The sequence below is a fragment of the Ammospiza nelsoni genome, chromosome 10 (assembly GCF_027579445.1).
Source record: "Ammospiza nelsoni isolate bAmmNel1 chromosome 10, bAmmNel1.pri, whole genome shotgun sequence".
Lineage (NCBI taxonomy): Eukaryota > Metazoa > Chordata > Aves > Passeriformes > Passerellidae > Ammospiza > Ammospiza nelsoni.
The window spans coordinates 7,790,811-7,934,989 of record NC_080642.1 but is presented as its reverse complement, the minus strand read 5'-3'; positions in this window follow the sequence as shown (position 1 = coordinate 7,934,989).

The window sequence follows — 144,179 nt, the reverse complement described above, 5'->3', positions numbered from 1 at the left end:
GAATACAACCTACGAGACACATGAGAGCATCCTGGTGGGTAGACAGCAGGTTTCCTCCCTGTGCTGCTACCAAAAGGTCATTACTGTGACCAAGCCATTCAGTTAAATTATCAGATGTGAACAGTTAAACAGGGCCAGGGAGGAAGGGATGTTTTTCCCTTAGGTGTCTTGTGTAAACTTAGAGCCCGTTATGCTCTAAAGGTGGCCACAGGTGACTTGTAATCCAGGCCAAAAGCAGAAAATCACAGGACTAAAAGTGGGTGGTCAGATCATTCATTTGACTTGCAGGGGAATAAAACCCCACGATATCTGCTCGTAGACAACAAGCAGTTTTGCAGAGAACAAAGAAATCTCTCTCACAGACAAAATTGGTCTGCCAGGAACTGAGCCCATCTAGCTCCTCACCTCCCCACCACCCTCCCCATATCTTCCCCTCTAAAAGGATCTTTTCTGGGATTCAGGGAATGTGTGTTTATAAAATAGTTCCATTCAATTAGGGCACAGAGTACAGCAGCTTTATATCAGAGGCAACCCAGAGCGAGAGCTCTGTGGAAGTGCAGGTACATGGTAATGATGACAACCCTGCACTGGTTGTAGTGTCATCACCTCTTATTCTTAATCAAAAGGCTTCCAATCCCTTCTCAACGTGTGCACTCGGAAATGAAGGGACTGCTGGAGCATCATTTGAATGTGGCAGCCCTAGATAATGATGAAACGAATAAAAGACTGACTTTTTTGTTTAGGTTTGAGGAAAGATTCAGGATTCCTCTCGTGAAAAGGCAGCAGTTTAATAGCAGTGAGGCAGAAGGGCTTCTCGTTATCCGCAGAGCTGCTGCCAGCACAGCACTAATGGCCCCAGCTCGGGCTTCCCCAGAACGCTCCCTGCGCCCGAGGAGCCGTGTGCCAGGGGCTGACTGGAGACTGCTGGAGACTCCTGGCCTGGGACTGGGGAGCAGCACAGGGCTCAGCTGCAGAGGCTTTGCCTTGTGGAAGAGGCAGGGACAGTGTTTCTGGGCTGCCCCAAGCAGTGCAAGCCACACAAACCCACAGCTGGCTGGCCAAGTGTGGGGTCTGGGCACCTCTGCCCCCCAATATCTTCATCCCCTGCTAGGGAAGCAGCTGCTTCAGGAAATGTGATGCTGCACATAGAGAGAAGCCATGTACATCAACTATGGGGCAGGAGGTGCTTCCATGAAGCAGAGGCCTTGGGCAGGCACATAGCACCTCTGGGAAGCAGCCTATTGATAAGCTATATCTTCCCCTACAAGGCTGATTTTGATACTGGATTTGGGTGGAAGGAATGGAAAGCAGCTAAACACTTTGCTTCTCCCTGTAGCTCATACACACCTCCCAACACAGCCTTATTAATATCTCTTGACATACATTTTTGCAGTGTCATTTACATACTCCAGGTAGCAGCCACTGTAAGTCTTAGGATCTTTTCTCAGAGGGAGGTCAGGAGCTGTGCTGAATGACCCACTGGATACCTGCTGGTTCCATTTGGGGAATACCAATTCCATGCCAGGCAAGAGCAATAGCAAAGGCCTTTTTGTTTTGTTGATTTAAAAGAGCATTATTTCAGAAAAGGAAGTTGATTAGCAAACACTTTTTCAGTGACTTAGAAGAAAATTTTTTTTCCATGTGTTCCTATTTCATTACTGGCCTCTTTGTCTACAAGTAAAGTCTTCACAAAAAAAAAAGAAAAATTGACATATGCAAAATTGCAACTATCTTTAGCTATTTGCTCAGCCCTTCTCAGGCATTCACATTTATATATACCAGAGATAAATACACAAGCCAAAATACAAAACAGCTTCTGTTTAACATCAGCTAAAGTTACTCTGTTCACTGCAGTAACATTTGCCCCAAATGCAGAGCTGGCAAGGTCAATAGTTTCACTTTTTGTGCTTCAGCTACATTAATATAACAGTTTGCCATTCCTCTCTATTACTATATACATTCAAAGCTTCATGAGCTATCATAAGCAGCCTGATCTCTGACACACAAGACATGTTAACAACAGCTTTTCCCATTCAGAGAGCCAGCAAGGAAGAGAAGTCAGACCTTTCAATGTATGTTAAGTAACAAATATAAGATCTCCATGATGTCCTACATGATGAAACACCTTACAGCAGGTCAGAAAAGGAGGTATGGGGAATCAATACATTTCTTCTCACAGTTACATAGCTGCATACATCACCACTTTTAACTTCACTGTCTTCAATCCAGCCCACTGTGTCCACAAGTAACATCATAGGGACAAGGCTATAGAAAAGCCAAGGACATTATAAATGAACAATGTGGTTATTCAGTGCATACATCTAGGGTTAGGGCACAGTGACCAGCCACATAAAAAGCCCAGAACACCATGAGATTTCACTGCATAGCAATACCTGTTAGTATGAACACCTAATAGGAAGAAACAGCTGATAAAATGAGCTTGCAGAGCGTGCACAAGAACATGTGTTTAGTCAAGAGACTAAATGTAGTGAAGCATAAACACAGAACAGATATGTGCACGATTTCAGGATTTCCTCTCCCCTCCTCAATCACAAAACCATAGGGAGTGAATCAGGACATTTGGTTTATGTGGCACAGTGTGGTCTGCAGGGGTGACCCCTGGGACAAGAGGCCAGGAGCTGCCCCAATACCAGACAGAGCCAGCTCCAAAAAGGCTACAGCCAAAACTGAGTCCAGCAGTAATGCTGGTGGCACCTCTGTGAAAGCACATCTAGAGAGAAACAAACACTGCCCAACAGCTACAAGAGACAGGAGTGAGAAAAAAGTGCAGAAGAAACAGCCCTGCAGGCATGGAGGCCCATGGAGAAGGCTGTGTCCAAGTAGGTTGTTCCCAGCAGCCCAGAAAGACCAGCATGGGAGCAGGCAGCCACCCTGCAGCAGGGGCTGTGCCCTGAGGGAGGCTACAGCCCATGCTGGGGCTGCTCTTGAAGAGCTGGTGCCACAGGGATGCTGATTGGCAAATAATCCCCTCATCTTTATCTTCACCCATAAGCTTTTTTTACATTTTTTCTTCCCCTGCTCCATTGAGGAGAGGAGCAAGAGAGCAACTTGGTGGGCATCTAGCAGAAAGCTCAGGTCATTCCACCAAAACAGCATTGGGCCCTAAACACTAAAATGCAAAACAAAGCTCCAGAGCTCCCTAGAAAATGAGATTTACTCCAAAAATATGTCTTAGACCAAGAGAAGTAAAACTATTGTAATAAAAAAAAAAGGAAGAACTGATTAAAATTCAAATAGCTAGTATTTTTTTAAACTGTAAACCAAGTGAATGAATGCATCCCATTCAGCAACTCTTACCTTTTTAAGAATTTCAATGCTCAATTTCTTTTTTTTTGTCCCAAATTACTCATGATTATTTCTGACAAAAATGCCTTCCATTCCTCCTTTTATAGCCTCTCCTCCATCTTGATACACAGAAAGTGATCCCACCTGTGAGTTAATAAGCCCAGTACCCTCTTTTTCTATTGGTCTGCTTCTTCCTCAGTCATTTTCAACAGAGCAATTAGAAGGCTCAGAGAACTCAGAGTGCTCTCCATCTGATTTGCAGGTAGCTTGGTGAAATGCACAGTAAGGGGTTGGCAAATAATGTACACGAGAACTTCAATAGCACAAACTGCTGAGAAAACATTTTAATCGTGGATTATAATAACCATTTCAGGTTGAGCTGAGACTGTTTCCTAATCATTTAAAGCTTCATCAGTCATAAAAACATCCATTCACTTGGGTGTGAATTTTATGGAACCCGCCTATGATCTCATAATATATCTCTTATAAACCAGTTGAGCATCAGCCCTGATTATGGACATGGGAAAGATTCAGCAAACACAAGACATGAGAAAACAGACTATATTTTTACTGTGCTTTAGTTATTAGGGGATCAGCTGAAGAAAAGCTTGATGAAAGGCCCTTGTATCCTTAAGTGAACAAAGTATCTCTTCCTATAGCAAACACATTAATGACATTAAAGAGGCTGGGTCTTCTCCTATGTCATCTGAGTTTATTGGCATTGATGTGTTTGCTGCAGGAAAAGATACTTCTCTAAAGTGTGATGAGATCCCTCTCTCCCAGCACTGCTGAGTGGGTGCATGCTCTTACCAGGGTAAATGAGCGTCTTGGTTAGCTATAAATTATCTGCAGACAGTTCAGCACCCTGCTTAGCTGTAATCCCCTATTTGGATTAGTATGTTGCTCCAATTGCATGTGCCATTTTGGGTGCTAATGAGTAAAATACAGTGTATTTTACTTACACTGAATAAACATCTTGTAATTAGTACTAACCCACCTCATTGCAAGGCTGTGCTCTCCCACAGATGCCAGGAGCTGTTGCTGGTGGATAATTGCAAGGGCATGTTTTGGCCACAAAACAGCAACTTTACAGCACGATCCTTATAATCACTTTTGACAAAAGCCATGTCATCACCAGCCCCTCATGCTAAGGATCTTCCATGGAAACTCCATTGGGACTCCTGGGGAATGAAGCAATGGGAAAAAAAAAATCTTTCTGAAGAAGCCTAAAACTGACCGACAAATGATAATTCTGAGGTATTGTAATGAAACACTTGGGTGGAATTCAGTGAATTACACAAACCTAAAAATATCCGTATGTCAAAACATCAGATTTATGTAATGCCATGTTCTGCTTCAGAAAATTCTAGCGTGTCTTCTCCAGAGGCAAAATATTTCAAGGCAAAACACTCAGTGCTGTAGAAACCACCAGCTACGGCAGTTTGCAGTCCTGGTGTGGGCAGTGCTCCCGTGGCAGCTGCAGAGGCAGGCAGTGTGAGCTCCTCAAGGTGCTTCCAACAGGGTGTTAATCCTAAAGCTCAGGGACAGAATTTTAATATCACAGCAGCTAAGCAGCTATTAGTCTCATTGTAAAATAAATGTACTTTAAGTGCACTGTCCTACTTTGTTCTGTCACGAGAAGAGATCAGGAGTGGAACTGTAGACAGACTTTGCTCACGCTTCGTGCTATCCTTTCTCTAGGAACCATTCTTGGTTTTCCATTATTTCTTTATGAGTGTAGTAAAAATGCTCTGGAGACGCTCTTGTGTTTTGCAATGCGAATGAGCACAGCTGACCCAAAAAGATTAATTTCAGACAAGTTACTTTATTACTAGAGCAAGTATAAAAACTACATTGGGCTTCTGTTTGCTTTAGCTGATGTCTGCTCACTGACACAAGAAAAAAACAGAGGGCAACAGGACAGAAAAAAAGATTTGTTGCAAAGAGGGTCTAAATTCCATCCAGATAATTAAACCCCAACGTGTTAAAATAAATTAAATGGGCCCTCTTCAGAGGTGGAGGATCCATAGCCATGTCACAAGAAAATTGTTGGCCATGGGCTCAAAATAAGGTTAATTTGTCACCTTAATTTTCTTACCTCTCAAAGGAAGGAAACAGGAATGCTGCAGCACTGGGAGTTGACTCCTGAAGGGCAGTGGCTTAGCAGCTGAGCCTGAGGAAAGCCCAGCCACCCCATATGGGATAGGAAATCTCCAGCTAAAGCGATGACAAATATACCACCCCCTGTCAGCAGATGGTTGTCACCTGTGCTCTAAGACCCAAAGTGAAATAGAGTCAGCAGAGGTAATCATCCTGATTTTTATTAAAAAAATATATATACAATTAATGGCATAAATGCAGCAGGACTGCCATTAATATTTTTCTTTACAAAGAATTCCCTGTCCTCCTTTTCAGACAAGTACCCAGTGAGGAACGCAGGGCTACTTCTCTGGTAACTCCCCAGAAAACACTGCTGTCAGCTGCCACAATTCCTGTTTATCCCCCTTGGTGGGACACATGGCATGGAGGAGGCTGGAGCAGAGGGCTGCAGGAGTGGGGTGTCCTCCTGCAGAAAGAGCTGAACACCAGCCCCTGGAGCCCCTCGCTCTGCTGTGCTCTGCTGCTGCTGCTGCTGTGCCAAGGACAAATGAGCAGGTTTAGGTGTGAATGGGTTTGTTGAAGTACAATGGGTAGAAGAACAGCTCTGCACTCCCTGGATGTGTCAGCAAAGGCCTTCTGAGAGGAGTAGTGCTGGGAGAGGGGAGATGGGAAGCATCAGACTCCTCCGGCTGGGATTCTGGGGTGCAGGAGTGGGTCTAGTCTCTTCTTTCACTAGAGTTGTCTCAAGCACTCTGAGTTTCCTAGGTGTAAGAATTCCAGATCAAATGGTATCTTTCTTCCACCTTTATGTCTCATGTGATTAATTTGTGTGCTCTTCTAGTAGGCAGTTGCACCAGGACCACAGTCTCAGAGGGGACCTCACTGCTGCTGGAATACAAATTTTGCTGGAAAGATTATTCCATGACTGTAAAAATTGCTCTTCCTGCCATTTAGGTTGTGAAGTGCTAGCAGTGTGCAGTAGATGATTTTCAGGCTATTGTGCTTTTATTTTGGATTCAGACCTGGATCCTGTCACCTGCAAAATGCTGCACCTAATGCTTAGTAGGATGTCATACCCTGTATTTTGCACATCTGTATCATTAGCTGGAGAAGAGAGGGAAAAGGGGAAAGAACAAAAAATCCACCTTTATATAGCTAAAAAATCTCTCAGTAGTGTTTGTTTAGTGTGAAAGAATGATTAGTAATTTTTAGTGAATAACAATTTTCTCCCTCAGATGACTTTTCTACATTCCCACAGACCTCACAAATACACCTGACCTGCCAAATGGGAAGAAAAAGCTAAGACACCAAACGTCATATTTAATCTTTTTTATTTCACTATTTTTAAACATCCAGTCGAATCAACAGAAGGAATATAGTCCTTTTTTTCTTTTTTTCTAAATCACTCTGTGTTTGTGGAAACAAAGTAGTTATCTATAGATATCCAAATATTATGTATAGATTATAGATACAGATAAAGGGAAGAGATCATCTAGGTATTTACACAGATATAGACAGATAGAGATATACAGATATCTAGGTGCTTTCCCCTGTTCCCTGCATCATTTAGAACTGAACAGAGATGAAAGAAATGTCTTGGTTATGCCAATTTCCCCCCTCTCTCCCTTCCCCATGACATGCTGAGGAAATTGTACTCTGGTTTCCAGGACTGGTTTTCTCTGCCCCATTGTGCAACAAAAAAGTGATTATTTTTAATGTGGTCAAAAAGGAAGCATTTTTCCCGTCTCCTTTTTCCAATTGATTCTTCTGCAGGAGGGATCTTGCTCTATTGTATGAGTGAGGAACATGGGGCCAGATTCACACGTGGGTAACTCCTACTGATGATGCTGGAGTTGCCTCAGGGATGGATTTGACCCATGATCTGTTATTTTTTTGCCTTAACTGTACCTCCTCTGCAAAACCTCAATCATTACACCTGGTTAGACTAGAGCCTTGACAAACTGTGTGGCCTCAGCATTTGCTTTTATGAATCATCCCTTGTCTCATATAAAGAAATCCAAGACAAGCTGAACACGGCTGCTCAGTCTGATGGCAATCACACACTTCACCAACCTCAGGGCTGTGTGTATAACCCTTTCCAGGAGATGGGAAAATATTCTCAGCTTCAGCCATCCCATTTAGTGCTGCTTTTAGAGCAGGAATCAGAATATTTGCTGCATTTCCTGGAGGGAAAGGTGTTGGAATGAAACCATTGTAGGCTAAAGTTGTACACACACAGAAGTGGCGCCACCTCCTCCTGGCTGCCCCATTAATTTCCTACCCTGCTACCCAGTGTGCAAGAGTGTGAGCTGGTGTGCAAGAATGTGCATGAGTGTGAGCGGGTGTGCAAGAGTGTGCACCTTTGGAGAACAATGCCAGACCATTCATTTGACACATAACAAAAATGAAGAACCAGAGGCCAAACACAAACTTAGCAGAACAATCTGCCCTAAGAATCAATTACTATTTTCCTCTTCTTTGGAAGATAACAAAGTGCTAGAGCTTCCTGACTTATCAAAATAGGATATTTATAATTTTAACTACATATATCTATATAATATATACTGTATAATTCCAACATATATCCACACATTCTTCAGGATGCTCTGGCTTATTGCTTTTGACCAAAGCCACATCAATGTAAGACCTGGCTATAAATGTTCAGTCTGAGGACACTCACAGGCAGCCTGCTGGAGTCCAGTGAAATCCTGCTCCTCTCCATGACTTGTGTCTATGTTAAGAAGATGCTGATAATATCCTGAATTTTCACCTGGGTTTTCCCACCTGCTGCCTCTTGGACATGGAAGAGCCATCTCTAGGACCATGCTTTTGCTCTCCTTCATATTCTTGTCCAATGTGAGGAAAAGAGTAGGGTATCAGTGGGATTTTCAGAAAAAAACCCAAATGTATTGTAACAAACTGCAGTGATGACCTTACAGGGGGAGCAAGAACAGGGATGGGTAGTGAGAGTGGAACATAAACCCTCCACTTCCCACCCAGCCTGCACAAAGCCAGCTGAATGCCAGTCTTTGATTTGTTTAGAAACCAAGTTACCTGAGTTCTTACCTTTGCTACTTGAATTTACCTTTTTCTTTCCCTCAGGAGTTTCCCTAATTCTGAAGCGCTCTTTCTCATTTTTGTCTCAGTTCTGTTTGTATTTATTTCTTCCTGCAGTGCTCTGGTTCCAATCCATCTTGACTCCAAGGGATCCTGACAGCAAAGTTAGTTAGAAAGCAGAAACCTAAGTGCTGCAAGTGGTCTTCAGGACATCCAGCCTCAGTGTAATTTTCAGTAGCATATCCTTCCTTCCAGAGAACTTTACTCTTGTTTCAGGCTCTTGTGTCCCAATTTTCTAACCTGTTACTTCTAACTCAGAAGGCTCTCCAAGGCTTATCTTATCTCTTGCTTTCTCTAGGAAGCTTTTCTCATAGATACCTGCCACCACACCCCCAAAGTTATCATCCCACTCTCTCAGGGTGAGAGATTTCTCCATGGAGCTCCTACTCTTTCTCCTGCTTTCCAATACTCTGCCAAATCTCCCACCCCAAGGACTTTGCCCTTTTGGGTTTTTTTTTTAACTTTCACTGCCTCAGCTGATCAACATGGCAGACTCCTCTTGATATCCTTTTGTTTTCTATTCCTGGAGAGGGGCAGCTGATGGTGCAGGAGATAATGTGGAGTCCAGTACATCTTTACATGCAGGAAATAAATATTTCAGGATGTGCTGCTATAACCTTTTGCTCTACAGGCACTGAGCTGGAGATTTGGTTCTTCCTCTTTACACCTGATATAGGTGATGGGACAGGATCTGTGCCGATGCCCATGACAAATGTCCCACTCGGTGCTGGCCGTCAAATCTTGCCACTTTGGAGTTGCAGCCATTTGGCAGTGATCCAATTTCCCAGTACAGGGGTCTTTCCAATTTGAGGTAATATTTTTTCTAGGACAAAATGGAAAACCACACAGCTGAACGTCTTCCCCAGTTTGGGAAAATCGATGCCGGTTATCCACTAGGTGACACTGTTTACCTACAGATCTTTTCGAATTTGTGTGAAACTCCACAAATCTTTCAAAAGTAGCATACAGTATGTTTTGCTCTTAAAGAAAAAGGAGACTGGTTGCAGAGGAGAAGGAAAATGGGCTGTCAGTGAGGTATAATTAAGGGCAAACCTACAGTTATGAGACTTTATGGTCTGGTTTCAAACTATTTACTAAAATGCATTTTAAAAGGTGCTTTTTATCAGCCCCATTTCAAAGCCTTAGGAAATTGTTTTATTTAAAGAAAGAAAAATAGAAAGAAAGGCAGGCACTCACCATCAGCACAAATCTCAACCTGGCTCAAATTTTGTCTTGGAGAACAGTTTGAACAGAATTGCCTGGTGGCAGAGCCAGGGAGGAAGGAGAAAACGGAAGAATTTCTGCAATCTCATCTGAGGAGAGCTCAGTGGAAAACTGCTCTCCAACCTTGCAGACATTTTAGAATTTTGCATTTTCTCCCCAGTCTTAAACAGCACCAAAATTGGTAATCTCAATTTTTGAAAACTGGCTGTCTGAAAGAAACAAAAACCGGTTAGATGCTGATTTGTTTCATGCTTAAATATTATTTTATCCTTAATATATTTTCCCCTATAGAATCATGTGCTCCTCTTTGTAACAGAATATATTTCATTATGAAATGCTGGCCAAGTAAAAATGTATAAAACTGAAAATTAGGTGGGCCAAAATCAGGAGCTTCCCATGAGATGTATCAACTTTTAATTAATATTTTTTAATTGGAAAAATACAAATCTGCTTCAGCACACTAACATCACTGGAGATGGTGTTAAGGAAGTCTGTGCTTGACTTAGCTGTGATCTGGGAATCACACTTGCAAGGAAGCCGGATGAGTCTGTTTGAATTGGGCACACATTCTGGAAAAACTTTGGAGAATTCCATTCTTTCTTCTCACTTGTGCTGCTGACAGCCAAAAGAAACACTTCTCATCTTCAGCCTTTAAGTCAGGCTTTCAGAAATACCAACGACCTGCCAGTGTCAAGGGAGGTGTCTGGGGAGCAGGGGTGCTCAGGATCCCCAGGAGCAGAGCACAGGGAGGATGGCATGGGAACCCACCAGCCTCGTGCTCTCTCTCCCACTGTGAGTCAGCCCTTTCTATTCTTTTGTAACCACAGCCTCTAAGTAGCTTATGGCACAGTTCATGTTTAAACATGGCCAGAGATCACCTTTAATTCCACTGTCTAGCCACATTCAAATATAGGTTTCGGCTACAGCTCCAATCAGTCTCACAAAACACAGATTTGGGGAACATTTCTGTATGGTATTGATCACACTTGCAAAGGAAGATCTTCTTTCCCCTATCATTTTGGCTATTGGGCCAAATTGAACCCCTTCTGGGTTCTGAAGGAGAAGACTAGCTAAATTAAAGTTGGACATTTATTTTCTGAAGCCCTTTTCCTCATCTGCCCTCATCAGATCCTCCCCCCTGAAACCCTGAGGTGTCCAACCTTGGTTAACTTCAGTGAGGCAGAGCTTCAAATTTCTGAGGTGCAAGCCCACGTCCTACACTGCTTCCAACACACTCTGGTACCTGTTACAGCCAGAACTGTCCAAACACCCCACCAAAGCAAGGTCCCCCTCATGCCTTCTGCTGAGCTCTCTCTTCATGTCTGAAGTTGTAGTTTCAGCTGAACCCCTGTAGCTCAGGGGTTTTCCAGATGTTTGCAGATCTCCCGAGATATTTTACTGCTGACAAAGTTTGGTACACCAGCAATAATGATGGAACAAGAGGCAAGTTTTGCTTCAAAGCTTTTGTGATCAGAGCACAGAAGATGGGAGGCAAGGCAGGGCTGCTTCAGGGATTGTGCCTCAGGAGCAGAATCGAGGTGTGCATGGACATCCTGTGGGGGAGGCACAGCTGTGCTTCCACCTCCATCTCTGGGATTTGCTGCTCTGTTTCCAGCATTGCCTTTTTGAAAACCAACCACAGAACTAATTGATAATTGTGCAAAAACCTTGAGGGTTGGACAAGATAACAGTAGTTTTACAAGAACCTGGAAGGCACTGAAAAACCTTTATGGTGTTCTTAATGTAAAATTATTATTTTTCACTGCTGTTCAGTGCACACACTAGCTGCTGGCACAGTTTCAATGGTTAGGTGGATGACATGTTATTTTTAAATTTTTGAAGTGCTTTGGGGCCTGACTCATACACACAAGACATGGAGCAAAAAAGAAACAGAAGAACTGGTGTTACGAACCAGTGAAGCCCCTGATTTGTCTTATGGTGTGGGCAGAAACAGATTTTATTTAGACTGCAACCCCTAATTGGACTTTTGTTTGTATCACACTTCCAAAATTGTTTCTACAGCATGAAGAAATGCTCAGGAGAAGGCATTGAGGTTAAAGGCCTTGTTTTAAGATGTGGAACAAACCAGCACAGAGCATCTTCTCCCAGAATTCTGCCTCAGGCTCAAACCTGAACAAATTGTGTATTTCAGCCCTCATTGGGGCTCTCCTTCCCCATGAATGCTACAGACAGAAAAAGCAAGATAACTTTCACTTTCAAGTGAAAGCTTTGTAAGGCAAAATGGGGGGATGGGAAAGGAAAAAAATGAACTCATTCTCCAGAGAGCTGAGTCGAGCAGGCTCATTGCACTGGTGACACTGTCCAGATCTGAGGCTGAACCTCTGAAGGCAAAGGGCAGGAGCTAGTTTGTTTAATTTTGAATATTTGCATATCTCTTTCTCTCACTGCATTGGTATCAGATCTGCAACAACCTATTAAAGCTTTCATTTGAATAGCCATTATATGCCTGAGAATGGAGACTGGGCTCCTTGGGAGCGCTTAGGAATAAACAAATCATTTGTGGCACATGTGTTGTTCAAGCTTCAAGCAAGGTAAATGGAAAATACAGATTATGGTGCCTCAAGTCCTCTCCATTTTCCCCACTTGTCAAACATTCCCAGATTCTTCAAAAGAAGAATCTAGCCATATTATTAGCAATAAAATGGCTTATAGCTGAAATTTTGAAAAGATTTAACAATGTTCTTTGCAGGAATTGTGTTTCTCATTACATAAATCTCCAGGCTCTCAGGCAAACCACCACCACCACAGCGAGCCATTATGTCCTGCTGTGGCGGTGTCTCCACTTTAAAAAGGTAAAGATTCAGGGCTTTTTGACTTTCTTGTTTTTCATTCTTATTCCCTTTAAAGAAAAAAAAAACCCACCACAAGCCCCAAACAAACCAAACAATATATTCACCACAGAAAAGTCCCTGCAGATTCATCTGCGCTGGGGCAGATTTGTCCCCGTTAGCACCAGTGAGCCATGCATGGCCTGGGATGGGCTGGAGACAGGACATGGGTGAACAGATGGGGGGACACAGGGATTTTTGGGTACCATTGGGAGTGGGTAGAGGCTCCTTCCCCACCTTGGTGCTGCTGGAAGCAGAAGCAGCTTCTCAGAACACCAATACACTGTCCAACTGCAAAGCCAGAGGCAGCCTCCCTTTCCTCCACTCTGCCTCCTGCAACTGCTCTCCAGAGCAACAAAAAAGCTGAAACTGCCTCTTGCCTTCAGCCAGTGTTCCTGTTGATGCTTTCCCAGCCTGTAGGAAGTGTTCCACAGGCTTTCTCCCAGCTACTGATGTTGGCTGTATTTTGACCTGGCTCCAGACTTCTGCACATGCACTCCTGAACTTGAGATGTGCCTGGGCAGGGGAAGGGTGGGGATCCTTGGTCATCTGCTAACATGGCCTGGAAACAAAATACTGGGAATGGAGTAAAATAGCATGAAGTGAAATCCTAGCAAACAAATGCTGAACTTGATGCACCTAAGTTTTTTAATCATCCATTGAAAAATATTCCATCAATTGCCAGGCAAATTTCTCAGGTTGATATGGCAACTGGAAACACTGGAAATTTAAAAGCTGAGCAAATGTTCTTAAAGGAGAAAAATAGTCTCACTCCTGATGAGCAGGGATTTCCAAACTCCCTTCTGCAGCCTGCCTTCTTTTAAATTCACAACCTACAGGAACCGCAGTGTCATAAGATGATGCTGATTTTCTTTCCATCACCAGAGGCTGTTTTGGAGGGTGCAGTAACAGCTCTGGGCTTTTTCATGATAGATCTGTACTCCCAGCATAGCTCTTACTCCCTGTTCAGCAGCAGCATCCACCAAGGCTAACAGGGCCAGATGTCCCCACAAAATTAATAACATCACTATTTTAGATAACCCTGTCAGTATATGGGGGGTAGGTTGAAAAAACAGAGTTCTGCGTACCTATTACTGCCATATCCCCTATATCTCTTGTAGTCTCAGCAGAAGGCTAGCAATGTCCCAGGAGTCCTGATCCCTCCTGAACACGTCTGGTAGCACAGCTCAGTGGGAATGGCTCAGCCCCCATGGAGGGAGCAGCTCATACTGGGCAGGAGAGCTGCTCCTGGCAGGTTGACTGGAAACAAGGGAATTAATGACCTCTAGGTGTCCAAAGAGCAGCTACAGGAAGAATATAAATAATATTTGCTGAGTTTATGCACTGCCTCTCCTCCATGTCCAGCCAATTAAGTACAAAAGAAGAGAAGGAAATGCTCGTTAAGAACCCAAGGCTGCCCCTTGGGAAGAAGAACTAAACAGGACATTCACATTTTACAAGCCATCTTCTTACTCCAGAAAGATTTAGAGGAGTGAAAAAACAAGAAATCCAGAAAATTATCCACCTCTTAAGATCATCAACACTAGCCTAGTATCTGACTAATAAATATTTTCATTTCTATCCTCTTGTTTTCAGTCTCAGTTGTTGGTCAATAATCTCCAATTTACCAATAAAGGTAAAAGTGACCATTTCTGGATATGCCAAGAAAAGTGAGGAGTACAGCAGTCAGAGATACTGGGCAAAAGGAGACAGTTCTTGCCATAAAATGCTGTGGTCTGCAGCAGGGACTTTACTGCCTTGTGCTAAACTTTGGGTCAGGCAGAAAGAGGCGCCTGCAAGATGCAGATGGCAGCGTCCCCCAGAGCTCTGGACAAAGCCAAGAGACTCTTGTGCTGTGATCACTGTGGGGCCTGACTGGAGAGCACAGTCCCACACAGCCTGGGATGCAGGCACGGGAAGAAGCTGGTGGAGCTTGGGGCAGTTTTAGGCTGGCATTCTCCCTGCTCCTTGCTGGTTAATCGATGCCCTGTGACAGGGGCTGCCCACTGGGGATGTGCCAGCAAGGACAGTGGTGCTGCCCAGCACCTGGCAGGAAGCTGCCCTCTGGGAGGACACCTACTCCAGGGGACAAACCCTATTTCCCTTCTGCTCCCTCCCTTCACAAATACTGAGCATTTGATAATCATGTTGAAGCCTCTCAGATCCAACTGACCATGTCTGCTCAAGCCAGAGTCCCACAGAACAGAGCCAATTCATATTTATCCTCTGAAGAGGACAAGAGAGGGTTTAAGAACCCACCTCAGAAAACCAGAGAGGGCAATTAGCTCTTATTTCATATTTATTTTATCTTTTCTTTAAACAAAAGATTGCTATTCTTTTCTCTCCCTACAACGAAGTTAATAGAGTTATTCATCAAGTTTTCCAAATTTAGACATCAAACTGATGTTTTTCTCCCACTGCTAATTTTATTCTTAGCAGCACTTACATAAAGGCAAGTATTGCAATATGACAAAAATACAAACCTCCTCTGACCTGGAATGTACCAGCAGGTAAAGTACAGGGGAAAGTACAGGCAACTTCTCACTCAGGCTCTCCAAAACAGCAAGTCTTTAAATAGAACTGAGAGGTTTTTTAACGCTTTTTTCTCTCAAAATCCACAACTGACCTATCTGCTTTTGTAGTCTGGCCCTGGACTACCAGGCTGTGCCCTCACATTACCACAGTGGTTTGGGATGATGCTGTGTTTTGCAGCAAGGCCAGAGTTCCTGGTCTCAGTTCAGCAGGCAGCATTTTGTGTCCTTATGAGGGTCTGTCTCTGTTCATGGAGGCCATGTCCATGCTTTCAGTTCTTCAGGTGTCAGTCTCCTGATTTTTCTCCCAACCTGTTTTTCTGCAAGCACAGTTGTGCTCACACTGAACCCCCAAGCACATGCCTTGGGTTTGCATTCTTGCATTTGGCCCAGTTTAGACGCTCTGGACCCAGCCAAAGCAAAAGAGACTCCAGCCCTCCATGCTCCTCCAGCCTCTTGTGAGTGCTGCTGGTGCTCTGCACTTGGAGTAGGGGCCAGCTGTGCACATGGGAGAGAGTTCCCATGGACAAGCTATGCCTCTGGTGACTCTTGCAGAGCAGGCAACCTGCAAGAAACACTTCCTACAGTGTCTCTGCTTTCCCCTTTTCTCCCATTCCCAGAGTGATGCTGTTTAGTCTTGGTGAAAATGCTGCTGCCTGCCTTGGACACTGGGCTGTCTGCTGAAGAGCCAAAAATGCTCCTGTGCACATGCCCAAGAGACAGAGCCACAGGGCCAAATTCAGAACCTGAATGTAGAAAGACACTGAGCAAGAGCCGAGACCAAACCTAGTTTTAAACCCTGCTAAGCACACAAGGCACTCTCCCATGTAATTACCACTTGAAGAGGGCGGTTCAGGTGCTGTCACCAGCAGCATAAACCTCTCTGCTCTGCTCATTTCTGTGTGACAGCACCTGTTCCTGCACACTCCATCCCATGGCATCCCGTGACTTTGCCTGGCATAACAAAACCCAGCCCCCAGTAAAGCTGCAGGTTTCCACCAGCTTTTGCAATGCCTCAGTCCCACACATTCCCATTGGCCCCGGTCGTGCCTCATTAGTTTGGCTTAATCAAGTGACGAGCTGCGGCAGTCAATGGGGGCCATTCTCCCTGGATAGACACATGTCACACCCATTAGTGTCAACAGAGCCACAAATGCACAGCACAGAAAGGCCCCAATGTGTCCAACGGGCACCAGGGACGGACTCAGGGGCCAGTTCAGCCCTGGGGTAAGAGCCTGCAGCTCGGTCATGCCTTGCAACAGAGCAGAAATTCAACTCAGCTGCAGGCCAGACCAGTGGGATTGAGCAGCAAAACGAGAGAAGAGAACAAACAAGAAACTGGTATCGCCTGGCAAGTGACCGAGTCCCATGGAACACCCCAAAGAGGAGGCTGAGGACCACAGCCTGTGTGGCAATCAGGTGCCCAAACACCACCAGCTCTCCCTGAGCTGAGTGGCTCCAGCACAGGGGCACCCAGTCTTTAGGGCTGTCAAAGGGATGGTTCTCAATAGAGATAACAAAAAAAAGGCAGGGTGGGGGCACCTGCGAGACCCTGAGGACAGCCTGGGGGCTGCCAGAGTGAGCAGGCTGAGTGTCAAGAGCAAGTGTGGGAGAGGGGCTACTGTGTCCTCTGTGCCAGGCCCCATCCTTGGTGCACAACAGAGGGATTCTGCACTGAAATCAGCCTGCCCCTGCCAAGGGTCTGGCCTCCTAGGAGCTGCCTCTCAGCCAAAATAGTCAACTGGCTCTTTGAGTTTCCCAGTTTTGGGGAGGCTTTTATATTTCTTCTTAAAAAAAAAAACCACCAAAACATTTCAGTTTCTATTCATTCTTCTTAAGATTTAAATTTTAAAATACTTAGAATTTTGGAAAGGCTTTTTAAAAAGTATTACCCCAACCTAGGAGTTCTCATCTATGTCCCACTGAGGGAAGAATGAGCATGGCAGGTCTTATGGCACATGTTTCAATGGTGTGCACAGCAGAGATGTCAGACAGTTACACCAAGTGTTTTTTAAACATTTGCTTTTCAATTTTGCTTAAATGAATGCAACCCAATAAATATTTCCTCTGGACACTGGGGTAATTTTTATCCCTCATGACACTGTTTCATGTGTTGATGTATTACCTAGACACTGGGCACAGGCCCCCCCTGTATCTGCACCATTCCCATGGAAATTTCTCTTAGAACTTTGGTGATGTTTGGCTTGCCTTACCTTTTATGAAAGAAAAATCTAGTCCAAAATGTGTAGCTCTATATCAGACTACAGGTACTTCACTGGTACTCCTAGAGTTAATGGCCCTAATATATATCCCAACAAACTGTCTTCAGCTTTTTCCATATGTTAATTCCCTCTAATCCTGTTATCAGTACAGGTAGTTGGACAAACAGTGTGATAATAAAGCAGTATTTATAATACATGTCCTTCAGTCCTAGATTAACCACGAGATTTCCCAAGCACCTAAGGATTTGATTTACCTACTGTGTGCAAATCTCCAGTAAAAAGAGAGTATCTAGGAAAATATATTTGCTCCCACACTGTATTGTTTACCATCCACTTTTCCCTTGATCTGTATGCGTGCCTGATCTATGCAGTTTATTTATTCAAGCTCTCAATGATAGTTTAAAATGAACTCTAAAGAACTGGGACGTTATCAACACACTGGAGGAGTTTCTGTGAGCACCAGCCATCCTCCTCCTCACCTCCCAAGTGCTGCCCCTCTCACCACAACCAAGATTTAAAAAACCAAAAGAAAAAGAAATGGAGAAGCTCCTTTCCCCATAGCTGCTACAGGTGCTTACTTAGTTCTGGATAAATGCAGCCCACTTCCCCCCCAACCCACCACCATTTTTTTTTAAATTCCTCTCAACGTGTCGTAGCTTTATATGAGGCTAATGGAGCAAGGCAATGCTCAAACGTCAAATTAAACTGCACAGCTCTGTAATCACTCAGACTGACATGGCATAAAAGGATAATTAGTAGTTCATTACATGGAACATTGTTTGTTCAGCTAAATTGATTTCTCTCAGCTGCCCATGTTTTCTGTTTATTTAGTGAGTGCTCCACTGCACATTCTTATTTGTGAACTAGGAAATCCCTTCCCCTGAACTTTTTCCTTCCCTCTAATCAGCACTGAGGATTTTAAATATAGTTTGCTGGAGGTAGATGAACCTCCAAAATTACAGACAGGTGCATGGCAACAATGGCCTGTGTGGAGCAATATGGAGTGCAAAACAAGCTGTGGTGGCTAAGGAGACATACCCAAGTATTCCAAAAAAGGCCATGTGTGTCCATCTGCTTTGTACATAGAAATTCCTAGTCTGGTTATTTGCTTTTCAACTTACAGTGAACTTGCCTTTCTCTCATATTGTAAAGAAAAAAAAAAGTAAAAAAAAAAAAAAAAAGTGGGGCTATAATCTTTCAGTGTAGTGGAAGTTCTGCAACAAAGTCTTCTTTAAACCCTCATTTTTGCTCACTAGGACCCAGAGAAAAGAGGAGATTGTTGTTTTAAAAATGCTTTTCTTTCCTTTTGCAATTAGGGCTGAGGCAGAGCTACCCAATTTCAAATGTTTCTAAACTGGCTGCCTCATGACACCTCTCCACTCAACTGAATTTCAAAATCCTGACAGTAGTTACAAGTAAAAGTGTTGGAGCTATCAACTCCCACACTCCTAGTGTCAGTCTCAATACATTTCTATTTTGCTTAAAGCCCTAACTTCTGTAGTCATTACATTTTAAAAAGGATTGTTGTTTAGGTAGAAAATGTGATCCCTAATGAGTCAGAACACGGGAAAAAAACAGACAAATTACTTATTTTTTGAAGCCTATTTGAAACTTTTGCTTCAGTGCTGCCTACAACATCCCAGCCACCACCAAAAGACACTCACTTTCTTGTAGCTCCTGCAGATATCACATTTTTGGTTCTGGGGTGTTTGAGTTGGAAGGCACAATTTTTTAAACATGATTTCTGAAAGAAGTTTATGCAGTTTCTCATGGTGACCCTGTAAGAAAAGCGGTGCTTGCTTTCTCTGAATTTCAGTGACATTTATGGGCAGGTTCCTGATGGCAATATCAAACTAAGACTTTCCCACATCCTGCTGCTTGTCACAGCCTCCACTCCCCCTTGGAAGTGTTGCCACAACACTGAAGCAGATTGCAGAGCTGATGCAGCTGGAAAAAGATTTTCCATTTGTGCCAGCTCACAACACAGACCCACAGACAACAGTTCTGCCAGTTGGGAAGGGACAGGGGGAGCAGCCAGGACCAGTGGATGGGTGGGAACTGTTTGGGCTCATGGTATAATGAGAAAATGAACATGGATCTGTAGGCAGGTCCTCCCCTTGCAACGCTTCCATCCTGGCTTTACTCACTGCTCCATGGAGCCCAAGGCAGAGCCTGATCCCCCAGCACAGCCTTGCCAGCTACATGAAAAAGCAAAGCAATTCTAGTGCCATGTAAATCTCTCCAGATCTTTTCCCTCTTTCCCATCTCCTCTCGGTTTCATGGTAGGAACCCCTTTAAGTATGTTCATAGCAACAAATAGTTTGTTTTTGCTTTCAACACTTTTTCTACCTGTTGATAGCTGGCCCCAGCATCCTAAGCACCACCTAAACACAGATTACCATTACACCTCAGTGACCAAACCATTTCCAGCCATATTAGAAAGGTACCAGGGTCTAAAGATTCCCTTAAGGAATCCCTAAGCACCTCTGGAGACCCTTTCAGTGAGAGCAGACCAAATCCTTCAGCAGCAAACCCAAGCATCCTTGCATGTCTAACACCTCATGGCAATAGGAACCCCCTCATCTCCTTTGTGCACATTTATAGCCCTGAGCAACTCTGTTTGCTCACTTGGTTAGGGCAGGTTTCCAACCAGCCTTCCAAGGAACCAGCCTGTCCAGTGCCACAGCACTGGCATGGCTGCGCTCAGGCCAGCCCCATGGGATTCACCTCGCTTGCTCCAGCCCCCAGTGAGCTCCACCTGTGTGTACACATCTGGAGAGAGGGAGACACAGTCTCTCCTGGCTGCTGAACCAAAACCTGCCTAGAAAAGGATGGAACAAAACCAGTCTATTCCTCCTTTCTTGACAAGTGGGGAAAAAAAGAAAAAAAAAAACTCTTATACTTTATATAGAGGGATATGATCATTGCTTCTACTCTGAACTGAAATAAAAATAAATTCAGGTTGAGTAGTTGTAGGAAAAAACAAAGTATGAAGGATAAGCCTTGAAATACATTGTCAATGGTCTCTTCCTGCAATTACCAGCTCAGTGACAGAGCTCACACCAAAGGCATCAGCGATTTCACTCCAATTCTTTCATCTGCTGAAACTATTTGAAAAATGACTTGAAAAATTTGTTTCCACCTGTGATTACCTTCAGTGTGATGGAAACCTCAATTTTTTGAATGAGCAAACTATTTATTAAAAGGAAATAGGTCCAGAGTGCATACTGACTGCAAATATGAGTATCAGCAACGCTCCCTGTGACTGACAGTGGCTGCCAGCAGCACCTCCTCGACCTAATTCTTTAATGGAAATAGAGGTTTTTCTGCAGTCAGGCATCAGTCTCTCAAGACATTCTATAATATTTGTACTGTTGCCTTCTCCAGTAGCACCGAGAGGCATTCTGCTATAGGCTCACTTTTTATTTGGGTCCCGCCCCAGACTGCCCCGAGCAGAGCCAGCAGCTGCTTGTCCTCATGGCTTGATCTCCTTCCCCTCACTGCCCACCATGGGTTGCTACTTTCTGCCACTCTAATGAAGATTCTGGGCTGATCTGGCTGGTGCAGTTCATGGGTGAATCCCTGCTGGGCCAAGCTGAGGCTTCCCAAGGTGATTTTGCCACATCCTATCTCTGGATACAGATCTGCAGATGACCCTTTTCATGGGAACCCTGGGAAATCACCACATCCTCCACTTGTACTTGTGTTTCCTTGATTCCCAGGTTCTCCCCTGTCACTAAGGGGGCTCCTCTCTGCTGCTGGCTGCTTGTTGGAAATGCAAATTTAGGAAATGGACAGATCAACCTGGGCTCACATTGCTAAAATCCCCAGGAAAGTGTTCAATTGCTTGGAAATCATTTGTTTGATCCAAGACACATCTTTAAAGGGAGTTTCCACAGACTATTCCTGGCATCTAATACAAAGTTACCAGTCATAATGAGACGCAAACCAATCATTAGCTCATCTTCTAGCTCAGCTATCCAGTCTTTTCTTTGCTGCAAGGCTCCAAATTTCCAAGTATTTGGACAATTGCACCATGCTCCACAACTGTCTCCATTTGAGGGCAGGTAGGTCATTTGGGTTTGGACAACTCACAGCACAGATTTGTGAAGTGCCTGGTCTAGTACCAGTGCTGCTGGAGCCAGGATCCATCATCCCCATGCATTTCCCAAATCCTGCTGCCTTTTCAGCAAGCAAACTTTTCCTATGGCTGTTAAACTCCCTGAGTGAAACTAGCAGTTCTACAAGTTAAAGAAGCTAATGAAATTTGGTTTCCTAAACATTTACCTCTCATCATTGCCTTTAGTGTCTGAGGACAAAGTTTCAGTAGAAGTATTTGACATAATTGGTCATTTATATGGGTTCTTCCCCCTTTCCTAAACTGATTTTCCACAGTATAGGCCCCTGCCTCTTGAGGTCTGTAGGAACTTACTGACCTTTGAGACCTTCAAGATTTTGTCAAGCTTAGATGAAATCAGCAAATAAGTTAAAAAGTGCTAATCAGGGAACACACAGACAGGCATAAGCATAATGCTTTTTTAACCCTTTGGTCCCACAGGAAAACAGACAACAGAAAGCATGACACTAATTCCTACTGTGCCACCTCAGGCTGGCACAAACCCTCCTCCAGTCTGGGAAAAGACACCCTGTCACTACTACATTCTCAATTACTTACATTTGTTAAAGAAAGAAAAAAAAAAAAACAAAAAACAAAAAAACAAACCAAAACCAGCCAGAAGTGCAGCAATCTTTTGGACAATGTCATTGCCACTTGCTCCTGTGCTGCCTATCCCAAAACTCAGAAGCAAGTGCCTCTTTCCCACCTCTCACCTAAGTTACTGCCTGGAGATGGGACAGAACACAACTCCTCATCACACCAGAACTGATGAAGTGTTAAAGCAACTCTGAGCACTTGGGGATGCTGTGGAGGCTGCACAGGGAGAGAAACCAGACCCAGGGCAGAGCCAAAGCACACCTGCCAAAAGCCTCCCAGAAATGGGTGCTGGAAACTCGAGGCAGACCCTGGGGCTTGTTGGTCCTCCTGGTTTCAGACCCTGATCGTACAGAGATTCTCATGTGCTGAAAGTCATGAATACCAATGGTGCCCCCAAAGCCAAGGGAGCTTTTCACATGAATAGATTTTAAAAGAAAATGCAGGGATTTACAGGATTAGGGTCTGAAATTCTTGGCTTTATGTCTTTCAATAGAGTTGTACAGTGCCAGTTACACTCAAGAAATGCTATCACTTTAAAAGACCAAATGTTGTCAAATGCCAAGAACTTTGCTGCAGATGAGATTTGGGGTCTTCTTACTTGGCCAACCTCATGAAAGAGGATTAAGCTACAAATGAGCCAAATTGCAAATTGAGGCTATAAAGGTCAATGATCATTATTTTCTGGCTGCTGAAAATAGCTGTTTGCTCCTCTGGCTTTAATAATTTTTAACAATTATTGATATCTTGTCCTGACCTAGTATACAAAAAATGCTTGTTCCTATATTCAGTTTATAGCACCAGACTCTAGCATTTAGAAATAGCTTTCAAGGAGAACAGCAGTGTCTAATTGTTTCTGAGCATACTGTATTTAGCCATATTCTAGTTCAAGGCCATATCTCTAGAATCTTGGATAAATGATATTAAAAATGCACCAAGAGACAAAAATACCAATGATGAATTAAATAAATACACCTTATTCCCTTCCACCAACAGGCCTAGTTTGGAAATATCTCAATGAATAACTCTTTGACATTCCACCCTGAGTGTCATCTCTGCATCTTTTCCTTATCAATTCCCCATGTGCCCCCCTATCAAGGGATTTTGCATCCAGACCAGGTATAGGATTCAGCAAACAACTGTGGAATCTTCCCCAAGCCTTTTTTGTGTCTTCCTATGTGAAAGAGATGGCAACAATATCATCAGTAATTAATCTGTTCATTCAGGATTAATAAAATTAAAATCTGTTAAAATTTAACTGGAAAGGAAAAGTCAGTATAAATCAGTGCACACTTGCAGAATTGCTTATTTTGGTCAGGCATAGAAAGACAAATAATTTGTCCTTTTCTTGCACTGTAATAGAAGTGGTTCTTTATGGCCTCCAATTTCTGACAAGCAGATCCAAGGCAGGGGGAGAGAGGGGCATGTGAGAGCGTAGAAGGCACACAAGGTGCAAACTCCAGGAGTTAGGAAATGGGAGTTACGGAGCAAGATGGCCTATTTTTTGTACTCTTTAATGTGAGGCCTGTTTTTTTTAAACCTCTCAGCAGGAATAGCAAAGTTTTCCAAGTCATCACCTAGCAACAAAACCCAGAAAAACATTTGCAAAGCAGTTTTGCATCACTGCCATCCCTGGAAGAACTAACTTGTTGAAGGCTGAATTTGCTATGGAGAGGGATTGAATGCTCTGTTCTTATTCAGAGTGCTGAGACATGCAGTCCTCTTTCACTGAGAACAGAAATTCATTAATGCACATACACATTAAGTGTTGCTTTGGAGGTGTTCTCAGAGTTTTTGGACCACAGGGGTGTGGTTTCAACTGAAAACCATGTAAAAACAAATTGAAACAATTTCTTCTTTGACAGGATGTCATTCCACATTACAGATTGTGTTTACACACACTTTCTGCTATAGGATCAATACTTAATCTCAAAATCTATTCTTAAGAGCATTTAATTTCAAATTAAAATAATTTTGATGACTAAAACCCCATTTCTGTAGCAGATCACCTTTTCAAGATATGAAGTCACAGTGAGCAGCCTGGTTTAATATACTTATGTATTTTATGAAAGCAATTAATTTCCATTGGCACATTTACAAAACCCTCTCCCATATATTTGTTGAAAAATCATCTTTTCCTTTTAAGATTCCTCTTTTTGCCTTCCCACTGAACTCAAGGACTTTTCATGATGCTGAGAATTTTAAATGCAAACTGCAGTAGGATCAAGACCCTACAGGAGCTGTTAGAGAGGCTCTGCCCACACAGCGCAAACCTGAATATTGTGGGACATCCTCCAGTGTGCTCAGAGCCCCCTCCCAGCCATTTCCTCTCAGCCTGCAGAGGCACCAGCTCAGAGCCCAGTAACAATCTGACCATGCCAGTGCAGTGGTAGGTGGTGTGAGTGAGCCCAGGCACACCAGTCCAGCTGCACCTCTGTGCTCACTGGTGCTTCTGGTTTTCATTAGCACCACCTCTAAAGTTCCTGTACCATGTTGCACTGCACAGTGTAAGCAAATAATGAATTCATGTTTCCATATTTAATGGGAGGAAAAGGTATAGATATTTTTGGACCAGGAAAAAAGCCCTAAGACTGAAGTTACTCGGGGATATTACTTACATTTACACATTATCTTCCCTTACTACTGTAATGGTGGGAATACTGCTAATGAGCCAGCCCTATGGCTACAATGTACATGGGGTATAGAGCTGAACAGAATAGTCACATTAAATTCAGTGCAGCTTTCAACCTCAAAATCTTCCCATTTCAAGTTGTAGATACACTTTTGAGAGTCATTAGTTGTTCTCCTAAGTCACTTTAGACCAGGGTCTGCAGAAAGAAGAATTTACTGGAGGATATGGATTTCACCTTGCAGTGGTTATACATAATCACTGAGCAGCTTTGCATAAGGTCTTACTGCCGGATTGGTTACATCCCTTACTACTGTGGGAGTTTTACACAGCTTCCAAATATTTCCTGGGATGCTTTTGGCTATTACTGCTTTGCTGCTTTTCCAGCTTTCATCAGAGAGTGAAAAACATTTGGAATTCCATGGGACCTCCAGTGAACCACTCACTCATGAGCATCCCCATTTTATAGAGAAATGTTTGCCAAGACAGAGCCTGTTCTTTCTTTTCTGTGCTGCTAAATAAACGGTTAAATGCTGAGCTCTTAAAAATCTTCCCAAAGTGTTCCCAGGCCTTGGGGAGCAAGGATGTAATCTCAGGTTTGTGACCCACCCAGGGGGGGTTAAGTGCTGCTGCACGGTTGGTTCAGAGGAGCCGCTGCTCCTTTGCTCCCAGCTTTGTGGCCCGCGGTCACTGGGGGTGTCACGCAGGGAAGCCTGGAGCAGCAGAGGGAAGGATCAGGCCCTGCAGCCCTCTGTCTGTCCTTCTGCTTTGTCAAACCTGGTTCCTTGCACAGCCAATGCCCGAACTTGCAAGCATAAGAGGGAGGACTGACCCTTCGAGTCCTCATTTCTCTCATTTGATCTCCCTGAACCTTTCATCCTGTCACCGCTTCCTCTTGTGTTGCGTCTCATCTTTTTAACATCTCTGTGTAACCTCGACTCAGTCCCCATTCACAAGGCGAGCGAGGGCAAATGCAATCTATGGAGGGGTTGCTTTCCCCTCCCGAGTCATCTTCAGCTTTACCCCTCTCTGTTCCTCTTGCTCTGATTTTTCACCTTCATTTTTCTTCCAAACTGTCACCAGGTGGACGGTGGTTGTTAGGCTGGGATGGGAAGATGGGCCTGTCTCAAAAATCAGCATTTCTGTGGCATATGCACTGCTGTCACTCACAGGCTGCTGGATGAGTTGCCCCATTGATAGTCCCTCACCAGTAGTAGGTGAAAGAGAAGACAACAACACATGACAAATATCACACTTACACCTGCACTCTCTGTGCTTTCTACCTGATACCAACTCAAGATCAGCAGTCAGCTTTTTAACACGTTATTAAATACAGAATATGTGGCCTTCAGGCCACTGAGATGTGTCTGCAGCATGATGCTGCACTCAGAGGAGCACATTTCAGACATTCACAATTACAGTAAGGGCCTGGGCTTGGCTACTATTACTTTTCTTTAACGTCTTCTTGCAAAATAGGGATAATTCTTCAAGGTTCCCATGCAGTAGAGTTCTATTCAGAAAGATCATCACAAAGCAGAATTTGGTGAGTTGGGTGCTGTGGTGAAGACAACTGTACACTTCAGGCAGAATTCATATCTTCAATTTCTGTCCAAATCACAGAGAAAAACTCTTGCCTTTGTTTCATCAGGTGCATGTGAGCTTCTGCTCTGTGCAAGCTGCTGCCCAGGTCAGCTGCAGCTCTGGGCCCGTTTGCCTCCTTTAGTCTCTGTGCATTGCTTCATATTAATAAATTCTCTTTTTCTTGTATATTAATATATTCAGAATGACAATTGACATAGCTGCCAGCTGCTTCATATTGAGGCAGAACCACAAGCAGCAGCATTTTAGGGCCATATTAACAGCTTATTATAATAAAGATGCTATCTTGGAGCCCTCATTAATGTCAGTATTGCAGCTGTACATACTGCAAGTAGATGCATCATCATGATATAAAGTGTGTGTACAGCAGATGGAAACAAGATAAGGTGAAATCAAAGCTCTAATCTTAAATATGTAGTCTGCTGCTCAGTGAAGCCAACAGAATTCCCAAAATATCTGTGGCCAAAAGAGCTGAATATAAGCATTTTTAGAAAAGCTTATTAAGAACACACCAACTATAGGTCACGCATATGATCATTACTAGACTGAAACAGAGAAGTGCTAAATAAATATGAGGAAAAAAGCAGGAACTGTCTGTAGCAATATCTGTTCTGCATTTGGGAAACAGGAGGAAGATGCCATTTTCTTCCTAGGATGCTGGAAATGGACCAGAAATAAGGATAGGACACAGCACCTAGCAGAAATAGACATTTTTGCAACACAAGTGTGGCACATTCCTGAGTGCGTGTCACACACTGACAAAGCTGGTGGAGAAATGCCATGTTAAACTTACTCTAACATTAGAAAACAGTGGAGAGAGACAAAGAGACAAGCAGCACACTGAGCTATTGCCCTGACACTTAAGGAGTCAGCTTTGCCAAGGTTTTCTCCAAGGTGAATCCCTGTGAGGCAGCAGGCTTGGCTGAACAATGGACATTATGTTGAGCCTCCTTCTTCCACTCTTTTTGTTGGAATTTGATTTCAAAACTCACTACTAAGTAACAGCTCTGGAATATTAGTCTCACCAGGAAATGTAGGTCAAATTGAGTCATAACTTCAATTATTGCTGGTGAGGAATGAGTGGTGGTGTCCAGGTCTGACTAAATAATTAATTTTTAGGAAACCAAACTGTACAGAGATTAGTTCAAGAGCAATCCCAGAAAAGTCAAGCAACAGTTTGTTTGGATTTTAATAACAGATAATGAGTGCCAAAGATATAATTCATACCAGTCTATGTATTAGTCTATTTTTAACACAGATAAAGACTTGGAAAATCAATCTGGGAGATAGTTGGGATTTAAAGGAGTGGGTAGAAGGATTATGGGGCAGGCTCACAAAGACAGTTTGTTAACAAAGTTATTAATGAGTAAGTGAATTTTTCAGTTAAAATTGCTGTTAAGAAGAATAATGTATGTATCTTCTATAGCTCAAAACCACCTTTGTGATGGGTTCAATTTCTAAGGCAGAAATACCAATTAGCAGGATACCTTTAGCAAGATGCATGGAAAAATGTAGAAGTATCCCCTCATGGTCTGAACTGCAGAGTTTTTTTTTTTAATATTGATTTAAAGATTTCTACCAACAACCTGGGTCACGATATACAATTCTCACTGATAAGGTTTCAGCAGACATCACCAAGATTGGCTACTATTACAGAGCGAGCTGAATCTCCTGGTCAAATGATTGTGATTCAGTGTGGCTGCATTTAATACAGCCAAATGCAAGGTGATACATCTGGGAACCTGGAGGGCAGATTACAGCTGTAAGATGGAAGATTCTGTCTTGGAAAAACGTGACCCTGAGCGAGACTGAAAAAGCCAGTGGAGATAACAGCTTCAACATGAGCTCTCAATGCAAAGCTGCAGCTCAAAGGGCAGGTGTGTCCTCCCAGGGTGTGAGAAGGGAGGTATCAAGTTAGACCTGGGGAAGTGATCCTGCCTCAGTGGGGAACTACTCTCAGATCACAACAGCAAAACTGCGTCTAGTTTGGAGGTCCACTTGTCTATCTGGAAACAGGGGAGAGGGTTTAGATGGGAATCACACAAATGATACAGGAGCTGCAGAACCAGGCCTGTGGGGGAAGATCTGTGGAGCTCAGGACACTCAGGTGCTTGAGGAGGAGATCTGGTCATTACAAATGTTGAAGGAAGAGGTTCTCAGAGGGAGCAAGCAATTTCTGTTCCCAGAGTTCATTTTAGCAGTAAGTGTTTCCACAAAAGCATTGCAGAGCCTTCTGGGTTGGCAGGGAAGACAGGGCTACCAGCACCTCCTGGGAAGGCATTTCACCTGATAAAATTTCCCACTGGCACATGCTGTCAGTTTTATCTGGGCTCCACATAACAGCAGAATTATTTTACTTTGCTACAGAAAAAGATTGTCAAAAGAAAGAGAGCACCACTCTGCCATACCCAAACTTTTATCATCTGCCCTTCAATTGTCTGCTGAGGCAGATCAGAGAATAGAATGTTCTCAGCTGTAGAAGAATTAGTATTTTATCTTTCTAGTATTTTTATTAGTGTTATAATTCAGTGATCTGATCTATCCTTAGTTATATGTGTATATATAACTAAGTGTTATGTGTGCATATATATGTATGTAAATACAGTAACATATCAGCTAAAGGGAAATTATTTCTAGTGGCACAAATCTCTTTGTTATAGTCCTAGACCTGCACATATGGGTGGTGTGGGGGGATATTACACTGATTTCCAAAAGGAAAACAGGCTGTGAAGACCATGCTGCAATCAGTTTCCTTCCCTTCTCAACTATCTCAGTCAACAGAAATCCTGAGCTTTAAATTCAGAAATTACCCTGCTTTAGAAGAAGATGCTGAGCTGACTCAGTTTCCCAACTGTCTCTGAGAGGATCTACTTCATTTCTAGGGAAATCAGAGTGGTTCAGGGGACATTTGGAGTAGCTCACATGACTTTCTTAAAGAAAGCCACAGCAGCATGTGCTGCACACAGCAGTCACTGTTTGAGTTTCTGCTAAGTGATGCTCCCAGTTCTGCTGAATGATGTGCAGCTAATCCCCAAATACCTGCAGTGATGTGGGTAACCCCACCCAGTAACTGCCTGAAAAAAGACATCCCATGTCAGGTGTTCCTCCTGCAGTAATACCTGGCAGCAAACATAACCCAGACATTGTTTCCTGACAGGCTGTACGTGATGTGTCACGTTGCAATGTCACGGAAGAGACATTTTTCCATGTTTACCACCCACTGTTAAACTTGCATAAAGAAATGCTGTCTCCTAAGTTTGCTTGGCGGAGAGAAGCGCTTCAGACCTTTCAGTCCTTAGGCTGTCCAAACATTTTAGGAAAGCTGGTGACGTCTCCCTTAGAAAAACAGGTTGGAGCTTTTAAAATAACCCTCCCACATAAAAATCTTTTCCCTCAAGTTCAGGAGTTAAAGGGATTCCTTCCTGCCCTCTTATAAGGATTGTTTTCATAGCCTGTGTGAGGGGCAGCACTGATGGTTTGGAGTTAATTCCCTAATGGCAATGCCCCCAGCTCCCTGGCACATCCAGGCTTTGCTGGTGCACACATGAGGTCCAAGCCCCCTGTCCCTGTCACAGCTGCCTGACAGAACTCAGCAGATCACTCTCTACACTCCCATTTGTGAGACTGGGGTATTTTGGGCACCTGAGAATTACATCAGCTGGAGGTGCTGAACTGCATTCACCCAGTCACTGTTGCCATGTTGGTCCCTCACAAAATTGCTGCAATTTTGCAGACTGGCTCACTCAGCAAGTTACCCAGCTTTTTGTGAAAACCCTGCAAGGATGTCACAGAATATGTTCACAAATTGCTGTTGACTTCAGATTAAGGAAAATGAATGCTTGGGTTTGGAAAATGAATTGCTTTTCTCTGTTTTAACTCAGTGGCAAAGGCAGAATAAAGACAGCTGAAATGCCAGAGCTTTGGTGGGCATAGCCTCAATTTTTGTTTAGACAAAATGAAGAACAGAGCTGAAATCAAAGGCAGAGTAATGTTTGACTGCTCTGAGGAGAGTTGCTGAATAGCTTAAGCACATTGTTGAAGAGTCCTGTTCTGATGGCATCAACAGAAGGCTCAAGGGATCCCTACAGTTACACCTGTCTGCTCTCCTGGGAAGAGAACTTGGGTTGCTCAGGGAGGCTTGGGGGAAGCCAAGACCCAACAAGAGGTTGCATATAAGAAAAAGTGAATATTATTAAGGAAATATCTTCAATTTTTTATCTCCTCTGTCTGTTGCCGAGAAACCTCACACCAAGCTACCCAGGAACCTTCCCGGGATCTATTTCTTGTAATAATCCTAATTGCAGCTCAGTTGGTGTGTGCAAAATCCTTCTCCCCATTTAGCAAAATGAAAGGTTCCATCAGAGAGAGCACATCTGCATGTGCTAAAAATGGAAATGCAAGAGCAATGCAAAATCTATTAAACAAATATTTTATTTTTTGGGGGGAGGGGCAGGAATCTAAAAGTACCAGGGCTGAACCACATAAAAATGAAGCAAGATAAAAGCCTGCATCAGAAGTTTTCCTTGCCAAAGAGGTGTGCACAATAGTTGAAAGTACATATTATGCTGCATTGTTGTACTGTAGATCTGGCATTATAAAAAGTCTCCTTTAATTATTTGGTCTGAAAGAAGACATACATGGTTCAGGCTTGCACTAATATGGAAATGTAAAAACACCCACATGAGGCCAATGAGAGGCTCTGGGGAAAAAAATGAAAGAAAAATGAAAGCCATATTTCACTCCATCCCTTTCCTATCAGTCATCCTTGAAGCTGTCAATCAGTCCCTCCAGCTGTACATGACTGACGTGTGCAATGGGCAGGGCTTTCAGAGCAGTCATTCTGAAACCCCCCATACCATCCAGCATTCCAAGCATGAAGAAAATTCTGCAAGAGAAAAGGCTGGGTACAAGTGAGGAGACTTGAGCTGCACCTTGACACCAGGAGCCATCCCTCTCCAAGCTTGCAGGCTGCTATTTCATGTTCATATGTTACCAGACATAGGGAAAATCCTCTTTCTGCTGCATTACTTGCAGTTTTGTTAGTGGTGCTACTGTCCTCAGGATAAATGAGATTGATTTCTATGTTTCTGACCTGATCTGCACTGGAAAAATCACTTATCTTTAAGACACAGTCCCATTTCTTCAGAGAAAATAAACCCTTAGAGAAAAGGAGACTGGAAAGTTCAGAGTTCCAGTACCTTGATTCCCGATGAGTTTAAATATTTAGAAAACAGAAACAAACACTGTCATCCCTTAATTGCACATAGATCAATGCTCATGATAACATTCTTAGTATTTTTCCAATTAATTCTTTTCAAATGAAAACTGCCAGAACCTACTGAAGTTTTTAGTGATCACCTTTGCCTTTCACAGTCCTCACCTGCCTGGCCATACCAAGCACCATGTTCCATATCAGCAAGAATCAGATTTGTAGCTGATATAAATCAGGTTCTGTAAGAGCTCAAGATACTATTTAGCCTGAAATGTTTAAAGAGTTGAACTGCTACATGCAGGTAACTCAGTATATCAGAGGCACATCATGTAGGTTGATCAGTCTGTCACATATTTTGGATACCTTCATTTACTCCACAGTTCATTCAAAAAGTGTGGTTGCCTTAGAAACCATGAAAACGCAGAATAATTCTAATATAAACCCAACTGATAGAATCACTCAGCAGTGGCTCAGAAGTACACAGCCCTTCCATACATTCAAAAAGACATATTGCATTAAAAGCAGGAGAAAAAGGATTATTTCCTCATTAAAAAATCGGGGTAGAGAGAAGTGGCTGATTACCCAACAGAGGATGACAGATCCCAGGATCGTGTTACATGTTCAGGCAGCCTTAGCCTGGGAAATGCCCCTGGTCGTCAGGGTAATCCTGTGGGAAAGGAGGAGGCTGCAGAGGATGGGGACAGCTCAGAGTCAGAGCAGGAGTCACCTTCTGGGACACAACTGCCCTGCAGCTCTGGGAGCATGGAGAAAAGGAATATGAAGGTCTCCATTTCCAGATGTTCTTTGCAGAACAGGCTCCCTCTGCCTGCTTTTCCTGGAGGCATTTCCCCAGCTGTGGGAAGCACTTCAGTTAGGAAGCTAAATCTGCTCCCCTTCCCTGCTCCCCCCTTTCTCAATGCTGAAATGCTGAAACTTGTCTGCACCAAGGTGATGATTTCCTATCTGAAGGACATAAAGTGAGCTCCCGAATGGAATGTGATCTCTTCCAGCTTGTAAAAGTTTTATAACCAAGGACAAAAAAATCCTATAAAAATAAAATAAAATCAGGCACCTCAGCTGGTGTAAATCAGCACTGCCTAACTCCAGTGGAGCTTGCCTTAGGCAGGGGTGGAAATTTTGAGGTATTTCCAGTACATGGATGGCAGGTTTATGGGAAGTCATTAAAATTCAAGCCTTATTGAAAAAAAAAAAAAGTAGTAAATATTCCAGACTACTCCCAGGACCATCCTCCATCAAGACTCCCTCAATCACTGGAAATGCTAAGATAGAGACACTGATAGCACTGACTTTTGGTTTATTTGAGTCCATTAACAAAATAATTTACACCCACCATAGCTAATCCCTGGTTTAGTATGAATAAATGTAAAGCCTCATTACTGATCCCCTTTCTTGTGTTATTTCTTCCCTTACATGCTTTCCTTCAGCTGGCAGAACACACTGGTGGCAGGTATGGCTGATATATCACACTTGAGGTAAGACATTAAAAGAGTTTCCCTTGGAAGGGGGTAAGGGTCCCCAGTTTTTCTCCACTCAGTGGCTTGGGAACTGCATGGTTTTGCTCTGGTGCTTCAAATGCAGCCACAGTGCCTAAAGAGCCACCAGAGGCACTGCTAGTGCTGGATCACACCCATGGCCTCTCCAGTAGTTTCATCAGGGACCAAAATTCACCAACTACTGACACACTCAGAGGACTTGGAAAAAAATTGGCTTTGATCTTCGTTGGTTCTTGAATTGCAGCAGATTGCTGACCCTGATGTTGAGAGACAGCAGGGGAAGATTGGGAACAGGGCACTGTAGCCACCAGACATGCTAAAGCTGATTTATTTCTCTAACAGTTGCTGCAGTTTGACTCTGCTTTAACCAGCCAGAGAAGAAACCCAACACCATCTACAATATCAAAGTGACAGTTCATCCTTCATGGCTCAAAGCCTGCACATCTCTGCCTGTCCTCAGCAATTTGCTAACTGAGGTGGGTGCTTTGAGTGCAGCAGTCCCAACAGTCAGTTTCACTGAATATTAGAGCAGAGATGATCTATGATCCCTAATGAACTAAGCAGCAGAAGAACCTCTGTAGATGCCCAGCTGTGTTTGACCCCTAAGGACAGTAACTTGCTTGGCTGTTATGAACATTAAGCCTTGAATAAGTACAGAAAAGTCAAAGCAATACATATAGGTAAAGGAGCCACTTGTAAAAAAGGTTGAGAGAATTCAAACAGTCCTTTATTTATTATAAACAAAGAAGTTGATCCTTCACTTTGATCTCATCTATCCTTCCCTCCCCCAGAAAATAGAGAAGTGGAATACAAAGACCCAAGAATGCCAAGTAGGGATGAGTGAAAAGAAAAAGCCAGATCACCAAGGTAAATTATTTACTATGAGCTATTCACTTCACAGGATGATGACACAAAGTTTTGTGTGTGGATCCTCCCCTGATCTGAGACAGCCTCTTCACCAGAGATCTCAAAATCTCCTGCACTCATTTCACATCCCTGACCTGCTGCCAGTGCTAAGGAAAGAGCCATGCAGCTTTACACTCAGAAAAATAGTCCTCATGAAGTATGACCAGAAACAGCAGGGCTGAAATAACAATCATTAGGAAAGGGCTGGAGAGCAAGAAATACTCCCCAGAAGTATTTCTTGGCTGGGCAGGATAAAAGATGTCATGGATCCACTTATATATGAAGCCCTTCTGCCAATCAGATAGTGTCTGGAGGGGCGGCTTGCCCCTCTGTGGGAATCTAATTTCAGACACAAGATCACTGGATTTCCTTTTTCCTCAGAGCAGGCTGTATCTGCAGATCAAAGCCCTGCTGGGAGCTGGTACAGAGTATATTCTCACTTGGATGGAATTGTAGCTGCTGTGAATGCAAACATGGCAAGAGGAGAATACATCCTTTATGTGACATTTCCCATGTTTTTCTGACCACTCGTATTGCTGGCCAGAAGAAACAGATTTAAAGGGCAGATTTAGTCAAATTCTGCTCTTTGTGCTTTTTCTCTGCTATTGCGGTGCTTTATTAAGGGTGATGAGGGATCTACCCCACCCACCCCAGTCATCCTCCAGAGCAGGTAATATATAACTCCATTCATTGTGATGCTAACGAGTTCTATTTAGCTGTATTTAACTGGATATCATGACTCCACCAGATGACCTTTCACTCCTGGGAAGTAGTTTTAAATTTGATCCACAGCAAAGGAAAATCCCTCCAATTCATTGGCTGTGAAAGGTCACAAGTGAAATGTGTTTTGATGGTATCTGCTTGTGGTTCAGTTCTCAGTATACCTGAGCATCAAGCTGGTCTGAATCAGCTTTTGTGCTGGCAGTCTGAGTACCAGGCACCCTGAGAAAGCACTGTGGAAAAGGCAGCCAGGCCTCTGGCAGTGCCAGGTGGTGTAGGCAGTTCTTGGAGAGGAGATGCCCCATTGAACCCCAGGAATGTGCTACCCAGGATGAAACACAGAGGGCCTACTCAGCTGTTTTTTATGAAAATAATAAAAAATGCAAGTAATATTCAATGTTAGATACAAGCACGCAGAGATCTAATGTAAGCATCAGGCAGTGATGCCACAAAATACATTTGTAAATGTGACTCCCAAGACAAAAATGGATAGAGAGAAAAGGAAAGGACTAAAATTGTATTAACATTATGGTGTTAAAACTTCACTGGCACCTCTTCTCCCCTTGGCTAGCAAGTCCATGCAAGCCATTCAGGTTGGAATTTCAAAATAATAGACTGTCAAAAAAATTCATCTTGTCTTTCCTCCCTCCATTGCAGCCATTCCCCATGCAGAAAGCGTAGGGGCTTCTTTAGCTCCTCTCATAAAAAAATACTTGGCACTGTGGTGTGGTGTACCATATACAAGGTGGGAAGAAGTGTTGTTTTACTAATTTCTCATTACTTAATGTTGGCATTATAGCAAAAACTGGAGCTATCAGTCAAAAAACTTCAACCAAACAAGCAAGCCACCCCACCACAGAAGTAAGAAGATTATCCTCCTAAAAGCTTTCAGTTACATAGGCAAGGGCTAAGAACTGTCAGTCCACTTTTACACCCAGAATAAGGGAGACACAGGTGGCTGAAGAGAATTCCTCTCTCACACCAGCATGTGGCAAAGCTCAGATCCCAACTTGGACACTCCCTGCCTGAGTCACCCTTCCAAATCATGACAGGTGTATCAGATGTAACAGAAACCAGAACTTAAAAATGATAAAAAGCATCAAAACCAACACTACAATGGGAAAGCTTAGTCACAAAGTTGTGGTAGAAAAGTGACTGTTTTTGTGATAGCCCTGGTCAGATTTGTACAGCAGTGAGCTACTGCTAAGGTATTAAATGAAGTCTCTTGGTATTTAAAACTTCAAGGAGCACCCTGAAAATCAGTCTGAAAAGCAGCCTGAAAAGACCTTTCCCTTCCCTAAAATCTTAGAACATTTGAAAAACCCTACTCAGACTAGGTCTGAGGTCACAGTAGCCAACATGAGGAAAAAGAACAGCCTTTACACCTGCCTAGACATGTCCAGTCTATAAAAGAAACCAAACCAGGCTCAAAAAGTGAATATTGCCAGTAACTGACTCCCCTGCTGATTTCTGACTGTGACAGCATAAGAAAAACAACAAGTGAATTCCAATCCTGTCAGGGACAACGACCAGCCTCAGGATTCAGCATCAAAGGTTTTGCTGCCATCAGGATGGTGATGCTAAGTCTCAGGAAGGTGTTGAGCAACCAACCTCTGTTGTCATCAGCCAGGGACGTCTCCTTCCTAAAGAAGCATTGACAGCTGAATGGAGCAAGAGGGTAAAAAGTATTTGAAGTGCAGGTGCTTAAAGGCAAAAACAACTGTGTGACTAAAAATCCATTCGTTTGTCTCACCTAGAGCCAAATCCATTCACTCACAGTATGCTCAAGGCTTCCCCACAATACACTCAGTTCCAGTGAGGTCTCTGGGCTCATGCAAGGAAAGAGGACAGCCAGGAGTTAGCACAGAAGACAGTCCTGCCACATATAGCAGAGAGTGCCGTATCCACCATGTACAAGAGCTACAGCCAGAGCACAGTGAATTCTTACTTTACTAAGAACTCATGGCCAGAGGGTGACTGGCACCCAGCATAGGAGAAGGAACAGGCAAAAATAAAGATGCAATGTGTGCTCTCAGTCAGATCAAATTCAAGGGGACTTTGGTACAGCAATGGGACAAAGAAGTACAGACTATTTTCCTATATTCCCACCTTGAAAGCAGAGCCCATATTCCTACCTTGACACCTCCCCTGTGGAAGAGGAAGGAGCAGTGCACAGCAGAACAACTCCAGCTGAGAACTCTCAAGAATCTCAAGTTCAGCCAAGTTTCAGGTTTTAGTGCTGTAAAAAACTCAAAAAAACAACAAACCCAACCCCCAAAAACCACCAACCAACAAAACCTTCTATACAAAACAAAGGTACAAGGCCTAGTCCAAGTGTGACCCAGCCTTTGTGTTACTGTCAGAATAAAAAATAAGCAGACCAAGGCCACTCAGCCCTTGAAGTTTCTGACCTAAAATGCAGAAGAAATACACAGGGTGGTGAGTTAATAAAACGCACCTGCAATAACTTCTTTTGGAAATATGCCTCAGCTGAGGTACCTGGCTTCACTCCCAACACTTAGTAACAATCCCCAAGTGTCAGTGACTGCTGTTTAACAGACAGCACCATTTCCAGGGGGTCCTAAGAAAACCTGAACTGACAGATTTCTTTTTTGAAACACCACAATAACTTATAAAGCTGTCAAAGTGAGGTTTTATTATTATTATTTAAAATATGTTCCTATGTAAGTCCTTGTATGACAAATTTTAGCCAGCAGGTAATTTTTAAAATCAAGACTCAAGATCAACTCCAGAGAGCTAAAAACATATAGAAGCTCTGACACAACTTTAATTAGAGGTTTGTAACCAGGTACAGATAAATGACTAAAATGTTGTTGGTTTGAAGCTCTTTGCTGTTAAATTATCACTAACACCTCTGGTATATTGTTCATAAAATGCTTTTATGCAGCTGAACAGATACATCTTTCTAAAAAACAGTTCAAAAGCACAATCATCTTAATGAGTCCTTATCTGCCTCTTGTGCCTCTAGTCCTGTTTGCTCTTAAAGAGTACTGCAGGTTAAGTAAGTTTGCTTAAAGTGGAGCTCTTACTTCTGTTAGGAAAGCTAAAACACTAAAAAACTCTAAAAAGTAGAGTTGTGACTTATAAAACTACTTTTTGACTAGTTTAGACATAAATGGTCAATTCCAGAAGGGCCTGTGGATCCAACTAAACTTCAAGCTGCCTTTGCCTTGGGACCTTACTTTGACCTTTCCCCTCTGAATAAATAAAAGTATGTACTCTGCAATTACCAGCTGTTGCTGAAGTTCCTGTTTCAAATGCTCCTGTCATTGCTGCTCATGCACAGCTTTTTAATTACTTACTGATCTGTCTCAGGTGTTTCTACAGACCTGCACAAACCATTCTGATTGATCTCACCTTTCCCTTGGAATAGATTTTCATGTAATTCTTTCATAGTGAGTTCCAAATCTTGTCTCACTTCTGATGTAAAACTATCATAAAGGAAGGCCAAGTCTGGCTTGAGTTATAGCTTAAGAAATAGTCAGATGTAGATAAAGCTTAAAAAAAAAAGGTGCTTTCTTTGTTGTTTATCTTTATGGAAGCTTCCACAATCCCTAAAGATGTCCTTTGTTTTCACTTCTGTCAAGTACTTTAATTTCCCCATTCAATATAAAACCCCAGAGTCTAAATAGAATAACTGAGGGAGAAGTGCTGAAATCTTAGGACATACCTAACATGCAATGTAGTGCAGAGCTATCTGAGCCACCATTAGATTATCTGGTTAGATGTCAGAAATTATGTATACACCAGGGCCACTGGCACCGGAGCTGCCTCTAGGATCACTGACACATCTCAGAATTTTCTCCTCTGTGCTTCACAGCCATCCTGAGCTCCAGCCTCAGCCCTGCAAGGTGCTGAGCACCACAACACTGAGCAGCTTCCAGAGGAGCTGAAGGGGCCCAGCACCCTGCTGGGTTGAGCACAGGCTGAGTGATGTTGTGGGTGGATGCTTCCTGAAGCGCAGTTAAATTCACTGAGGCTTGGGTTTTCTGCCAAATAAACGCCAGCTGAGGAAGTTATGCCTGCCCAGAGGCTTTCTTCAGTGTACATGTTCTACTTAAAAAAAGAAATTCTACTGTAAGTTTTGTGTTCATAAACTGATGTTCTCCTTTTTCTTCCTCATTTGCCCTCTCTGACTTCTGCCCTCGCTCCTCAGCTGCCAAGAAAGTGCCCCTTTGTGTGCGGAAATGCCCAGCAGTTCACAGAAGTTAACTAGAAAAGACACATTCAGCCACTTTCTGTCAAAATGCCTTGACACTCTCTTTCTGTCCAAAAGACCCTTTTGCTTTGGAAAAGCCCCCATTGAACACCTCCCCCCTTTCACCTCCCTCTTGAACTTACCCTGCAACAACAATGCAAAATAAATAAGTAAAAGAGGCACCCTTATCCCCTGCCCCTAGCCTTTGCTGCAGTATTTTGTTGATGCTATCTTCACTATTAATTTTATGCAAGACACTCACAAAGTCCAGACTGGTGCAAAACTGATGCTGCTTGGTGTTATATTCACAGAAATTCTGTTCCTCTTTCATGATGTTTTGCTTTTGCCTTGGTGTTGTTTCTATTTGGTTTCTTTGGCTGTGGGAAGAGATCCCCCCGTGCACGAGCCCCTGTGGGTGTGTGTCTCAGAGAGATCCTGGGCATAGCCAGCACAGCCAGAACAGAAACTCAAGGCTGCTCCTTTGGCTTGAAAACAAGTAAATTGCAGATGGATCATCTCAAAATCAAACCACAGCTCTGGAAGACCTCATCATTTTGATCAAGGTTTCAAAGTCCTTTGGATGCCCATTTCTGCTCAAAGATACTCAGTATCTGGTTTGATTCCTATTAAGCTGTGATATGTTAAGACAAGTGCTAATGGCACTGTGTAAACTAAACCTGGTTTTTTGCTGTATAAAACTTTCTGAGACAGGCCCAGGAAAAGGTCCTGCAATGGGTAAAACAAACATGTTAACTCAGATCCCGTGTTAATGGGCAAATTTATTTCTGGATCCCTTTTGGCCAGAAATCAAGGGGCTCTGCCCAATGTGTATGATCTGGCCAGAAATTACTGGAGGTTTTACACAAGGATAGGCTCTTTGGAATTTGTAGCTATGTATTTTTAATACTGTCAATAAACTACTTCCTTGAGACACAGAAGGGCAATAATGGGAGCTGTTAACAAAGTGTGAAAAGAAACGGGCAAGCAAAGGTTAATCACATGGCTGTCCACTAATGACCTCTCCAGCCCTGAGTTTAAACCCTCCGCTACTTGTAAAGACCAATCACGTGAATAATTTCCTGTCTGAGGTAGTCTTTATGGTTAAGAATAAAAGCTGAGCTTATTGTGAAAAGAAAGTGCTCAGCAGGGGAGAAGGTTATTATTTTTAAGCTGATCTAAACACCTGGGTTTCTCAGTAGACCCTATTAAACTTCCTCCATTATGTCTAAAGATTTCAATCATTCCTACCACAGTAGTAAATTAGTGTATTACTGCTTAAAGCAGATAAGCTGTAGTGATGGGGACATCCTAAGCTGATGCTGCTCACCCACCCTGAAGAGAGGCCTATGCAGCCAGCTCCTTCACCATAAATAAGGCAACAAGGCCTGATGCCATCCCAGAATATCGTCTCCTTTCTGTGTGTTGAGGTGTGAGAGGAACATTGACTCCTGCTGCTAGCAGGGCAACAGCACAGACCAGGCCTGGGGCATGGGAAGGTGCCTGCAAGTGGGCTGCTCTTGGAGCAAGTGGTGCCTGAAGCTGTATGGCATGGGAAAGCTTGGCAAAACCTTGCTGCCATCTCTTCTAGATAGCTCCAGTGACAGCCAGAAGGAAAGCAGAGAATACAGAGAATGCAGAATGTGAGATATTCCTGCTTGAAGGTTTTAGCTTTTGTAGCAAAAGATCTGTGAGTGAGAAAAAATAATGCTGTCCTGGCCAGTGACTCTCTGCCCTTACTCCCTCTTTCTTCTCCTCTCACCTCCACATTATAAATGAGATTTATTTTGTTCTCTTCTTGGAGTTCTGATTCTGGAAAATACCTGGAGATCAGATTGTGCACACAGGGAGAACACAGCCTCCATTCGTCCATCACAGCTGGCTGCTGCTGGGATCCCCACAGCTCTGCAGCACACCCCCACCAAAGCAGCACAGAGAAGGCTCCTCAGTGAGGCCAGCAGAGCCAAACCCTGGCCAAGCAGCCCTCCTGAGGCTTCACACAACGTGTCTGCTGTCCTGACTGTGGTTTGTTTATGGGCTTGTATATAAAGAGTGCCAGATTCTCAGCCAAGTCCCATTTATCTCTGGGTAAACTCCACCTATGCCATTTATTTCAGCCCTGATTTACACACATCAAACAAAATACCTGCAAATCTTTCCCCTTCTCAACTTCCCCAGAACCTCTCGCCTGGCACTTCTAAACCAAGACAATCTGCAAGAGTTGTAAAATGAGTGTGAAATTTTAACTCAGGTCAACGTAAAGTGCCCACCTTACAGTCTCTGGAGGGAATGATATTATACCTTATTAACCTGCTGAAATGCTGCCTAGAAACTGTTTGATATTGCACGGGTGGTGGCACTGCTTTTTCTATTTAATAAATGGAGTCCTTGAGTTTTCCAAGGGCGCACGAGAGAGAAACTCTTCTGTTCTGTAAACAACTGTGTGTCCAGTTTCCATGCACGGATACCCAATTTGTGCATGCAACTGTAGTTATTGTGCATTCAAAGGGGGCACACCACTAGTCACGGGCCTGGGCTTCTTGCCAGTTTAAAAGTCAGCCCTTCTGTATGTAGAAAGAGAAAGCAGTATCCAATAGAAACAGTGCTCTGCATGCACTCACAGCTCTTATTCAAGGTTCTCAGAACAATGTCTAACTGTTAATCTTCCCAACACTGCCGTGAGGCAGGGAATATTTTATCTACATTTTACAGTCAGAGGAAACTGAGGTTAAGTGACTTGCCCAAGGTCAAAAGACAGATTTAATGACAGGCTCAGGGTCTAGCCATGAGAATATGCTGCCCTGACACTGCCTGCTACACCTTGGAGTGAGTAAGGAGAAAATGCAGCCTTCCTGCAACATCCGAGCACTGTCGTTTGCTAAAGGTCTAATCCAAGGAAGTGCAAACAAAAATCTGCCGTGGTGCCAAGATTAGGGAAATATCTCCTCTGTGGTTGGGCTCTTTTTGTGTTGTAAATGCAGAGGCTGAAATTTCCAGAGATGTGGATGCCCAATTTCCGCTAACATTAATAAGCTGATGTGTCCAAATCCTGTAGGCAGCTTTGAAAGCCTGTTTGTGCTTTCCCTCTTCCTACTATTCAAGCATAGAGTAAGGTCAGGGCTTTCCCATACCCTCTCCCTTCTCTGCCGGTGGAAAAATTCTGGCCATACCTTCACTTACTCTGCAGTGAATGGATAATGTCACTGGGGATTGATTGATCTAATACCCACAAAAGGCCAGAGGAGAGATTCCCTTGGTTGCCACAGATACTGGATCAGGACCTTATCTTTTTATGGCACTCATATCACTCTCACTATTTTAATATCTGAACATCTTGTGGTTTATAATATATTCCACTTCCTAACTCACCCATGAGATACAGAGGTAGCATTAATCACTTAATCCCATTTTACAGATGATGAACTGAGGCACATCAGACTCCATACTCATTTCAGTCTGAACTACTCTGAGACACTCTTGGCATAGGCAAGAGGATGAGATAAGCACCTGCAGCCAGAGATTTAGACACTGTCTTAGGAGGGACACTACAGCAAAAATGAACAGCCCTTTGGAAAGTGCCTTTTTTTTACATTGACTGAGAAGGGAGCCTGGATGATGAGGCAGTTAAATTTCCTCCCTTCGAGACAGATACGGCTGGGTCAGGTGAATCCCTCCCGAAATGACTTGCCCAATGCCATGGAGAAAGCTTGTGGCAAAGGAAGAAATTAAGTCCCAAACACAATCACAAGGCTATTTTCCTTGGACTGAGCTTTGATTTCAGGTAAAGGATTTTTTTTTTTTTTGTTAAGGCAAGAAAAAATACTAATAAGTTTAAAACTATCAGCTTTGCTTGGATTAGTCACTGGGAATCTCAGCAGCCAGGCTCTTGAGCTCTGGCCTCTTTGACTTTAGTATGTTTAGATGTTCAGGCCCTAATGAGTTGATCTCGTTGATCTTTAGGTATCTATTCATATGCAAATCCTGGCATTCTACTTCTGCTAAATAGTCTTTGTATTAACACATGAAATAAATTTTTTTAAAAAAGAAAGTCAGGCTGTGGTAAATCCTCATACTTAGGTTTGTTTGCATTTGGATAAATGATCATGGTCCCTCTTTATATGATCTTGCTGTACCAGTTAGGAAAAGGAGGGGGAGGGTCGGGCGGGTATTGAGAAATCCAACTTTTAATCTCTTCCACATCACTGTAAATGCTTTATCAAAATAAAAAATAAAAAAAGTCCAAGGACTGAGAGATAAAGATGCAAAAATATGTTAATTCCTCAGTTTCCTCTTTGGCCACATTTTTAAAATTACCACAGAAGTGTCCTCATTCTAGTGTCCTCAGTGGTTTGTCTACTAAAAAGATCAAATGTGTCTTCTAAGGCTCCAAAACCCATGGCCTGCCACAGGGAGGATGCCTTTTCACAGCAGATTTTGCAGGTTCACGGTGCCTGTGCATGTGAGAGACCTGTACATCACTGTGCCCGCCAGCACACACTCGAGAGATTTTGAGCATGAATCCTGACCCCAATAGTGAATGAAAAGCACTCAATGACTTCAAAGGGTCTGGGATTTCACCCATCATTTTTCAGACTCTGAAGCTTGCAATCATTAGTGGTTTGTTCTAAAAGTGGTGGCTGCAGAGCAGTGAAGTCATATGGGAATTTCATTCAACTCTGTGACAAACTTCTGCTACTTCTGTTTAAACCCTGCGTATTGTGCAGTTATGTATATAATGCCTAGAGTACAGTTATATATAATATATATATATATATAAATTTAACTAGATTAGTCACAGACAGTAATCTGAAACACAGAAACACACGAAAACTCTTGCAGGGCCTTGAAACCTACTCTGGGCACTACATGTACACTTCTACGTATTTATGGACGTGTGTATACACTTAAAACTTCCAAAAAAATCTCAGCCTTCATTTGAACAACTTGCTTGAGTTGTAGCTGAGTTTCCTTTGCTAAAGAAAAGCTGTTTAGGAGCAAATGCAGGTTGCAACAAAATGTTAGGAACAAACTGTCCAGGATCTTCTTTCACAACAATCCCACACGCTTACAAATCTCCCTTTAAGAATAAAGTGGTAGTGCAAACACCTAATTAAAAAAACGGCTTGTATTCAGAGTTACTAATTAAAAATCCTCATGTTCCCCCGACTTTTTCCCCCCTCTGTGGAAATCTGCAAGTTATTTAATTGAAGTCCCATTTTGTCGGTGCAGATGCACGAAGTGTCTGAATCATCAAACAGATTTAGGGTGTTTTGATTGTTGTGTGTGCCTCATTGCTATTCCCAGAATGTCGAGCTGAGCTTATGCTGATCGGCAGGACTTAGAAGCATGAAACAGTAAAAGAGTCCTTTCTTCTCATCCCAGCCCCATCCCCCTTGCCCCCTGGATTTACATTGAAACTTTGCCAATCTCAGATCGCACTCTGTCTGCTGCCTCTGCATTAAAATGGAGCCGCTTGCCTGTTTCTTTGGCCCCGCACTCCATCTTCAGATTCCCCTTGGCTGCCCTAAGACGCCCCTCATGTTGCTTCAGAGAAACTTCTTTAAGAAGACAATTTCACTTTCTGTCCATTTTTTTTCTCCTCCTTTTTCTTTTTTTTTCTTTTTCAAATAAAAATCCTTCTCTGTTTTTACATTTGTGCGCTGTGTGAAAAGAAAGGAGACAGAGGAGGAGAGAGAAGCCTGTTTTCGTCTAGAGGTGAAAACAGCCTGGTGAGCAGCAGGTGCAAAGCCCCAAAGCAGCTGCTTTCTGCTCTCAAGTTGAAGCGCCTTGGTCCCCCACCCTCCACGCCAAGAGCACTTCATATAATCCTCTCATGCAATTCACACTGTAATTGCAGATATCCAGACTGCTAGGGCTCATTTTATTATTATTTTTACTGATAACAAGATCTGCAAACAGGGGGACTGGTCGTAGTAATTAGTTGTGTGTCGCTAGGCAGCTTCTGCAGAAGCAACTTGGATTCTTTTCCTTTCTTTTTCATTCTTTTTAGGGAGGGGAGGGCATGACTGCTTTGCCCCCTCCTACCTCTCCTCTTTTTACCCCCTTGAAGGCCACTCAAAGTAGCACATGGGGAACTTTCCTGCTGGCTCTGTTGGGTCCCTTTATTATCTCGCCTGCCTCTTTCACTCCTTGAGTTGAAGGCTCTTGGATGGGTGCTAGCAATGAAGATTATTGTCTTGAGGACCAGCTTGTTTTCTCAAGGCTCTGCTTGTTACATTGCTAATTATGGGTCTATGGGATCCTTTTCTGATATTTGACTAAGTGGCATGGATTACTGTGTAATCATTTCCCACTGGGGAGGGGGATCTTTATTATTATTATTATTATTATATACCTCTGGACAACTTTTCAGTTGCTTTTATTTAGGTAATTGCTCTTCCCTGTAATCCAGGAATTCTTATTTTTTTAATCATATTATGGATTTCACCAAACACTATTTAACATGTTAATTACTGGTAAATACACACTTCTTTTTCCCTTCTGTTCAGAGTGAATACAGATCCTATGAATGTGCTGTTTGTCATCTGTACCCCTTATGTGTTATCTCTGTCTAATAGGACACTGTTGTTTAAAGAATGAAAAGACTGAACATGGACATTTGGCTCCAAACTTTTGTTTTAGATTAGGGCTTAATGAGTTTAGGCTTTTTTTTTCTGTTTTATTTTTCAAGCCAAAATATAAAGGAATAAAAATCAGTTTGATGACATAATTATTTTTAATAACCTGAACAGATTTTGCAGTGCTGAGACACCATACAAAAGCCTGGAAAATGGGATCCTTTATTTACTTGCAGAAAGCTTGATCCAGCTGCCATGAAGTCAAGGCAAATTTTCCACTGAGTCAGAGAAACTCAAATCAGTGTGGAAGACCAGACAAATTTCTTCCAGAGTGTCCTGGTAACACACCAGGGTCCAAACGGACAAGAGTGGTTCAGACAGAGGGGAGTGGAGTGGGGAGGAGATTCCAGCATGATTCAATTACTAGAAATATTTTCAGTTTGCCTTAAAATGCCTATTTTCCTGGCTTATGCCAACTGTGATTTTTTTCAAAGCTTTAAGTAACTGAGATCTTTCTTTTATGTTGCAGTCCCACGTTTTGATAAATAAAACTACTGCTAAACTGACCATTGCAAAAAGAAAAAAAATTTAAAAGGTTGAAAGTCTCAGAAGCTCCAATAACCCCACTGCAAGAGTGCTGCTGGGAAAATGGTGCTGGGGTACAGTGACTTTAAAGAACCTCAAATCAGATTGACACAGAACTGGAAAGGTAAAAGAAATAGCTTATTTTGGGTACTGGATAAGTGAATTCAGACTGAGATGTAAATGAGAACAGTCGAAGCCTGATTTATTCTGTGCCATTCTAAGATGTCAAATAATCTTTCTGGCAATGAGGAACACCCCAAAGCACTGGTGCCCTCTGGGGACAGCTCCTCTCATGGGCCACGGCTCACATGTCATGATGCTGAGTTTCACACCTTTTTATGGCTTTTTTTCAATCACTCCAAAACTGGTGTAGCAAAAACTTTCAGCTGAGCTATGCAGGCCAGCTGAGTGTTGTCAGAATCCAATGCACTATGGCAATAATCCAGCCAAAAGACACTGTGCAGGTCCAAACCCTCCTTATTTATTACATGGTTTTATAAACAGATACTTGCCTAAAAAAGCATAACAACTCTGAGCTCTGCAGCCTCTGGTATGTTTGCCTACAAAGTTGCATGGCTTAAGACCCATTTGTTTTTAAAAATGGCTTGGTAGCCTCTTCTCAAATTTCAGCCCAAAGAGCTGCTGGACTTGGAGCAAAGTAAACACAGTCCAATACTAATTCTCAGCAGTCAGTCCAAAAGTGCTTTTCCTTGGGGGGGCCAACAGGGATGTCCACAAGCTTTCAAAATAAACATAATTCAAGGTGACACTGGCACACCAGGACTTGCATTAAGGATATGTCAGAAGAAGTAAATTGCAGGCTGGCAGAACAGGAGACAACAGGTCAAGTGATATTGTGAAAAAAACCCCCCCGTGTTGGTTCCTATAAAACTTTCAAGCAGTTCAATTGGTTCAGTGTAAATGCTGTTCGTTGTAAAACTACTCTGGATTTAATCTATAGTGTCAAAAGAGTTTGCATTCTTTGCCATTAGAAATGTGAACTTAGAGACACTCCTGAAGATGAGATTTATTAGGCTAAAAAGTGTCAACTCCTGGCTATTTCCTGGAGAAACGTATTATTCCATCTCAACTAAAATTAAAACAGGTCAAGTAAACAACTCTGAAAGCTGGAAAACTCAATTTCTTGCCCATCCAATTATGCCTAGCTAGACCAGGCTGTACAATTTTCCATTATGACTGTTATGAACTGTGTGTGGTCCCCTGACTGTACCATACGAGCTGGAGCACTGGAGCACAATAAAGCATGTTAGAGGCTGTCAGCGTGTTTTAGGATCTCCCAATACTTGTTCACTGTAATCACACTGCTGTGTACAATATAGCATTTGAGATGACCCTTTGAACAAAATTTCTTATTTACATCTACAGACTTTGGAAAAGTTTAGATTGAGACATAAAAAATTTAAATTTTTTTCCCATTAGATGTAATCAAAACTTTGGGTGCTAATATAGGAGCTTTCTTCTTGGTCCTACATTATGGCCTTAACTGTGCTTTCAGGCTTCCCTCTTCATCCATGGATTATTTTTTTTTTTTAATACTGACCTGCTTTGCCCCATGATTACCTATCCTGCATTCTGGTTGCTTTGCTGTAATTTGTTTGTTTACTCTTTCAGCGTTGCTTGAGTAGAACACTGCAAAATCTTTTTAAGCTCCAAATAACCTCCAGCTCTTAAAGAATCCATTTTTATTTAAATCAGAGCAATAAAATCCAACCAGCTTTTAATTCTCTTGCTCCTCTCAATGCACACATACTTTCCAGCAGTTTCAGAACTATAGAGCCATCCTACAGAAAACTCTTCGTATTTTCATCTCAGCATTTACCAGTTTTTTTAATAGTGCAAATGGGCTGCAAGAACAACCCTTCCACAGCAAATTGAGTCGTTACAGCACTGGCTTGGGAAACCAGTGACAGGGAGCAGCAATACAAACAGGATTTTCAGAAGGTGAGAATTCCCTCATCACATGCAAAGGTATGGAAGATTTTTCAGAAAGGCCAGCAATGAAGGAAAAAAAGTCTTGTTTGCCATAGTCACAACTTGGTGACAAGGGTCAGTATGCTCAGACTGGAAGCAGGATGGGATGTAATAACTGCTGGAAGATGTCTGCAGTAGTGGGAAGGGTGCAGAGATCCTTGGGCAAGCATGTCCTGTCTCATTCTGGGACACCACTGCATAGAAGGTCAGGGCTTAATGTGGAGAGGCTGGAGTCAGCCAAAGTGGCATGAGGCCTGCAAAGCAGGAATGGCATCCATAATCACATTAATTACAGCCATTGAGATATCATGCAGGATTAAGAAAGGCTCAGTAGTCCAATGTGTACACCTCTGTGTCACTATCAGCCCTTTCCCTGCAGGTTAACAGCAATATAGGTGTGTGTCTGTGGGGACTCTATGAGGGAGGAGCTGCTCCCTTCTCCCCTCCTTTAACTCCTTGCAGTGCCAGGGTCAGTTACCCAAAGAGGTCTCCTCACATGCCACTGGTGCTTCAAGTGCCTCCTCTATATCTGGTCCCTTGTCCCCGTATAATTTTCTCATTGAGTACCAAATGGCCAACCCAGCTCCTGGCCAACTCTGATCCTTGTGATGATTTCAATTAAAAATACCTTTGGGCTCTGCCTCTCCCTTGGGAGGATAGATCTTCAAAAATGGTCCCACCAAACAAGTCAAAGGGGTGGGCAATAACTCACTCACCAGGATGCTGACTGCACCCTCAACCTGCATTTGTGGGGAGAGCTCTGGTGTCCCCAGCCTACCTGCATCTCTCAGCTGTCTCTGGCATTGCTGTAGCATCAGGGAAACTGATGCTTGCACAAGCCCTGCTCCATGCCCAGAGCTCTGGGATCCTGTAATAATGCTACAAGATGTAACATAAATAAGTGCAGTACGTGGGCAGGCAGACACCACCCAGTGATTTGCATGTGTAAATACTTGTACCAAATTTAAAGGCTGCTTGTAAACTAAGGCTGTGAGTGTTGCTGAGGCTTCAAAGCAGTAAAATCACCATTAAAGCAGTCCATTAAAGCACAATTACACACAACACTAACATACCTAATTGCTGTGGGTCCAATACAGCCATTTCCAAACTGGTCTGAAAGATTTCATATGGCAGTTTTCACATTTTGTGCAATTGTTCTCTACTGGTTTTATCTCTGTATGAATAGAGCAGCACTGGAAAAACCCAGGTAAAACTGGGGCCCTATCCTGGCAGTCAACATAAAAGTCATAGGAAGAGATATCTTATTTTCATAGGAAGAGATATCTGAATTTCAACAAATTTAAATAGACACATTGAGGCAAAAAAGTGGGAAAGAAAACAAAACTGGGTTAAGAGACTTGCCAGAGGTTATAAATTAGGTCAATACCCAGGGCTTCAGAGCACTGGTCCAGTGACACATCCACTGCACAGCCCTGCCTCATGCTGACCCAAACACTGAGTCTGGTTTCCTCCCGTCTGCACAACACTTACGACACCTACTAATTTTCTACTCTCACCAGCAATGAGGACAAAAGGCAGATGACTGGATTTTGTTCCTCTGTGACTGCCAGCTTTTCACAGCCCTTCCACAAGCTTGAATAAAACATGTTGCATCTGGAGGGCTGAGGGCCATATTTTAAAGTCCTCACCACCCAGCAGCTCCTCCAGGAACACTAACGGGAAGCAACCACCAGCCAGATGCTCAAAATAGCTCAGCACCAACTTGTTGAGACCTTTGGCCATTTACACTGGAAGCTGAGAGAGAACAGAAAGATTTTGAAAGTCTGCAAAATGTTGCCTTCTGGGTATTTTAGCATAAATGTTCTTCAAGATCCAGTACTTGTAAGACAAATATTTAAGGAGCCTTGGTAGTTGAGCTGTGGGCTATCTGGTTATAAAGCTCACCTATCTATGGAAAAATGAACTGTTTTGCTGTACAAACAGAAGTGCACAAATCCTGTGCCATGGTAAAGGGGCTTTTAAAAAAATTGCAAATAGTAACACTTTTTAGAGACAAGTAATAGGCCTACTCCATTCCCCCACATTTTTGCAATGGGAACCTGTTCTCATTAGAATCACAGAAATTACTAGGTGGGAAAAATATCTTGAAGATCATTAAGTCCAACCTTTACCCAGCACTGCTGAGTCCTTTGCTAAACCACATCCCTAAGCAGCTTCTCTACACTTCTTCAAAATACCTCCAGGGATAGGGACTCCATCACTTCCCTGGGTAATGGTTGGACTTGACGGCCCTTTCAGTGAAGAAAGGTTTCCTAGATTATATCTAACCTAGACCCTCTCTGGTGCAACTTGAAGCCATTTCTTCTTGTCTTATCCCTTGTTCCTTGGAGAAGAGGCTAATGGTTACCTGGCTACAACCTCCATTCAGGGAGTTGTAGAGAGTGATAAAGTCCCCTCTGAGCCTCCTTTTCTCCAGGCTGAACACCACCAGCTCCCTCAGCTGCTTCTCACAGGACTTGTGCTCCAGACCCTTCCCCCTTCTGTTGCCCTTCTCCTGACTTGCTCCAGCCTCTAAATGTTTTGTGTAGTGAGGTGTCCAGGACTGGACACAGATCTTGTGAGTGTGGCCTCTCCAGTCCCAGGTCCAGGGGACAGTCACTACCCTTGTCCTGCTGGACACACTATTGATGGTACAAACCAGGTGCCATGGGCTTTCTTGGCCACCTGGGCACACACTGGCTGATCCTTACCCATAAACACTAACCCTATCATCATCATCATCATTAAGCTCTAGACAGTCAAACCCCTCCCTAACACACAGGAGGTGGTTTGACCTGTGACCCATGACCTCTCCTTCCTCACCTGACCCTTCTGAAGAGTTTATAGCTATCCACTGCAGTCCTCCAGTTGTGTCAGTCATCTCACCATGCTCCATGATGGCAAGGATGTCACAGTTTTCCTGCTGCGCCGTGGCTTCCAGCTCCTCCTGTTTGTCACTCAAGCTCCCTGCCCTGGTATCCCTCAAACATCTGTGTGCCTCCCCCAGGCTCATCTGCTGGGACCCTGGGGACCCCATCTCATGTATCAAACAGAAGGGTGGCTCCCAGTGTTAGCAGTGTCCACACTCACCTCCCCCTAGCCAGAGCTAAACTCTAGCTTTTTAGTTCTTTAATTCATTTTTATCAGCCCAGAGCAATGTGTTCACCAGAGTTCACCATAGCTCTGTTTCTCCCCAGCCCCCCATTTAACTTTAAGAGGGGGCCAGCCCCAATATTTGAAACTCCTGCTCCATTTCTTTTCATTCTCTTTTTCATCCTTCCTTCCTTCCTTCCCCCTCGCCCCCTCCCTCCATCTCCTGCTCTGTCCCCTTCAGAAGCCCCCAGGATGACACTGCTCATTGATGCTTCTCCTTCATTAGCATTTCAGCAACTTGGCTCAGTAGTTTCAGAGACAATCCGTCATGAGAAAACTGAAGAATGTGCCCCATTTGCATGATTCTGTGCCAGAATGCAACTTTTTCTCAGCTGTTCATTGTGTAATTTCCCCTTGAGCCTTCAACTTTCCCATGAAGTCCCAGAAATCATATTATAGAATTCAAGACCAGCTGCAATGCTCCAAAGATTAGTTTTATGGACATTTTAACCAATCTCACAGCTCTACAAAGAGTATCACATACATAAGAAACATGGGTTTACTTTCTGTTGTCAGGAAAGGCAATGTGCCTACTTGAATAAAGTTCTTTGAAACTACAAGAAGGAATTTATGCCCCATGATGAGAATGATCCAATAACTGTTGTGAATCCTTGGGCATATTTTTAACTTTCACTTGTACTGCCTTAATTATTTTATTCCTCTTACAATTAAATGTTTGTAATCCATTTTCAGAGTCTTTCTGAAATGAATGGATATGCAAACAACTTGATTGAAATGCTTGGTGCATATGACTAAAAGTTACTGGCTCTCACACATCAGCAGAATAAATCAAGCTTTTCGTTAGTTGGTTTCAGAAATCAAAAAGTGGTTCAAAAAAAAAAGACAGGCAGATAAAACCTGCTTCTAATTACTTTCTAGAGGGCATCTGAGTTTGCAGAAATAGAGGAGTTTATTATATTAAAAGTAAGCAAGGAACTGAAAATTGGTGTGAAGCAATCAAACTACTTTGTCAATTAAAATGTATCCCATTAGGAAAATTAGGCACCTGTTCCACAAAAGTTAGACAATGGAGCATGGGAGGAGAACACTGCATTTTAACAATCTGGTTGCTAATTAAATTCTTTACTTTTTCCTATGTATACCAATAACTATCACTTTTCCCATGTCTTTTTTAACCTACTGGAACAGAACTCATTTTTAATTATTCTGCCTCTTAAAACCACCAAATCTCTTCAATGCTTTCAGAGCCCAAGCACATAAAATGCAAACATTTAGATAAATATTTTAAATACAGTCTGGATACTTTTTAATACAGATTTTTGTTGTTCCCCCCTCCCCCTGCCACTCGGGTTGGCTGTGTAAAAACCATCCTTGCTGACTCAGGTTAATCTATGAAACAAACAGAGACACATTCACACTATGTGAGTGCCTGCTTATATATATCCTTGTATTTTTGTTTGTGTATATTACATATATATATAGTGCAAAAATCCTATGGAATTAAAGCTTACTAAGAATAGGACTTCATAAACAGATAAATTAGGGTTCTTCCAATGTGAAAGGTAGGTGTTTTTTTTTTTTTGGTGAGAAGCTCACACGGTGATTAGAGTGAGGTTGTGGAAGATTTCATTAATTATAGGTGACTGGTTTTCCTCTCAGAGGACAGCTCAGGTCCCCCAGCTCCCCCTTGGCAGCTCATCTTAAATTGTTGTCTAACCTTTCCCTTAATTCAGCTCATCTTGAGCTGATGGGAACTGCTTTCATTCCACCTCTTGTGGAGGTAATGAAACAATCTTCTTATTCAGTTGGTTCCTCTGAGCCGGTGACACACAACAAAAAACCCAGGGCCCTGATTAATGGCCGCTAATTAGCAATGTTAATGACCAGGTGTCCAAGAGCATGGCCAGCTTCTCTCAGCATGGAGTGATCCCTCAATGAGGGCCCTGCAAATCCAGCCCCAGTGACCCTTCCCCTCAGCTGCCAGTAATGAAGCTGAGCTCTCTCATTACACCCAGGAGAAGCTCAGGGGGAGGCCCAGGCCTTGAGAGCCAAACTCTTTCCTTCGGCTCTAGTGGGCCTTCCATTAATTAAGGTCAGCATTTTTGCTCTCCATCCCCCCAGCCTCAGCCTTTTCCCCCTTAAAAAAAAAAAAACCAAAACCAACAAAACAACACCAAAAATCCCCCAACTCTCAAAGGTAAAAGATTTGGGTGAAGGAAGGCTTAGTTTTCTCAGCTTTCTCTGCTTTCCCAGCGATAAAGGTGCTGTTTCCCAGAGTGTTTGGGCTGCTTGTAGCCCCTTTTTCCCCCTCATATTTTGAGCCCTCTGGATCCAGCTATAACCTGAGGGAAATCTCCACTGGATGCAGCTGCTCCCTGCCAAGCACTCTACCTTCCACCTCCCAGAGAAAAAGTAGTTGTAAGAACATGGAGGTGGAGTGATGCTAGTGCTGGCAAAGGAAAAAAGTTGTGCAAATCAGCTAAAAACCCAAATGTGCATCTCCACGGGTCAGACTGGCCACACAGAAAATGAATTCACATATTATTTCTCATCAACATTTTTGTCATATTTACTGCTCTTGAGTTTAGACACATAAAAAGTGACCTTCAATATAAACATCGAGTAAAACATGCCACTTTGGCTGCAGTTTGTAACTCCTTTCCTGCAGCAGCACAAAGTGGAGGTGCTGTCTGCTCTCTGCCTTTGGGCTTGGGGGAGCAGGAAGGGGAGATCTCCCTGTCCAGCTGTGGTGCAGGCAGAGCTGCCAGCTGCTGCTGAGCCTCTGATCATCCTGACACAGCTCCTGTCTCCTAGGATAGGCTGGAGGATGGCAAGAGTTTGTAAGTTCTAGAAATCAATCTTGGTTTTGGTGGGGGGCAGCCTTTAAAGGATGGGGGATGTTATATCAGCATGTGTGCGGCACATGGCTACAAAAAGAAGCCAAATGTTTAAAGGAATAGAGAACTGCTTCATTTTTGCTTTGTGACTTAGCAAATGTAGTGATTTAGGAGAGAGAAAATACTTTTAGTGCTCCTACCTGCAGCCTGTGTGGTAAGGCTGAGTGCTTCTGAAGTTTCCAGAAACTTCAGGAGTCAGCTTTATTAGCTTTGACAATGCAAATGTTTTCTTTTAACTGGAAGAATATTACTACAAGTCTCTAATTTTTTTTTTCTAGTTGTGCCCTGTGAAATGAAGACACAAAATTAACATGCATTGAAAGAGAGTAGTTAAGGGAGCTGATGGGGTGATAGGAAGCCTTTTACTCTAGGTCACATCTTGAGCTGGAAGTGACAGAAAGTTAATACTGCAAGAATGCCATTTGGTGGCTGTTCTAAGATAAGGGGGAGCCAAGCTCAAACTTTAATGTGTTAATGCCTTCACAAATGCATTAGCAGTAGTTAGGGAGGTAGCTGGACACCATACTGCACCAATTGTTTTCCTATAAATCCTTAAAGGGGTGATTTCCATCTGTGTAATACTGTCTCCTTCCAAGTGACAATTATTCTCTGCTCTCTTGACCGTCTGGGCATTACAGCAGTGACTAACATGGCAAATTAATATCAGGATGATAATAAATTTGGATTTTCCCAGTAAAATTAAATGAGTTACAGAAAAAAAAAAAAAAGGTGCTGCCTTTTGACATGTCTGGGTGCTTGGGTACAGGAGGTGACATTGCACTGACAAAGCTGCACAGTCCAGCTACTGGACTTCTATGCAAAAATAAATTACTAAACTTTTCATTCTTGCATCTTGAGACAATTTTACTGGCACCCAACTTGACTAGAGAAAAATCTTGCAAGATGCATTGGTTCATTCCCTGTCGATTAGTCGCTCTCCATGGATCCTTGGACTTTCTAAGTGGATGCAGCCTTGAAATTGTGCTGCTTTCACCTTGCACACAGCAGGTTATTCAGTAAGGACCTGCTCTGGCTCTGGCTTGCTTCACCTGAAACTGTAATCCTACAGTAGGTCAGCTGTCTTTTAAAAGGTGGTTTTGAACCTGACATGGATTTTGAATGAAGGTTTACATCTATTCCCTATCTAGAAGTGAGCATTGACTGTCATTACAGATATGAAAGGTTCAGTTCCCAGCTCTCCCAGAGACCTCCTCAGAGATTTTGGGGAAGTTACTTATGGCCAATGAGGGCTGCTAATGAAAAGATGATATAGTGATGGTGAGTGCATCAAAAATAAAAATGAATTTGAAAAGCTGATTGAAAATAAAACCCACCCAAAACCCCAAACCAAACCAGAAGAAAAATTAGCTTGACCCTTGCCTCCCTGTGAACAGTCATAACACCATTGCCTTTATTTTCTGCCATCAAGACAGACTGAAGCAAGGACTGACCCCTCATGTGCATTTCTGTGGCATCAAAATCCTATGGGAAACCAGTGGCAATTGAGGGCTTTAGCTACATGACATAAAGAATAACTGGGTTTTCAAAATACCATTCACTCCTTGTAACATCATTTCTAGCACCGTGCTGTTCGCACAGCCATGAAAAGCAAAGCAACTCCTGCAAACTGTAAGAGCTTTTGTAACTCCATCCTACACATCTAATTGATCAGCTATGCCAAAAAGAACAAAAGTCTTTCTATAGCTATAGTTATTCTATTACATGTTATGCAGATAGGGTTACAACTAGAGCCAGACACATTTTTTTCCAGATAAACCTTTTCCACTGACAAATACACATGATCACAAACTTTTTATGAATGGGTATTGAGTTCATCTCTTTTCTAGCTAAGAGTCTGAAAATGTTTTCAATCTAAATTCACTTGCAGTTAATTAGAAATGTCTAGAAAGTTTCAAAACATGAAATACAAAATTTTTTTTCAGTTTTAACGAATCAAAATTTTGCCAAAAATTTCCCTTCAGGCCTTCACCTCTGTTATTGCACACACACACCTGTTATTGAAGAACCAGTTACCTGAACAGCTTCACTGGCCTCCCTTCTGCCTCAAAGAAGCATCTCCTTTGAGGCAGTGGCCATAATGCCTTTTAAATGTATCATCAAAAGTCCCTAAATTAGGGCATTGCTGAAGCAATTGCTTAAATAAAACAACCAGGACTCTGACTGCTCATTATATACCAGGAGTTCATTTATGGAGTAGGGATCCAAAGCAAAGTTTTGCTTAGTTCCAAATTTTCACAGGCATTTGGACACAGCTTGTGTTCTGTGTCCCACAAGAAAGGAAGAGATGAGAAACACATGGAAGCAGTGACCATCATGTGGGCCCAGTCACTGATGCCAAGGAAGTTCTGACACTGACTTCTGGAACAACGAGCTGGAGCCTTTGGAAGATGAGACCTGCATGGAGTTGTGAAATCAGCTGACAGTGGAGATGCTCATTCTCCTTAATCCCATACTGTCCCTGTTATGTGCAGTACTCTTTTTAGTAAACTCTTCAGCAACAGCAAAAATAAGTCTACAAAACTACTGAAATCTTCTTGGCAATACTTTGCTTTATACCATCTTGGTTTGTGCCTGCTATAAAATCCCAAGAAGGATAAATCTGAGGACTGCACAGCAAGCATAGAGTTTGGGATAAATGTTCTGATTACTGAGCTACATTCTTGGGTTATCTGACAATTTGCTTTGCAAATACAGTTTGTCAGGATTTTATGGATGATTTTCCATTTGCTTTTTCTAATCACTTTCCATCACAATTTTTGCCTCATTTTTCCCTGTTGAAAAATGGACGTGGCCCTACCTTTTCAACAAGACAAGGTAAAAATTCATTTGGTAATGTTTGTGAAGCAATTTGCAATGATTGGTTTGTAGCTGAGCTAAATACAATGTACTATTAATAAAGTAATTAAAGAAAAATAAATAAGGAAGGAATTATGTGGATTCCTATAAAAGGCAACTGGTAACAAGGGAAGAATTTTGCCCATTACTGGAGCACATGGCTCCACAGGCAAATTAAAACAAGGGCTCTGTCCTCAGAGTTTTGGGCAATCCAGGCTACATAATTGATTTGAGAAGAGCTACTCCAGGCTACTGTGTAATTACAGAAGTATTCACTCTTCTGGCTCCCACTCTCCTTGTCATGTTCTACCTCATTGCCCTTTATGCTAAAGCCTTTGTTGATGAGGGAACGGAAGCAGTAAGGACAAATAAAGCAATTAGCAGGTAGGGGGAATGCTACCACTGCTTAAGGATAACACACAGCTTGTATTGGGACATTTATTAAGTAGAAGCCTAGAGCCTGCAGGTCAGAAGGAAAATACAGGTAATCCAGAAAAACAAAGAAATTTTTTTAAAAAAACATTTTTCTTATATATGTAGTGCTCAAGAAATCTTGGCAGGAATAAAACATTTTCAAATAGTCTATATAAAAAACCATGATGATTTTACTTAACATATTTTTAGTGAGATTAGCTTCCAGCTTTCTAATTTTATTTTTTTAAACCAGAATCTCATCACAAGAGTGCTCTTCTCTCCTGTTTCAAGTATGCATTGGCAGTAAGCAAACAACAATTTTTTGAAGGGCTAAAATCTCATGTAAAATTGCTGCAGAGCCAGCCAGGAGAGGGAGCCAAGACCTTGAACAAACCTTTCTTCCTGGCTCTCTGACACCCTGGGAAGGAAGCTGAGCCATTTTGGCCGGGGCTGCTGTGTTCTCTCAGGGCTTATGAGAATGCATTGCATGAGGAAGGGACAAAAGTGACTGGGAAACAAAATTACACATGGAGTCCCCAGGCATCAAATGTTGGATGACTCATGGTATAAGGAGAGAAGAAAGCAGGAAGGTACATGAGGACTGGTGGAAATGAACAGTACTGTAGTTTTTCACTTTTCATGCTTTCACTGCTCATCAGGAGACCAGGATTGGAGGTTGATACAGTCCATGGACTTTGGCTCTTTTCATAACTCATTATCAGCTGAATTTGAGAAAGGTATGAAGAAAATAATAGAATTTCTGCTGAGTGTGGTGGACTGAGATCATAGATGGTCAAAAATCAGATTAGAACTGCGAGGGCAGGCACTGCAATGCACTGAAGTGTTGCTGCTTCTCCAGTGCTTGGGTGGAGTTTGGGTTCTGATCTCCAGAAGTCTAAACTTTATCTCCAAAACACATCAGTCCCAGGGGCAAGGACATTGCATTGGGGGCGGAAAAAAAAGAAAAGAAAACGGAGAACGTGAAGAACACAAGTGGACAAAAAAAACCATTTTAAATGTTTAAGAGAAGAAATACTAGAAATTAAGAGGACAATTTCATTCAGGGCCATTTGCCATATTTTTCTAGCTGAAAAAACTAGAAGAAGGAGAAGATTCTGAGTCCAATTTAATTCTCTCAATTTTTTTTCATTTCCAAGCTTTCAGTATTTCTAAGTATAATTTCTCTTAATTTTCTTCCAGTAAAATAAAAGATATTGGGACTAGTCTGTAATAGAGAAAGAAATCATCAGAAAAATTTAAAAAGTCTTTTTTGCTAACTAGACTAAAAACTGTATTTCAATCTAAACTTAAATAAAACCAGCTTCATTTTGACTCCTTTGTCCTAAAACTTCACTCTGAAATCATAAAAAAGTGAAAGTGTACACTTTTGGATTTTTTTCTAAAAATCTGCAGGAATTTATTTTTTCTTCAAGCATTTTAAACAATTTTAATTATTGTGATTGTTAAAATAATTTATTTGTAGACTCAGATAATAAATTAGTTCCTCACTATCGAGTTAATTCTTTTACTGCATGGTGTTGATTTCTTTTTCCTCATAGTGCAGGTAGCAACTTCTCAGAAGTGCATCCAAAATAAACTAATGATGAATAGTGACAAACTGAATTGAAAACAAAGAGAACTTTTTGTTATTTGTTAACTATTCTTATCTTACAGATCAAAGTAATTGGATGGGAGACAAACACATTATACTCTATTTCCTGAACTACCTTCTGTTTCTAGAAGCCTGGCAGTATTTCTTCAGGCATTTCACCCAAGCTATGAAATTTATGAAGTTTATCCAGATCCTCCAAGAGGTAGTGAGGGATCAGCTTGGAGATGTTTCCTAACAGCAGCCCCAAGAATAGAAATCAGTGACAACTTTTTTTCAGGAAGCTCAGGGAAAGCAAGTTAATAACTGTACCTAAAGTTAGATGCCAGGAGCATTTTTTACTACTTCTCGTCTCTGCAAAGCAAGATCTTCCTCAAGCAACACTGATAACAATCTACAGAAGAGAAAACTGAGGCACATGGAGAGGCAACTCTGCATGGAAAGGGTTGGCTGGAGACCTGAACCAGATATCTGAAATTCCATTCTGGTGCTCTCTCCTTGAACCACACCGTGCTGTGGTGCAGGGAAATTTGCCTTGCTTTGGACATAAACACACAAGTTAATTTCCCAGACTTTAGAACCTGGCCACGTGCTGCAGAACTCTCTGGATTATTGTGTCCAGCAAGTGGGAACAAAAGGCAGAGCCTGCTGTATGAATGACTGCAGACTGTGTCCTGTCAGGGACTGCAGAGGCAGAAGCATCATCATTAACCCCCCAGAGCTATCCTGTAAATCTTCATTAAAGTCAGGGGGAGTTTCAGGTGTGTTATTAAATGTTCAATTACACTCTGCAAGTAACAACAGAAGCAAATTGATAAAAATAGGGTAGGAGACAATAGGTGTCGAGCAAAGGAGACCACTAAAATATGTGCAGAGAGCCTGGAATAATATGAATAATGAACAAATTTGTAAAAATCAAAGTCTATTTGCAGATGAATAACAAACAGAGAAAAGGGCAGGATTGGTTGAATGAATTATGCATTATGAGTCATTTTACAAGCACCGATATCTATAAAGATAATGGTTCTAATGTAAATAACAAGCCTTTAATATTTATGCAGCCTTAATAGTCTGTAATGATAGTTAAGAATTATACCTCTCCTCAGTGTTTTTCAATGGAAAACAGGTTTATCACAATATCACAAACCCAAAGCAGTTTCATGCTAAGTTTGATACACCTTTAACACCACTTTGGATCCTGTCTGCCCTAATGCTGGAGTCTGGACAGAACCACCACTTCTAATTGACAGCAGTGCCATGGCAATAAAATCAGGGCCTTCTAAGCTAGATATCACAGAGCACTCAAACAGTGACAAAACTGGACATTTCACTTTCCTTTCTGCTTTGAGATAAAGATCTCTGTACTGACTTAGTGCAATCTCAGCAGCAAGAGAAGAAATGAAATGAAAGGTGCCCTCCCCTCTCCTCTGTGCACATAGTTCTATGTGGGAACAGGAGAGGCCCCAGAAAGCCCTGTGCAATCACAGCTGGGCTGTTAATTGCCTGGCTCTGTGCTCAGTCACAATTTGTTGCTCCTCTGCCACAAGAAAGGGCCACCCAGCCCAGCAGTGCCAAGGCAAAGGCGGAAAGGTTTCCATAATTCCTGCGTGTCACTCTCAGCTCAGGGAAATGCCAATGTGCCAGCACGGGCATGACCCTGCCTGGGCTCCCACGGCTGACAGCAGTGCTCAGAGTCAGGGAGTGACTGAGAAAGGACTGGCTTTCTCTACCCCCTTTCTGTTAAACTGAGGTTACAGCACAGGAAAAATCATTTATTCACAGGAGCAAAAGCAGCTGAGTGCAGCAGCAAGCACCTGGCCCCTGATCATAGCAGCAGAGAGCCCAGTTTTCCCAACCATTCTTACTCTTTCAGAGAGAGAATGATGATTCTTAAAGAATTTTCACACAGACTTTGGGGAGACAAGGTTGCCAAGTCCAGCTTACTTCTGTGAGGCCATGGATTTCTGCAAAACCTACTCACTTGGAGGTCTGATCTGGCACTTGGAGGTCTGATTCCTGGCTCTTAATTCAGATGCAAAACTGGCACATACTGAGGGTGACACTATATTGAATTGCATAGAGCCTGCAAAATATGTTGAAGGTTTTTTAAAAAATAACTTGACCTGCAGGATATTAATATAGTGGCAACTACCCCTGCAGGATATAAAACTGGCACCAACTCTTAAGAACTTCCATTAGTGCAGCAGGTTTCTAGGCCCAGTAATGGTCATTTCATCTGAACATGTGGAAATAAAACCAAACCATAATAGGACTTAAAAAGCATTCAATGCATATTTGTCCATAAACACATCATATAAATAAAAACTCTTAAAAAAAAAGTGCCAAATGAATCAATGTGTATTCTATTATGGAATAATAATATCCCTTACCACATGTGTTGCTGAAGCAAATAACTTTAGCTGGTATGATAGTATTTTCCATCTTGTGGTACAGTTTATATTTTCATCTATTGATTAAGGACCTGCCCCTGAGGAAGTTAACAACCAGAGTTCCCCAGGCTTAAAAGGAGAAGGAAAAATGTGTAAACAATTTGGCTGAAAACAAGGAAACAAATGTATTTCCTCCTCCCTTTTCTCCTAGCGAGAGTGAGTGTAGAATACAAAACCAGTTGAAGACAGTGGAAAGATTTGCTCCTTACTTCAGCAGCTTTGGATATGCAGTGGCTAAGTATGTATGTGTGAGATAAACTTTGGCACTACTGGAAACCCCACCTCATACCTCCCACTGTGAACATGTCATCTTTCTATGTGCTCATGCATGCCAAAGCTTTATCTCTTTTGAAATATTGCCCAGAATCAAGCTATGTTTACTCAAGTAATAGGGAGATTCACTTATATGCAATAATTTCTTCAATGGAGAGGCTCTTTCTGCAGTTCTACTTTGGACTTTGTTCCTAGTTTAGCTTCTGTTTTTCTAACTTGATGTTTTTATCCAGGTTTGACAAGAGGGTTGGATTGTTTTTACATTTTTTTAAAGTTAGACACCTGGAATTAGCTATTCCTGCCAAGAATTACAGTGCACCTGGAAGTACTAAATCATTTTAATCTGTTTTTTAGTGGTTTTGCACAATGGAATTGCATCTCTTTAAATCTTTCTTACCTTTTGCAAAACTAAATTGCAGCTCCAGACAGAGCATTTTATGAGTGTGTAGATAGTTACATCATGAGATAGCTGTGCCCTGCTAGTGACTGCCTCTACTGATCCTGGAGGCAGTTAGCTGAGAACTGCATCTCCAGGTTTCTTTCCTCTGCAGTGGCTCTGCTTACCCACATAACATATGGAAATGTGAGCATACACTTACAGCAGATTGTTTGCTATGTTTACACCAGTTCTAACACTAATCCCCATTAATGTTTGATATTGCTCCCAAAGAGTTTAAATAAATGTCAGGCCTCAGATCCATTGCATACGTGTAAGGCATCGTATAAACTTTTCATGGAAAGATACTGAAACACTGTGGGGTGCCCTTTTTTAACATTACTTTTACTGACTGGATTAACCATATCAATGTATGCAAAGCCCTGCTACTTTTATGATTTCTGTCATCACATTTAAGAGTCCTATTTTCAAGAAAAACATAAGCCAGCTTCACATCACCTTTAAAGTCCACTGTCTTGCTTCTGCTCTCAGTTACTTCCATTTATCAAATGTGTGTGTGAGTGCAAAGTGAAAGAACAGTCAGATGCACACTAACAAACATAAAACTTTTTTCCTCTGTTAAAAGATATCAGACACAGCCATACTAGCAGCACTTTGCTGCAGAACAATAACCACCAGGGTCATGGCAAAGTTTGCCCCAGGCTCTGTAGCCCATCCAGCAGCCTGGGTGCCTCAATTTGTGAGAAAATATTTAACTGCTGTGCAGACAGACAAGCAAGGGAACAGCCTGTGGACCACAGAACTGACAAATGCCGGACAGATTCCCAGCTCAAGCTGCTCCTTTGCCCATTATGAGCTATATGTGCTTACTGGGATTTTATGTTACAGCAGAGAGAAATCTAGAGACCTTCATTCTTTGTCTGCCACGTGGAGAAAGAAGCTGGTCAGGCATCCTCTGTGCCAGGCACTCCCTTTCTCTCTCACCTTCCTTTCCCAAGTTGATTATTTTACATGAGGCTCTTTCTCCTGATGATTTTTTTTTAAATTACTGTTTCAGAGGTTCAGCTCTGAGGCTGCAAAACTTTTCTCTGTCACTCGTATTTGGGATGTAACCACTTCACATTTAGAGGACTTTCTCATTAAATGCTTACATAGTGCACAGTTCAGCAAGACCTAGATCTTAGCTGGAGCCTTTCTGAAACCCTTGTATTGTCATACAGGCAACAGCAGCAACGTTCAGCTACAAAAATCAAAAGCACAAATGAGCAACACGGTGGGAGTGTGCCTGGGGACAGCAGACAGTCAAGTGTAGAAAGTGGTTATTGAGACAGGCTTGTAATTGAACAGAGCTGATCTGCTCCTTTAGGCGAAAGGCAACTAATTTTCACTTCATCCAACCTCAGAAAAAGTAAATAAAAGCTGTGGACACAGCCATATCTCTTAAAACACAGTGTTGTTTAGTAACAAAAATAATTGGACTTCACAAGTTAATAGGTTTTTCAGCAGGGGATAATTTTATGTTAAATGACTAAGCTGTGTCTCAACCTTTGCTGGGCTCATTATATCCTTTAAGTAGTTCAAGTTTCCAGATAACCAGCAGCAGAACCAGGTAAGCAGGCAAAATTAGTGTGGCTGGGAAAATTTGTATCTGTCACACAGGTCTGGTTCCCACACACTCTGGTTACATCATTACTTAGTCTGTTAACTAGGAAACCAATTAGACCAGAGAGCTGCTGTCAGGTGACCAAAACACGAAAATGCACAAGAAACCCTACCCGAAAGATGGGATTTCAGCAGAGGCCCGCAGATAGCTGACTCCTCTTCTGCTGCACTGCAATTTTCGTATTTCGTTTCGCCTTTGCTTTCAGGCTGGGCTCTGAGGTCCCACAGATTGATGGTTGAAGGAGCCTTGTTTCTCCCCTAAACAGGTGTGCTGAGAAAATTGTTTCCTGCATCAAAAATTACACAAAATTATGTAATAATTTCTCTCATTCACTCTGGCAAATTTCCTTCTCCTTCACACCTTTTAATTTACAGGGTGAGAACAAGGCAGTAGGTACAGAAATGAGTGCTGCACTGGGGTTAACAGTACATTCATCTTAAAGGAAAAAGCTTATAAAACCAGGGTGCAGCTAAAATTCAGGGCACAAACACCTTCAGCAATGGTTGTTTGCTTTCTACAAATCTGAAGCTGTTTGTCCATGTACAGAGGAAGCACAAAGGTCTCTGGGCTCACCCTCAGCAGAGAAGGGCACAGGCAGAGCAGTCCAGCACAGGGCACTGGGAGGACAGGTGAAAGCCAGTTTCCTGTACAGTATACATATGAAGGAAATGTATATACAAATAAATACACCTAATCTCTATATTATATCACTATGCAGCTAAAATGCAGCTTACATGACTATAATACTTTTTCTATGCATATATTTTAGACACATACATATATATAAATGTATATGCATTGCATGTTACAAGTGGTGCAGATATTTTCTAGCTTGCACATCTTTCCTGATTCTGGCACACTGACCTGCTAAGTCCATGCTTTTATCTACTGAAAACCTGCAAACACCTCCAATACCTTCACTCTGGGCCAAAAGCACTAACAAACACATGCTCTTTCTGTTCTCATCCAAGTTTATTTTCTGTTAGGACAGGGAGATAGAGGGATTGAACCTCACCTCAAAAGCCTCAAGAAGAGACTTCATGAACCAGGGGAGGGCAGGCTGAGGGCACAGGTGTCTTCCCCCACTGGAGGGTGATACTCAAGTACCAGCACTGCTCTTTGATTCCTAGCACAGTGCCTTTGGGCTAAAGGGTTTGCCCTAGTGTGGCCCCCTTCATTTTGGATGGCCTGTCATCTTTGGGAAAATTTTTTGGGGAATGGCCATCAGAGGAAGCAAAGTAATCAGAAATACTTTCCTTCCCAATGATTTTGGTGAGCAGATGACTTGATCAGTGTGCAGAGAAGAGCGAAGCAGTCCCTGCCAGCTCAGGGAACCAGGCTCTTGCATGTTTTCCAGCACCTCATTATTAATTCATGCTCCAGGTCCTCTGTACATGCTGTTACTAATATTAGGTTTCAACAGAGTAATGAGCAACAGCAATAGACTGACTATCTTAATATATTTTAAATAATGTTTGAAATATTAAATTTGAGTTTGGATTTTTAATTAGAGCCTGGGCAGAGTATTGACAATCTTCCTACTGTTTTGCAGCCAGCAAGCAAATAAGATAGGGATTGTTCTGATCTGAACACTGAAAGCCAGTCTGATTTAGAGGATGGATCTGAAATACAACCCAAACTTTAAAGCATGAGGCAAATTTGGCTCTGGCTTCAGCAGACAGACTTTGACCCATCCTTATACTAAAAGAGGACTTTTGATATGGGACTTTCATAAAAGTAAACAGTTGTGAGACCAGCACTTACGGATATGCTCTGGAACATCCTGTCACTGAGTAAGCCCAGGGACAGCTTGGCTCTCAAGGACACCTCTGTTATTAAATAAAAGGGACATGGTGTTTCTGGACATAGAGAAAAGGGGTTGTTGTGGTATAAATATAAATATATAGTATAAATTGATCCCTTTAGGACATACACAGTAGAAAAAAAACTAAGTCAGGCAAGCTGTGGGTCTGAAACCGCACAGGGCTTCAAAGTCCTTCCCACTGCTGTGCTCCAGGCAGGAGCATAGGTCAGCACCTCTTCCTTGCTTGGACATTCTTATATTAAAGGACTCGTTTAAAATTGGAGCTGGATAAAGAGCTAGAGCCATTTTCCTGTGAGCATGCACATTTCTGAATGTGCTCCCTTTAAGAGGGAGTTGGCAGTGAAGATTTTGCTGTTCTGGAACTCACTCCTTCCACTTGGTCTGTTGGGAGCCTGAATACATTGACCTATGGGGCACATTGCAAAGCCTAACTATTTTCCCAGGATTTTTCTGAATGAATGACTTGAGTAGGTAGAGAGAAGAATGTTTCATTTGTACAGTACGTGGAGGCTTTTAATTAATAATGGTCCCATTTGAATGACTATTGTATTTTAAAACGTGCTTTGTACATAGACCTAGAGCATCAGATAACTGCAGGGTTGGGTTTTTTTCCAATTAAAACAAAAAGAAATCCCACAACTGTGTGGCATTGCTGTCACATGGCTTTTGGTGATATCTTTATACAGTGTCCAGCACAGTAGCCCCTGATCTGGATCATGACTTCTCAGGGCCAGCACCCAAACAGAACTGTACAAGCTATGGCAGGTCTCAAGGAGATGAAGTTTCACACCAGCTGCTGATCATCACTGTAAGGTTGGGGATGTTTTTCAGTCAGTCACTGACATTAGAGAAGTGCCCAGGCTCCTCAGGGTGGCTTTACCTTCTTCCTGTCTGGATTTGGAGTTCTTGAGAGATTGGGTCTTTTCTTGGGAATGTTGGGCATTTCATATTTTTATAACAAGAGAATCAGCCTAGTGATTCTTCTCATAGTAGACGGGTTTTGTTTGTTGAAAAAAAAAAGGTCTTAATTGGAATTGAAGTTTTTCCTGGTTCCTACAGTTCAAGTAAGAGGTTTTCTTCTTTTTTTTTTTTTTTTTTTTTTTTTTTTTTTTTTTTGTAAAAACCCTTCTTTTGGTAAAAAGATACTCGGTTTTGATACCACAGATCTCTTATTTTTTGTCTGCTTTGGTCCTTTCTAAACACCCTGACATAGCCTGAAGAGAAACATTTTATATTTTCATTTCAAAATGTCTCTCTCTGAATTTAAAATTTTCCTACAGAGGTATTTATTTAGCTGTTGGGTCCAGCTAGTGGTCTGCAGGTCTAATCTGACTCAGAAAAATGCTTTTTATGGTCCAATTCTCTCTCCCTGTGGGAGATGCAGGCCTCATGCTTCTAAAGCACATGAGTACATCCTTCTGTGCCTGGTCACCACATTTTTCTGATTTCAGTCTGCTGACAACATTCAGCTTTATTTTAAATCTACACCCAGACCAGTGTCTCAGATATTTTGAGGAGACAGGTGAGGGCGCTGTCAGCAAACTGGAGTTTTATTGCACAACTCATTGTGTTTAAGCTGTTTTCTTGATGAAGAAGTTGTGCAAAGATGAGTATCCAACAGGCTTTTTCCACACTGGGTTTGTCCTTGTTTCAGTTGTGTGTATTGCTGCTGGAGCAAACCACCACCCTTCTTGAAAGCCTTAAAAACCCCTCCTGCCACCTCCGCTTTTTCATTCCTCTTCACTGAGTAGGCTGCCAAAACTGATTTTCTGATTATTTACTGCAACATGCTTTCCTCCATGGCCATGGGGCCTTCCCTCCCTGATCAGGCAAGCACAGGGCAAAGGACCAGGTGAACTCAAACCTGTCTCCAGAATCTTAATGCAGAGTCCTTTGAAAAACACCATGGCCAACCACACCATTTTTCTTCCTCTCTGAAAACCCTGTGAGAATCTTACACTTAAATTAGGTATTGCACAAGCTTCCTTATGTGGCTCACCACAACCCTGACCTGCACTACTCTTGTATATCTGTCTCCCTTAGGAAAAACAGAATGGTTTGTACTGAACTGTGAGAAGAGCTGAAATTTGAACAAATTCTGCCCTTAGATGAAGATGCACAAAGATCAGTTACAAGGAGAGGGCAGGGTTTAGCTTTAAGCCAAGATAAAACACCACTTTCTAGAAGAAAAGAGCTGATGAGATGCCTTATTCCACAGAGTAACTAATCTGCTGCAGGTGCAGTGGTCATCACCTTATTCTATTTCTTGATTTTACTATAAATGATGCATCTTGGACAGAATTAAAGGCCCTTAACTTTCCATTGCTTTTGCAGTTGATGGAATCCCAAGAAAATTTTGACTGGAAAAAAAAAATCATACTTTTCAGCACAAATGATGGCACACATATAGGAGGAATAAACAGTTTCAAATCTAAAAGCTCTTCCTATAAAAAATGTGTTTAAAAAACCAATTCACAACAAACTGCTCTCAGACAGTTAAGATTTACATCCAAAGGGGTGAGGTACAATCACACATTTAAAGTATCCAACATCTCTTAGTATAGATGTTCAGCTGTGAGATGCTGGCAATGAGATGCCACCAAGCAAATAATAGTTAAGTCCAATTGCCTTTCCCTTAAGGAGTCCTCTTTTAAGACACTTATCTGAACACATGCTATGGTGGAGAATGTTGTGATTGAATTATTCAGTCTATTTTGTGTTAGAAATTTGTACACAAAGTCTAAAAGATGGGCAATCCCTGTTCTTCTGTAATTATGCTTAGTGAAGATCTCTGGGACACAGCCTTACAACAATGCTAGGAAAGAACAGACTCCAGAGTGACTGAATGGACTCCAGGGCCTACAGCAGGCAACATCTCTTCAAAATAAGCCACACAGGTGGTGATAACCCATTACAGACAGACACCTAACTCCCAACACTAGAAAAATACAAGAGATAATGGGATATGCTTGCAATTGCTCACCATGGGTGTTTACATCAGTTAAAAGCAGATGTTTTTTCTCCAGCTAAGCTGGACTGTAGTTTTGGTGTTCTCAGGTCCGCAGCACCCATGGATATTCAAACAATATCCCTGCTTGCCATGCCCATTCCCATCTCATCTGGCTGTGAGGTGGTGAGATCTGTATCATATTTCTATGAGCTGCACAAATGCTGCTTCCAGATTCAGCTGCTGCAAAACATTTTACATGAGTCTGAACAAAGAGATTCCAGCTGGTCCAGGCTGAAGCAACATGTTTGCTTCCTTCTCCCTTTCATCTCTAAGCTCACTCATGCTGAGAGTGAATATAATTGCTCTCTATAAATACATTCAGGTTAGGCACTAAAGCGAGAGAAAAGATACTTAAGCAAATGGACAATGATGACACAAGAACAAATGATTACTAATGAGCAATTAATAAATCCAGCCCATAAATTAAAGTTTCTGATTATCAAAAGACTGAAGTTCTGTACCACTGTTCTTTCCACTAAAACTAAGAAGAAAATAAATAGAATTGTTTTGTGAAGCTTACTAAATGTATAGACTATGAGATACTGTTGCTTATAGCAGCAGAGGAATAGATTTGGTAATCTACAAGATCCCTTCCACTCCTAGGCAAATAGAGAACACTAAATCACTGCTTGGAGTTTATATTAGCCTTATATTTTACTTTTATTTCAAGCCCTTTGGAATCTGACTTCTTTAATGTTCCACCAAAGTTGCTCTGGCAAAATCTCTTACAGCTTCTTGTTGATGTAAAAACCAACACCTAATTATTTTTCTTTCTGATTTGCCAGATATCTACTCCTTGAGCATGAGCAACCTGATGGCTTATCTTCCTGAACTTCTGTGGAGGACTTTCTTCATCTGCCTTTTTCTCCTCTAGAAGTTCCACAAGTTCTGTTGTGATTATTTTCTCATGTCTTTTACACCTGACCCGAAAGCATAGCCCTCCACAGAAATATCACAGTAAACTTTCTATTCCAAATTGCCTCCTTTTCTCTTCAGATTTTGCAATGGACAGCTTGCTACCACCAAGCACAGTAAATACTACATGTGACAAATAAGAGCCCTAAAGCTCCTTTGGGGAGCTTGTTATGATGTCTGAATTAGGCTGAACCACCCTGACAGAATCTTCTTCCTACCTGTCACACATAGTAATAATATAATTTCTGACTAAGCTTCTCTAGGTCTTCATGCTTCAGCTCTGTTGAAAAACAGTTCTCTCCTCTTACAAAAGCTAAAGGTCCTGCACTCATTATATTATGTACTGATGCTGAGAATCCCGTTTTTTAATCTGTTTTTGATGAGAACAGATTTAACCTATTGCCTGCCATCCATCCATCCATCCATCCATCCATCCATCCATCCATCCATCCATCCATCCATCCAAAATGCTGCTGCAAGAAATATTTTTTACTAGCTGATTTCCTTCTTAGGTGTTCCACTATATTTCCTTCTTTTGTCAGCCAATACAAGATTTTGGCTTTTCTCAAAAACTCTCTTTGTTGACCTCCTGCATCTATTGAGCCCGTAGACATAAGCTTCCCCTCACCATCCATCCATACAGTGAGCACCTACCCACACCTATTTGCTTGATTTTCAGTTCTGTTTATGTTCTTTTCTAGCCTTCATCTCCTGGGAGCAGCTCTGGAGACTTCAAGTGATCTCATTATCCTCCTTCAAAATGCTGATGTAAACTCTTCTGAAAAACTACCAGCAAAAAAATCAGACCAAAATTTTAAAGTGATGTTTCTATGATTATTGCTTATTATGTCATCAGTAGGGTTTGACTGTTTCTTTGTGCCTCTCTTACATACTTTGTAAATGGTCCAGGGCAATGATTGGCCTCTTAATCTGTATTTATACAGGAGTTAGTTCAGTGATATTCTGGCTCTTGATAAAGCCCTGTGCTGATGCTCAGCTGTGACAACAGAAGAAATACCACTGTTATGTCAGGAACACTGTTCTGTCTTTTGTTCCAAATACTGCCGTTCCCTGTCCAACAGTGAGTACTGCTCAGGGGCTTCTGGTCTATTCTCTTTATACTGGACCTCTGGGACTCCCTCTGCTTTGCTGACATTCATCATAATGATTTTTTCCTCTGGAAGAACAGAACTGTCAATGCTGGATGAAGAACTAGGATATTTTTTGTGAGAAGACCAAGGAGGTGGGTTCAGGTCATCCAAAAAGCAAACTGAGCATGTCTGACTGTGTTGGTAAGGTGGTAAGGAATGGAAAATAGAAAGGGAACCAGTGCAGTTGTGGTCTATTCCCAGGTCTTTTGTGGCCACTTTGCTGGTGAGGTAGAAATTTTTCACTCTTTTGGGAGTCCATTTCCATTTGTGTTTTGATGGCCTTTGAGATTTCAACTAAAAGCTTCTGAGGGAAGGGACAGTGACATAATGTTTTGAAATCTCCAGCACAAACTCTTTTAAGTGCTACTGTGACCTCCTGCACCACCATCTTTTTTATAACTCAATATAATTAGACTCTGAAAGTGGCCACTCAAAAACTCCTTCTTGCTAAGGGGGAAACTGTGCCTTCTTTTGGGCAAGATGGATATAGCACAGAGCTGGAAGTCAGCAAGTCCCACAATGATAGCAGGAGAGGGCAGCCACCAGCCAGCAAAGCATTAAAAGGGACAGAAGGAAGGATTTTCTTTAGTCTGGACAGAATTAACTGCAATCTGAAGTCCCCAAATCAACTGTTACCAGGCATGGAAGGAGGACCTGCCAGCAAAGATTTTGTAGGCAGGGAAAATGCTATAAATGACTGATTTTTATTTTAGTTCTTACCCAGCTACTTTGTGTTTCCTCTCATCAAAAGATTACCCTCCTTGTTTGTGCTCTGCATAACCTGGCTTTGTGAGTTTAAAGTCTGACAGGCTTCTCTGGGGAGCTCACTTTTTGCAAAGGTCTAGAAGGCAGCTCCATCTCAAAGCGCTGGCCAAACCAGAGTCATTTCACACCTCCACAGTACAAAATCCTTGACCTAACATTTTTATTCTTTTCCATATGGTGTAGTAAGAGGTGGAAAATATATTAAATATAACAGAGTATTGATCTTGGTAATACTGTACCCCATATACCAAAAGCACTTTAATGCCATAATGACTCCATTCATAGGGAATAAGTTCAATGAGAAAACGCAGGTGTGTGCCAACCAAATCACCAAAAGAGGTTTTCCAGCCTGCCAACAGGGTGCAGAGACTCCTTCTGAGCTCTTTTCCTTCCCCACGACAGCCCTTAGGTAAAAGTTTGCAGGAAATTCAAATACTCATGAGCTGGCAGAGTTGCTGCCTCACATGCCCTAACAAACATAAACACTTCTGTTTCAGCACATCTGCCATTGCAATACCTCCAGCTTTTCCAGAACCAAAGGATTAACTTTATTGTGCCTTTGCTCAGCAGATCTGGTAACACAATATTGTACTTCTAAGCAGACAGATTACTCACAAGTTTCTGGATGCTACATCTTTAGAAACTCACTCTGCTTAAAGATAAGTGTTGAATCTTGCAATCCCAGAAACATCCAACTGATGTAAAAAACAGTTATACCAATGGCCAGATGGATGCTATTTTTCCTCAGGTTATTTGGATATTCCAAAGTAATGGTTCTATTATGATTTTTTTCACTTTAATATTAAACAGATGCAGCTTGTTTGTAAAGACTGTTATGAACCACTTTTTCTTTGGATTTATAAAATAAAACAATAAAAGATGTAAGGAGTTAGAAGGGGTTTGTGTATTACTTTATCATAAAAGGGAAAGACAGACATTACATCAATATAATTACATGTGTAGTAAAGAGAACTTTATGGACCTGTACAGAGAGCCCCATTCGGCATTTCTAGAAACCAGGTATAATGCCACAGACATCAATTATGTTATTTTATTTTTGGTAAGAGTAGATTCAAATCTAGAAAAGTCAAAATTATGTATTTGTGTATGCTTGTGCAGCTGAGCACATCAGACACTTTTTATTAAACACTGAGACATTCACAGAAGCATTTTCCTGGAAAGTCAAGTGCCATCTTAATTTCTGGTTATTTTTCAGGATGGTCACCATCTTGTCCCAGTCTAGGGACTAACTGTGAGAAGTGCTGAGATCTCCCAGTCTCCAGCACAGCAGCTGAGAACTCTGCTGTACATTGGCCCTGCTGCCCAGTACTAGCAAGGCTCAAAGAGTCTAAAAATAAACACATTTTTGTATCAAAGGAAGCACAATGTGATTGACAACTGATGAGCATGTTGCCTGCTCATCAGTTAGCAAGTTTCTCCCATAACTCTGCTCTCTCCATTCAGCTGATCTCTTCTGTGAAGTGTTTTGCTCTTTGATCTACAGAGAATCCAAGCCTCCAAGTGACTATGGTTCACCAAAATGTGCACTGTGACTGATTTATTCACACAGACACGAGGCAGTCTAATTGCAAAAGCTTGGACATAAAATGTCTCTCTAAAGTAGATGTACAGTAAGAATGTCCACTCAGATTAAGGCATTCCATTCCTCACAACCAAGGGGAATTGGCCAAACTGATGAGCTATTTAAGTGTTTTGTGAATAGGTATCATTGAAATGTGAAATATTTAATCACAAGAAATATTGTTATTGCTGCTATTTATTTCACTTTGTCTCCAGTTATTTTATTTTATTAGAATGTGAGGATTTCTTCTCAATTAGATTAAAACATGTTGCACTATAAAAGCTTAGGTTCAGATAGTGATAATTTTTTAAACATTCATTTTGTCTCAGCTGATAATTGCTATGCTGATCTCTCATTCAAAAGCAATACTATTATTATTGTTGTGAAATTCAAACATGAAGATTTCAAACACAATTGAGGGAATGACAAAAGTACAGTTTCCAAACTATAAAAATATATTTTGACCTTAGTTCTTACAAGTACAAAGCAGCCAACATGGAATGGATCCATTCAATTTTAATGTGGAAATAATCTTAACTGAGGAATTAGCACTTAGTCTGGCTGTGAGGTAAACTGGGCTTATTTGACTGAGTTCTGAGAGTTTAAATATCCAACCTGTGAGCCTGGCAGGCCCACAACTGAAATGCACTTTAGAGTCCATGCTGACAACATGCTGAGCATCCTCCCTTCCTAGGGGCTTTAAGAGGGTTGAACCTGCTGAGTACCTCTCAAAAGTTTGTGCTGCATCCCAGAATTGTGTCCATAGGATCACTGGACTGTGTTTGGGTAGAGCTCATTTTGCCATGCCATCACTGACTAGTTCTAACGGTGTCTGGCCTGAACTTCCAAGTCTTAGAATAAAAGGAGGTTCTGAATTCAAGTGATGCCATATGACTTTTAGAACCATACCATAATCCCTTGCTGCTTTTACAGAACAGATTGTCTCTGTCTTTATGTCTCTGAGACAACTTGAAATTCATTTCTCTGTTGTGTCTCTGCCATGACAAAATATTTCCCTGTGCCAAAAACCTAATTTACCAGTTCTGGATGCAGACACTTCATTGACTCAGTAGGGATTGGTAGTTACACATAAATCTGAATTAATTGAAGATACAATTCAAGCTGAGCAGTCCATGTCTGAGCTTTTCTAGACCAACCTCAACATTAACACCTCTATTATGAGCTTGTAGGCAGTTCATCATCTGCACCTGTGTGACCATTTGTAATTCAGTTTGACAGGAGTTTGCCTCAGGCAGTATGGCAAAACCCCAGTAACATATATACAGAATAGGAATTAGTCCAGATGACTCTGAGCTTCACAATTCCCCAATGGCATGGTTTTGGGTGGGGGACCAAAGTGGGCTTTGTGGATGTCACTCTGTCATCCTGGAGTCACTCTACAGTGTGGTACTGTCTGCAGAATGATCTCTCCTGCCAGGGGGCCACTGGATGTAGCTGCTTCACTCTCTGCAAGGATGAACGAGGCAAAGGACACCCAGTTTAGTACAATGTGGGAGATGTGGGTTGGGCTACAACTCCTGCTCTTTCAAAGACCAGCTGTGAGCTTAAGTAAGCACAGCCCACCAAGGCTCAACTTGCAGCATGGGAACAACAGCCCTTTCTGCCAGGAGCTGGGGAAGGTGACCACACACACGGGGTGATGTCTGGGGACATGTTCATGGTGTGAGCATCAACCCCTAAAGTCAAGGTGTGAGTGGGGTGGTGCCTGCAGGACGCAGGTTCCCATGCATTCTGGGGAGAGGTTTTATCCTTGTTCCATCAGAACAGACCAGTCAACCTGGGATAAGTGCATTCTCAACATCAAAGGGTATTTAAAGTTAATTAAGATCAAGTCAGGCCATCTGCCTGGCTCCATGACAAATCCTCTCCCTCCACTGTGCAAGGTCCTGTACATTTCCATAGCAGGTATCCCATTCTCTAAACTGGTTGATCATTACAGACTTTGATGAGGCAGGCACTGTGAATACTGCAGAGAGATGTTCTCAACTGTTCTAAAAGCTGCCAAGCACTTCATTTACTTCAGTGTTTCATTACCTTGCACTTCTCCTATGGCTATATTTGGCAGAGCTTTTCTACTGATTCTCCAGACCAGTTGTCCTCTCCCTTTCACAAAATTATTAGTCAGGACTACGGACCCAGTTCTGCATTAATTTTTCAGCTCAGCATATAATAATAATAAATATCTTCTATTCGAATAGCATTTATCCAAAATCAAGATGGAAAGCTAACATGCCCAGCTGGGAGCACAGCAACTTACCATTAGGTTTATGAAAGTACCCAGTAGAGATCTGAATCTATTTTGTACAGTTGGGTTCTTCCTCCTGGGGAAAAAATAAAATTAAAGCTCAATCTCTGTGCCAGAAAATGTGGACAATGAAAACATATGTGAGCATTGAATTTTTGGGCCCTAACTTTGGGAAAGTGCTTCAAGAAACAGAGCTCTGCAAAGAAAAATTAAAATTATAATAAACTCCTTTTGAAAAAAAATCTTGTTCATTTGATTCATAGTTTTGATGATTAAAACCCCATCTTTATTCTACTATCCTGAACTCCAAACAGTTTCAGGCTAAGGTAGTAGTTTTTCCATAACACAACAATAAAAGCAGAATCTGTATTAATAACCAAGACCAAAGGTAGTGCCCAAAGAGTGCTCACAGAAGCAAAATAAAAACCAAAACTGCTGCAGATAACAAACAAATCCTACAACAGCCAAAATTTTATGCTGCCTTGAAGTCTCTACCTGCTGAAAAGCAGCTGCTTTAGGTACTTCTGTGGCCTCTTTAACACAATATCTTGAAACTTCACACCTAAATGATCACGTTCTCAGAGAGGCACTATTTATCTCTAAGGGAGTTGAAGCAAACACAAGGATTAAAGGCTTTTTTTCACCAAGGTACTCAGATACTTACATCTTTATTGTTTTCTAAGGGAAGGTAGGAGCCTGAGTATCTTCAGGTTTTCTAGGTCTTTGTGACTCTCAGGAGGCCACAGGGCAATGACGTGGCAGAACAGGAAAGAATTTCAGCCAGAAATTTTATCCAAATTTATTTTTACCTCTGGTCTTCCAATGACTGGTTAACACCCAACCAACTAGATCATCTTTGTGTTTCACATCATCCTTATTTCCTAATCCTGCTGTACCTCTCCACTCAGGTACAATACACAATGGTGCCACAGCAAAAAAAATACTCTTTTTATCTCTTTACAAGGTACAGACCTGCCATGTCAATGCTGTCACACACACGTGGCTCCATAAAAGAGCTCAACATAAATTGTTGAGTCTGTTCATCAGTTTTTATTTTGACCAAAGGGCTTGTTGGACACAGCAATTGATAAGAACACAAGGCACAATGATTTGTATTAGAGAAAGTAGTTGCCACCCTGTAACATTTTAAAAGTTTAAAACTGAGAAATGAATTTGCATTAACTTTTGTGCCATGATATCACTTGGGACAAATACTCATAGTGTATCTCCAACTCACTTAATCTATTTGTATTCCACAGTGTTTCTTGGTTTTGTTCTGCATACATAAAAATAAAGAGATTTATGCAGCCAACATTTAAGTGATTGCAATAACTATTACAGCAGTAAACTAGTACATCTAATAATAAGTTTAATTAATGTATAGTTTGCTTATAGTTTTGAAATTCCATAATCTCACATGTTTAACTTTTGGACGGACAAAAAGGCAGAGTGTTTATATTAACTGTCTTTTTTTAACATGCTGTTCTTGTAAGTTTACCAGCAGAACAATGAATTTCAAAGGCTTATATTTTTCTTCCTTATTTCTGTTTGCCAGGGTCTTCCAGGCATCTATGGACCCCAGGATGAAAACTATTAACTTACATGCTTGAAATTAAGCAGCGTTTGGAGGTTTGTTGAATCAGCATATACAGGCTTACATTAGTTATTTGATGAAATTAATATTATTTTTTTAATAACTTAAATGAGTGTAAATTGGTCATAATGGTAAACTTGGCTTTGTTTCTTAGCACTCTTTGCTTGGGTAATGTGTACTTGGTGACTATTACCATTTTACCATGCTACTCATGTGCACTAATCATGTTTTTTCTTGTTATAAATGAATAGCTGGGATGTTGCACAGAACTGTTTGATCAGTATAGCATGATTTAAGAGAATGGTTATGCCTTTATTTGTTTCATAATCCTACTTAACATCTGTATGAATCATTACAGTAAGATGTGCGTTAATAACAGCTTCCACATACATATTTATATATACAAAATTAAAATATTAGCTGCCTTTAATTTCAGTAGATTTAAAGCATCACTGTATTTTTCCACTGAAGAAAATACTGAAAATGTTTCACTTATCATATTTGTTTTTTCCTCCCATTGACTTGTGTATCACTTCATGAGTGATATCAAGCTATGTTGCATGATCTGAAAATCATGAGCCTTCTGCTTTTCAAATCCTCATGTGAGAGAAAAGCCACTTTTCTAAGTTCCCTGATAATATCCATAAGGAAATCTCTTGGGAATAGGGAGGCATCTTGAAAACAGACAACACCAATCCCATTTCAAATCCCATGATGTAAGAGACCAAGGTGGTTCTCTGCACACTTCATGCGTGTCTGGACTGTCTGCCAGTGGACTTCCTGCACCACAGCTGTGCTCTCTTCACAACTGGGGGGCACTGGAGGAGGGAGATCATCATATTTTAACAGAACATTGCACAGATCCTTCCAAGTGAGCCTCTGCGGTCTTTTCTTGTCTTCAACACCTATCTTTGCTTTTCCATACATTCCCCAGATAAAATCTGTGTTGATTTAACCGTTCCATCCTTATGACCTGATGAAATGCAAACATTTTGTTTTGTAACAAGTCAGTCAGAATTTGATTTGTCAGGCTTTGCATAGAAAGAGGCACTAAACCCCCATATCTTCCTTCCCCCCTACATGTCATGGGCTACTAACTCTAAGTAGCTAGAGTACCTCTAGTACCTCTACTCAAACTGTAGTACCTTGTCTTCACTTGGTGCCAGTTTTTATGGCCTCTTTTCTGGCTTTTTGCCATTACAGATTGCACAGATTGGCCTTCTCAGCAGACCACACAGGAATTACACACTATTACACAACCCTGCTGCTCCACATTGTAAACACCTCTCTCCATCATTTCAGTTACCGTCTCACTTTTTTATTTGGCTGTAATGTGCCAATCTTGAATTCCAAAGTGTTAAAGAATTAATTGCAACCTTGAATATGAAGGTGCAAAAAGTAGAGGAGAGTCATGGTGAAAAGGAAGAGGCTCATAATTTAAGGGTGTGGACCGCAACCTTGAATATGAAGGTGCAAAAAGTAGAGGAGAGTCATGGTGAAAAGGAAGAGGTTCATAATTTAAGGGTGTGGACCTTGCACAAGGTGCAAACAGATGTGTACCTTGTCTGTGACCTTCCTGTTGGGCCTATAAAAATCTCACCTCAACCTAACACCTGTCCCACACACAAGTTCTAGTCAAGAGCCACAAGACAGGGTAGCAGGAAAATGCCACTCTAAGTCCTGGAGTGCCCTGCTTGGAGGAAACAGCATGCTCACCCAAAGTCCTCTGGAAATCTATCATTTCCTCCTGAAACTCATGCAGTCACTTGCCTGGTGCCCCTCCCACCTTGACCCTGACACAGACCTACTTAAAAGAGAGGCCATGTTTTTAAAGACCTCAGTTCCTAGTTAAGTCCATATGCTTCAGGCCAAATTCCTGATAACAGAAATTAAAGGAATTTTATCCTTTCATTTATGTGGAACAAGATTATATCCTCGATAATTTATTGCAGTGAAACTCTTTCAAAACTTGTGGCATTTCACCTGCCACTGGAATTTACTTTGCAAATCATGTCCAGTACTGACAGCAGAGACTGAAAGTTTTGATAGTTACAGCAGAAACCACACATTTCATACCAACCGTATTAGAACAAATTGGTGCATAGCCAATAGGAACAAGAGGTAACTGATAATCACAGCTTGTATTTGCATAGTACAAAACTTTTCATCCACCCCAAGAAGCTTTGAGAAAGATATAGGCCATAATCAATGGAGTTAGCCAAAACAAATATGTCCATGAAAAATTATTTTAAAAATTATACCCCCTTGTAACAACAACTTATTTTAATTCTCTTAGCTACTTACCAAATTTGAAATATTTCATAACAGGTCAGAGAAAGCTATTAACAAATCCAGCTTCTAGTGCATTTCCTTCTCTGAGAAAAAAGAAAAGAAAAAAGGTTTAAAAGAGTAGTACCATAAAACACAATTTAGTTCACATTTCAAAATGCAAGCTCAGACTTTCAGTAATTTCTTCTCTTTTGTACAAAGTGTGTATAAAATACTCCTTTAAGATGAAGTTCACTGCTGTTCCCTGCACACATATAATAAGCAAGTGCATTAGGGTAAACCTGCCTCTGCATCATTAAGTGGTTGGTAATACTGCTGATTATATTCATTATTAAAAATTCATTGTAGAGTTTGCAAGTGAAATACCTCCGTCTTCTCAGCCTGAATTTGATCTCAGCTGTATCTCAGATGAATCCCACCCACTTTAATGGAGCAGAGCCAAAAAATATTCTACTGTAATGACTTATAAAAATCAGCCTCTCCTAATTTCCAAGCACATTAAAAAAGAGATCAAGATAAAGATTTTCTCTTTCACAACAGAAGGATAATAATTTCAAGGTCTTGCAAACATCTTAGAATAATTGATCAAGCCCAGAAGTTATGTACAAGACTCAATTTCACAACAAATATTACTGTAAAAATTGAGTAAGATACTAAACATAGCTTCATTACAATATAGCATTTACTTACATGAAATCATCTGGAAAGGTCAATTTAGATCCACAAAGTAGGTGATATCTATACTCTTGGATGAGGTCATTCCTGAAATTATCTGCTTTTCCATATATATATGTATATACTAAAATTTTCAAACACACCTTTCTCAGTTCCATTATTATTTTCAGTTCCTGAACATAACAGTTTGCCTCCTCTTTAATGATGCACTGAGTGAAAAACAACATACATCAGCCTTTTCAATCACAGGAATACAGCCATTTTCTAAATGTTATTAATTTTAACAGGACTTTGAATTAATTTTAATCTAAATATAACCTTTAGAGTAATTTTAGTTAATTTTTTTTTACTGCTTCATCAAGGCAGTATTTATAATGAAGTTAACCAAGTCAAAACCAAATTATTTTCTCAGGTATGTGTACAGTATCACTTATTAAATCCTCTGCCTGCAAAGCCATTGAATTGTTCACATATCTCAGCCAAATTAGTTTAGTTTGCCTTAACATGATTAAAAAAAATAATATTTTAACAAATATTGCCATATTTTGAGATATAAATTCAAAGTAGTAAAAAATAAATTTAGAGCTTTTCCACTTCCATGATGAGTAGGTGATTGTTTCCTGGTACATCCTGTTCCTTCCATAGTCTGTGCCAATCCAGATTTGTTACTTGCAGTAGTTTCCTCTCAGCAGAAGATGCTGTTTTCCAGGAAACTAAATGAAAACTCATTTCTGTGCATTGACATGGGAAGCAATTGCTAAAAGAACATATTTCTTGTTTTGTCTCACACTGCCCCAGGGTTGGGCACATGACAGTTGTAATCTTTCTCATTTACTGATTATAAAACCTGAGAAGAAAAGAGAAAAACCTTCTAATGAGGTGAAATCACAATCTCTTCTTGAGCTACTGGGTAATTCACCTCACATGGCTAATGCAGTTAGATATATATGTTTTTTTCCTTTAGGATGAGAATTCAAAATAGAACTGCAAGGTGATTACATAATTTGAAAAGAGTTTCTAAGTGGTATTTACAGGATATCCTTGCTGTGTAACAAACATTCATCCAGAAGTAAAAGTGCCATAGGGAATATACAAATATGCAGATTACAAACATACAGACATGCAAATTGGAGATAATCATTAAATTAGTAAAAAATATCACTTAGGAAAAGAGTATCAAATGAAGAGAACAGCATAAACAATGGTAAAAAACAGAAAAGAAAAATGTCTGCCCTTTTAGGGGAAGAGACAGAAAATAAGGCTAATTAAAATGTTGGTAAGATGAGAACAGGGCCAAGAAAACAGAGACATGAAAGGAGAGTAAATACTTCAAGTATATCTCAGTTAGCTGCCAAATGAAAGCAGTCAGGAAGCCACAATGATGGTCCACAAAGAAGGAAAGATATCAAGAGGGAATCAGAAAAGATGGACATCAGCGGATATTGTTTTCTTTGAAGAGGATGGCAAAATCCTCCTTGGAGATCAAAGGAAGTGCAAAGGAAGTGAAAGGATTTATTGACCAAGTGCCATCCTTAGCTCACATACTCACTTGTCTAACTAGAAAATAACTGAAATTCTTGGTCTTACATAATATCTCAGATAAGTACAAGCAGAATGTCAGCTCAGAGGAGCCAGCAAGACAGCAAGAATACCTAACGATTTCTTAAAACTCCTATAAAACAGGAAAAGAAACTTCCTGAGGATGCTGAAGAAGGTCATGTTACACTCATTTTGGAAAACAATTACATAAATGTTACTTGAGAAGAACTTTTACATTGGAGCAAAGTTGAAAAGAAAAAGGTTAACTTTTTTATAAGGTTAAGTTTGAGCCCTTCTGTGCTACCTTTACTGACATTTGAGCTTAAACAAGAGATTTCACTGTTGTAACAGTTCTGCTTGGAATTTTAGTGAAGCCATAATCTTTTCTTATTAATTTTCACACAATTTATCACAATGTCATAAATGCATGACTTCAACAAACAAATTATACCTGAAAAAAATTGTTTGCATCTCAAAGGTCTCTAGCAGATTTAGAGAGTTTCTTAACTGAGAAATTATTGTCATGATAGCCTATATTCCAACAACAGCAACATGAATGTGTTTTCTTCATTAAACCTTTCTGTAGTACAGAAAAATATGGAATATACAACCCAAAGACCAGAGGGGATGTGTCACTATCCAAATCTATGTACAAGTGTGGTTTCTGCAGGGGTTATGTCTGTAACTGTGTTATCTGTGCTACACTTACACCCAGCCCCAGTAAGACTGAAGATTAATCACGCTGAACATCACAAACAGAAAATGCCAAGGTAGGGTTTCTGCCCCACAGGGCTCAGCCACTGGGTAACTCAAAAAGGAAAAGATACTGAGAACAGGAATGAGTTGAAATTTTCAAGGCCCAGCTGCAAATCAGATTCTCCAGGAAGGCAGTGGGGATGTGGCTACTTTGGTGTCGTTTTCCAGGAGGGTATCAGAATCTAGGCTGATGAAATTATAGGAGGATTTCTCAGTGTTTGTCACACCAGTATTCTTTCTCCACAGTGCTTTCCTTTAGTCAAGTCTTTCATCTGTTTCCTCTTTTCCTCGCTCAGGTGCCTCCTTTTGCTTTCCTTCTCTTGTACTTTTCGCCACTTGTTCCTGGGGCAGGGAGGCAGGAGAGAGAGGGATTGGGATTGGGATTCTCTTCTTGGTGAAAACTCATCCCTAGTGAGACAGATTTGAGCAAAGTACCAAGCTCCTATTCACAAAAACATCTTTTTGGACAATTGTACATCTAATTTGCCATTTGCACGGGCAACTTATTTCCTCATAACCAGGACAATTATTTGTGTGAGTAGTTACTGTATTATGGGAATGAAAATCAGCATTGCAGTGATTTGCTTATTTAGTTTCCCTAAAAAATTGGTGTCAGCTTTCATATACATTCATGACACTTGTCTTACATTGCCAACCATCAGTAAAGTTAGTGATTGTCATTAGCAAAAGAATCAAACATTGACTGACAGTAAAAGCCAGTAAAATATTCACTTGTCAGTAAAAATGGCAAGATAATTTAGAACTTTTCATTGCTTTGGCATAAGTTCCTGGACTGTCTGAGTACTTTTAATATCAAAGGGCTTTATTTATCATTGTTGAAATGATGTGTTCTAGAAAAATTGACACATATGACCATAAACAGAAGTAGTAGGAATCCCAAATTGCCTTGAAAAATGTACTCCAAATTGCACAAGTTATAGCAAAATTTGAAATCTAGATATGAATGAGAAAACAAAATGCAATTGGAAAAAGTTTCCCAGAGAAGTTGTGGATGCCCCATCCATGGAAAGGTTCAAGGCCAGGTTGGACAGGGCTCTGAGCAACCTGGTCCAGAGGAAGGTCTCTGTACCCATGGCAAGGGGATGATAATCAATGAGCTTTAAGATCCTTTCCAACCCAGGCCATTCTACATTTCTATGTGTTTGAAAAATTGTTTCAATTGATTAAATATTTTGAGAAATGTATTTTCCCCCTCCCTACTGAGGATAATTTTCAAAATCAAATAATTTAGGAAACTCTGGCCTAGGTGCTTTGTGAATGTTCTCTCTAATGTTAGAGTGTGGGTTACACAGGTTTGGACACAGTGGTGGTTGCTTCTAGCTATCAATACCTGTATTCCCTGTGACCACCACATGAATTAACAAGGCAAAGTTCAGTTTCAACACCACTGCTTGACTCATTACCTCAGCCCTCCTAGTAAGTGAGGTGCTTCACAGGGGACCTGCAAAACAGCTGCCCTCTGGGTGTCTTGTTTTGGCGGCCTTTTCCATCTGTTTTACCTGTCTCCCCTTCTGAATAATTTATTTCACCATCTCCCTAAGTAGAGCACCTGGCCTAGGGCTAACTCTTTCACCTAAATTATTCAGAGCTGAAAACTCTTTGGATTATACTCAGATAATGTAATGACTTAGCAGGACAAAACTCTTAACTTTGAAGCAACTGTGAATGTTTCTAGGCTCTGGACTGTGTTAGCAGTTTGAAAGGTTGGCTGTGTAAACTATGTACAAAAGAACCACAGAAATCCTTCCTCCTCAAACATCTTCAAAGCCTCTTTCAGCAGCTAAAACTTTCCAAAGCAGGGTTCTTTTACCTTGATGCCTCTCTGCCACATCTCAGTCCCGCGGGATGCCAGAGGATGCCTCCGTGTGTGTGCACTGCAGCTGGCTTGTCCCTGGTCTTTATGCAGGAAAAGACACTGAAAATTGGCTGCAGGGCTGGGCTTTGTGCACGTCTGTTCTCTTCACAAGCAGGTTTTTGTTCAGAAACACCAAAACCCACCCCTGTGCAGCGCTCCCATCCATGGTCTGTACTTCACTATCTTTATCTCATGAACTCTGCAGTTAAAATAATTCCTCCCTGCCTCTGTTCCTAATAGCAAGGACAGCTGCCACACTGCAGCAGATAGGGGCTGTACAAGGTTCTTGCCTTGGATGGCACAAACCAGCTGCTCTCAGACTGAAAGCTCACTGGCAATTTTGGGTGCAACTTTTGCTATGCCTCTCTGCATGGACTATGACTGAGGGAAAGTTTCAGCTTGCTTTTAAACATTTGTTCCATTTGTTTTCCCACAATGTTTCCACTGTTTTTAGCCTTTTAATTGTGCTCAAAAAACCTATGATCAGCAGTTTTCTCATTACTTTTGGAAATCTTGTATTGATTGTTTGGAAGGCAATCAATACCAGGAGGTGATCTCCTGTCTCACAAGATACTTACTTCAGCAAGTGTCTTTATTTCTTAAAGAAGATTTACTTTAAAAGGTGATGGTATCAAGGGCATAATTTGAGATTCCAAATCAAGACATATCTTAAAGCCTTTCCCACTTAAGGCTAAGACGGAATGATAATTTGTCCTTGGTGAGAAAAGGAATGAACAGAATATTCATAAATGAAGTAACAGTTTTTGAGGATAATGTTTTGAGGATAATGGCCTTGCAGTAAAATATTTTAAAAGTTAATTAGTGCAATTTCTATCTGGGTTACTCTGGGTTTACCTCAGTATCACAAAGACAGGCACGGGAAAAAAAAAGAATTATTAAAATGAAAGTTTTGGAAAATCAGTGCATTATCACTTCTACAGTCAAGAAATCCCAAATACTTTTCAAATTAATTTACAGAAGTCAGCACAGATGCTGTTGAAAGAATAAAAAGATCATGCATTAATCTTTATAATATCCTACCCAAAGCTAAAATTATTTTCAGTTAGATTTTTGTGTGCATAAGTACCAAAGAATTTGACATGTTTTGCAGCAACTAGCATTGCCTGTTTACTGTAGGGATGTGCATAATGCCCATCACTGTAGTTCTTATAGGCACTATATGACCTGTTTCATTTTCCTCTGAGAAGTTTATCAAGTATCAGGTATTTGCTTTTTGCTCCAGCTTGGGAAATCAGGGTCATGGATTTCAAACGAAGTGCTTTGTACTCTCCAAGGGCAGTGAGAAAACACAATGGTACAGACAAAATCTAATCAAAGTATTTTGGCTTTTTGCCTCCTTTTTATTTTACAATGGGAAAAAAAATTCAAGGTGCGACTCAAATCCCTTCAGGAGTTCCCTTCCTGTGCGCGCTGGCTCTCGCCAGAAACGCGAGACTGACACAAAGATAAAAAGTGCTGCCAGCTCCTCCTGGCCATTCAAAGACCCTCCCTCAGGTATCAGGTGCCTTCCCTGAGCTTTGAGGTCAACCAGACACCTCCCTCGAGGCTTACCTGGGCTGAAGGATACATCTACCCGAAAATCCGCTCAGGTAGAGCAGCTGTTATCTGAGCTAGGATCAAAGTCCCCCTCTGCACTCCAGAAAAAACATCTTCCAAGCTGGTCTTCTTTCTCCATGATTCAAATGAATGTTGAATGAGTCTCTGGGGACAACAGTTGTTGTGCTGAGGAGCGAGCTGTCAGAAATACTTTATCGTGAAAGTTCAGTTCCTTTCAGGGCCTTTTATTATTAATAGTCATTGCTGCAAGGGAGCATTAAACACAGACCCTATTTACTGTACAAATTGATATATTATAAACCACAAAAGCCATCCTGGTGCCTTGCTACTTCACCTTCCTTTTCAGCATGCTAGCATGAGGGAATCTTTAAGCTTTGTGTGGCTAGAATTCAGACAGTGAATTTTGGTTTAGCAAGGCCAGGCTGGATTGCTCAGAGGAGCTGAATTTTTGAGGATCACGGTCTTGAGGAGTGAGTAGAGAACTGTGACATCTGTACTATATGAATGGCAAGACATTTTGCTGCATAGTGACACTGAGCTCATCAATACAAATAGTCAAAGGCATTTATACCCCTGGAAAGCCACAGGATGTTCCCCACAGGAGCTTATATTCTTGTACCAGATTTCAAGCAGCTCCTGCATCTTTCTGCTGCCTGCTAGGGCATTGCACCTGAAACAAAAGATGGGCATATTATCTATAGGTGGGTAACAGGCTGATTTCTTCTGCAGTAGCATGTGATAGAGGTGAGGGAATAAGAAAACTTATTCCTTATGCCACTCTCTGTGGCATAAGAAAACATGGCAAGATGAGTCCCAGCCTGATTCCAGCTCATTGTGGGTGTGGTACCATAGGGAGAAGAGATTTTGCTAGGTCAGTTTGCAGTGCAATATTGGATTTTAGCAGCTAGGCAGAAAACTCAGAGAGAAACCATACAAAGAGCAATAGAAACGAAACTCAGCAGGACAGTGACAGGCCAGAGGCAGGACAAGTAACAAAAAAATACCACATTAAAATAATACGATATATTGCACTTAGTAGCAGACAGACCCTTGGCTTTGCACTTTCTGTCCCCTGAACTTTGGAATCAATTTTAAAACACCTCCCAGGCTTCTCATAAAAGCCTTAAAATCCTGCTGAGGAGAGACAGTACTCTCCCACTGGCTACTGAGAGCAGGCACATGCTGCTGGGGCAGGGTGGTGGATGTCACAAAGACACCACTTGTTAAGGAGGATTCAGGGTCCTGCAAGTGGCACCTGAGCAAGCTGCAGCCATGAAGCATCAACTCAGGGATCCACAGTGTCACCACACACCAAGGCAGCAGGGGTGACACAGCCTGTGCCAGTGTGCTGAGCCAGCAAGTCACAAAGTACCTCCTCAGCAAGAGGTGATGCCAGAAAGTCACAAGAGTGAGTGACTCTGCAAATTTAAAAGAGCTAAAAGCAGTTCTAGGGTGCCGTTTAAGTGCAATGCACCATGCTAAAGAGGCAGCACGGTATGGCTGACATAGTGTGGCCTCTGTGACGTGTCTCAAAGGCCTCACAGCCCAGGGAGAGTCCATGGGAGACAAGCTCTGAACTCAGATTCACAGTTGTTGTAAGTGGATAGCACCAGAAGAGACTCAGGGATGTGATGCCTCTGTTGCTCCTGCACTCCCTAGAGTGGAGTCCCTGGAACAGGTTTGAGGCACAGCCCCAGGGAGGGTGGACAGGGATCCATGGAGCAGCTGCTCTGTGAGGAGAGGGCGTTGTTCTCTGAGGCTGTTGATCTGGTCTCTCATGAATATTGTATTAGGTGAGAAGAGCCAGACAGCAAGGGGGTGGAAACCACTGCTTTTTAAAGTACAGAACATGCACTCAAACAGAGTGTTCAGAAGTGCTTCTTCCAGCCTACAGTATGCTAAAGATTGGTGCTTGGTACATTTCAAGGATGAAAAAAAAAATCATACCACTCAAGTTTAGCTGTGACATTTTTCAGTTGAAGAGGCTCTGATATCCAAAAATGTTGTGTGTTCTTCTGACTAAAGTCCTTAATGACAACAGAAACTTGAGCCTTTTCTTAGATAGAAAGCATACTGAGCCTTTTCTTTTGACAATAAGAAAACCCAAAAAACCAGTCCTGTAATTTTGTAACCAGACTTGGACAAACTTCTGAGAAGGACCACACGCCAGATTAGATTATTTAGATTTGTTGTGAGAATAGTTGACATGTGTTCCCTTCCCTTTCACTGTCCAATCTTTGTTGTAAAAGTGGACTCATGTTGTGCCAGTTGAGATTAATATTATAACATGAAAGGGCTAGGTTTGTATCATTTTCCATTCTTGTTACATTCACTGATGTGGGAATAGAGTTATATTCAACCTGAGCCACTTTGTGTTTTATGGCCAGGATTAACAGCACACAAATACTTCACAGTCTTAGGTGGGTTGAGCACCTGCACATTGGCATCAAATACTGCCAAAGTATCTAAGACTTTCTTTCAGGCTACGAAATATCCTTCAGATTACTTTAGAAGATCTTGTCATGTTCTTGATCCTGACACCTCTTTTGCTCTTTGCTTAACAGGGCATGGTTCATGACTTCTTGCTCTGCCAAAGGTTCCCCTGAGAATGTTGTGCTCCTTCCATTCAAGCCAATATTCCACTCAACATATTCCTATTACCATCTTTGTCACCGGATATAGAACTTAAAGTTTCACTACTCTGTTCACTGGGCACACAACCTTATTAACATGAAATAATGCTCCATCCCACAACCATAATTTCAAATATTTCCACTGTTCAGATAGGTGATATTATTTGTAAAACCAGTTATTACAGAATTTCATTATTTTCATATGCTACTTTTAAAATCTAATTCTTTGAAAGTACTGTTATAGTGTGGTTTATTCATTAAAAGCAAGACTAATGTTTTATGTATTTTAGGTGTAACTTGAACCCAGAAAACGCCAAACTATTTACATTTATACAAGCCCTTGGAAGCCATTTCAAAATGATATAACAGGAAAATAGTTGATACAATGGTTAGATAACATCAAAGAGTGGGTTGGGAATACAAACCATGATCCTTGTGAAAACTGATTCCTGAAGAATTAGCCAAGAGAGATCCAAGTGCATTTCTTCTTATTTGTTGAAATATAATGTTTGTTCTTATTCTTCAGATAGAACCTAGCAAGTCTGTATTTGCACTTGTTGATCTTTCCCAACATAAATCTCTCCATTGTGTTCATATCAACAATATGTTTTCTTTACTTTAGCAATAAAATTTCTTCTAACAGATGCTCTTTTAGACTCTGTGTGCAGTATTTATCAAGTTATTGAGGTTACAGTTACAGAACATTTCAGTATAAGATGCAAAGGACAATGGAACCTTGCACAGGTGTAAAATCTCTCTGATCTTCTTTTGCCATTAATTAAAAACCGCCTACAGGTGTAGGAGCCCTCTGATCTTCTTTTGCTATCTATTTAAAAGATTGTGTGAACTTTGCTGCAATACATCCTAATCAGCATGATGATACATCCTTAACCAAAAGACACACACTGCTCTTAAAACCTCTTTAATGTAATCAACTAACATACCTAATCTCCCATTTTGCTGAAATAATGCCTGGATATATAGCTGCTCCTACTCTGAAATGGACACTGCAATTTCCTTGACAAAACATCAGCAAAGCTTGGGATACTAATCATATATGTTACTTTCTATTTAATAACTTACAGGATAAATTTCTTGAGGAAAGATTGAATGTGAATTCACCATTTTTCTGGGGAAAAAAATTATCTGAAAAGCTTGCTACAAAGTTTATCTGTGTGTTGCTTAACACTTTCATAGCATGATAATTACTTTGGAAAACTGTGTGTGGGGAAGTCACTTCTTGTCCAGACCCACTTAAGCCTGAACTGATTGTCAGGGATGTGCCTTTTCAGGTCTTATTTTGGAGGATGATGAAAACCCACCATTATCTTTTGGATATGGTTTGTCCCAAAATTCCACTGTAAATGTAGAAAAATAAAGACATGACCTTACCCAAAATGTGTGTTTACCTCTCTGTATGTATATGCACAATTGAAATTCACTGACCAAGGTGGTCCTTACTGACATGTCATAGATGCAAGACTGTGTCTAACTCTCCTAACTCCAGGTAAAACTCAAGAGTTTAATGCATTCATCACCATTTGGAATTAACTGGGATGCATTTGAACAGAGGCAGCTTTATTGAACTTCTCACATATTTAGCCTGACCCCACTAGGTATGAGAAGTTGTTAGGGGTTTGCTACATAACCAGTCAGGGGAAGAAATTAGAAACTTGGATAACATACTGAAGAATCAAAATTCCCCTCCAGATACGAGCAGGAAGTGCAAAAATATCAGCCAGTTTATATTGGGGGTCTAGAAACTCACATACAAATAATGAGTATTCTTCCAGTTGGGTGAAGAGTTATTTTTCCAATTAAAAATATGAAAGCACCCTAAAAGGTATTTGCTCATATTTTCATAATGCCAACAGCAGCATTCCAAGAAAAGACATAGGTCCTAAATTAAAATCTCAGCATCTAAGATAATCAAATTGTGGAGGACATGAAATCACTGTGTACTGCTTCAGAATTAACCTATAAATACCAGATATATCACAGTGAAGAGCTCTTTGCATACCCACTAACACAGTAATAGATATTTATCTCAAATAAGCCACTTAATTATTTACTCTTCTTACTCTTGATAGAAAGTGTATGCCCATGCACATTTCACAATATGTGCAGAATGCACAAGTGGTCTAAAAAATATTTTTAAAATAATCATAAAATTATGCTTTTGGAAAATTAAATATGAAACTTGGAATGTGAAACAAACAAATAAGACAATTTAGAAAAGATTAAAAGCAATTGTTCTGTTACCTTGGCAACCCATTCAAGGTGCAGCCAATCAGCAAAGTTGATGTATTGTTTTGACATACATGCACATATTTCTAACATAAATAGCAACAGAGACTTAATAACAATAGGTTTTAAAACTAGGAACTGATGTCATTTTAAATGTGTCAATCAAAGAAACCTATGAAAGTGTTTCTTCTATCAAACTGACAGTAAGTATATGCTGGAATGGCTTTATAAGAGATAGCAGACTTCTGACAGGTCATACAGAAGATGCAAAATCTGTAATTACATTCTAGTTCGTTGGATTGTGTCCTTTAGTGTGTCTAAAAAACTTAGAGAAGAAAATAAAACTTGAAGGCTATGATATATCATTCATTTCTGTAAACAAGTAACCAAAAAAAGAGCAGCATGTCTGAGAACGGAGATGAAATATCAGACTGAAAGAATCGGCCTAGCCCTCAAAATAGATGCACTTAAACTACTTGTCTTATTTTATGATTGACTGGTGCCAGTGAGGTTCTGCAGTGTAAGTTTTCAAGGATAGTAAAAATTAACAATAGGAGAAATGTAGAGAGGAAGATTGCTGTTGGGATACAGAGCCTTTCACTCTGGGTCCGTGGTTTGAATCTGGGCTGTGTCAGCAGGAACAGGAAACCATTACATTTTGACAGGTGTCAGAAGTGTGTGTGGAAGGAGTGCATCAGGCACTCTCCTCCAGACCCTGATGGATATGGGCCCAAAAGCAACCCTCAAACTGAGAATTCTTCCTGACAGCCCAAAATAACAGTGGTGTCTCCTCCCTTTCCCAGAGAGCATTGTCCCTCCCCCTCACTTTAGGACCACACTGCCATGGACTGGCCTTTGAATCAACACTGTGCTTGGAGAACATCAGTTCTAATTAAGCAACATTTTAAAATTTCATTTGCAACTAAAATACATTTAAACACATTTGTACATTTCTTCATGGGACCAATGGACTTCAGGAAAGCTACGTTTTTACCTTAGATTTTTCACTTCCAAGACCCTAACTTCAACCAAAAAAAAAAAAAAAAAAAGAAAAGAAAAAAAAAGGCACACATTCATAAAATCCTCAGATACAGAAACAAGCAACCTTATTCTGTCATTGGGTGGGATTAAGTTACCCACTCTGGCACATCATCTTTTTTCTTTTACTTTTTCCAGATTTATATGACTCTCATCATAGCAAATGCTCGGAGAGAGGAATTTCCAACTGGAACACATTGAAAATAGAAAGGAAATAACTCACTATAAACAGCACTGAGGAGAAAAAAGTGAACATGCAGGGTACAGCATAATTCTTTGTCAGAATGTGAGTGGTGCACTTTTGTCTAGCAGCCATTATCTTTCCTTAAGAAACATTGACTTTTACTTGGAATTTCAATCTACATTTTGATTGATTTCTTTTTCAGGATATAAGAAGAGTGATGGAAAGGACTAGGGATAAGGACAAAGAAGAATAGAACAAAATAAAAAGTTTCCATCCATGCTGTCAGGTTTGGTGAAAACAGGCTGAGGATTAACTGTTTCAGTGCTGTGGAAGTTGCATGTTAATGGGGGCAAAGAGATGGAAAGTTTCCTTTACACCAAACTTACAAAGCTTTAAGCCACCAGCCTTGTGGTAGAATCTCTGTACCCAAAACACTGACAACCACAGTCAAGACTTGAAAACAAACAAATACTACATAAATATAGTTAACACCAATGTTTTAGCCATAAATCACCACTTCCCATTGGTAGCACTTGATTTTCTGCAGAGCCTGAGGTAAGGCAATTCCAACCTGACACACTGTGAATCTATTACATCAAAGGATATTTTTTCAAAAGGTTGACTTAGAATTCGATTGTCAAGTCAGCTTGGACCTGAGCTTAATACACTGTGCAATATCTGTTTGTCCACAGTCACCATGCTCCCTATGTAGATAGATACTTTATCTAGACAAATCCAGGTTCTTGTGATCCAGGATTTGATTCCTCTCCCTGGTCTTTCTACTTGAATTTTAAATAGCAGCAGTTTTCTCCTTCCTTCTGATGAGGTATTTTCATAACACTTTTGCACATTGTTTCTCTCACATATTTGTTCTACATATGGAGCCAGAGGTCTACATAGAGGACTGAGCCCAGGGACTGATGGAGATAAACTAACTAATTTAGTAACTGGAAACAGAAAAGTAAATTCTTTTAGCTAGAAGTGGAGCAGAGAACTGTCCATGAGAGCCTGATCACTTTTATCTCAGAAGGCAATAATCTCACCCTGTAACTGCTGTCTTTCATGCTACAACATTAGAGACACCAAGGCTCAATTTAAGAAGTTGCCATGGCAGAGAACCCATAATGTCTCCAGGTATCACAGGTTAATTATCCTCCTCAAAATATAATTGGTTCTGTTATGAATGTCTTTAGTTTCCATTTTCAAGCCACATATCATTATATCTTTTCCCTCTAAGCCTGAAAAGTTAACTAAGAGTAAAAAATTCTTTACAAAAGTTAACAAAAGTTAACTAAGAGTAAAAAATATTTTACAATCTCTACACTATTTAATGCCTATAGTCACCTCTTAAGCCAAGCAGAGGGTGATGTGTAGCAAGCCCAATGAGGAGGAGGCAGAGTCGTATGTGGTGAGGATTGTATATTGAATTCAATAATTGTAGCAGAACGTTAACATTTTTCATAACCTATAAAAAGATGAATGTCTTTTATAGAACTCTGGTACATGTATTTGCTTGTTTGATCAAACATTTCAAAAATATAAATGAGTGGTGATTTATATTTCTATAAATCCAGGTAGAATTTACATCTCCTGAAGTCTCCTCCCATACATTTAAATCTCCATCCCACATTTTAATACTTTCTTCTTCCTGATTTCTTCCTTTTACCCATTATTTTCATAATAAGAGGCAATGATGGATCTAGGAGAGCTCTGTGTGACTCAACTGATAAGGCTTTTCCTCTAGAAGATGACTCTTGTAATTGGTCTAAAAGCAAAGCCTCCAGAAGTGATGACTCAGTGCAGGAGGTCAGACCAAGCAGCTCTGCTGAGCAGCAGCAAAAGATGGATCTGGGGGTGTCTCACAACAGCTCTGAGTGCCAGCAAAGTCAAACTGGCTGATTACCAGCACACAGGAGTTACAATAAACACAGAGGTGCCAAGGACAGCCTCGCTGTGTCTTGTCCTGAGCCACATCTGCAGCAAAGGACATTGATCTGCTGAGCTGAATATTTTGCAGATATTACCTCATGCTGCTGAGCAAAAATCCCTTCCAGTCCCCAGGATCAATAGCTTAAGCTCTGCCAGCCTGTGCATAGGAGTTCATGGGAATCCACTGCTGTGCTGCTTACTAGTTATTTCCATGACAAAATCCCTCAAGAGGTTCCAGTAAGGAGTGAAGGCTCCTTGGGCTCATTAAACTACCTGGAAACTCCTAAAGATGAAACAGGTAGTTCTGGTCCTATTAGGTTCAAGGCAAATTTCAAACTTGAACATCAAGGAGGTCAGACCTCTGCTTTTTAAATATAGCTGTATGGAAAATGAAATCCTGCTGGAAAAGGGATGCTCAGAAAGAAGAGAAGGCTTTAATACAGTACTTTAAAAGGGATTCAGTGCATGCTGGCTGCTGTTCTGTTAGTAATGTTTTTTTGCAATCAAATCAGAGGCAGAAGAAAATGCCACATCTTTTATGAATGGGTTATTAAAGGAAATAGAATAAAGAAATCTGAAGAAAAAAATTCTCAAACAACAATGAACTAAAGTCCTTAAACTATACAAATTCCCATGAAATTTGCACAAGGTTGTATCTTGTACACATCCCTAAGGCAAACACAAAGAAAAAGGAAAAATATATATGTATGCCTCTATGCAGGGGTTCTCCTCTGTCTTTTACAAGATGAAAAAAAAAAATCCACAAACTTTTACTTCTGGATCTTTCACTGAACTATTCCAGAAGTACAAAGACAACACAGTGCCTCAGTCTGTCAGTAGCAAGGTTCCTCAGTGTCTATAAACTAAATTTTCTTTATTTTTGAGACCTAAATAGTTTGCAAGCACTGACTAAGCCTTGTGACCCCTTTGTGAAGAACATTTAAACACATTCTCAGCACACAAGGACAGACAAGCAGCGCACATCCAATGGAGACAAGCAAGGAAACAGGTTTGGGAGAGCTGCAGATTTTCACTTTCACCTCAAGCAGAGAAAGGAATTGCTTTCGCCCAAAATGTCACAGTAGTTATTCATTATTACACTAAGACAAAGCTAGATAAATTTGAAGATACATGCTTTTATTGATGGGAAGAATAAATTATCTTGTTCAGAATTAATTTCCATGACACAACAGTGACTGTAGACCAAGAAACATCCAGAGTTATTATCTCCACTGAGACTCTTGGCAGTTAGATCCATTCTTTAAACCATCTAATCTTGTAATTTATGATAGTACTGTAAAATAGTTAATTTCCTAGGCAGAAACATATCTCAATATTATGAACATAAAATTCTTACTGATGTAATATATTTGCCTTTTCTATGAATCAAGATGAAAGTGCATAATAGTTGTAATTATGTTGTATAAAAATGAAAAGACCTAAAAGAACAATTGGTCTCTTAAAGTGTTATCTACCCCTAATTGTAATCTCACCTAAACTAAGGAACAAGGCATTCACACACGGTGGTGAGCAAGTGCCTGATATATTTTTAAGTGCATATTCTTTATACTTTTCCTTCTTAAACTAATTTGTGACATCCTGCAAAGCCCTGCCTTTCCAGAAAGTTGAGCACTATGCTACATGAGACATAGTTCAACAGAAATGTAGGTCAATTTTTAACTGTCTTTCCTTGAAATGGAATGGGCTTTGCATTTTACATGCAAAGGGCCACAGAGGAAATAATAAATTGTGTCTAATAGTCTTTACAAGTGTGCTAGGCCTTTTAGCTTAAAAGCTGCCAATATGGAAATAATAGGACATATTAAACCATGTAAAACAGAACAGAAATGATGAGATGAATCTAAGTGTGATGGGCCAGAGGAGACACTGAAGGATGCTGAAAAAGCTCTTTCAGCTTAGGTGGATGGGGGAGCACAGGAGGCAAGCACTGTGGAAAATTAAAAAGATTTCCCGTAGCTGGGTTGAAAAGGGGATTACATAAGTAAATAAACTCCTCACAGTAAGCAATCTCCGTAGCCCTGTGTGCCTGACCCATCACTTGGTCACTCCTGCCTTTTACAGGCCCTCCTGATGGAGCAATTTGCTCCAGCTGAGCCCTGCATACCTGGGCTCTCTTGTAATCCTCAATGAGGGCAGACACCTGTGGTAGCTCCGGGACAACATGTTAACCTTTTCCTTGCCAGAGTCTGAGCGATTTGTACTTCAAAAGTAGAAGTCAAAAAGCTGGGGAAGAGGAATTGGCTTTTACTCTAATGCTCTAAGACTGGCCCATGGAAAAAGATGCTATCAGAGACAAAACTGCATGGTCACTATTTTGGATGCCAAAGAGCTTTGGCTAACCAAAGAATTCTTGTTAACTCTAAGTTACCAACCAAGATGGAAACATCTACAGTGCAAAGCAAAAGAAAGGTCTTCACCAAATGGACAAACTTAATTATTCAGACAAGTCTGGGGAGAGATAGACCAATTGGCATGGAGCCCAAACATAATTACCACAGAGTTTAATAAAATCCTCTCTCATTTCCAGGACTGTAGCATAATGTTGTTGTAAATTTTCAGCATGACACTCTAGGGCATAGAACTGGCCATTAGGTTTTTCTAGATCATCTAAAACCCTTCACCTCATGAAGGCTCACCACCCTCATCCACAGCTTCTCATCTTACACTTAATATAACCATTATAAAATACCAAAGGCAAGCAATTGTCAGTAATTTCTGTGCAGGTTGACTTCACTGTGAGGGCTTAGGAGAACAAGAAGGGTTGTTTTCCCTCTTCCTTGACAGAAGTTAAAATAGGTTGTATGTCAGTGTGGCAGACAGGGTTTTGGCTGCTCAGCCCATGGAGAGTTTCCTGTTTGGTGATTTCTGGGCTCAAGACCCCATCACAGGGTCTGGCTTTCAGGAAGCACAGAGGATCCAATGCACAGGAAGTCAGGTCAGATAAAGAGAAGTCAGAGTTAGATCTCCCAAACCACCAGCTCTTCCTGAAGGCTGAAATCCCAATCCCTTGGTTATACCTTCTGTCTCATTGTTCCTGTGGCATCTCTCAACACCTTCACCTGAAACAAAGCCTTGGCTCTAAAAGCCACCCAGACTTCGTGAGATGCATACAGGGAACCTTTGAGGATGAATCAAATGAAAGAAGGAACAATTGTTTCTTCCAAGACTTCAGGGTGTTTGGAATCTCTACCCCTCTTATTCAGGATATATTTATTCATTCTTTTCAAAGTGAAAGTCATATTCTTTTGATTTGTGGGAGGGGTTGCTGCAGCCAGGAACTGAAGCCTCCCTTTTATTGTTGCACAGGATCTAAAGGAATAATAACAATTAATAACACTGAAAGACTAAAAGGAAATTGTTTCATCTGAACACTTAGGTGAGGTTAGGTGGATGAGTCTTTAGCAGCAGGGTCAGGTTTAGGTCACCTTTAGAGCTGGGATCAGGGCAGGTTTGCAGTGTTACACCTGGTCTGCAGTGCTTTGGTGGAGGAGCACAGACAGTGAATGGAGCTCTTGCCTTGTGCCCTGACCTTGCTACCAGCCATCTTCTCCAGGAAGAAAATTTTTTAAATCCTGGGTGCCCTGTTTCATCGATTAAAATTTAAGACTCTTTTAAGATGAGACCCACGTTGAGAGATGAGAAATTGCAGGACCTGACATTTAGGTAAAGTCTCTGAGTTATGCGCATGTGCTTGTACTGAGGTGAAAACCCTTTGCATGCACACGCCTAGTAGAAAAGAGCAGCCCATTTAAGTTTCCTGTGTGCTGGAAGCTTTGACTAGAAGTTACACCTCCAGAACAGGGACCACTGTAAGCTTACTGAGCTCAAAGTGTTTTCTAACTCCAGCAGTCAGATTTTGCTACCTTTAGATTCATCCCCAAAGCTAAACCTGATCTTGAGGAACATGAAATATCAGCAACCTTTCTGTTTCCTATGACTCTCATCACTATCACAGCCTTAGAGAGCTTACAGTGAACCATAACAGACTTTTAGACCAAAATATATTATGCTGTCTTCTTAGGACAAAGTTGAGGATTTGTTGATGTGGATATTAAATATTCTGCCCTAAAAAAATAAGCTGATGAAAATCAAGTCAGCGAAATAAAGTATTTTTGTTTAACTTTATTTTAGGTAACCCAGAAAAAGGAACTGGTAACTAACCCTTTGATTTAGCATCTAGAATTCTCCCAGTAAGCGCCCGAGCTCATGTAAAAACTCCCTTTGGGCTGCATTTTGCGTTGTCTGCTTAGTTGTCTGTGAAAGGATTAAAAATGGATAAATAATTTCTTGTCCATTCCCAGACAGAAGAAACATCCTGGCCTGAAAGAGCTTCACTTTAAGTACCCAGGAGGAGCAAAGGAGGTGTCACTGTCTCTATTTTATAGCTGGGCCACGGAATCTTTAAGTGACTTTCCCAAACTAATATGCCCCCATTTTTGTAGAGACCATAATGTATCTCCAAAAATTTACAGAAAACTACAAAAAGAGGTATGCTTTGGAGCACCCAGGGAATGCCTGAATCTGTGTTTAAGCTTGGCAGTTAAAGTAAGTCCTTCAAACTTTTAAACTCATTCCAAATTTTCAGAGCTGCACAGCATGAAACTGAGAGAATTATTTGACTGCAAAGATCAAGATGATGTAAGTATTGTTCAAGAAAAACACATTAGAAAAAGATTCTAAAAAAGTATAAGGGGAACTTTTAAACTATTTCTTTAAAAATAAAAATTATAAAACTACCTCTGTTGACTCCTGCTGTTAGTGTGCTTTTATTCAGGTGTTTGGAAACAATATTACTTTGGAGAGTAGATGGCTACAGTCAAGGGCAGCTTTCTCATTTGTGGTCATTTGTTATGTACCATGAGTTTGAGAAGTAATACTGTGCATTCTTCAAGATGGCAGAGGAAACAGGCCTCTGACTGCACAAAGAGGGAGAATAATTCGAAATAGTTGGTAACTTTGATGCTTTTGAAAATTTTAGTGAGGTAACTTTTAATTAAAGCTTGAAATAAACGTTTAACTTGTCTTGCCGTATGAAGTTGCTTCACAGACATTTATCAGCACACATATATTTAGCAGCTGCCATTCAGTGTAACATCCATGTCTATCATTGTCTACTTGAAGCTCTTTTCATACACTTCAAGTGTATTATGAAAGAGCAATTTCCTTATTAACAAGGAAACTCTGATTAAGTTACTTAAGCAATTGTCCCACCAAGAACTGAAGACAGAAGACAGATTGTGGAAGGACCCTGGCTCAAAAGCACAGCTGAGAAGGAGAACAGAAATTGTTAGGCTAGAAAGGCAAAGCTGGTACTGAGGGCCTCTTCCAGTAGGAAAGATCCCATCCTTCCTTTTTGCCATCCTGCAATGGATGCATACAGCTTCAGCCCAATGGTATCCCCAGAAATATACATGTGGATAAGGATTAATCCTCTGAAAAGTGTTTAACAACTGGGCTTACACTTCAAATGCATCAAAAATGATGATACTATAGAAGCTTTCTAACTTTTTTTCATGCTAAATGCAGTTTCTAGCAGTACAAAAAGTACTGAACACCATGGACTCCAGCTCAATTTAAGTTTCTTACAATTACATTTTGTATTTCTGTTTCTGTTACAATTGCTTTCCTGTTTCCACTTATGGAAGAAATCCAATAGTTCATCATTAACATTATTCCAAATATGCCATAGATGTTTTTGGAGGTCAATTTGTTTATAGGAATAATTCCATTGAGGATTAATGATGACACTGTTTTGACCCATCTGACCTTGATGGGCAGGACTGTACTTTTCAAGTATCCAGAGCCCCTCTTCACAATATGTCTAATCCTCCATCTCCCCTGGCCTCACAGGCTATTTGCTGTTAGTGGCCACAATAGACAAGCAATAGTACCATTATAGGCTTCCCTAACAAAGGATTTTCATGATCATTTTCTAGTGGCTTGAAGATTGACAAGATCTCCTCCTGTTACCCAGATGCATTTTCCCCTTCTTCCTGGTGATTTCTTTTCTTGTTTCCAAGGAGGAAAGTGCCTCCCTGAGTAGCGACCTCTCTCTCTGCAGAGAGACCTGCTAGAAACAACAAACATTGCATGTTAAACCTCCTCCGAGAGGGCATTATGTACAAATGGAGTGCCAGGTCCTCTTTGATAAGGTGTACACCCGTGGCACAACTTAAGAATCAATTCAATTATAAAGCCACAAAAATGCCTTTTGAAGAATGTTCCTGAGTGAGTCAGAGGCAGAGAGCACAGCATATATATGAGTCTGACTTTGCCAAAGTTATTTCAGGGGAAGAAGCTGCACAGAATTGCTCTAGCAGCCTGATTAACTAACTGGGCACTCATCAGCTGGTGAAACCCTGAGTGTGGAAAACAAAGCTAGCCCCTTGGCTTTATCACATCAGTCATCCTTCAGTGCACTCAGAATTTCACTTTTCTGCAGGTTTGCTTACTTTCTGCATAAAACCTGAGCTATCTGAATAGCGTGTTTATTTTTGAGAAATGCAGAATATTTGTACCTCTCTCTGGTACATGAGAGCATGTCTGATAATGGAGCCCTCCATCATTCAGGCTAGATGCTCAGAGAGCAAGGTGCCCTTTCCCTGCCCCAGCCAGCAGTCACTTTGGAAAATTTCAGCTGTGCCATCTTTGTGCCTCATTTGTCACATGAGTGGGTCACAGTACTGGCCCACACTGGAATATTTTCTGAGGGTCATAAGTATTTCGAGATCCCGCATAAATAGTGGTGAAGATTGAAATAGTAACACAAATGTTAAAGCTTATTTTTTGCCTATGATTCATATGTAGAAAATTTAAAAAATAAAAAAAGACCAGTGCTGAGTTTTTAATATGTGGCACTGGACAAGGTAATGTGCTTTTGAAAGATGCAATATATATTGTAACATACTCTGGACACTTTACAGAAAACTCTAATTGACATGTTAGTGTTTGCTTTTCATTTACTACAAATAGATATTTCTCTGTATTGTCATTAGAAGAAGAGGAGGAACAAGAAAGCCATACATAACATTATTTCAAATCCTGGGATCTCAGTCCCTTCTCTGGCTGCAGGGCTGCTGATGTCACAGGGTGGGGTTGCTGGGTGCCTGCAGGGTGAGGATGGCTTGATTCATCCTCTGTTGGAGCTGAAGGGGAATCAGCAAAGGATTCCACTGAAGGCAGGATGAGTAAAGATTTTGTTTAAATTTGAATTAGGCTTAAAACTATATTTTATGACACACAGAGGGAGTTCTGCACTCAAATTTGGAGTTCATAGTTAAGTTTTGCGTATAAAGTTGTTTCCCTGAAAATGCTTGAGAACTGCTGTTGTCACAGGATTTCCACTACACTGGTACAATATTTTGTTGTACATAATTCAATAAAGAGTTGAAATCACACCAAGAATCCATAACAAAAGTTACATCTAATGAGGATGATCCAACTTCTGCTGAAATTGAAAAACACCAAGATTTTTGGTTAAGGTCACCGAGTTACTTTTTGCTTTCCTTCATTTGAGCAATTGAACTTACTGAATGTGTCTAGAGACCCATTCTCAGTAAAAGGCTCAGCAATACTCTAAGATCTAGTAATTACATAAATAGAACCTACACAGTGCTGAAGAAGAGAACAAATGTTTCCCTAAAACTGCATGGCTTTCCTTCTTGTTCTTTATATCTATATATATTATATAAATCCATAAATAATTATAATAGTTAATTCTATTATTACATATTGTTGTATGATTATATCAGATATTACATATACTATTATAATGGCATATATTAATATTAACATTATATAGTAGATATTTAATCATCTGAATACACTGTGTGACACCATTCCTAAAACAAGTTAGGTTTTGATAAAATATTCCTGAACTGCTGACGTTAGCTCTATTATTCTTATTTGTTTTTTATGGACTTCTGGGTAAATTTTTCATTGGAAAAGTCTGTTCTCAAATTAAGCTGATCGTCCTTCAATTAAGAAAAATTAGATTGTTGACCTCCACCTCTAATGTTACATGGGAAGAAAAGGATCACAGCACATCAATGCCAATCTAAAAGCAATCAAAACAATAATGGAGTAATTTGCTCTCTCTCCTCTTGCAAAGATTGTTTTTACAAGAAGAGTTAAACTAAGGGCAAAGCAAAAAAAATTGTCACCATTTTTTTTTCTTTTTCTTACTCACTTGATCTCTTCTATTTAAATGCCATTACTATTACCCTAATGTTGTCTTTTTATCCATATCCATAGCTTCTCATCTTACTGTTTGCTAATATGATCCTTTCAACCAAAAGAACATCAATACACTCAGCAAACTTATTAGCCAGCTATTCTGTCTCACGGGGAGGCAACCAAGCTGCAAAGAAAGGCATGAGTCACTGGGAGCTGTGAGACACCAGGACTTTGATGCTGTAGGCAAAACAAGCTGCTTCATGACACAGTTTATAAAATGTTTGCACGGGAGCAAAATGCTGCCAAAAAGCATTCAGAAGAGTTTATACAGTGCAGCATACAAACTACAGAGCATCCCACAGTATGTGATATTTACAGACATTTAACAACTATGAGCTTTCCTTCAACAGCAATGGTGCCTCCCTGGTGGATTTTGATCATGGATCTTTTTCTAACACATAGACTGCAATTGCCAAGAGAAATTCCCGTTTCTATTCCTTTTTCAGTGCTGTGTTCAGAAGAAACATCTTCAGGTACCAGAAAGTATAAATAGTTCTCTCCAGTAAAACCATGTATTGCCCCATCTCTCTTGATCAGTTCCTTGGTGCCAGTTTTTGAAAAGTCTCAAAAGCAGAGGAAGGAGTCATGCTGGCTCCTGCACTTTAGCCCATTGGCAGCATTGTTCCCAGATGGGAAAGCAGACCTCTAAGTACTGGGAAAGCCTTTTACCAACCTTGGCTGCCCCTGGGCTGAGGCACTTTAGAGGTCTAACCACATGCAGCTACACTGTACCAGTGTGGAAAGTTAAGGAGAATACAATACAAGCAAAGTGCCACTGAAATCTTGGAAGGAGGCAGAAAATAATAAACACTCCAACTGAAATTTGGCCTGGACATGTGATTTTGTCTAAGTGCATGTTTACATTTCTTTGAAATGTTCCTAAACACTCCCTCTGTCTGAAAAGAAAATTTCAAAACCATGATGAAAAAATCTGTTTCAGATCATGTGTATTGGTTTTAAAACCAGGCATAACATTGCAGCCGTCTCTTTTATCCAGAAAAGGTGCAACTGTCATATCAATTTAGAACTTCAGTCATGTTATTTTAAACCTGCATTAGTAAAACCTATAACAAAACATGTCTCTGTTGTCCACATCTTGCATCTGGAGCAAAGTTATGTTTAAGTCTGATCTCTAAAACCAGTATGGAAATTATATCTAGTATGTTCTGCACTTTGTAACATGGTCCATGTGGACTTTTTCACTGCAGTGATAACACAGCTCTATAGCCCACCTGGTAAAAACATTATACATTAAAAATGACAGTCAAAAGAAGCTGGTGTGAATATACCAGAATTTCATAGGAAAAGGTTGCAATGTAAGGATAAATGCAAACATCTACATTTATAGGCACTATCTGGCACCCTACTTTTATACAAAGGTAACTTACAGTCTCATTTTAAAGGCTCAGTACTGGGTTTTCAAGCTGGAAAATAGCATAAGACCACTGTATTAAGGAGCTGAAATTTTGCTGACATTATGGAAGCTCTTACTAGTTGGTCTCCTACCACTTGATAATAGTCTACAGATGCTGTGGAAAAACACTATCAAACGTAATTCTTGTATATAGAACCTCTCAAATCACAGCCAAACACGACTTCACACAATTCAGGAACTTATGTTACATATGGCAAAAGTACTTATAAACCAGGAATAGAACACAGAGAGGTGTCCAGGTGAGAATGCTGCCACCTCTTTGCACCAGTAAAAGGCGTAAAGCATCTAGCAGTGCTGGCAAGGCCACTGCTGATGCCTTGTGGATGCCCACAGCTCCTGGTGTGGCTGTCAGACCAAAGATGAGACTCTGTGCTCAGCCCTCAACCAGGAGACAAGGGCACAAGGACTCAGCCTTGAAAGCCCTGCTTGAAAAACAGAGAGGCACACTGATCTCATGGTGGGATGCTGGAAACAGCATCTTTTTACAGAAGAATACATTTCTTCCTAATTTTATCCTTTCTGCAAAGCAGAGGGAAAGCTCTTGAGACTGAATTCCTTGCTAAAACCAAACTCTATAAAGAGAATTTGCCTCCACAAAGATGGTGTGAGAAAATTTTAAAATTGCACAGTACTGTCTGCCATAACACAGATTCCCACTCACAATTTCTCCTCATCTGAAGGACTGACCATACTGTTAAATGTTTGCAATAGCAGCTATAAATCTACACATCCATTATATGACATACACACAGAAAATACCGAGTGAAGTAATTAAAAATAATAAGAACACCTGACAGCTGTTATAACCAGTAAAGAGATAAAGATGCCTTATAATTTGCTAACAAACAAATTTATTATTTCCAGGTACAACATATCAAAAAATTCCATAGAAAGAATTTTTGTGTGTGTAGACCTTGTTTTTACAACTTTAAAACTTTAAGTAGCTGACACAGTGCCAACTTTTGGGGGTAAAGAAATCACCTGTCTTATTTCCAAGCTGACACAACATGTTTTAAGTAGATGAAGGCTCGGTTTCATTACATTAGCAGTGTCTCTAGGCGCTCTTTGATGCATCCCTCCCGTGCTTAGTAATTTAGTAACAGGTTGGAAATGAGCAGAGGGGTAAAATGAGACTCTGTTGCCAGAGCAACTACTGCACACCTCTAATTTTTGAATCAACAGACAGCAGAAGTTGATACTTTACCACAGAGTATGAAGAAATACCTTCCAAAATGTTCTATGAAAGCAAATATGTTTTGTTTGAGGAGTGGTAATACCAAAAAAACAATTTCCTAAAGATAGCCCAGATCTGCTATTATTGACCTAAAATGCTAATAAGAAATATTTAGCTTTATTTTGACCAAAAATCTGGCCACTTGCTCAAGTGCAAAGCTCAAGGAAATAATTCTCTCAGCCCAAAAAAGAAAAGCACTTTCTAGTGGTGTGGACACTGAAATTTTGCTCTGTGTGACAGAGAAAAATTAAGAACAACAACAAAATAACTTGGTTTCATCATTCAAGTGAGTACATAATATAGAAAAAAATTAGAACAAAATGAGTGAGACAAGTAAGATTTCTGCCTTCTCAGTACTACAATAACCAGGACAAGGTAAGGCCAGACTGCCTCAAGACACTCACCTGACGTACTCTTTCCTGGATGACTGGGGACTTTGTGCCCAACAATATTTCCTGTGAACAGTTTTGCTACTAGGAAAGTATTTTTTTTATTGACCCAGAGGGAAAACAAAATGTTTTGCCTTCAATTTCCTGGTGGATCCTAACAAAGTGAGTACAGATACGGAATGAGACAAGGTTGGATGGAATTGTGGCCTTGCTGTTTTATGATTTCTGCTTGGACTTTCTGTTCCTTGACTGCCATATCCTCCTACCTCATGAAAGAGTTGGACATTTCAGTTGGAAAAGTGAAGCCACTGTAGTGGAAATGCAAAGCCATCAGAGCAGGGACATTGTGCTAAGACAGGCTCTACCAAAGAGCTTCTCTCTCAGCACTGTGATGGAGCGCACTTCAGTAATTGCATCCCATTGGATTTGCTCCACAGTACATTGGGATAAAGACTTTAATAACACAGGAAGCAGCATATTGATAATCTTTTGCCTGATTTTAAGTGCTGTTCTGCAGTGACTTTTACCAAAATCCTTTTATTGCACAGAAAGCACCATATTTTAAGGGGTCAGAACACTTGCAATATATTTAAACTCCATTTTTGCATATTTCATGTTCACTTAAAAGTGCATTACCATCAGTTCTGCTTCACAATCCAGTTACTCAGAAGCGAAATAGAGGTTTCCTGACAATCTACTGAATTACAGATTATTTTAAATGTGGACAAATTCTTTTTCTCTCACCTCTCATCTCCCCGTCAGGTGGAACAACTTCCAGGACCTATAGCAGCTTCCATCAAAGACTGCCAGAGTTTTGTCATTGCCTACATAGCAATTGAAAGCTATTTACTATGGGTATAAAATTCTGCCAGAAGCTTTTTGCTGCCACTGTGACTGCCTGTGCATGGAGTCATCTTTCCACTTATCATCCCTTTGGTCTAAGCTACTCTGCTCCCTTTATAATCTGTGGCTGTACAGAGAAAACCTCAGAAAGGGCAGTTCATCACAGCTCATTAGACATGTATCTTAGCATGGGATGCAGGTCCCTGGAGAGCTATCTGTTTCTCCTCATCAATAAAAGACAACCTCATTGCTTAGTTCAGACTCCAGAGCCAGCTTTCAAATGATGGGGGTCAGTGGGAAGAATGCCACTCAAAACCTGATGGAAAAAGAGTCAAGGCCCTGCAGGGTCAATGGGAACAGACTCCAGACCCCAGCAGAACACCCAGAACATGGCAAGCAACAGGCAAATGAATGACCTCTCTTGGGGGAGAGCTACAGCACTTTTCCAAGGCGTAAATCAGTTTTCCTCCCCCAAGGAAAATAACATGTCAATCAATAGGTAGTAGACTAAGGGGAGATGGAAGTGTGGACTGCTTCATCTCTGGTGTTTCATCCAGTGCATGCTTACAAAAGAGTCCCTGCACACTCTGTACACACATGTGATGCTCACAGTATAAATGGCAGCACACAGGGACATTCAGTGACAGCCTGAAAGAGCATGCACCAGGCCGTGGGCACCTGCATGATGTGTGTTCTCATCAGTGCCAAGGTGGTCAAAGCAGACAAGACTTTCAAAATCTTACAGCTGATGTAATTTTAAAAAATATCAGAATAGAACAAATGGAAATTTGACTCCATTCCCCTGCTCCCTGCACTCTCCCAGTTTAAATCTGTTCTGTACTGAACCAAATGTAGCTATTATGGCAGAAGACTGGAGTCAGTTAAGAAGAATCCAGCCCCTGAGATTTAAAGTATTTGTGAAGAATTTTCAATTATTGCCCGTATCAGTCCAAGTGCTCTAAAAACCTGTACTAATCACAGAAAGGAAAATAAAGAACAACTCATACAGATGTTCCTTTCTGAAAACAGAGTGTGTGAATTTGTCTGAGAATCTGCTTCCATACCTTTAATACATGGACTTAATATGTTAAGAACATAGCTTCTTCAAATTCCTTAAATTCAAGAAGGTTTTACTTTCAAGAATGGGATGCATTAATATCAATGTAGGAAGGCAAATGCTTCTTTAAGCATTAAACTGTTCTCCAAAGAGGAATTAAACCAAGAGATTTACAGAGCATGTTTCCTAATGTATCAATGGAGCAAAAAGGAAAAAAATCAGTGTTTTCAAGGGCTTCTACGAAGGTGTTTCTGAACAGAGCAGCCACACTTGCTGTCTCACTATCCCCAAAAATTGCGCTGCATGCAAACAGAGAAGCTGGACAAAAGGGACTCAGCGATGGAAAATACTCTGTGAAACTTGTGGATACAGCACAGATAAGCAATTCCTAAAACTGTTGAAGTATTTAAGATCAATGATAGTACTTAAAAATCTATTAAAGACAGGTATAACCACCAGGCATTGAGTTAGCAATACTCAAAACTTTTATTTATCAAGTTTGTCAAGAAGCATGTGCTAAACCACTTATGCCAGCTGCATTCATAATTTATGTGGATTATTATTCTTTCTTATATATTTTTTCTTATATATGCCATCTAGTTGCTTATCTGTATTTCAATGCTACTTTTTTAAAGATACCAACTACTAACAGCATCTCAATGACTACATCACAATATCCTCTGACCTGCATCTGTGTGCTCAAGGTCTTAGTGTAGAACTGTGCAAATACCCACTAACCTACTCCCTGTCTGTTTCTCCTCATGGGAAACCAGATGCACAAGATGCCTCACAGTCTTCCTGAAGTGCAAATGTGCATCCTGCCTAACCAGGCTCTGCCAAGGACCTCACACCCCGTCACCAGTTTCTTGTAGGGCTTTGATGTGTCAGTTGAACTATCTCAGTTGTTGTGAAGGCATCACTGACAGTGACATTGCTATGTCCTCACACAGCAGGGCTTTCTAGACAGTGCTCAGTGCATTTAGGCAGTGAAGGAGGTAGTTACAACACCTCAAGTGAGTAAAAAAGGATCACACTCAGAGTTATCATGAAAAGCCTTCATTTCTTTTTCTCAGATTCAGTGATACCTTCATAAAAACTGCAATTAATTTGCAATTAAAAGATCTGTTTCTTGCTCCCAGTTCAGTGTAGGCTTGGGCAAAAAATTAATTTCTTTTCTTTTGGGACTTGTTAGACCAGAGATCCATCAAGACCAAGAGAAAAGGAGATCCATTCTGTAGAGAGGACGGTTCATCCATCTGCATTCAGCCACACCTGGGCAGTCTCCCTGAAAGTAATGGGCAGCACAGATGTCACTGTGAGTCTAATTTGACCTGTAAAACCTTAAATTCTGGTGATAATGTGCAACAAGGAAAGAAGCCAGCTGGAGCTGGAAGCAGTGGCAATTAGGAGTAAACATCTTTGCACTGGCAAAATAAACACAATTGATGTGAGAAATCAGTGAGAGACAAACATTGAAGCCCCTGATGTTACCCTGACAATCCTCTTTTCAGGGGAGAATGATTTTTTTTTAAACTGCTCACAGATTTTCTTGCATGAAAATAATGCAAGTTCAAGACCAAAGGGTTTGATATAACCCATCAACAGGCGCAGCTGGAAGACAGAGATCAGGATGAACTGAACAGCAGAGCCTGTATGACAGAGGGAAGAAAAGTGGTGAGCTTTCAGCTTTAGTCAGAACAGAGTTTGGCAAAAATTCTGTTTCAATTCTCTTCAATCATATGCTTGAGTAAGTTATTCACCCAGGCCAGTAACATCTGTTCAGGAAAGGGGCCAACTTTAAAATGTGTTTTTTCATCTCACAAAACAAAGTGTAATCTAAGCTATAAATATACATGTTTTTACTATGCTGGATAAAGTATATCACGTTGGAAAAAAAATCTTTAGAACTTTTTTTGTTTCCAGACACATTACTCATCTGATCCTGGATCCTTTACATATTCAGGAGGCTCACTGCTTTCAGCAGGATCCTTAGAACTGCAGGGATTTTCTCAGACTCAGAGATGTTCTTGCCCCTTATGAGATCAGAACCTCCCAGGTCCATCCTCCACTGACACATTTTTCACATTGTGCCTAGTAAGAGCTGTTTAGTCTTTCTGACACATCACCACAGGCAAAAAAAACACTCCAAAAGCCCCATTGTCATCTGAAACTACTGAAAAACTTCAAAATAATTCAAAATAAACAGAAAATAAGGCATTTTCCACTTTGGATTTTTTGAGATGCTTGATGACATCAGTATATTTTAATGAGACACTTTCAAGCAGACACTTACACACACAGAACAAATACTACAGTGCCTCTAAAAAACCCATTTTAAATTGATAGATGAGTGTCAGCTTTGAAGAACCTGACCATGCAGTGGCTTGATAGCACAGAAAGAAAGCAATCTGCCAGTTCAAGTCTGTTTCTTTTGGCAGCAGAAGGCCTTGCTAATGGATTCATCATTTTCTGTTCAGCATGAGCATTAAACAAAAAAACATTTAGGGCTCTATTCATCTGAGTTTCTGGGTCTACACTTGCCAGCCATGGAGGCTCTGTGGCTTTGTGCTCAGAGCTCAGCTCTGACTCACATTTCCAAAGTTTGGAAATTAAGGTCCCACAAGACATGGGAATCACAGTGTCAATCCTTGTCCTCCCTTTTGTGCCTCTGCCTGCACTGGTGCAGCCCTTTGAGGTCCTACTGACCCCACCATCTTTTCCTGGTTTACTCATCCCCTAACAAGTTCTTAGATGCTGACTGATGGCAGCAGATCCTGAAGTTGGTCAGCCATGAAGAGTCACAGAAATGAGAGCCACCCACCAGTTCAGAAGAAAACCACTGGAAAATTAATTTCAATGAGAAAGAGGGAACTGGAAGTGCATTGAAGGAGGAGACTTCCAGCAAGCAGGAAACAGGGCACCAGAGAAAAAGGAAGAGAAAAAAGCCATATTTAAAAGATATTTGGCTTCCTAGGGAAAGGCTTTTTAGTGTAGGGGCTGTTAAACATGTTTGTACATTACTGTACACACAGGCAGGAACAAGTGAAAACACTGATACCAATAAACAGATCAGGCACTTGGGACACTTCATCCACTCATTCAACCTTTGCCTTCTGCCTTTCCAAAAACATCTGAAATAAACAATGGGAAACTACAATAGCTTGTCTTTACTATTTACTTTTTGCAGGGCACTCACATGGTGTCTAATGTGCTTCAGATGAGTATTTTCTTTTAATGCATTGGAATCAGCAAGATGGGAATCTTTCTGATGGAAGGATGGAATAAAGAGAAAGGGTCTTACTGGAAACAATTTCACCATTTACTAGCAAAATACTTTACTGTACAACAGCAATAGTTCATGGCAGGGGCTAAAATTACAGCATTACACTGAAATATGTCATTAGGGTTGGTTTGTTGCTGTCATTTTTTCCTTTAAAAAATGTACTTTCTACAGAACAATTTATAAAATATTTCAGACACCCAAAATATTACTCTGACTCTACAGAATCATATTTTAGATGTCTTGTTTCACTCATAGTTTCAACAAGGAATGCACAGAATGATCAAACCACATATAAGTAGCAGCAATTATTGGTACATTTGAGATGAGCACAGCACGAAGGATAAGTCTAAAGAAAGAATAAGGTCCAAATACTAAGGGAGGAAAAAAAAAAGAAAAGATTGAGCAAAAAGGCCTGAAAAGCAGGAAAGGACTAGCTGTCTGCAGGAAGCTTGTATTCTTGTGTGAGTGCAAGTGACCCAGTGTTGGCTGGAATGTTATCTCTATGTGATCTACAGAATTTTCCTCTTAACTGTAGCAACTGAAGAAGAGTGAATTAAAGTCTTAAAGAGAAAAAAAATCAATAAAGAAAAAAAGAGGAAAATATGACAGAAGAGCCTTTCAGCGGCTGAATAAAATGCCACTAAAATGATCATGGGGAGAAACCCCAAATTTCCATGCTTGCAACAGAAATGCCTTGCAGAAAAACCAACAACCCAAACACAAAAATGAGAGTCTTTTTTCCTTTTGTTTTAAACTCTATTTGTCAGTGAGTTTCTCTACTGCATCACTAGGACTGACACATTAGGTCACAGTAGGGTTTTCACTGACACTGCTAGCCCCCAGAGTAAACTTCTGCCTGTTCTTCCTTTACAATCTTGAGTTTTTAACCCAATTTATCTGTTGGAATGGACAATATTTAGCTAGAAACTCCAGTGGCAAAGTCCAAAGGATAATACCTGGCTCCTTGCAGCCTTGTCAAGCCATAAAGGTCAGTGGAAAGGTTTACTCCAACCACCCTTTCCTGCATTCGGTTTTATCTTTAATAGAGAAGTCCTGCTCTCTGTGCATCTGAGAGTCACCCTTTAATAAACCTTTGTAGGTTCCTTTGGTTTGAGCTGCACTGAACCCTGCTGTTCAGGCTCTTGCTATAAATCTGCAGCCCCTAAATAGAGCACCTCTCTTCTGAGAGACAAGGCTTTGTACACCTGCTGTCTGCAGCCAGCTGGAGTATTTCCCTTTTCCCTGCAGACTTGTCTTAACCATTTCCCCACCAGCTGCATGAAATGTGATATATCTTTCATTACAATGTGAAGTTTAGGTTTTTTTCCTTAATCAGTTTATTTGTCATTTATATTCTGTTGGGTGATGAAGGGAGGGATTTTGCAAACTTAAGGCATATGAAGGAAATGTAGAAGGTCTTAGGTTTACCACAGCAGTTCCTATCACAATAATCAAAATAAACAGACCAGTGTGTCCATGTGTTCCCAGCTCCCATCCCTGCCTGTAAGTTCAGGAGAGGCAAACCTTCCTAAAACTGATCATTTTTCAAGTCCTCAACTGAAAAATCAAAGATTATTGCAGTGGAGTATACAGCTATAAAAATAACCTTCCACTTCCTTCTGTCTGCCAAACACCATGGAAGAGCAAAATGTCCTAGTCCAAGAGGACAACTAACTTTAGAAAAGGTAAACACATCCATGTGCATCTGGGAATCTCTGCCAAAACAAGAGCATCCTTTCTTAAATTCTAGGGAACAGACTTTTAACTACTTTGCAAGATTGAAAATACAAGCTACTCAAAAAACATAAGACCTGTAGCTGCCTCTGTTTGTCATTGAAAGGAAACAAAAGAAAATAAGAAAGTGTCTGAGAAGCTTTAAGAGAGGAGGCTTTGTTTTTAAACAGAGAAAAAGAATAAGCAATATTGCTTCTCAGCAATAATCTCCCACCCACCACTGTATCTGTTCACGAGGAAATTTTCTGTAAAATAGCACATTTACAACAAGGTCCAGTCAGTATCAATGGAGTAGTTCCTGTCTATTTGATAACACCAGAACAGCACCACAGACCCACGAATGCCTGCTTGTGCCTAGAGGTAATTACCTCATCACCCAGCCTCTGTGCTGGGATTTACTCACTCCTGTGCCCATTTCTAACACAAGTAAAGTGACTTTCCACTCACTGCCCAAGGTCATACATCTGGTAAATGATTCCAGAATAGAATATGGCTCTCCATGCCTCTTAATAACCCCTCAGAGTGTGATAATAGAAATTTGCCCACACAAAAAGAGAAATGTATGAGCAAGAGGTAGAAATGAGAAAGGTGGGTTAAAAAAAAAAAAGGCGGTGTCAAGGGTGTCTCATGAGGCTTTTCAAAACCAACTGTTTAAATACACAAATACTGCTGTTCAAATTTCATCACTCTACAAAGCTTAAGGGTCAAAAGCAGGCCAAATATGAATCACAGGTCCCTATGTTTTATCAGATCCCTACATTACTGGGTGCTGAAAAATATTGCGTGTTGTTTTTTTCTTAATTCTTTCTCGTGCAATCTCTAGCACACCAGTATCATAAACTGAGTCAGTTTTCAATTTAAATTATGAAAGAAAGAAACATTTATTTGTATGTTATAAATAGGTGGATTATTTAATAGTGCTATTCACATTCTTTTAAGGTTTGGCTTGGAAATAGAGGTAAATTCCCTAAATGCAGCCAGGGTTTATATCTAATGTACTTACACATTGCCCCTTGATAAATCTCATCTATTTTCTGAAATTGAGGTTAAGGAATCTGAAGGTAACTAAAAAAGGGATAATTATTGTTAGGACTTGATTGTTCCTTGGACCTCAACTGCAGGTGCAATCATTTAATTTCATTAATTACCAAAGTAAACATAAGCAAAAAATCAAACAATATTACTGTCATGCAGCCTCTAAAGAAAAATGCTAAGATTTTACAGTGTTGTGTACAACAATAGGAAGTCTAAAATATTTTCAGTGAAAAAAATTTAGGCTGTTTTCATTAGTATTTGCCATGTCCTGCAGGTGGGAATGTTGCCAGCACCTGGTGTGGGAAGCAAAGGTCTAAAAGTAGAGGAGAAGACATTATGGGGGCAAACTGTGCCAACAGATGCAGGGTGTTCCTTAGAGCTGGGTGCTGGGAATAGGAAAACAGACAACTGATGGATGCACTGGGTAAATGGAGGCAATGTCTTAATTACCCACTTTGTTTCAGACATTGGGAATATTAGTTCAGTGGGAAAAATAAGTGTTAATTAGACTAGTTACCATGATTGCATGTGATGGCAGCATGGCACCCCGGGAGTGTCTGTCACACAACCAAGCTGAAGGCTTTGTGGGATTGCTAAAAAGATCTTGCTCATCCCAAATGCTCTGATAAATACTTAAGGAATAAGCCCTCCTCGGGATAAAAGCAAGTCCAATGAGACGTGTGGAGCATGTCTGGTACAAAGATTTCTCTGGTACTTGCATATCTGCCGTTTGACAGCTAGCAAAGGAGTACAAGTCATTGCTGGTAGAGAACAAGTTTGCCATATGTAATATTTGAACAAGCTAGGCAGGTTTTAACATGATTATTTAATATATCATGACAACTTAAGAGCAAAACAGTCACCACAGCAAGTGTTACATCAGATTTGAGGTGGCTGCTGGATACTGGCCACAGAAAAGTTGTCCCATAGAGAAACTCAGCTACTACTGACCTAGTAGTCAGGGATAAGACTGAGCTGGTATCAAGTCATAAATAAGTAAAACTGTCAAGATTTTTAGGCCAGCTATGTTTTCCCATGGTGAAAAATTAAAATTCTATATTTGAAAGCATATATATTGCATTTATCAAGTACAAAGGAGGTCAGAAGGCATCTCAAGACACTTTGATTTTGAGACAGCTTCCCAGTGCAAATACTGCCAGGAATGAGCCTAAGAGCTTCAAAACAGAGATTGATATAATTACTAGTTTTCCATTTAAAATTGGGAATTTCCCACTAAAAAGAAATTTGATTTTTTTTTTAATATCAATTTTTTCTTTCTAGTTTTCACAGTGAATGCAGCAGCTGGCTGCTCTCTTTGGTGGTGCCCAGAGCAGCCCAGTAAATCCCTGTGAGTTGAGGGAGAGGTCTGTCACCCAGTCAAGAGTACAGGAACTGAGTAACACCCATTGCACAAGAGGGAGTGAGAGCAGTCCTGAAGTTCCAGCTCTGCCCTGGGATGTCAGAGCTCGTAGCTGGCACTGGGAGCCACACAAATTTGCATTTGGTCTTGGCCTGGTTTGGCAAGTATGTCATTGGAACTAGGACTTCCAATTTTTTAACAAATAGGAACATTCTGCTCAAACCATATCCTATTAAAATACTCCTTCCCATCACCAAGCAGGGGTCTATGAAACTTTGAAGACATTTTGGGGTGGAGGAAGAATGGCAGGATGAATGAGAAGATGTGAGGAGCACTTCAGCACAGTGGAAAGCCAAAAAAGTGGAAGTATGGGAAGGGAGGGAAGGAAAACCATTTGAGACATGAGAAGATAATAGGGCAGCTACACTTGAGCAAAGAATTTGCCAGCACAGCTAGTGTTAATCAGAAAGGGAAGGTTTTTTCTCTTTTCTTCCACAGTGCTTTGATTCTTGAGCGCTCCATCTAGCATTTGAGGCCTGCAGCATGATGACTTTGCAGATGCTGTATGTAGAAGATCCTGTCACAGGGGGATTGCCAGAGCAAAACTGAATTTACAGTCCACAGCAGCTCCTATAATCAAGACCAAAGCAAATGTCTCCTCTTAAGCGTTGGATTTAGCTGGGAGCTCAAGAGAAGGACCCACCTCGTAATCCTAACACTGGGTCCCTAATCCCAATCAGCATCCTCAGGGCATCTTTCCAGTGAATTACTCTTTCTAGATCTCATCACCCAGCCAGAAGCAGGAATACAACTTAAATTAAAAGAAGAGCGATGCCTTCTAGCAAGATATGCTGACTCAATAACAATCTCCTTCTGTCCCCTGGCAGGGGAAATAACACCAGCTGCAAAAGAAAGAACTAATAGAGATAAATGACCGGAGTCACACGCAGCCTTCTCAGTTGTCTTGTGAATGGTGGGACCTGAACATCAGCATTGCACCCTCAATTGGCCAAGCTGGAGCTGGGGCCTGGCTCTGCCCTGCCTGCATAGAGAGCCCTGCAGGAGCATAGCAAGGTGGACACAGCCCTCTAAGTAGCCCAGCCAGTCAACATTAGTGAAGATCTTGGTTTCTAAACACTGAGCTGCACCGAATTTGAATGCTCCACTGATGACTGAACTGGTTAGGAATACAACTGAACAGCAGGCTGAATAGCCAGCGAGGTATTGTGGGTAATTAGAGATTAATTACAATCCCATAGTTTGTATCATGGTTCAGGGTCAGCACGGGGTCAGTGCACATGGCAAACTTAGAGAGCTGTGACTGGATGGATGACGCCAGCTCAGAGTGGCTCAGCAAAGTGAAGCGTACAGAAATGAGGAGCCAGCGAGGCTGGGGAGTGGACTCACAGCCAGGGCACTGGCGACAGAAGTGACACTGAGTTGTGGGGCCTGGAGGCACTGAGAAAATGTTAATAAGCAGCACAGAGAATACAGCTGCACTAACTATCCAACTGCAACCCTGACTTTTCCAATTAACCTTTTCCAGGCTTTCTAAGATTTGGGAAATCTGGGACACTGTCCTGTTGTCAAAGAAGGCTCTTAAAGAAGAAAAGTAGTGAGCAAAACTGCCAAAAGGGGGAAGAAAAAAAGGAAAAGGGAAAAGAACCTCTGCCATTTTATATGGCTATTAAATTTTTATTTAAGCCTAAATCCAGAAAAATGTTTTGTCAGGCTGAAATGAGCTTTTTGGTAGACAGCATTCATAGGAAATGCAGAATATAAACGCTTGCAGTTCAAAGCCCATTTATCATTAAAACCCTTCTCCTCCCATTGCCAAGAACAATTTGTCATATTTTTATCAACAATCAAGATATGCAAATAGCGTAAGACAGCTGAAAAGGCAAATCCATAACCCCAATATGCAAAATAGACAAGTGATAATGTAGTAAGTTGAAGATACAGAACAGAAGTGTTTGGTGGAGAGAGGAATAAATCAGCATAAAACTCCCAAGTGGTCATTTTTGGCAGTTAATTATTTGCAGGAAGTTTTTCTCTTTTAAATAAACCAATTTTTTTTTAAAAGATCATTAAAGTAAAAGCGAGCCTGTGGCATTCAGAGGAGGGTGAAGAGGAGACTGGTTCTTGCAAGGGCCAGCTGGTACGTGGAGGATATACCCGGCCTCTTGTGTGCCCCCAGCCGTATCTGCAGGTGGCTCCTGCCGCTGGGCCTTACTGAATGAGGATCTGTGTAAATTCCCAAACATATGAACATCAGTTCCTTTCTGTACAACAAGGGAGTATTTTCCCTTCTGCCTGGATTTGATTTCCAGAGGCATCTGTGCAGTTGCCCAATTCCTGCCCAGTGCTAGGAAGCATTTCAAATTATTCTTCTTAATTTCAAGGGTGGCGGTAATATTTATGCTATTTCAATAAGAGATTAAAACATTCTTCATTTTCTTTTTCAGGTCTGGCCTCTGGATATGAAGTTCTTTAGAAGTGTAAATTTCATGACTGCATTGACAAAATAATACTGGGTTTGTTATTTTTTTTGTTTTTTTGGATTTTTTTGTTATTTGCATCCATACATATCAGAGTTTTAATACAAAAGCACCTCTAGAACTACCTCTGTTGGCAAATGAAAACAGGGAGAAATGAAGTGAATGAACCTCAGTAGTGCAAGAGGCAGGAGCAGAAATGAGATCATTATCAGTCACGACTCCTAAACCAATATCCCTGCACCAAACCCCAAAGATAAGAATCCATAAGAAGCATCATCATTTTGACCTAAGCAATGTGCTCAGGATTACCTTAGGGTTCTTCTTAAAGTAAATAAATCAGAGAAATGAGCCTATGAATCGCTGAGTGAAGAGAGGTGGGAATTGCAGTTGACTGCAGGAGCAGGAATGTGGAAGAAGAAAGAATAAAGAGCAGTTCACCTGTCCAGAGGGTTGGGAAGCCCAAATCTCCCAAGGGAGAGAGTGGACAGCTGGAGGGGGCAGCACAGTGGGTGCAGAAGGAGAAATGTTCAAACACAGCAGTTTGATGTCCAGAAGTGGCAGTGATAGCAGCCTGTCCAGCACTTTCCCACTTGCTTGAGTGAGCTATCCCCTGAGCATGCAGAGATCTCACTTTTCAAGAACCAACAATGTTTTCTGCAGTCTGTACTCTGCACAAATGCTACACAGTTTACACAAAGGGATTTCACGCTATAAAATAAGTAGTATTTGAATTTCTCAGCTAAAAGTACCAGTCCACCCTTTCAGTTGTATCAGATGAGCATCACTGCTATTCTGTGTGTTATATTTATGAGGATTTCTCTTACACTTTCCTTTAAACAGGTGTTTTTGTGCTGTTTCATCCCAGGGTTACTGAGTCCCACAGAGCCATTACAGTGCAAAATCAGAGCTTCTGTGTTTAAAATTCTAAAAATGAATAAAAAGTATACAAAGTGCAATCTGAACTGCTTCCTGTAAAAATGCCTATTTTCCAGTAGTGTATAAATATGCTTGGACATTGCAACATCTTACCCATGGCTCTGGGAATTGGGGGATTTCCTGGTACTGAGCACTAATGCTGAGTGCTTTAATGCTTAGTGGGAGTGCCTGACCTGCCTCTGCCAAAGGATTAAACCCAATGCCACATTGCTGCTTACATACAGCACTGAGCTGGGATGGGAGTGAGGGATGATGGGTTAAAGAGATGCTGGAGAGATATCATGCTCCAGTCCCTTCAATTATATCCAAAATTAATTTATGGTTAAAGAGAACTTCATGGCTTGAGATCTCTCTCCAAAGATCACTGCAGGTTGTCCTTTTGTATTTCATTGTCATGTCACTGCATTCAAAGTTCAAACGAAGCAATGTCAGTCAGAGACAGATGTGTGCACACCTTAGGCATACACAGACGGCACATAAAATTTGCATTTTCTATGTTACCAGAATTTAATAGATTAAAAATAAGGACTGTCTGGGTCTAGAAGTTCAAACCTCCTAGATTTGGAAAGAACAGTTCCATACTAATGCCTAATAACTTTGCATTGCATCCATATGCAAAAAGCTGTCTTATTTTCTTTAAAAAACACAGAATTATGCATTTACCTGTAAACCTCTTGCCGCACAAGACAGCAAGAAAATCTGACTTATAACTGTTAGCAATTATAATAGGAGTAATTTTCATTTGCGAATAACAATTACTTCATGTGAAATATGCTTACTGTTGTCTTCAATTTCCCTCTAATGTAGCCAGCTACCTACATTACACCTGCACAGGAATCCAGCCCTGGTTCATTCTGGGAACCACCTTGGTGTATTTTTGGCCTGATCCCAGCGCACAGTTGGAGCTGAATACCATACTGGATTTAAACATATTCATTGTATACAAACACAAACTGTTTTGACTAATCCATTTCCTTGATTTCAGGGATGGTGAGCCAGTTTGCTCACAAAAAAAGAACAATACTTGCAAGTGCTTGCCTTTATCCAGAAGTGATTCTCCAGGGAATCAAGAGAATAAAGGTTGCAGAGATTTGCCATTTCTTCTATAGCTTTTTGTTCTTTTCATGCAAACCTCTCCAGATACAACACAGCAAGAAAAAAGAGCCAAAATGTTTGTTGTACTGAAATAAATTTAAAAAAATACCACTGGTGCTCAGATTCCACCCTGATTTTCAAGAAAAAATTGATAATATCCTCAGAGAAAGATTTATCCTGCACTAGAGGCTGACAATGAATTACCAAAATTTAGACAACAGCAAGAGGATGGTGTCTTGGAACCAGACATTCAATGCAGTTCAAGTATGTAAAGAGTGTTTGTAGAGTAATGGATAACTGCTTGTAATTTTCCACTGATTTTTCATGATTTTCAAAAGAGCTGTGCATTTGAAAGCTGTGAGGGGACACAGCCTTTTGCAAGCTCTCTATCAGCTGATGACAGAGCTGCATTTTCCCTTAATTTCTCTTGAGATACCACTGTTGGCCCTGCGGCCAAACTTGTGGCTGAAACATTTGTCATTCCCAGATCAGCACCTAAATGTGAAAGCCAACAGAACAACATGACAAAACTGGCCCTATGTCATCATTTCCCCAAAATGATCATTGATCTGTGTCTCTGTAGAAGTTCCAAAGGCAGAGCAGGCTCCTGGTGAGCACAGAGCCCTAAGCCTGTGTTCAGACATGGAAATCTGCAGAGGGAAAACAAAGCCCAAACTCAGACCAGACTGACTGCACAACTGATATGGGAGAGCAAAAGCCAGGGAAGGAAGGCACCCCCTATTCTAAGGTCCCAGGAGCAAGCACAAGGAAAATCTTCCACAACAAAGGAATCAGAACAATTTCATTAAAAGGCAAATAGGATTAGCTGTGCCACACCTTGGGAGCTGGAGACAACCAACCAAGCTGGCACAGCACTACAGAGCACCCTGGCATTGGGTTCTGACAACTCACTCCATCCAGGTCTTACACACAGAGAGCTGCAGGACTTGCTTGCATGGGCTGTTTCTCTTCCACTGACCTCATAATAGACTTTTCTGCCATTTTAAGTGTTGTAAAGATTATCATCCCAATGCAGTCTTCTCAGATTAGAACAGGTATTGATTGTTTTGAAAACTGAACTTTTTTATGCAATTTGAAATTTCCCAGAGAATGGAAATTCTGATTATCATTAGGTTCTGTAGGACAAAGGGCAAATGGGTTTAAAGGAAGAGAAAGGCACAGCTAAGAATTGGATAAAAGAAATAAAGAAAACACACCAAAATGTATGTCTTGGACACCTTTCTTAAAAAGAAACTCATTGTACCAGGAAAAGTTGTTTCAGTCATGAAACCAAAAGTTAAAAGAATGTGTGGTTGGAAAATTCTCCGAGCCCTATTTAGTGTCTTCTGCTAGAGACTTGTTCTTGTTTTGAATTCCTATTCCCATGCAAGGTGAACCAGTGTATTTTTATCATGTATACATGATTACATTGATATATTATTAAAACAAGCTAATCACTACAGTGGAAAAAGGTAATATAAAATAATTAATAAATCATTTGAAAGTAAGGAGCATATCCATATTTTACCATCCCTCATTCAACTACCACTAATAAACTTTATTAATCATCACTGTTGACCAGCCAGTGGCTAACCACTGTGTTACTTGAGACTTCCCAGACCATATTTCAGAAATTTAAGAAAGACAACTCATGTTTCATGGAAGTAATTAGACAGGCCCAGTGGCTAATTATCTGGGAACATTGCAAGAATGATTGACTGTCATTTGCTTACTATGAGATGAGGTGTATTTTTTCCAGAAATATATCTTGATGTTGCATTTATACAAAAGATCAGGCAGACACATTCACAGAGAGGTGAGAGTAGCTGTGATCAGCAAAGTGATCCCGAGTAAGTGGAAGTGCTGGTGGAAGCATCTGGATCTGAGTCTATCCAACACTATTAGCAGCATTTACAGTTCCATCATAGCAACCTTGCCATTCACATTTCCTCACATCCTTGCCCCATCCCAGCCTTTCTTCCTGGTGTTTGCACTACTAATTTCAACAGGGATAGGTTTCTAATCCAGTAATGCTAAAAGAGGAAAGATCATCAATGGCAGGTCTTCCAGGGGAAATCAAGGAGGAGAGAACTGTTAGATTCTCTGTTCTCATTGGTGGGTTAGAGCCCTTTGGCTCTGTGATGGGGTCATGACTTCTGGGATGACACCTTAGCACACAGAGACAGATTTGGGTTTAAAGTAAAATTTGCCTCAACACCTTTGGGAATTGTAACCACCTCTTCATTCATATAATTTAATCTAAGTGACATCTTTGATGGAAATTCAACAAAGTCTTAAACATTTGAAGGAGTTTCTAGCCAACAGAAAAACAATCATATACTTTTCTTAATCAAGTGTGTATTTATTACAAACTCCTGAAACTCAGTTTGGTAACTTCATAGCTAAACCAACTCCCTTTGGAATTTTTTGTAATAATTTCAAGGCAGCTTGGTTAGAAGCACTGGAGAACAGCTTGCTGTCTGATATTACTTTCTACTTCATTTTTGCAGGTGGCATACCAGCACAAAAAAAAAATTCAGACCAAATCACTCTTCCATCTGCTTCTGTCTTTGGGAGGCATTTAAGCAGAACCTACTTATTTTAATCTTTCTATTTGACTGACATTTTTTGAGTGGGAGAATGACATACAGTACCAGTTCACAATTCTTTAATGGCCAATTGAGAAATTAGAGAAAAATCATGATCTCTGAAAGAATTCCTGCTCCAATAAGATTAATACTGCAAACACTAATGACTTTCTTATTATCATTTCTGTATGACAGAGGCATCAAGTGACATTACTTTACAGGCAAAAATCACTGACAGCTGCCATCCTTAATCCCACATCAGGCCTGTTCTAGGCAAATTTTACATCGTTATTATTGAGAATATGATTGAATAAAGGCAAGGTCAGCACTTTCAACATAGTCACCAGACAACTCATCTTTCACTTATCATTTTATGTTTGTGTATGAACTACCCACGTTATTAAAAGACAAAAAAGTTTATGAAGAACAGACAATTTCATGGAACTCTGTGGTTACGATACTGCTGTTTGTCAAGGGTAATTTTATTTACACTGTTGTGCTGATGGACAAATTTACAATCCAAACAGAGAAGTTCAGAATACAGGGAAAGAGGAGGTCACACAAACTTAGACAAACCAGAAACCCATCAGTAGCAGGGTCAATTCTCATGGTTGTGAATTTGCACTCCAAAGGGGTTAAGAGTCTGTGGGCTTCGTTGATGCTGAAGTTCACTCTAAAAGCACAGGTGATAAACACCTTTTTGTAAGATTTTAATGAAAACCAAAAGAGACTCATTTATTTTACTTTTGTATGTACAGTTTTTGGGTGACTGCATGGACAGAGAAGTACAACTATCATGGACATTACTATTCTGTGCTGATTAGATGTGTATTTTTAATGATAAAAAGTAGAAAAGGGCTTATTTTAATTTTATTTTTGAAAGAAAGTTGCACACCTGTTTTTTCCTAAACAAATACTTTTTAAAAAATTGAACAAACTACTAAGTTCACAAAATTTACATATTCAATTACCACACTTTTCCTTGATGGTCAAATAAATTAATTTTTTGTTCAACCTCTCATAACTGTCATGCCAGTGCAAGTACAAAATGTACTTATCTAGTGGCAAATGCTTATGCCAGTTTAGTAAGGCTGAGTGATTCATTTGCACTGTGGTATTCATGTACTATAGATAGGCTTCATAAAACCTTCAATGATTATAGTTAATAAAAGTGAGCTCCAGTGACAGCAAAATACACTGAGGGTACAATTAGAGACTAGGTATTGGATGAGTAATGAATATGAAGCTAATTAAAATTCTACTACTCACCAAAAAATGGCTGCTAAAGTGTGATTCAGTGTTCCTAATCATTCTTTAAAATATTATTACTGTTCATGTAAATAAATCCTTAGGCAGCTCATTACCTACTTTATATAATGGGATACATTTTAGTCTTTAGAAACTTATGGGTGTTTTACCCTGTTTCTAAAGGCCAGACATAATTTGGCAGAATGAAGACTTAACAGAACTCTAAATACCTATTTCTGAAGATTTGCTAATCATTTATTCTTCTTACATATGTCCATGCGGCTGAATTAACTGGGCTTGTGACTGGGCAACTAAACGTAAACCAACATTTTATTGGGCAGACTTTTGCCATCATTTTCTCTTTAAAAGGTTTGATGGCCATTAAACCTGGACATACAGGTCATATCATGTAGCTCTCTAAACTTTCCCAGACAGGTGAGAAAAACCAGAGTTGAAAGTACCTCTCTGCATGGTGGACTCTGTCCAAAATATCCTTAGTGAGTTTAGAAGGGTGATACACTCTATTCTTCCATCCCCTATCTGTACCTCATGCACACATGGCGAAGGGGTAAATTATAACATGATGGTTAAGGGCTGTAATGTCCTAGCAACACATTTTGCAGGCTTGGAGAGTCATACTTTTGTTTTCCATTTCAAAATTAATTTCTGCACACATTTCTCAACACATTTTTCACTTCAGTGTTTTTGCAAGCATTTCTTCCACAGTTAAAGGGGCATTAAATCAGGAAACAAATCAGGAAGCTCAGATACCAATTTGCATCAGAACACTCTGACTTCTCAAACTGTTAGTTAGCCTTGGTGTGTAACTCAGGGCAGAGCTGACTCACGGTGTCTGCTCCCACGCAGATGTATCTTAGGAAACCAGAACAAGAGTTACAAGATGAAACAGAGCAGCCTGCAGAAGTCTCCAGAAGTCTCCAGAAGTCAAGTGGAGTGACTGCATGTCAGGGCTCACTTCAGCAAAAGTTAATTCAGGTCCTGTTTGAGGCTCATACCTCAGGGTTGGACATTTCATCAGGCAGAAAAGCTGCCTTAGACCTCCATGCAATGCTACAGCCAGGGTAGAGGAGTCACATCAGGCACAGCTCTGCATTTTTAATCCTCTCCTAACTAATAATTAGTGCTCAACCTTGGACAGGCACAGGATTACCTTGGAAAACAGGAACCAATGCAAGAAGCATTACTCAAGCAAGTCCAGATGTTGCCACAGTACCTGGAGGGCATACGTGCATGACAGTTTTCACAAAATTGTTTCACAAACACACCAGAGCTACTGATCTTAGTCTGTCTGACTTATTCACAGGTATAAAGGCAACCCTGGATGGTCTGAGGCCAAAGGAGACCCGAATGTCTGGACCCACCTCTGCCCTGTAACTTCTGAGCCTTCCAGGATTGTCTCCTAATACAGAACTGGCAATTACTATACCATGGATTCACCAGCACATCTTCTGGTGTCAAAAGCGAATCTCACCTCTGCAAAACTGCAGAGAGACAAATTTGGAGCAGGAATTAGGGTAGAGTAGGTGAATGCAACAACCAAGAATTTTCTTTCCTTCTGTTTCTATCATCTAAGAAAGGGACAAAGAATAAAACCAAATGCTAGACTGGTTATTTTTATATACTGCAATAGAGTGTAGTGTTTGCTGAGAAAAATATAAGTAGAGAAGTTTAATTTCATTAACATGATTGGTTTAATTTTGCCAAACTGGCAAGGTTTACATTCTTCGGCCCAACCCTTCATTTCCTGTTGAATATACCATCTCATGATAATTTAAATTTGCTGAGAACTATTTGGTGAAAACCAAACACTTGAATTTCTGCTCACCTTGCCAGTTGCCATGCCCTTTGCCAATAACAAAAGGTTTTAAGATAGAAACTGGACTATTTAACCTTCATTAATCATTCATACTGTTCAAACACATCATCCAGTAACTGAAGAGGGGTTAATGGTAGCTAACTTGAGGCTGTTGTCAAAAGTAGGTTTAACTTTCTATGAACTCACTGGACACAAAGAATGCAGCCTGCTCACTATTCTGAATGTCACCAGCTCACAGCAAACTGATGACTACTAATGGTAATTAAATACCTCTGCAGCTATTTGTACCAATAACAAAGAGTTACTGTCAGAACTTGAATGAGGTCCATCTGCCCATTTTTAAAGAATGTTAACATTCTGTAAATGATAAAGCAGACAGCAACCCAAAAAGGGGAGACAAAATCAAACTTCTATTACAGTCCCCTTCTGGACTTGCTCTGGATTCCCTAATGTTTCTCCTCAAAGACAGAAGCTTAAGAATAAAACTTGCCTACAGGTCTGCTTTTCCACCATGGATTACCCCACTATTTCCTTTTATCAGAAACTGTAAATCCTCAGCTCCAGTGAGGTGATGGGGAAGGGCCATTTTATCACTGCTCTGTCCACCTCCACCATGGACATGGAACTTGGTGTCAGCTGGATTTTAACAGAGGATGGAAACTACTTTAATAGTTAAGAGTTCCTTCTCTTGGTAGACTCAAACTGCTCAAACTGTGCAGGGGTCAACTGTGCGTATTGCAAAGACAGCACAAAGGTTCTTCCAAAGTAGTCCAGTACAGTTTTACTAATGTGCCTGACTCTCATGATGTTTGTGAGCAGGTAGGGAAAAGAACTTTTCTTCTCTGCACCCTAATTATGGTATGCATTTTTCTAAAATCTAACACCCTAGGCTTTACATTCCATTCAGGAGAATTATTTAGACTGAACCCTTCTGGGTTTTTCCCGTTAATTTCATTTGCAGATAAATTAAATGTTTACCTATTTAGTGACAACTTATTTATTCAGGAGGCAGTCCCCACACAGCAGGCAAAGCTTTGATCAGGCTGGGTTGTTACACACTGCAGGATAAACACTTTATCCAAGTGTCTGCTTGGTGGAAGCAGCTGGGGACTAGTAGATAAAGTCAAAACTTCTGCAGTTATTTACTGTATTTATTGACTCACTGCTCATAACAGGTAAATTTATGTTAATGAGAGAAAAACCTTTGCTCCATCTGACCCATCAACAGGCCTACAATGCATCAACAGCACCCCAATAACAGGTTTCTCTCTATTGGGGAAATACTTTCACTCTGTGTAACCATGTCCACAACTAGCATCAGGAGAGCTGGCTATGGCCCACCACTGCCACATCTCCAATATATTTGTGATGCCCAATGTGAAATGACAGATTTTTTATTTTCTCTATAGGGTCACCTTGGCAGATTACTGCAACAATCCAATAGAGTACTGAAAGTACACATATATTACTACCATTTTACAAATAGTGTATCAAACTCCTTAAGGTTTTCTACTGTAGCAAATAATACTACTGGCTGCAATTAAATTTTCAGCTTTCAGTCAAAATTAGAAACTGTGAAAACACTGGTTCTGAGTGCAAGATTTTCCTATTTTCAAAAGGAAGGAGCAGCATTGCTATCATTACTTTAGATATTCTTCACATTTCTTCAGCTTCTGCCTTATTATTAAATAATTACTCGTACTTATTGCTATGTTTGAGAAATGGTTAAGAATTTTTTTTCCTGAATTAAAATTATTAAATTAGAATAATAAATTAAATTATGCTCCAGAGCAGGGAGAGCAAAGGACAATTTAGAGGTAAAATTCTCATCTTTTCTAGCATCATTTTGAATGTCCCAGATAAAAACCCCAACTTTTCTAAGGTCTTAATTCAGGCAGGCTCTAAACATGTGCCATGTAGTAGTCCTGCTGTCCTGGAGAAGTGAAGCTCTCTGAGGCCAGCAGAGCTCCCATGTGCCCATAGCCATCTAATTTGCTGCCTGTCTTGCTAAATCAGGAACTGATATGATGTCTGAAATATTCTGTCTGCATTTGCATCCACTGCTGGTGCTAAATGATGCACCTGTGTGATGGCTAGGCTATTACTGAGTCGTGCCTGTACAACACCATAATCCTGTGCATGTGGTCAGAGGGATGTTTACAGGTCCTGGGGCACAGATGTTCCTCTGTACCCATGGCTGCCTGTACAGATGTTTGCTTCCTTCCACCAAAATCTGCAAAACACATCTGAGCTGATGACATTCTCAAACAATTTCTGAAAGTCCATTTTGACCACTAGGAGCACAGCAATCTCCCAAAGGTGCTAGTGCAAGCACATACTCAAAACATTACCAATTTCATACTGCCTTGTAAAATTCCATTTCTTTCCTTAGAGATAGCAAAATTTCTTTTATAAACAGATCAGAAATTCCATGATCACTCAGTGAAAATCCTTTTGTTATGTCAAATTTTTTTAAAAGCAGCTTCTGGGGACAGCACTTGGATCTACACTAATTCTGGCAAATTTAGTATAGTACATGCCCATCATGCCAGAAAACTGGCAGAAGTCATATGGCTAACATTTCACTGGTGTCAGACTGTGTATCCACAAAAGCTGTTTTAATTTACCTGAACTGATTTGAAGTAAACTGATGCAATTTCCAAGTGTTGATTGCTCTGATGGAAAGAAGAATTGTTTAAGTGGAAGGGAATATGGGCCACTGACTTCACAGACCACTCATTTTACAGCACACGTTCTTCACTACTGTTTGTGTTTGACTGTTGTGCTGCATATTTTTAACACAGGTGCAGAAATATAGAAAATAATGAGATTTTTGGCTGTTCTAATGAAGTGTTCAGCTACATAACCACCCAGATTCTTGGGGAGGAAAGCAGCTGTGGCCTAACTGGGTGTCACTGACCTTCAAGGACTGACTTTAAAGATTTCATCCTCATCTCTTTTTCAGAGAACAGCCCCCTCTTCTTTGCTTGCTGTGGCAAAGGTGTTAGACAGGCTGCAACAGACCCACAGCCTCCCAGCACTTCACAGCTCTCACTGTACTGCACACTGAGACTACCCAGGATTTGGAGACATGAGCTGGTGAGCTCAGACCCCACTACTTCAAAAAAGACCCCCAGGCACTGGAACTAAAGGAGAATAGCACTTCACATGAACTGAAGCACAGCTGACTTTCCACACAGGGAAGAGCAAAATTATTTTTTAAAAAGTTAACTGAACTTTTTGAACATCACCAACGGTTCATCTTTGAGATCACACTGAGCTCCCTGTGAAGATCTGGGCAGCTTCATATCCTGGCTGGCAGTGTTGCAGTGAGTCATTACTAAGCAGATAATGATCCAAAAGGGGGAGTAAACCTCTCCTGTGCTGAGGGAAGGACACGTGTTGGGGTGCCAGACATAGGTGCTACACGTCAGGCCTGTCTGAGCCTGCAGCTCCAGAGCCAGATACACCATGGCCCTACTGAGCCCTTGGAGCACACGCCAAAAACTGCTCACAACCTTCCCTGTGTGCCCAAAAGCTGATGTGTGAAGGACACTTCTTGTCAAATGAGAGGGGGAAGCAAACCTCTACAAATATCAGAGGACTTGTCTCTCCTCAGGTCTGCAACCTTTCCCTGAAGGGAGGCCAAAAATCAGCATTCCAGAAGATTAAAGCTGCAGGGTTCCTCTGTTACCTCCTCCTTGAGGAACGAATCATATCAAATTTACACATTGATTAACCAACTCAAATATTGCATGGGTAGCCTGTGAAGCGCTAATAAAGGCATCCACCAGGCAGACACAAGGCAGCCAAATGAAGTTACATAACTTCTGTAGTGAATGATTTCTCTCTATGATTAGATTGATTAATGTGCTGGTAAGCATTTGTTTCGTTAAGTACAAACTGCAACAAACTGTTGATATGTCTGCAGGATGTGTATTCACAGTGCTACTGAATGGGTTTTGAAGCTCATTTGTGAAGTTGTCAGGCTCAATACAGATAAACAATGTGTTTGATATTGTTTTTGTGGGGAGAGATTTGCAAATTACATTGTTCATCCATCTCTGAAGGGAAGAAGCATTTATTGTCTAAGAAAAGTGAGCTTGTTAGATGACGTGTTTTGAAGATCAAGTGCAAGTGCACAATATTTTTCTCTAGTGAATGGTGAAACCTCCTCTGCTCTGGGAAAAATAAGTAAATATTTCTCTAAAATAGCAAGAAGAAGCTCATTATGATCACACAGTTTATATGAGCCCTGTATGTTCACACTTCTTTCTGTCTCACTGTGCTCACCACGTTATAGTCTGCTCCTTAAATTCTTCAGAACATTAAGATGCAATTTATTGCTGTTTAAATTGCAAATGACAGTTCAAATAATGTCCCCACACTTGACTAGAGATTGCCATAACATATTAAACCCAAGTATGTCACTTGATCCTGTAATGAAACACCTAAAATTTATGAGATCAGTTCATATTATTTTCTTTGCTCTTTTGTGCACATGAACAGAGATACACAGTGCTGGGGAACTCCCTGTCACCTTCCTTTCAGTTTGTTCAACTGTTCAGTAATTCAGGTACTGTTATTTATCATCACTGATATTGTTATTCTACTGATAGCATATTTGAGGCTGGACAGTGGCTACAGAAATTCATTTTGACTGTGTACAAGTCCTGTGCACCTGGAATCACCTCCCCTTTTCCCAACTATTTTACTTGGTCTGATTGAAGGTGTTATCCATCCCTAAACTCCTTGTTTCTCTGATACCCTTAGATGAGGAGTATGACATAAATGTAGTCCTACAGAAAATTTCACTTCCAAAGCATGTACTCAAATAGCTAGGCTCTTAATGGTGCAATAGACCACCTCACAGACATCTCCCAGAAGAATATTATTTGAAGAACATCTTAAAAAACATTTGCAGAAATACATTCCTTATTTGTCACTGGTGAGATGAGATACATGTGAGAACTACCAGCAAATTAACAAATTCCATGGTCCAACATCTCATCATAGTCCCATCACACAGTACATGGACAAGTTCTGTCCACAGGGGCAAAGTTGCACTGGTGCCACTACTGAGCTTACTCACTATCTTAATTCCTGAACTACTCCCCTGACAGCAAAATAGCATTTTTTTCCTCAAAATGCACATGCAACTAATACCAGTCATGCAGAAATCAGTGCTGAAGAAGACATAACATCATAGAGATTCATCATCTGTGTTTGTAGTTCACACTCTCCTTGTAGAAAGAGCTGACTTTATATATATAGCAAAATAATCAAGGTCATGCACATCACAGACAAAAGCAATAAAGCTTTTCCTGCCTGTTTGTTCTCTGTTTCATTATTAGAGTATTTGCAAATAGCTATGAAATTCTAGCCCCTTGAGTTACTCAATGAACCTGCAGAGACATTAGTGGTGGAGTTACATCACCTAACTTGAAGTCCATAATTCAGTCAGATAATCTCAGTTATCCCTTTAAAATCACAGGCTTCTCTGCAGAATAAAGCAAGGCACTGATGTCCTGCTGCATAGGGTCAGCCAGAAACTTCTCCGCTCTGACTGTAAAGGAGATACAAAGTGACTGAGCCAGCTGAGAGAGGTGCCTAAAGCTGAGGTATAAATACCTCCCCTAGGATGGGTATTTTTAGAAATGGGTTGCTAGAACTATTAATTCTAAAAATAAAAATTACTGCTTTACAGTTCATATTGCTACTTGCTATATAGTTTATAAGATATTTCTGCTTTGACCCTCAGGTTTTACTGGAGGTTGCTTTGTTTTCCGACAAGTAAGAATTTTCTCCTTCCTAAGTCTGCCCCAAATTTTTCTGCAAATTAAGATGAAGAGCTCTTGAGCTGCAGAAAGATATGTTGGGTAGAAAAAATTCAAAGGACCTTGTACAGTTTGCAAAGAAAGAAATCTACATCTCCTTATACCAGCCAGCACTGAAGAAAACCTTCTCAGAGAGAAACAAATCTTGAGTGATGCAGACTAGAACAGAGACACCTCTGTGTAATGCACAGGTTCACTGACACACACTGCAGCAGGGATGTGTCAGAGGAAATCCATTAGAAGAGTGTGCTTTTTCCTCTGCCTGTTCCCATTCAAGTCATGAGATTGTGGGGAGCAGGATGTGGAAGGGAGGAAATACTGTTATTCCACATTACAGAGACAAAGCCAAGTGAAAAATCCACATTACAGGCAGCACTACACCTTGGAGACAGAAGTTCTTGGCTCTAATTATTGGATCACTCCCCTCTGGGTTCTCCTGGACCTCCATCTGCCCTTGCAGAGTCAGACTCAATAAATAGCACACACTAAAACAACCTGTACAAGGCAGGCCTTACAGCCTTTGTTTTCTGTGCAGAGAAAATGACCCTAAAAACAGCAAAAAAAGAAATGTGCCAGGCCTGCTTCTACCCTGGCTGAAATGGAATGGTAAAGCAGGGAAGCATTCCTACATGCAGTTTAAGGAGCCCAGGGGATTACTGGGCCTTCTAAACAACACCCCTGGCAATTTCTCAAGCACAGTGAGCATGACCACTACTCAGAGCTTTGTGCATAAGCCCACACCAAGAATGAGCTGGTCGTGTTTCTGACATGACTGGTGCTTTGGAGGGATCCTTGAACACAGCTATGTCTCTTGTTGGTTAATGAGGGCTTTGAAAAATTGCTCATCTTGGCCAGCACAAAAACAAGCATTCATGGAATGGAAACCTTCCCCCTTTAACTGAAAAGCCCTATGTAAGCAAAAGGTTGCTTCGTGTTTGACACTGTTTAGCAAAGCGTGGCAATGAGTGAAGTCTCCTGCCCCTTTACAGAGCTTGGTATTTAGATGCATTCTCTTTTGTGCTAAAAATAACAAAGGCAGTATTTGGAAGAAATCAGAATAGATGAGCTGATACATTATTGATAGAAGTTTCAAGCAGCCTGCCACTCTGTTTTGTTGTGTGGTTGAAGCTCAATTTTTAATGAAGCAACCTATGAAAATCTGATGGGGTGAAAAACATGACCTCTAAATGATACTGTACACAGAAGTTCCCATCAGATAGCTGAACTGCCCTCTTTCACATCCCATCAGAGATTTACCTCAGCTTGACCCTACGGTTTACAGGCAAGAGAGACAATACCCTGACTCAGACAGGAAAGGTGGCATTAGAGGGGTGCACAACTCTGAAAGAGAACTAAACAAACTGGCCTTTTCTCCTATTGTGAGGAGCTTCCATCATGTGCATACTGACTAATGCTCCATCCTGCTAGAAACACACCTCCAATTTGTTGAGAACATGTTTAGTAAAACACTGTTTGTACAGAAAAATCCATGGGAATCACAACATTAAGTGCACCAGGAGCAGAACAGCACAACAAGGAGGGGCACTGAATACCCAGAAAATACGAGCAGAAACAGGTTTAAAACATATAAGCATAGGATTAACAGAAGCCAGTCCTGGAGCATTTTTTCTTTATGATGCAAAGATGGAGAATTTATACAATTGGGGTTTTTTGTAAGGGGTTAAGTCTTCTGTCTAAAATAACTATTCTACTATCATTTTGACTTATTCCTTATTCCCTACAGTTGTGATTACATCCTAAAATGGCAATCAAAGAAACTGCTCTTCCATCTTCTACACCCATTTTCTAAAATCTAGAAATAAAGCACATATAAATAATCCTCTTTCATTCAATTACCTCCTAATCTGATAACAAACCAATATGTATTTCTGATTACCAAAAACTAATACTTCCACTATGAATACTGGCTAATTTACAGTTGCTGCCCTGTACACAAAATGTAATCTACTAGCCTGGAGTAAAGTCAAATTGATGATAAAAAGATGATATTCATAGGGTTATATTCAGGGTTTACTACTCAGAATAAGGAAAGAATTAATGGAAAATGCTTTCATAAAATTAATTATAAGATGTGATCATATATCAGGGAGATAGGTATAAATGATTCAGTAACAGAGCATATAAAAAAAGAGAAGCTCAACATACTTCACAGAGAATACTAACTCATAAATACAAAACTTTATAACTTAGTAAAAGCTAGATTTTTCCCTGGCCTTCATGAATCAACTTTGGTGAAAGCAGTGGAGTCACATCTGCAGATTCCAAGAGGGAACTGGCTGTACAGGGCTCTCTACCTGCCCAGGTAAACTGTCCTTATTCAGTTCATGTTTTCAGAGACATCATGGAAGGGTGTAAAATCACCAGTCTGTCTTCAATGAGTTTTCTAGTTCTTGAATCAGCATTTTTTAATTCTTTAACATATGTTTTTATATTTCTAAATGATACTATATGTTTCTGCATTGTACCAATCTTCAGAGGAAATTTAGAAATACTATAGAGCATTCACTGGCACTTCATAAGTGAAACTGTTAAGGTACAATACAAACATAACTATAACCCTCCCATATTATAACTCATGAATGTGAAAAGGTATTCCTAACATATTACTCAAAGAGCATCACTTGTTATCACTAATCACTTCACAACAGAGCATAATCACTTTCACAATGGAAGAACAAGGAAAAGGGGGAAAGAGCGAAAGAAAAGAAGTAGAACAATACTTGTCAAGAAAAATGTCAAAATTAGAACCTTGATCTCCTCTGAGTTACACTACTGAAAATCCACCAAGAGCAGAGAGAATTTTGCTAAGTGTTGCATTCAGAAATCACCTGGCTCTCCAAAATGACCTACATTCAAGTCATGCTTAATCACAAGACCCCTCTTCTTGCCAGACTTCTGAACTCAGCTCCAGCAGGATATCTTTTCTTTTTCCAATTTGTTTTAACCACTATACTTATGTGCCTCTTGGACTGAGATTCACAGACAACTCTTTTTAAATATTAAGCACCAAATTAAACCTCTTGTTTTGCTACCTAGCAGAACGGAAGAATGACCTTGTGATTAAAAGGGCTGGACTAGGTTTCAAAACTCTGGCTTAATTCCTCACTTCAGCAGAGGATCCTTGTATGACTTCATACAAATCACTCACTAAATCTCTTTCCACTTCAATTTCTTGTTATAAAATAGGGATAAATGACTATATTATCCCTGTGGCCATGCCATGAAGATTTGCACAGCCTTTAGCTGCCCAGGGCAATGGTGTGTCAAAGGCAGCAGCAGACTGCAACTATGACTTAAACTCCCTTCGTGGAAATTGTCCCACATACCTTGCTAGAAAGCTTAGGCCTGCTACAAAATCAGTTAATTTGATTCTCTTCAACCAGAATGAGAGCACATTTACAAAATGTGAGATGAAGGAAGGCCCTCAAGCCTACTGGAGCAGGCAGAGCAAGATGTGCCATGAACACAAGACCATTCCCACTCAGCCACTGCTCTGCAGGGGTGCCATTGCTGTCACCAATCCCAGCAATTGCGCCATTGCTGTCACCAATCTTAACAGTGGTGTCATTGCTGTCACCACTCCTAGCGACAGCGCCCTACTACAAATGTTTTGCTTGTAGCAAGGGACCCCACTATTTGATACAACCTACATTAGAGTGTTAGAACAGCACAAGCTGGCTCAAGCCTGAAATAAATCTAACCAGAAATGGCCCCAAAGGGACAATCTGTATCCTGCACAAAGCATGCTGCAAGCCCGGTTGCCCGTGTCCTCTGTGACTGGCACAGGGCTGGTGTCCCGGGATACTGTGGGGTGGCATGGACAACTAAACATGAGCGAGGGTGAACAATGCTGCTCCACAAACCTGGGGTCTGGGATTCCCTCCCCCTCCCCTGATGCTTTTAGGGGGTTAACTTTCTCACAATCAGATATTGGAACAATCTAGAGTTTCAGGCCCACAGCCCATCCAGCAGCTTGAAGCGAGGGAGTTAAGCATGATGCCCCTGATAATTTGTGTGTTTCTCATGCAGTTCTGTTTACCTCAGAGAATAGCTCAGATTCATGTGGTGGCTCATCTGTTTGTTTCCCAGGAGTGTCCTCCTCATCAGGTACAAATGACTTGTTGTTTCCCAGTCCTGTCTGCCTCCTTGGTGACGGATAGATGAGACCCGTTCCCTGTGCTCTGGGACTCTAATGTGATCTGGGTCGCGCTTGTGGCAGGCGGGGGTGGCGCGGGGGGAGACGAGTGCAGGGAAGGGGCACTTAAACTATGAGAGCTAAAATCAGGGCAGAGGAGTGCAGGGAAGGGGCAGTTAACACTATGAGAACTAAAATCAGAGAAGAGGAGTGCAGGTCAGGGCAGTTAACGCTATGAGAGCTAAAATCAGGGCAGAGGAGTGCAGAGAAGGGGCAGTTAACACTATGAGAACTAAAATCTCTTTTTAGCTGAGCATGCTTTTGTGCATTTCCAATATAGCCACAATTCGCTGCCAGCTGCTTCACCAGCCCTGACTCAGGGGAACAATGGCTCAGGAGCAATGCTGAAAGAAAAGGCAGGTCTAAAAATAGATCTTTGGAGGGCTAAAATCAGAGGGGCAACATTTTGAGGAAGCATTACTTTACTGGGTTTACTAGGAGGTATATTTAGTGCAGAGTGCAAAGTCACCGTGTTTACCGCCTTGGTCTCTTTGAGCGCTCCTGAAGGCTCAATTCTACCCTCACTGAGAGGCAAATGGAAAGTCACCAATCCCTTCCTTTTACTTATTTACCTTTACAGTTATGCAACTTATAGCCCAACTCACAATCCACTGTTTTGCTGGCTCACTGCCTGATGACACAAGACGCAATTGTATTTATAAAACCAGCCTACACTCCTTTCATTTTTTCTTTAGAAGCTCAATTTTATAGGCAGACTTAATTTGGCAGTTACACTTCAGCAGGGATCACATGCACATTTTTTCTTTTGATTCACATAGTTTCAGATGCCCTGCACTCCATTCAAATTCAACTCCGCGCACAGCGAAGCCAAGTTTCACCAGCACTATGACTGAAATTATACATTTCTGGGAGCATCACAGTTTCAACAGAAAACCTTAAACTGACCTCATTTCTGTCAAACCTGGCTAGAGATACATCAAAAAAGTTCACAAAGTCTTTAACAAAACCTAAGTAAAAGCTCAGTCTCAGCTCTTAATGACATCCACATGAGTTGTGTTGCTGACAGCAGAGGCAGCAGGATTGGGATCCCAGTTAATTAACCTCCACATTTTACACTGTGCACAGAAAACATTTCACACAATTCCACTTGTCTCAATCAACTGGCTCACTTAATAAAAACAGGTCTGGGAACATGCTCCCACTGGATTTGGGGCAGCATCTTTGGCTTGCTTGCATTCTCTACATTTTCTGGTAGGAAATCCTGTTGATTTCATTTTCATCTTTCTCTCTCTTTCTCTCAATTTGAAAATAGAATCTATGATTTTCCATCATTTCCACTTAGATAGAAATATGTTGTGAAAGGTAATTTTATTGCTGAAAAATAATGTTCCTAATGTCAGCCATTATTTCAGTCTCAGTGTGACAACTAGGGTAAGTGTTGGAAATCACTGTATGTTTCAGCTAAAGTATCTTGACAACACAAACGAAGAAGAAAAGGTAGTCTTTTTGTTAATGAAAACTGCACTGTTATTTTGGTCTATAATGGAGAGATTCATGTAAATGATTGCCTGTCTTTTATACTAAAGTAAAATAGCAAAAAAAAAAAAAAATCCCACAAACCAGCCAGCAAGAATAGTGGTTTCTTTCCTTCCTCCTTGAATTTTCTCTAATATTTACTGTAATGAGCCCTTTCACAACATATTACCTCTGATATAATGTTCATGGTTCTCTTAGTAAAATAAATCAAGATCCATCACCAGATTGATGGATACCAGCTTTGCAAAAACTAGGGAAACTGTAGCCATGCACTTTTTAAAGTAAACATTATCCTATTTATAGATCTATAGGCATGCAGTAAGTAATATTATACAGTAAAACTATCCCAACCCATATCTCTGCAATTAACACAAGCACCTGTATCTCAAGTCTGAGTGGAGGATTCCTTCCTTTGGGGATTGAGGGACAGATGATATCTCCTACTGCTCTCATCCCTCAGGGCTTTTCCACAATGCTATATTTCTCCCCTTTTTCCACTACACCTGCAGACAAAAGATCTGTCCTACTATGTCAGAGTGCAAAATTCAAGTTCAGAGACAGGGAGAAAGAAAAGTGTCAATAAAGTTGCATTATTTTATGTTTTTTTGACCAACTTGAAAGTTGAAAAAGGAGAGAATTTAAAATTTTTCATAGTTTTCTCCTCTTTCGTACCTAGTGAATGAGAACATTGTTATTAACTCCATAAACAGGCTTTCAATTAGCTTTAGCAATTAGGTCTGCAAAGTCCAAGTAGCAGACAGGGCTGAGAGAGAACAAACTACAGTGAGCAAAGCAAAATCCAGCAGCATCTTCAGCAAAGATGCTTCAGTATCTCAGAGCTTTGATGACTTCCTGTGTCAATTACTGTTCTCAGAAATTTTTTACATCTTAAAATTCTCCTCTTAAAATTCTAGGTCATCAGATCTGCCCTTTGCAATCATATTACAATCTCTTAAATTTACGCTTTGCACTAAACAGAGAATTTCCTATGAAGTTTTTCAGCTTGATTTTCCAACAATCCAGAAACTCCAGTTAGTGCTTAAGCAGATGAAATATGTGAAATTTTTGCTTCTTGGATTTATAGATTGAGATGATGCATGCTGGTATTGCATTTGGGCAAAGCTTACTCACACAAGGAGTCTTTTCTAATGGAAATAGCTTCATTTAAGGGGGAGTGAGCAAGGAATTTGCCGAATTGGATGAGAATTCCCTGAATCTATTCCTGGTGCAGATCTAACTTTCTTTTCACTGCCTGATGAAGAAAAACAAGTAAAAACAAATTAAGAAAGCCTTCTAGAATTTTAAGAGAATGAGGGACACAAATTGACAGACGGCAGTGACTCATTGCATCGCAGTTCTGTAGAACAGCAAGAAGTCTCTGGGTCCTTGATTTCAGGAAAGTGATCCTGAACTTCCTGCTGGGGAAAATGATGGAGCTAAGCCACTCTGGCTTGGCTTCCCACCTAACAGTACTGCCATGTGTGTATGTATGTATGTGTATATGTATATGTATATGTATATGTGTATATATATATATATATATATATATATATATATATATATATATATATATATACACACACACACACACACACATATATCTACACATATATATCTACACACATAAAAGTTGCCTATGAAAAGCACAGTGTAGGACAATGAAAATACAGGAATTCTATATGAAGAGTTTGGACCAAGTCTGTGGCAGCTTGTTAATGAAAGAGCTGTCTCACTTTACTGAAAGACACCATTTTGTTGCTGGGGCAGTGAAAGACACTGGGAAGGGTGACCTGGTGAGGGAGAGAAACTAAGGTTTGTGCACTGATTCTTCTTAAGTTGTTTCTAGGGTTTTTCTTCTTAAATGCAAAACAAAAGCAAACCATTTGAAAAAACTTGTGCAACAATTTGGAAGCATGTCCCATGTCAAACAGGGCCATAGGGAGAGGGTCCCTTGTGCCTTACCAAGAGGTTTTCCCATTAAATTTTACTGCAGCAGTGTTAGGCAATAGACAGGGACCTTGTTAGCCTTTACCTGCTCTGCAGTCTTTTACCTGTCAAAGTCTTGAAAAATAAATTCATTTTTCTATGGTAATATTAAAAGCAAAGACAGCCCCTTCCTTCAGATGACTGCCCTTCCCAACTGAAGAAAGACAAAAAGCCTGGCAGTACTGAATGCTGCTCCTCTTGCACAGAAATGAAGAGGTCTTCTGTAAGCTATCAGAGTCTGTTGATGTCCAGGAGAGCTCCTAAGGCTCTGAAAGTAAAAGTTGGAATCTCTACCTCTGCCCAAACATGTACATGGTTTCTGAGCTCAGGAGTGGTCTAGCAGGGAATTTCCCAAAGTAAGAAGTTGTAGCCGAGACAGGTAAAGATCCACAGTTTGCCTCAGGCTATTTTCCAGCACCAACAGACTGCATCTGTAGGGGCATGTGTCTGAATTGGGGGAGCCTTCTCAGCAAGAATGTACCGAGCCACAGGAAACCTCCTCTGGAAAGGGACATTCACAGAGGCCTGAGCCATCCCACCATGAACAGATCCAGGTCCCATCAACCTGCCCATCCTCCACAGCCTGAGCTCCTGCCAGGAATGCAGGCCTGCTGGGCACTGACTGCTTGCACACACACAGATGCCCACTGGGACTCTCAACACAGGGAAACCTAACTCACATTGATTCTCTGCCATTTAACCCAAGCACACAGCAGGAAGGAAATGAAATTCGTTATTTCCAGTCCTTCAGATCTCCTGGCCCTAGGCACCTTCCCTGCTCTCATGCCACAGGTGCTCCTTCCCTTTCTCCTCTCTGAGCAGCTTTTTGTTCCCACTGGTTGTTGCAGGCCAAGGAATCAGAGGGTGAGGCAATTCCATTTTCCCACTAATTCTTTGGCAGCAGTAGTTTTAGGGCACACATACCTTGGAGCAGACCCACAAACAAAAAATTAGTGCTACAGACAGAGCCACATTGGCCTGTGCTTGTCCATACAACAAATTTTCCTTGTTGGGGGAGAGGGAAGAGCCTGGTGTTAGTCTGTGAAACAACACTTGCATGCAACATATAGCAAGAGGATAAAATCTCTGAATTTTCCCTAGAGTCAATTTACCAGCAATTCCAACTCAAAGGCAGAGAGCAGGTGGTAAGCAGCCCACAGAGAGAACATGGGCACCATGTGCCACACCACTACTACCCTGTGCAAATCAAGTGCTCCCCTCATAGAAACAAACAACCACATTCTGTCCTCTGTGCCACTGGGGGTATGGTAGGAAAATGGGCCAGGAAAATACATTCACAGAATTGTAGAATGGTTTAGGTTGGAAGGGACCTCTGAGATCATCTTGTTCCAAGCACATACAGGGAGATAGTTGTTCTTACTGCACTATTTGAAGAAAAAGTAAATACATTTTCTAAAGCAAAAGACATCTCTCTAGAGGCCTATAGAAGCTGAGGCCTGATCTTGATGCACTGTTACCTGTGACTAATGTTAACTGGTGCAAACAACCTCACTTATACTGCTAGTGAAATATGCAAAAAGGATCAATGAGTTTTCACACAAAATTGTGGCAGAAATTTAAATATGAATTTGCTTTTACTTTCTATTAATAGCAAGCAACACGTTTAGGTGATCTGTTCATTCTTGGGAATTGATTTTAAACCTCACACTCAGACACTTCTGTGTGGCAAACATTAAACCAGCATGGGAAAGGGCTGATATATTTTCTACAAGAAAGTCTTTAAGTACTTAAGCCAGAAGCAGAAAAAGCTTCCAAAAAATATTCACTTTTGGGATTAAGTGGTATTTCTTGAGGTTCACATTTTAGTCAGGACCATAGTACCAGCAATCAGAACAATCCTGTATAAATTGGACAGACCTAGAAATATAAGGACAAGTCTTAGCGTTCATATAAAGTTAGATAAGGAAGAAGGGCGAAGGAAGCAAAGGCCTCAGTATCTTTGAAATTCCATGGGTATTGTGCACCCAGCATTACACTCTGAAATGTCTTCATTTTCTTTTCAGCTTCTTGGGATTTTTTTTAATATGTTTTGAGAAAAAACAGCCTTGTTTACAAATCCTCCCAGAGATGGTTCTTGCTTCATATTAGGAGTGCAGCAAAACCTCCAGCACCACTCTACCAGCCTGAGACAAAATCCAGTTCTGCTCAAGACCTCTGCACCCAGCAGAGGCTCCTCCAGAGCACAGGAGGCAGAAGGGCACAGCAGACTGTATATAGGACTGATCCCAGGCTCTGACATCCCTGTCAGCTCCTGGCATCCTGCTGTTTATGGCAGCAATGCTTTTCTCAGCAGCCACTCTACCAGGACTCACCAAGAATAAAAAAAAAAATTATCCTAAATATGATGGTCCAAAACCATAAAAGAGTTCGGAAACCCTTTTTAGGGAGAAAAAAAAGGGAGGTTTAAGGACAAAGGATTACTATTCACTACTTGTTTATATAAAATCTAATCTCATGCAGTTCATACTCATCCATATACAATGGAATGTAATTGTAGGGAGCAACTGTCTTATTTTCTTATGCAGCATGTTCATTTGTGGGTGGATAATGGGAATAGCAATGGATTGGCTGGGCTTGGTAATAGAATGCTTTGCAGGTATGGCAAAAAACCTAAAACACAGCCATGGCCAAGCTGAGTTTGCTGTTCCTCAGAACAAAACCTTTATTAGCTATTCAGGAGGATATTTGTCCAGCATCCAGCAAACAAGGCAGTGATTTGGGATGGGCACACCTGTATGTTACTACAGTCTTATTCGTCAAAAAAGTTGCAATTTGGTCATGGATGATGTATGACCAAAAAAATGAGCTACTTTTCTCATTGTCATACAGTGGCTTGCCTAATTGGGAAAACTTTTGATCTCTTCAGAATCTTGACAGTGATTACTACAACATTTTTTTAAAAAGCAAGAGAGAGAAAAAGAGGGATATTGGTCATTTTTTTTCAGAATCAGAACAGAAATCAGAACTTTATTTGTAGGAAAAACAAAGCTTAAAGTTTTGAAGGAAGGAATTTTGACATTCTTTTTAGAAAGTCTACTTCTGAGGAAGAAAACTCTACTTTTCAAATCTATACTTAAACATAAAAAAGGACTGTTGCCTAAAAGTAGCCATTTTCCTACTTTCTCATGCTAATGTCCTGTTTATAACTGACACCTTTACTACCTACCACTATATCAATTTCACTTCCCCAGAGAAAGAAAAACCAGATCCTGTGACTAGTGTACTGGATTGATAATCTAGCCTAACGCTGACAGATAAATGCACTAATTTTCTTCTGTGGTTGGCTCCACATTGCAGAGTAAATCTGCTTCTAACAACTGTCTCAATAGGTTCTGTAACCTGTCCAAGAGATGATGTCAAGTGCTACAAGGGCCTAGGGCTAGTATGGCAGGTAAGAGTTACCACTGGGATAAAGTTACAGGTGAGGTTTTGAATGAGAGGGTTATTTTAAATGAAAGCCTGGCTGGAAATACAGATTGCTTTTTAAAAAAAGTCGAAAGAGTAAAGGAATAAAAAGTAACTTTTATAATTTTGGGGGGCTACATCTTTGGTATGAAAATCTGTAGGTTCTTAGCTGAGGTGTTGTGATATCCAGGAAACACAAGGAGTTATTTCTCAGGGTAGTGCTATATGGAAAATGATGGCTTTGCCCTGTGTTTGCTGGATTTGCTGGTAGCACAGAGTCTGTGGAGCACTGGGACCGTTTGTAACTCAGGAGCAGAATTCAAGCCTGAGCAGCATTCCCTGAGCACAGGAGGGTACTGGAGGATACTGGTGCCTGCTCCCACCTCCTGTGTTGCCAAAAGCCTCTGTGCAGGCAGGTACCAGGGCTGACTCCGGGGCTGTGCACTCAGAAAATGATGACTGTGTTGAAGGCTCACTGGACATACAAGCCACAGATGTTGGAAAGAGACAGGACTTGTTATTTTAAGGTTTAATTCCAATGATGGGGAAAATGCAAAGCAATTAACTTTTTTTCTTTTTTTTTCTTATCATTTCATGTCAAATATTTGGGTAATTTCTAAGAATTTCAGCAGCAACAGCAGAGCCAGGAGGGTCTCAGTGTTCCTTTGCTCTTATTGGTTTTCTTGTTGAATTCCAGGATCACTGTGCTGGTTGCTACCAATTTATAGCACTTCGATGTTCATTTATCATTTTGACCAAAAGAGTAACTTTGGTGGGCATTTATTGATTCCTCTTTGGAAAAGATCACAAGCAATAGCTTTTTAAATAAAAAGGGTCTTTGGGTTACATGGATAACCCTGGCACTGAGGGATATGTCCCTTGCTCTGCTCTCCCATCTAATATGTTCAATCAGCTCCCACTTCCCTAACCTGAAACAAAAATAAAACCTCATTTTAATCACATCTTTTTCTCCTGATTTTCACTCTCCACCTCCTGACCTTTCCATGTGAAGAGGATCACGCAGAACATTTCAGCTTTTCTTAGGCTAACTTTTGCTCACTTTGAATAGCACTTATATAGGTCAATAGCATCACTTCCCCTTTCGCCCCCCTCCCCATCACAGAAGAAATACAGGATCTAACCTCTTTAATGCATCAGTTAACAGGATGACTTTTTGTTTGTTTATGGCACAGGAAGTTTAAATGAAACTAAATATTCAAGAGAGAAACTAACTTTATAGATTCTGCTCTTTTTTTTTTCCATATTTGTACAGCAGCAAGCACATCTGGCTCTGAATGAGGCTCCTTAGTGCTATTTTAATATGACTAACAGTAACAGCAGGAGTACTGAAACCACAAACTACAGCATTAACAATGGTGGATCTATTCTCATTACAGAATATATGAAAAAAATATGCTGTTTTAATAGTGTGTACTATGGCATGCACAAAATCCCCTGTACATTGTAGGCAAACTATAGTTCACTGATTTCATTGCTACAGAAAAATGCCAAAAACCAGCCAATCCCTGAATGAAGCAGGTCACTGATTTGGTCATATTCCAATATGTTATTGTTATGGTCACAAAGAGATTATAAAATGTGTGTAGGAGGACACAGAGAGAAACTAGTGTTTGACAGCAACAAAGGTATAGATGTTTTGTGCACTTTCTGAAATTTTCTACAATTAGCATAGATTTCTCTTCTTTTTTCTTCTTTTTTTTTTTTTTTTTTCTTTTCCTGAACATTTCTGAATGCCCCTGTTTTCTGAGCAAAGGAAGCTAAAAGTTTCAGTAACATTTCAGGCTGACTGTTTATCTTTTAATTGTGTATGACTATTCAGTGAACCCAATCCTGCTCCTGTGGAAGTCTAATGAGAACTTGGGTACTAAATTCCCTGGGAACTGGATGAAGCCTCCAACTACTGACTTTGTAAGGCTTCAGCCATGCAAAACCCTGCTGGCACAAGTAACTCAGAAGAGCAAAAATAAAAATTCTGCTTCTTTGAAATGTTTAACCACAGCTCATTTGTTAATACAGTAGTTTAAAGGTGAAAAAACTCCCACTGGTTCTAAAAAGTACGGAAAAACGTATTATTTTTTGGAGTGTGACGCCTTCGCTAGATGTTAGCTTTGGAAATATTTAGACATAAATCAATTTCGTCCCAAAATAGAGTCCAAAAGAAAGCACGGTGAGGAAGTGGAACAAAGTCCCGCATTGTGCTCCGGGCACGCCGGTCGGGCTGTGTCACTAGAGGGCACTACCACATCGTCCCCAAAGGCTCAGGACAAAGGACGCCGTGCCCGCCTGCTCGACTCGCACACTCCGCTTCGGGGTTTGGAAACACATTTTAATCACATCGCACAAATTATTGATTTTTTTTTTTTAATAGTAGTTAGACTTCAATGATCGGCCGTATTATTAAACAGTTAGTGCATGGGGCCTTCACACCATAAAGTTCTGACTCTTTGGGCTGCACAGCTCGTTAAAAATAGTCTGCACTGAGTTAGCAGTTCTCATCAAAACAATTCAAGGAGGCTGTATTTGGGAATTACGCTGCTGAATTAGCACAACAAATAAGGAATAATATGGGGCATAAGGCAAAGGAAACTTACACTTGGGCTGCTTCCTTTCTTTATATTCAGTGCTGCTCACAGGCACGCTGCCCAAATGAGTTTGGGGGAAGAGCTGAAACTGGGAATCACAGGGGGAAATAGGGAGAGAAACAGAAGGGAACTCTGCTTTTCCTTCAAATAAATACTATTTGCAACAACATGTAATAATCGCCTAACTGCATTTATTAAAATAAATGTGCCTCGCTGAAGAGAAGGATCAAAAACATTTAAACATTCCAAG